Below are 144,179 nucleotides of genomic sequence, written 5' to 3'. Positions count from 1 at the left end.
CGTCAAGGTCCGCCACGCCTGCCTTGCTAGAAGTGCGAGGTTGGAAATCTCCATGTCTCGAAATCCCAGGCCTCCCAAATGCTTAGGCATGGTCATAGTATCCCACGCCACCCAGCTCGGCTTCCTCCTCCCATGCTTAGAACCCCACCAGAATTGTCTCATGATAGATGTGATACTATCACATAAGCCTCTCGGCACTCTGAAGCACGTCATTGAGTACACAGGAATGGCTTGCGTGACAGACTTTATAAAAACTTCTTTGCTCGTAGATGAAAGTAACTTCGCCATCCATACTTTAGTGTTATCCCACACAAGATCCCACAGATATTTGAATGTACCATTCTTCGAGTGGCCCACATCAGTTGGCATGCCAAGTAAGCACTCACTTAGAGATTCATTGTGGACCTGCAGATTGTTTTTGATGGTTGCTCTCATCTGTGCAGGCCATCCCTTTGTGACACCCTAGATTATCATCTACAGTAATCCCATGTTAATGGTGCCATGTCATCATTTTTACTGTTGCTAATCCTCACTTGAGTTCAATCCCAAATTTAAATTCAAATATGAGTTAAAGTCAAAAATTCAAAATTCTCAAAAATGAAAACAAAGATGTTCAAAGTGTTGCAAATATTCACCTAGTGATTGTAAAGTTGAAACCATAATTTTGCAAAGGGATTAAGTGCCTCAAAATAATATTAACACACACTAATTCATTTATTAAATGCCCTATTGAACTATGTTGTCACACCCAGTTTTTGGCTTTCCTCACTAGTTAACTTATTTCAAAATTTAGGACCAACTATAAAAAATTGTGAATGCTTGTGATGCTTGGAGTGACTATTGTTTGCCTGTTTGCTTGAGTGCATGTGATTGCTCCCCATTAATTCTTGCCATCCTCCTAATCACCTCCTCATCCCTTGTTCTCCTTCCTAACAATCATGCCATGTGATTAGGACAATATCTATTTTTACCTAATGTTGTTTTCGCCTAAAAGCATTTCTTTGAATTAAACTTTCAAACCCGTGAGATGAGACTTGTGCTACAACTCCTCAAATTAGGGAATTTATTTTGCACCAATTATTTTATTTAAAACCTATTACCAAAATGCCTTCCAAAGACCACAACATTATTATTTTGAAGGTTATTTTACTATTTTATTTAAAAGCCTTTCTGTGAGGCCAGAAATAGCCTCTTATGAAGGAAAGTTATTTTTATTGCTTCCAAAATATTTAAGAAAATTTACGGAAACTCAGTGGATATATTTATTCCATATATATGAGTTTCAACACATGGTCATGTTCAAAATATTGGGCAAAACCCTCCAAAACCCTTCCTGCCTATTTCAAGCTTTTGGAATATTTCTATAAGAAATATTCTCAATAAATTCCAGTAAAATTCTAGCATGTCATCTATGGCATTAATGATGATCTTGTCAAGTTTCATCTCAATCCAAGTTGATTTGACTCCCCTAACTATCCAAAAACCCTATCTATCCAGATTCAAATTTGAGTAACTCTACATTGTGAAATGTCTCCAATTATGCTAAAATTTGGTGGACATGTTCTAATACTCCAATAAGGTATCCACACCAAGTGGTACATCAAGGAAAATAGGAGAACTTGTCCTAAGCCCTCAAAACTCTCCCTGTTGATTTCTGACTTTGGTAAACTTTACATTGTAAAGTTTCTCCAATTAACATCAAACTTTTTGTGCATGCCTTAATGCTCAAATAATGCCCCTACACCAAATATTGGATTTGTGGGAATTTATTTTAATAGGGTTGTAAGTAGAAATCCATTTCTGCCCATTTTAGGGGTTTTCCAAGTCTACATTAGAAAACTTCTCCAGCAAATCCCAAATTTGGTGTGCAAGCCTATTTTCATCTATTATTTGATCATGTTAAGTTTCATAGCCATTGGAATTCATCTGATGGCCCAACCACAAATCAAACACCTTGTGTGCACTCACTAAGTTGGCATCTTTGACCCTTTCCACCTTTACCCTTGAGCTCAACTTTCTACCACAGCCTCACATAGTTATATTTTACCTCCAGTAACATTCCCATGGCCACTGGTAAATTATTGGAGAAGGACCCTTTGTAACTATCTCTCATTTTACCCTTAAAAGCACTATTTTTACCTCTCTTCTCATACTTCTGCTTAACCCAAGGCTCCCAATCCTTTCCAGAGCCTCTCTAGAGTGTCAATGCTCATTTCCAACCAAGATATGGCATGCTCATGTAGGAGAAATGAGCAGCACCTCTTCAAGTAGATTTCTGGCTGAAATGTAGCTTGTACAGCAAGTACTAGCTACCCTTCTCCTCTTGATCTCAAACTTGGCAGAGATGTAGTTCTTGTATAGTTAGCACTGCTAGACATGCTTGTTCCCCATTATCTCTCTTGTTAGTGCCCTCATTAGTAGCCCTAAGTTTCCTGCTGCAAACTTAACACCAGTCAAAACCTATTCAAATCAACTCCACTAGGGACCAAACTCCTCACTCACCTTCCATGTAGCATGCCCCACCTCCCACACATCTTTGATTGGTCATTAGGACCCTGTAGGTACAAGTGGCCGTGGTGACCACCACCCTGACCTGCAATTAGAAAGCTCTGCACCTTGTCTCCTTCCTCCACACCACACCCAGCCGAGCCAGCATGTCCCAGTATTTTTCAGCCCTTGCTTTTGACCGTTCAAACCGCTCCCCACCATCAGCTAGCCTCCAAGATGCTCCTGGGGTGCGTGGCGACCATGCACCAAGAGCTCCAGAGAGCTCTCGAGCTCTCTCGGCCTTCCCCTCTCATATCTTCTCACCCCCAAGCCTATCTGGTTCCCTCAGATCCTCCTCCTCTTCCCCTGTGAACCTCCTCGAGCTCTCCCTTTTCCCCTAAGCCTTCCTTCCCTCCTCCTTCTTCCATGGCCGCGGGGTAGAGCTCCGGCCTCCGCACGGGCTGGCGCGCTCGGAGCCTCCCATCACCTCCTTCATCCCCTGCCGGAGACCCCAGGCCGCCGCAACTCCTCCGCAGCACCTACTTCTCTCTCCCTTCACTGCTGGTGCCGAAACTAGGGGTAGACTGCCTCCCCATAGCCTCGTCGCCGACGCCCTGATAGCCCTCCCCTGTAGGTGCTGAGCAGGGGAACGGGTGCGGCTAACCGCCCCGACCACGCTGGTGGACGGCACACCGCCGGGGGGTGGCTGGAGCCATCTGAGGAGCTCCTCCCTCGGCCAGCCTTTCCTCCCTGCCTCCCCTGCGTGCGAGCAGGAGGTTGGAGAAGGCCCTGGCCAGGGGGCCCTCCGTGTAAGTCAGCCGAGCCGGGCCTAGTGCCTTAAGTGGAGGCAGAACCCCCGGTGCGCCTTCCCGCTTGGAAAGCGCATTGCAGGGAATGCGCCATCGGCGTGGCCCTCTGCTGGCGCTGGGAACTGCTAGGTCGGCCCATCTCCCTCTTCTTCGCCATGTGCGCGAGATAACCCCCGAGGTCCCTAAATTCAAAACCTATCCAAATATGTGCTTTACACATTTTTCCAGAGCATCTTTTTGTGGTGTATTTATTAAAATACAAATCTGGATATAATTGTCTGAGCTTTCAAAAAATCCTATAGGTTCCAAATCAACTCTAAATGGGGTGATTCAATATTTCAGAGACTCCTAGAATATTGTTCTAAATGTCAAACTTTATTAAATATTTTTTCTTGCCCTAATTCTGTTGCATCAAATAAATAGCCCTTTGTTATTTATTCCACATTGTAAAATCTCTAGAATATTCATACCAACTCCAAATCCAGTGAAACCACCTCCTAAGTATTTCTAAAATCATTCCCTGTTAAATGGGTGTCTCCACTCATTTTTTACAAAAAGAATTTTGTTGGCTTCTTCAATGATCACCTATTCCTCCCTTCCTTCCATTCAGACACCCCTAATGATCCAAAACCCTTGGCAAAGATTCAGTTGATGGGTAGACGGAGTATTCGGAGTTGGAGCGGAAGACCTCGAAGACCCGAGGACTTACGTGAGCAAGGCAAGCAGCCCTTTCACCATGACTGAGCATATGTTACTTTGCATGTTAAAATAGCAAGTATTCCCGTTGCATATGATCATAAGTGTCGGTAATCATTTGATATGATTTTACCGAAGGCTCCGCCAGAGTATTTTGCATTGAGCTTGACTCTACCCCTTAGGGTCATGTTGATACCATGTTGACAAGTAAAGATAACAGTAGTATTATCATGAGCATGATGTTGTCATAAAGCAAGAGTTTATGAAAACCCCGTCGGGTGCCACTAATGCCCGAGGGTGATGATGAGTTAGGTGGTCACTTTTGGTGAAGTGATGCACCCGGTATTTGTGTGAGTATGGTTTCGGAAATGGGATTAGATTTATGATGTGTCGACCGTCCCAACCTTACCAGTATGACCACGATACCCCTTATGGGACGGGGCTATGTTAATTACTCTGGTCGGTGCTAGCAAAGAGCCACATTACTAGTGGTGGGAGTGGTGTGTGGTCACTCTCGTGATGGGGTCGTGCCGGGTAGGACGACTATGCCATTTTTATGAGTTCCAGTCACACCGTTGGTCCCCGCATGGTTGGTACTGTCCAGAGTTGGTGCTCGTAAGACGTACAACATGTGGGTTGGGTACCAATCGAGTGGACCTCTTTGTCTAGTATCGTCAGGGGAAAGGCATTGATCGGGTACTTACCTCGGGTATGTGATATACCGCGAGTCGTGGATGACACGGAAGTTTCCCGGATCTCGTGGGTCCAGCGTACTACCTCTGCAGAGTGTAAACTATTCGAATAGCCGTGTCCACGGTCAAGGACAGTTGGGTAATCCTGCTTAAACTACGTCCTGATATTTCCGCATAAACCAAGTGTGTGTGTGTGTGTGTGTGTGTGTGTGTGTGTGTGTGTGTGTGTGTGTGCGTGTGTGTGGTGATGAGAAAGGTGTTGCTATGATAGCAATGATATGACCAAGTTTGGTGACTTGGCATATAGGGTGAACCCGGATGGTTCAGCCCTCGGCAGATATATTGATATATGTAACCTGTTCTTCAAGAGTAATTCTTTAACTTGATGCATATTCATGATCATTCCACCCAGGTGAGTTAAACTAGAGATGCATGATATTGTTATCCTTCACTTTCGTTGATTATATCATGGGTTGTTTGCGAGTACATTCCAAGTACTCATTGGCTAGCCACTAGTTATGTAATTGACCAGACATGGAAGGACTGGAGTTTGGAGATGAGTACGTCTTCGGAGACACCCCTGCGAACTAGGACGCTTCCGAGTCAGAATGCATGTCGGTGTAGGCTTGATGGCATGGGCACCGCTTAGCCCCTTCGTTTTCCGCTATTAGTGTATTCGTGTGATTTGGCCTTAGGCCCTATCTTGTGAACTTGACCCTTCTGTCACGTGTTGTAGTAATCGGTACTTGGATGTAAGACTCTTTATTCAGTATCTGTGTTCGGTGAGCATTGATCTCTGGGATCACTGAGCACGGCGATTCTCGACTAGTAAGTCGGGGTCCCCACAGAGCCAGTATCACAGCCATCCTGACTGTAAGAAGCCCTTAGTTAGCATGGACGTTAGTTAGGGTAAAACTGCTTTCCATATCCTTCAAAATACTTACAAAACCTATATGTCTTTTCGGCTCTCCTAAATCTTCAAAGAAATTGAAGGTTATGCTCTAGCCTTCCACTCTTATTTCCTTGACACTCCTCGTCTACTTTTTCAAAACTTGCAAATGGTCACTAGTACCTTACGCCCTGTGACCACGGGATAAATTGAAATCCTCGTGGGCATCCCGGAAGGAAGTAACCTTTCCAGGCAAACACTTGTGCTGAAAGGCAGAGAAGACAACTCTGCGACCAGACGACACCAACAGAAGTACCTCCATGAGGAACAAGGACATCGAGGCTTAGAAGATGGTGAAACCCTGGGCACTGTTCCAGAGTGATGCCACTTTCGCCTACGATAATCTGGACATAATATATGCAAACCTTGATCTGCATCACTAATAGAGCGACCCTGTCAGTTATAAGGAATTGTGTCGACCACCACCGATGGATGAGAACCTCGCCATTTGGTCCGCCTCACCTTAGTGAGCAGGAAAAACGGTTCTCTTCATCCCCCGCTCTAGGTATCGATATCGCAATAAGTATGGTTGACAGATCAAAACTCTATCATGTCTTGCAAATATCGATGCATGAAGACGTCCACTTGAGACTCTCGAGGCCTCAGAAGACAAGAAGCGATGACAGGATCATGAAGACAACAGAAGATCCTGTCAATGACAGCCATGAAGAACCACCTTCGTCAGCAACTTCCTAGACGAGAAGACAACAGGAGTTATTTACAACTCAAGAGAATTGCTTCGCCAAGCGACAACAAGAGGCGTGACAACACCATGAGCAGGTCCAGAGGAATTAGCGGACTCCTCTTCGGAGCACGAAGCAAGCACGACCATCGAGTCCAAGAACATAGGATAGGATGAGTCGTGAATTCCCTATACGAAGTCGAGTCTGTGAAATGGTTCGGATGGACCATGTTATGTGTTGCTTGTTTTTTGATTGTGCTTTGATATAAGACGCACTTAGGCTTAGGCAAGCATGCAATTATATCACTCATCTTATTTTGATGTTCAAAACGATTTTGGCACTTGTTTGAGTTGACTTCCCAACGCTTGTTTTGTTGCACTAAGACCCTTAGACACTCCCCTCTGTGCTCTCTCTCTCTCTCATCCCTCTCGACAACTGAAGACGGCAAGGCAAGATGCACCAAGGATCCCCTTTGAAGGATGGCTGACACTGAAGACATTGACTGTGCTATGCTTAACCACACGCAACCCGTAGTAGTGATGCTTTCCCCTCAAGATTGGGAAACCACACTAGACCAGACTAACCTCCACAAGCCTTTCCGGCTCAAAATTTTCTGGTCACGTGTCTAGTACACGGACTTGCCAGAACACGTGTAGGTCCCCGATGAACCCCGCCTAGCACCGGGTTTTTAATGGAACGAGTGATCGCAGCGAACCAGTATCCTTCAATCTTAAGGTAGCACCACAACCCTGATGCCATGAGTAGGACCATTTTTGGATATAGGGTATTAGACTAAAGGTTGTTGTGATAATGATAGTTGTCTTGAGGATATAGCCAGACTATTTTGGTGGGATCTTGAGACACATATATAGGTAGGTGAACTTGGTGGAACAAGTTGATATAGTAGTGTAACCAATATAATCTGAAGTAAGATTGGATTTAGTAGGACGATTATGATCGCGAACATTATTCTTGGTGGTATACATGACTTTAGCAAGTAGTTGCATTGGTTTGGCGATAAATATCAGGATGACTCGGAGTATCAAGTAGAATTCTTATTGGATATGAGTCTTGGATTTAAATAGGTAATCTTAATAGAGCATCGAGGATGACAGAGACCACATGGTTCGGAATAAATTGGATTTAGCCCGATAATATCGATCATGATACCATGTTTCTCGGTGGATATAGAGTGCGTATTCTTGGAGTTGTCAGATTGGTTTATGACCTATGTGGTTTGGCCTTGGAGATTAGCTGGCCATGATTATCGAAATTGGTGGATATACTATGACGTAATCCTTGCGGTAATATGTGAAATATGAGGACTCAAAGAGATTATGTAGAACCCCGTCAATATTGGATATGTAGGAATGACAGGTCCAGTAATGAATGAACGGAATGATGGATCACTTGATCGGATTCATAGAAAGGAAACAAGATATTGGATTGGTATACTATGTGTTTCCTTAATATAGTAATGAAGTACCCTGTGACATCCCCGGATTAATCTACAGCAATAAATATAGTTAGACTATTGTAATCACATGCTAATGGTGTTATGTCATTGAGATTAGCTAAGCCAAATTACCACTTGACAAAAAAACCAAAACAAAATTAAAATCAAAATTAAAGTCAAATAAATTATTTATTAAAACTAATAAATAAAATCGTGATTGAGTTTAAACTATTCCCTAAGTAATCTTCAATAAGAAACCAACGTCATTTGAAACATAAAAGTTGCCCTTATCTATTTTTGAGTTAAACCAACAACACCTAGTGGACTATTTAAAACCTAAAATAATTCAAATCAATTCAATTGGGCCTCAAACTTTTTTTTTTGTACTAGCTTAATATATTCTCTAGTAATTATGTGACAAGTTTAATATGCAACAAGATTTGTTTGGTACAAAAGAATCATATAAAACAGGAAAGAAAATACAAATAGTAATAAAGAAAAAAAAGAAAAAGAAAAGGCAAAACAACCAAGCCCCCCTGGCCAACTGGGCCAAAGTGGCCCAGTCGGCCACAAGCGCCAAACCCTAGTGGGAACCGCCCCGCTCCCCTCCTCCCCCCCCCCCCTGCCGCCGCCAGTGCTCCCGCCCTCGATCCTACCTGCCACCAACCCCACGACCGAAGGAGCCCCACCCCACCTAACCCTCTCGCACCCTCGCGGCCCCCCTGTCGACCCTTCCTCCCGCAGGCCGAAGCCCCAGCTTCGTTTCCCCCCGTCGGCCCTTCCTCACACAGGTCGAAGCCCCTGCTTCGTTTCCCCCCGTCGGCCCTTCCTCCCGCTCGGTCCAGGAGGTACCGGGCAGGGAGACCCCTCCTCCTCGTCATGCCGGTTCGCCACCTCCGGGAGGCCTCTCCAGCGACCATCCTCACCGGCATCACCACCACCGCGCCACCAGTGTCACCGCCTCATCTTCCTCCTCACCGTCACCTCCGCCTCACGAGAACTCCGGCTTCACCCGGCCCTCTCGTCAACGTCGGTGAGCCCCTCCTCGGGCTCCTCCCACCATCTCCTTCCTCGCATCGTCCCGGTTCCGTTCCGGCAGACGGCACTCCGATCCGACGCCGTTAGGTTCGTGTAGGAGATCGTGGAGATGTAGCTCTCTCTCTGTGAAGTTCTGTGTTAACACAAAGATGGGAGATGGGAGATGTGAGATAAATATAAAAACAAATGTTGTATTGCGTATGTATGTATGTATAAACGTCGTACGTATTTTGTATGTATGAGATGCACGATGTATGTATTTGCGTATATGGGTATATGGAGAATACGTTAATTGTTTGGTTATGTATCTGTGAGTAAAAATGCGTATTTGTCCTAAAGCCACTTACCGGTAGGGCCAACGCACCCCGGTGTCTATGACAGGGAGGCCCCACAACCTCTTTTAAAGAAAAGTAAAAATAAAAATAATGTTTTTATTAAATAAATAAATAGATATATTAGTTAATTACTTAATTGGATATTTAGAATAATTAGAGTATGACATGTGGGCCCCCCACTAAATTAATCTGATTAATTAATATTTAATCTTAATTAAAACTTGTGCCTATGACGTTCGGGACCCACTGGTCAGTTGACTAGTCAACTGTTGATGTCAGCATGACATCATGCGGATGTCATAATTGCTTTTATTTAAATTAACTAAATCTGTTTTTAATTCCTAATTATTAAATAAAACTTTAAAAATTAATATAAAATAATCCGTAAGTCAGATCAAAATATTTTCAACGTGAAAGTTGATCAGCAAAACGAGACGAACCCGGATACACGGTCCATTCGTCTGTCACGCGTCCCTAGCATAGCAAACATGGAACATTTCCATCGTTTCCCGTCTGACCGGTAGTAGCCCGAGACCCGGAAAATATCGTCAGATATTCTTCCGACCCGTCTATGACGGATGTTGCTGCGTTAGCTCATGTCTAGCCTGCATCTTGCCATGTCATGCATTGTGTTGCACCGTTGCTATTATTTATCGTTTCTTCCCCCTCTTCTTACAGGTAGACCCCGAGACTGATTGTGATGCCGGGTACATCTACGACCCTGTCGATCTGTCCTTCGCCGCGGAGCAGCAAGGCAAGCAAACCCCCCTTGATAATTCCTATATCGCCTATGTCTTTCTTCCTACTGCTTGCATTAGTATTTTGCTACTGTTGTAGTTAGCTCCTATATCTGATGCATATCCTGTTTTTGATGAACTGCTACTTTCAGACATGTACCTTTAATATGCTTAGTATAGGTGGAGCAGTCATCCCCTCTGACCCCGTAGTCCAGATGCCCCGCTTGTTTTCAAATCTCGATCCCAGATCGACGAGTCAGACCCGACACATCACATACACACCCCCTTAGTTGTGCGACGCTACAGAGATACTATCGGGTACCGAGGGTGACACCTCGCTAAGTACTCCTGATGATATCTCTGTAGTATAGCTAGTCGGTCGTGGTTCTCGAGGGTGATTCCTCTTTCACCATTCCCGACGATGCCTCTATCGTACAACCCCTCTAGTGTGGGACCCCCAAGGGTGATTCCTCTAAGCCCACCTTGACGGCTACATCGTTCAGAATCCAACGAGGGTGATACCTCGGATTCCCTCCGATGTTATAACCACACAGTTAGTCGACCATGTTACTGGGATCATTGGTGTTTAGTTGTAAGACGGGTGGATTCCCGCGAGACTGTGTTGTTGGCCTAATTAAAATGTTAATGGATTTGGGTATTTGATTTGGGTTGGTCGGAGACCTTTCCGCACTAACCGGCTACGCGGGAAGAATTATGGGTACTCGGCGTCGCGGTATCAGCCGAAGCTTTTCAGATGTCAGCAATGTAGCGGCGCGCGCCCGAGTGGTCCCGAGATGCATCGCGCTTGTGATTAAGGGATGCTAGGACTGACGTCGGCCTCCCACGCCACGTGCAGGAGTGCGAAGGGGAACTGGGGCCACGAACCCTTTGTGCTTAGGAGTTAGACCGGCGGGCTGGCCTCTGTGATTAGTCTTAGGTGGGGCTGCGACGTGTCGATATTCCGAGGTCGTGCAGGACCCAGAAAAGTGTGTCCGGCCAGAGTGTTATCGAGCGTGACAGGACATGTGGTGCACCCCTGCAGGGATGAAATTAACTATTCGAATAGCCGTGTCCACGGTTACAGGACGACTTGGAGTTGTGCACTAATCTTATACAACTACAATTGTTACTTAACTGGAACTAGTTTGCCTCGGGATTGCTTCCTCGCAGGGAGTCGAGGGAGGAACTTTAGGCATGACCTCACTTTAATATTGCTGCAACAATATGACTATTAATGTTTTACCACTGTTCTACTCTCGTCTATTGCTGCAAAACCCTGAAGATGCTAGTCTTCGCTAGGACTAGGCCTTCTCTTGAAAGTGCGTTATATCGACTAGAGGGGGGTGAATAGGAGATTTTTAGAATTTCATCACTGAGGAAATTCCTTTTGAGGAAATTCCTCACTGATGACTAACTTACAGCGGAAACGGTTACGGATCAGACGTGCAAACTTTCACAATAGCAGTATTACAGAGTGAAGAATGTGAAAACAGATTGCACAATAAGCAGGCACGCAGAATACAGATGATGATTAGCTCAAGTGAAGAATATGGGGTTGAGGAAATTCAGAGAAAGTCTTCAGCAAATTCTTCAAACAGACACAGTGAAAGTCATCAACACATAATACAGAGAAAGTAAAGAGTTGAGGAATTAGAACCCGATTCTTGGTGAAGACTGTTGTTGATGACCCAGTTCCAACTGCTGTGACAGTTGTACATCTGGTTTGGAGCGGCTTGGTATTGAAACCAAAGGACACCTAGTCCCGGGACACACAGTCCCTACCGTATTATCCTTGAGCTAAGGACACACAGTCCTCGCCCAACACTCGTGGTAAGTCTTCAGGGCAGACTTCCAAGCCCTCACAAACTCGGTCACCCGGCGATCCACAATTGACTGCTGGATTGCTCTAGACCATGACGCCTAACCGTCTGGAGGATGCACAGTCCTCAAAGGTAAAAGGCTTCAGTCCCACACAGGAACAACTTCTTCAGTGATGCTCAATCACTAGTTTTGGTTTGTGGTTTCGGTGGGTGGTGTATTTCCTCACTGATGATTTACTCTCGAAAGCTCTGAGGAATTTGAGTTGCTCTTATGACAAGTGTCAGTTTCTAACGGAGCAGCCAACCAGCTTGTGGTTGTGGGGGCGGCTATTTATAGCCTAGGAGCATCCCTACATGATTTGACATTAATGCCCTTAAATAATATGACCGTTGGAGTGGATAAGACCAGTGACTTGGCGTGGCTATCGAAACGGTCGGGACCCTCAACTGTGAGAGTCCTCATGTCACTCATATTCCTCACTTGAGGCTTTTGGTAGGATTTGGCTTGGGTTGAGCATCATGAGGAAATTCATTCCATAGCGTTACTTTGACCCCCTTTAACAGTACGGTGTTCCTATTCATCAAATGCGAAGAAAGTAAAACAGAAAACGTAAATCCTCATGCTTCAATTTCTTCAGAACGATTTTCTTCAGGAACCACCGATCTTCTCAATATCAATATCTTCATGAGGAATATCAATTTCATCGCAAATTCTTCGTGATTCATTTCTTCAGCTTCAGACCAATTTCTTCAACTAAAGACATATATTTTTAGGGGTCGATATTCTTCAAATATCTCAAACTCCTCAATGACTTATAGATCCTGTCTACACTTATAAACACATTAGATACTTAACCTGTAAGTCTTCAAACCACCAAAATCACTAAGGGGCACTAGATGCACTTACAATCTCCCCCTTTTTGGTGGTTGATGACAATTAGGTTAAGTCTTCAACAGGGAATAAACATGTGAAGTGTAAATGCTTAATTGAGGAATTTGAAGACATGATTCACAGAGACTCCCCATGAAGATGTGCATACCTTGAGGATTTTGCTTTTATAGCATATGCACATTGATGATTTATATCATGGAGATCTCCCCCTGAATCTTGTAAATCATGCATACATATAACATATCATATGAAAAAAATGAGGATGCATGATGGCAAATGGTATCTGACGAATTCCAGCATGCGTGCATTAAAACTTGAGGAATAAGCATGCGAAGAAAAACGTTCAAAAAGCGTCAGAGTACCATCGGGCTTAAGTTACAACTCATTACATAAAAATTTCAGAAGAGCCAAGAGTTTGTAACTTAAATATAGTTCATAAGCCCCAAAAATAACTCCCGTTTGAAGACTAACTCTCAAGTTTCTCCCCCTTTGTCATCAAGTGACAAAAAGGGACAAACTGAGGACTAACGCCCGTGAAGACTTCATTTCTTGGCGGTTGATGAAGATCCTTGGCGCTTCTTGGATGTAGTCTTCTTCCTTGGGCCTGTTGCGGTGTCGAGTTGTTCCTCATCAAATTCGGCGGTGCGGAAGGACGAGAAGGAGTTGTCTTCAAGATCTGGCACTGGAATGGGCCTGAACTTCTTCTTGGGAGGCCACGACCAGTCAAAGTCCTGCTCAAAGTTCAATTCTTCAAGCTCAGTCTGGGTCTTCAGATGGGCAAGGGTAGCCCAGGTGTGATCAAAAACCTCATGCAGATAGTGATGATTAAGCTTCACACTGTTATGTGTCTCAGTGAGGGTTTTCACAATGGCACCAAACTGGCGTTTGACCCATTTGTGGTTGTGATCCACCTTCTGATGAAGACTGAGAAGAAGCTCTCTGGTGTTTAGCACGCGAGGAGGAACTGGGCTTGGTGGACGAGTCTCAGTATCGTCCCATGAGGAATATGCATCTGGCTCTTTAAATTGACCATCAAGAGGCATGCTTCCTTCATCAATTACAGACTTTCCTTTTCCCTCAATGGGCTCGAAAGTCTTCTTGTTGACCCGGATAGGAGGCATATAACCAACATGGTTCTGGAAATCTGCGTGAAAGTTGATGCCTGTCCTTGCCCTGAGGAATCTCATGATCCATGGTGCAAAAATTTTGTGATCATATGGGCACATTGCATTGTCAGCCAAAGTCCTCAAGAAGAAATCATGGATATTCATGGGGATACCGTGAATGATGTTGAAGAGGATATTCTTCATGAGGCCGACGACATCTTCGTCATCATCATGGCCTTTGATTGGCGCTAGCACACTGCAGAGAATGCGGTAGACAGGCCGGGGTGTGTACTTGAGCTCATGGACGAGGAATGTGGTTCTTGAGGGTTTTCCTGCAGCTTCATGAGGACTTCCATCATTCCATTTGGCAGCTCACGCTCACCATAAAACTTCACTGCCCCTTCTGAAGGAACTGGTACGGGCAGTTCTCTGAGGAGTTCAGACGCTGGAGCCTGGTAGTGAGTATTTTGGGTCATCCAGTCGAACACCCAAGTGTTGATGTCATCAGCATTGCCCGAGATGTGGAGAGTTGAATAGAACTGAAGAATTAGCTCACTATTCCAATCTGATATGTCGGAGCACATAGGGAGCAAACCTGCATCATGTAGTACACTGAGGACTGGTTCCATGCAGGGAATCTCTTCAAGTTCATCATGAGAAATGTGCCTGTGCTGGAATATCTTGTTGCGGCCACAGAGCACAGAAGCATAGTAGTTCATCTGAGTCCTTGTCCAAAACTTCAGATGCCTCATTTGAGGCTTGTCATAAGGATTCTCTCCGATGAAGTACATGCGTTCCTCAAAGAAATTCTCTTTCTGAAACTTTGGCCGCTTTGAGAATGGCAGGCGCTGAACTGGATTGAGATTGTGCTGAGGAATGGGAGGGGAAACAACCATGGCAGTCTCTGGGTTGAGCATAATGAATTCATTGTCAGGGGCGGGAACATTTTCTTCAGCAGTTTCCTCAGGTTGAGGAATTTCTTGCTCAGGCTGAGCATCAGGCTGAGGAATTTCTTCTTCCTTCTCAGCTTGAGGAGTTTGGTCAGCCTGTTCAGTGGGAGGAGCCTGCTCAGACTGGACATTTTCTTTAGCATGATTTTCATCAGCTGACTTTGTGGCAGAAGCATATTCATCAGCTGCTGCAGCTGAAGCTTCAGTAGTCTCTTTCTGAGGAATATGAGGTTGAGGACTGTCATCAATTTGTATTTCCTCATCAGTATGCTCCTCAGAGGCAGCATTCTTCATTTCCTCATCTGCCCTTGTAGTGTGGTCACCAAGGACGACCATTTCATATGAGGGTGCAACATTAAGAGGCACCGGGTCCAGAGGGGCAGATTCTTCAGTTTCCTTGAGGCGTTTTGCCTCAATCTTTTCTTCTGCTGAGGAAGCTTTTCTCTTCTTTGCTTCCTTCTCAGCAGCTCTTGTCTTTTTCGCGTCTGATGCAGACGGGATTAATTTCTTCACCTTTGAAGTTTTTGGTGAAGGTGTTTTCTCAACAGATTCTTCAGCTGGCAGTGAGGAACCAGCTGGAACAGAGTCACCAGCCTGCTTTGATGAAGCAGCTGGATCAGGAGCAGTTTCATCAGGGGTTGCAGATTCATTAGGAGCGGTCTCGGTGATGATTTCTTCAATAGCCGGCTCATCAGCACGGCGCCCTTGGTATTGTTCCTCAGCTTGAGGAATTTCCTCCTCATCAGGAGATGCATCTTCTGGCTGTTCAACCAGGGGCTGAGGAGTCGGTGCTGGTGGGGGGGTGACGTTTGTTATAGTCATCAACAGCACTAGTGGCTAGCTTGATGAAATTGCGTTTGATGCTTGTACGGTCTGATAGTTTCTCACACTTGTCAGTCAAGACTTGCAGCTCTGCCTGGGTGGACACCAATGCTTCAGGCGTCAGCTTGAGAACATTTTGCCTGAGGAATTTCTCCTTTCTGGCCTTTGCAATCTTTGCCTGCTTGGCCTTCTGTTCCTTCCACTTGGCTTCGTTTATGAAGGTAGCCACCATGTGGCTGACACCAGGAGGAAGTTTCAAATCATCAATGGGTGTGTTTGGGTCTTCATACCACACATTGATGAAGTCGAGGAGGACCTTGGGGTCCATCGCCAGAGGAATAGCACTGCCTGATGCTTGTGCTACCCTTTCTTGCTTGTTCCTGATGATGGCTTCCAGAGTTTCATCATCATATTCATCACTTCCCTCTGATGCAGATGGGACTGTGATGATTTTGCTGGGGCTGAGCAGAGGTGCAGGTTCAGTTGTTGTCAAAGTCTTCAAAAGGGGTGTTGAAGACTTTGTCTCCGAGCTTGTTGCAGCTGGGAGTGAGGAGCTAGAGCTGGCAGTCGTAGTCTTCACGACTTTCTTCTGTACTGGCTTTGGAGGTGGAGCTGAGGACTTTGGTGTAGATGCGATTGGTGCTGAGGGTTTTGGCGCTGATGGTTTTGGTGTTGACGGTTTTGGAACCGAGGGTTTTGGAGCTGAGGGTTTGGTGACAGAAGTCTGTGCAAACTTCTCTTGGGGCTTTGAAGCTTTTGGCTTTGTTGGCACAGACTTTGGTTGAGGAATCTCGGAGCCTGAGGTTTCTGCTGCTAAGGAATGAGCAGCACCGGAGGCAGCAGCTGAGGATTCATGAAATTTCTTCACTGTTGTTTCTGCTTGCTTCTTGAGCTTGGCCAGATGCCTTTCTTTTTCATCTAGGTAGTCATCAAGTGTCATAAGACTTGAGGGATGAGCTACTTGATGATCCTCAAGTGGGGCCCTTCTGCCAGGGGGCTTCAAAGCGAATTTCTTCGCATATTTTGGAGTCACAAACCTGTACTCCTTCCGCTCCTTTGCCCATCTGCGTTCATTTTCTGCAGCCTAATCTTTCTTTTAGGCATAGTCTTAGGTTCGTCATCAGGCGTGCAATAGTCCAGGTATATGTCATCAGGAATATCAACAGCTGTTTTCTGCTCCAGTTTCCTTCCTCCCTTCTGTTTCCTTTCTTCCTCCATTTTCTTCAGACGAGGAACTTTCTGAGGATTTTGAACTCTTGAGGATTCTGATGAGCCTTGAAGAGTTTCTTCCAGAAACGCTGCAAATGAGTTAATGTGATGAGAACCGAGAGATTCATCAGCTGACATGTGTGTACCTGTGAACAGAGTATAGTTGCGAGGAATTTGGAGAGGTCATATGCGTTCTCAGATTTGAAGAAAATGGAGAAGTTTGACAGTTTGAGGAATATAACCAGTGGTTGAGGAATTTGCTTAAGCATTCTGTTCTTGGGTTCCAGAGTTGTACAGATCCGAAAATTCGCACAATTGAGGAATCTCGTGAAAATCTTAGATGCTTAGCTAGTTCATCAATGATTGTGGTGATGGATAGTGTTTGAGGAATCATGTGCGCATCGTATCTTGAGGAAAAACAGATTTCACATGGGAGAGGTAAAATTTCAGATCTAATCTGTTATAAAAATGGGATATAATTACCCTGGAAGGGGCGAACGAAGAACACAAAAAGGTGGTGTTGGAGAGGTTCTTCGGTCAAGTGTCCAATGCACCCTAACTTGGCAGCAGAGGACGTCTACAGCGGCGGCGGACGTAGATGTTCCGACTCCGGCGTGATCCTGGCGGCGAGAAGGTTGAGGCAGTGAAGCTCTTCCTTGCCGGCGACAAGACTACCAGCGGTGGCGCTAGGGTTCGGTGTGTTGTGGCAGGAGAGCGATGAGGCGAACAAGATGATACCGAGGGGGATAGGGACATATTTATAGCCCGAAAGTTACTGTTTGGCGCGAAAGTTTCGGACCGAATAGCCCTTGCCTCTACGTCTCCGCAGGACACGTGTAGCTCCCGTACGATGCGGTGGAGATAGTGGAGATCGTGGCTATCCAATCGTGAGAAGTGGGGGTTCAGTTACTGTTCCTTTGAAGAAAACAATTTTTCGAAGATTTGAGGATTTTCGTTACAAAATCATCAGCTGACAAGGATGCAGTGAGGATTTTGAACAAAGTTTCAAGTAGAACGCATATGAAGAATTGAATAGACTGGATAAGTATAGCATAGAGGGAAAATAGGGTTCGATCACATTCACTTAGCAGAAACATCAACTTGAAGAAATAGCAATAAGTGAATGCTGTTGACGACTAGAAATCACAGTCTAACTAGGCAAATGAAAGTCATCAAGTGTTTTTGAAGATTTTGCAATAGATCATCATAATGAAGAACAACTGTTTTGAAGAAAAATGCATTGTGAGGAATTTGATCATTTGAAGAAAATCAACTTGAGGAATTTCACATTGGGCGGTGGCGTTGCCCACCATATAAGAATGTTGATTACAGACACCGCGTACAATTGTCGTAGGGCCCTGAGGATCAATTTCTTCGTTAATTTCTTCACATTCAGAGTGACTTTCTTCATTGGTTGAAGAAAATCGTTTCATCATGTGTTGCACATCTAAGTCATCAACTTTGCATAAGTGTTAGGATGTGTGCATGTTTTTACAAAACATTTGAAGACTCTAAGATATTTAGCTCACACCGCAACTTGCAAAACCTTTTCTCATCCAAGGGCTTAGTGAAGATATCAGCCAGTTGATCATCAGTCTTCACATGGTCGATGAGGATATTGCCCTTCAGGACATGATCCCGAAGAAAATGATGATGAATCTGGATGTGCTTGGTCTTCGAGTGTTGTACTGGGTTGTAGGCAATCTTGATAGCACTCTCATTGTCACAGTAGAGAGGCACATTCTTCATGTTGATGCCGTAGTCCTTGAGGGTTTGCTTCATCCATAGTAATTGAGCACAGCAAGAACCAGCAGCAATGTACTCAGCTTCGGCAGTGGAGAGTGATACGCAGTTCTGCTTCTTTGAGGACCAGCAAACCAGTGATCTTCTGAGGAAATGGCATGTGCCAGAAGTTGACTTGCGATCCACACGGTCACCAGCATAGTCTGAATCAGAATACCCTACCAGATGAAGATTGGAGCCCTTGGGATACCATAATCCTAGTGTTGGTGTGTGAGCTAGGTATCGAAGAATAAGTTTCACAGCCTTATGGTGTGATTCCTTCGGTTTTGCTTGAAAACGTGCACACATGCAAATGCTAAGCATTATGTCTGGCCTAGATGCACATAGATACAATAAAGAGCCAATCATAGACCGGTATACCTGCTGATCGAAATCTTTACCATTTTCATCAGTGCCGAGGTGACCGTTGGTAGGCATTGGAGTCTTGGCACCTTTGCATTCATGCATGTCGAATTTCCTTAGAACATTCTTGAGGTATTTCTCCTGTGATATGAAGATTCCATTGCTTTGTTGACGAATTTGAAGACCTAAGAAGAATTTCAGCTCCCCCATCATAGACATCTGATATTCTTCACTCATCATATAGGCAAATTCATCATTGTATCTTTTGTCAGTACAGCCAAATATGATATCATCAACATATATTTGACATACAAGCAGTTCATTATCATAAGATTTTGTGAAAAGAGTTGGATCGAGTGAACCAGGTTTGAAGCCTTTCTTCATGAGGAATTCCTTCAATGTATCATACCATGCCCGAGGGGCTTGCTTGAGGCCATACAGAGCCTTTTTGAGTCTGAAGACTTTGTCTGGATTCTTTGGGTCCTCAAAACCTGGGGGCTGAGCAACATATACTTCTTCCTCAAGCTTACCATTGAGGAATGCACTTTTCACATCCATTTGATATAAGATGATGTTATGATGATTAGCATAAGCAAGTAGGATTCGAATAGCTTCAAGTCTAGCAACAGGTGCAAAAGTTTCATCGAAATCTATTCCTTCAACCTGGGTGTAGCCTTGGGCTACTAGTCGTGCCTTGTTCCTCACCACTTGACCGTCCTCATCTTGCTTGTTTCGGAAAATCCACTTGGTGCCGATTATGTTATGCTTGCGAGGATCTGGTCGTTTGACGAGCTCCCATACGTCATTCAGCTTGAATTGAAGAAGTTCGTCTTGCATGGCTTGGATCCACTCCGACCCCAGAAAAGCCTCAGCTACTTTTGAGGGTTCTGTGATAGATACAAAAGAAAAATGCCCACCACAGTTAACTAAGTGTGAAGCTTTTGAGCGAGTGAGAGGACCTGGCGCGTTGATGTCGTTGAGGATTTTGTCAAGTTCTACTTCATTTGCAATCCTCGGATGAGCTGGTTGAGGATTTTGTCTGGGTTGAGGAAGTGGTGCTGTTGCAATTTCCTCAGGAGCATCTTCTTGACTTTCATCAGCGATAGGGATTGTTTCTTCACCAATTTCCTCAGTGGGAACAATGTCTTCAGTAGGCTTAAGCTTTATTGCTTCCTCAGGAGACGGCTTATCTGGATCAGAAGGCAATTGCTCTCTTTGCGAGCCATTAGTTTCATCGAACCGCACATCTACAGTCTCAACAACTTTGTTGTGATAGTTTTTGAAGACTCTGTAGGTGTGCGAGTCCTTTCCATAACCGAGCATAAAACCTTCATGTGCCTTAGGTGCAAATTTCGAGCTATGATGAGGATCTTTAATCCAGCATTTTGCACCGAAGACTTTGAAATAACTTACATTGGGTTTCTTGTCAGTGAGGAGTTCATATGAGGTTTTCTTGAGGAATTTGTGAAGATATACCCTGTTGATGATATGACATGCAGTGTTGATTGCTTCAGGCCAGAAGCGACGAGGAGTCTGATATTCCTCAAGCATAGTTCTTGCCATTTCAACCAGAGTCCTGTTCTTTCTTTCGACGACACCATTCTGCTGAGGAGTATAAGGAGCAGACAATTCGTGAGTAATACCAAGTTCATCAAGATAATCATCAAGACCAGTGTTTTTGAACTCGGCTCCATTATCACTCCTTATATGTTTCATCTTGATGCCAAAGTTCGTCGAGGCCCTTGAAGAAAATCGTTTGAAGATTTCCTGCACTTCAGTTTAATACACTATGATATGCACCCAAGTGTATCTGGAGTAATCATCAACTATGACAAAGCCATATAGAGATGCTGCATTGGTTAGTGTTGCATAGTGTGTAGGTCCAAATAAATCCATATGAAGCAATTCAAATGGACGTGTAGTGGTCATGATGGTTTTGGAGGGATGCTTGGATCTGGTCATTTTCCCAGATTCACAAGCACCGCAGAGATGATCCTTGAGGAATTTGACTGATTCGATGCCAATGACATGCTTCTTCTTTGCAAGTGTGTGCAAATTCCTCATGCCTGCATGACCTAGTCTTCTGTGCCACAACCATCCTTCTGAGGTTTTTGCTAGTAAGCAAGTGGCTGGTTGAGGACCTGTAGAGAAGTCAACAATGTACAAATCCCCTCTTCTTACACCTTCGAAGACTTTGGATCTGTCAGATTCCATGATGACTACACATCTATATCTACCAAAGATAACAATCATATCAAGATCACAAAGCATCCATACTGACATGAGGTTAAAACCAAGGGATTCAACAAGCATCACTTTGTCCATATGCCTATCCTTGGAAATAGCTACTTTGCCAAGTCCCAATACCTTGCTTTTACCTTTATCAGCATATGTGATTTGCTTCAGAGGTGATGGAGTTAGTGGCATATTCATCAGTAGGCTTTTATCACCAGTCATGTGATGTGTGCAGCCACTATCGAGAACCCACTCAGTATTTTTGGGTTTGTCATCCTGCAGATGAATTAGTACAGCTTACCATCTCATATGCTTCAAATTTGAAGAATATGATACTAATTTCATCATAACAGAGATGTAAGGACGTGTGAAATATTTCTATTTCATCAATCATTAGCTTGCGTCCTATCAAGCATTTCCTCAGGTCTCCAGCAAATTCTTCAGATGATGATATTCATCTGGAGACCTGACCTGCAGAAGTGATTATTTTGATTTCTTCACCACCCACATCTGAAGGGGTGGCAAAGCGTTCATCATCCTGCGAGCACCATATGAGAAAGGTGGCATTGAAGCTAATGCACTTCTCTTAACGGTAGGGGGGTTAAAGTACTCATATGAGTATGCAGAGAACTGGTTTGAGGGTTTATGAACATAATGACTTGAAGAATAGAGCTCATAATCATATTCCTTGTAGTTTCCCTGCATGTTAGACGCATAAGCATGGGTATGAGCATAGTTTTGACCAGTTGAGGATTTTGATCCTCTTGAAGACTTTGGTCCTCCTGAGGAATTTGATCTGGGGTTCAGATTCTTCAGAGGTGATGTCATGAGGACATTTACTTGAAGATTTTCAAGACAACTTTTGGGAACCCAGATTTTCCTCAGAGGAGGGCCATTCCTGCAGTTAGTTCCAACATATCGATCAAATACTTCACCATATTGATCTTTGAACAGTTTATAGTTGGAATCAAATGACTCATCCGAGGAATAGGATAATTCACATGAGAAGCCAGTTAGATTAGATGGATCAAAAGGAGGCCCAGTAGCAGCAACCCATGAGGTTTTGGGATACTGCTCAGGTTTCCAATAAGATCCATCAGCATTCAATTTCCTCTCAAAGGCAATTCCTTCTTTCCTCGGGTTCCTGTTCAAGATCTGCATTTTGAGCACATCACAAAGGATTTGATGTCCTTTGCGGCTTTTGTACATGCCTGTTACGTACAATTCCTTCAACCCTGCATTTTCATCAGTGACATTTGTGTTTTCCTCAAGTGAGGAAATAGACACAACAGGTGCAGTTGAAGTATTTGTAGCAGTGATAGCATTTGAAGATTCTGGTGAAGAATTAACAGTTTCACGATCAATGCATTTAAGACATGGAGGAATAAATTCAACTTGACTAGCGCTGATCTGTTGAGCTAGTAATGAATCATTTTCCATACGAAGATCATCATAAGACATCCTCAGCTTCTCAAGATCAAGCTTCCTTTGAAGAAATTCGTAGGAAAGCTTCTCATGATCAGTGAGGAGTGTATCATAACGATCCTGAAGAATATCAAATCTAGACTGAAGATTTTTCATGTCATCAGCGAGGATTTGATTAAGATTCATTTCATCATTCAACAGATCATCACTTTTGTCTAGCAGTTTTTGAAGCTTTTCCAGAGCAGTTTGTTGTTTAGTGGCAATGATGGCAAGTTTACTGTAACTGGGTTTTTTGTAATCATCATGTCCACAGTCACTTGAATAAGATGAGGAGGCATTATGTGATACCTTTGAACCTTTTTCCATGAAGCAATAGGTTGGAGAGAAGTCATCAGCATAGTCATCAGTATGGATGGTGCACTCATTTTCTTCAAGATTGAAGATTGACTTGCTGACGAAATTGGTTGCTAGTGCAAGACTAGCCTGTCCGGACTCTGAATCTTCTCCAGAGCCTTCTTCATCATCACATTCTTCTGATTCTGCCTCAGAATCCAATTCCTTGCCAATAAGTGCCCGAGCCTTTCTGAAGCTGGTCTTCTTGTGTGAGGAGGACTTTGAAGATGAGGATTTTGAAGATTTCTTCTTCTTCTTTGAGTCATCAGAACTGTCATCCTTGTATTTCTTCTTCTTTGATTCCTTTCCCCAGCGAGGACAATCAGCAATGTAATGACCTGATTTCTTGCACTTGTGACAGGTCCGTTTCTTGTAGTCCTCAGATGCAGATTCTGATTTCCTCATGTCTCTTCTTGATGATTTACCAAACTGGCCTCGTCGTGTAAGTCTCTGGAATTTCCTCACAAGCATTGCAAGTTCCTGACCAAATTCTTCAGGGTCACAACTGCTGTCATCTGTGTCTTCTTCTTCAGATGAGGAAATTGCTCTTGCCTTCAGTGCACGTGGTCTGGAATAGCTTTGTCCATATAGATCTCTCTTTTCTTCTAGCTGGAATTCATGAGTATTTAGCCTTTCAAGGATATCAGCAGGATCTAGCATCTTGTAGTCTGGTCTTTCTTGGATCATCAGAACTAAAGTGTCAAATGAAGAATCCAAAGATCTCAGCAGTTTCTTCACAACTTCATGATCAGTGATGTCTCGAGCTCCCAGTGCTTGTAGTTCATTTGATATGTCAGTGAGGCGATCAAAGGTGTCTTGGCAGCTTTCATTGTCATGTCTCTTGAAGCGATTGAAGAGATTGCGAAGAATATCAACAGGAGAGTCGCGTTGGGTTGATACTCCTTCATTTACCTTGCACAGTCTCTCCCAGATCAGTGTTGCAGAGCCTAAGGCACTTACTCTTCCAAACTGGCCAGGGCTCAGATGACCACAGATGATGTTCTTCGCTTGAGAATCAAGTTGCTTGAATTTCTTCACATCAGCTGCAGTGACACTAGCAGAAATGATGGGGACACCATTTTCCACAATATACCAGAGATCATTGTCTATCGCTTGTACATGCATTTGCATTTTGTTCTTCCAGAAGGGAAAGTTCTTTCCCTCGTAGGTAGGACATGCTGCAGTCACCTTAAACATGCCTGCAGTCGACATAACTAAAACTCCAGGTGGTTAAACCAAAATCACACAGAACAAGGGAGTACCTTGCTCTGATACCAATTGAAAGTGCGTTATATCGACTAGAGGGGGGTGAATAGGAGATTTTTAGAATTTCATCACTGAGGAAATTCCTTTTGAGGAAATTCCTCACCGATGACTAACTTACAGCGGAAACGGTTATGGATCAGACGTGCAAACTTTCACAATAGCAGTATTACAGAGTGAAGAATGTGAAAACAGATTGCACAGTAAGCAGGCACGCAGAATACAGATGATGTTTAGCTCAACTGAAGAATATGGGGTTGAGGAAATTCAGAGAAAGTCTTCAGCAAATTCTTCAAACAGACACAGTGAAAGTCATCAACACATAATACAGAGAAAGTAAAGAGTTGAGGAATTAGAACCCGATTCTTGGTGAAGACTGTTGTTGATGACCCAGTTCCAACTGTTGTGACAGTTGTACATCTGGTTTGGAGCGGCTTGGTATTGAAACCAAAGGACACCCAGTCCCGGGAAACACAGTCCCTACCGTATTCTCCTTGAGCTAAGGACACACAGTCCTCGCCCAACACTCGTGGTAAGTCTTCAGGGCAGACTTCCAAACCCTCACAAACTCGGTCACCCGGCGATCCACAATTGACTGCTGGATTGCTCTAGACCATGACGCCTAACCGTCTGGAGGATGCACAGTCCTCAAAGGTAAAAGGCTTCAGTCCCACACAGGAACAACTTCTTCAGTGATGCTCAATCACTAGTTTTGGTTTGTGGTTTCGGTGGGTGGTGTATTTCCTCACTGATGATTTACTCTCGAAAGCTCTGAGGAATTTGAGTTGCTCTTATGACAAGTGTCAGTTTCTAACGGAGCAGCCAACCAGCTTGTGGTTGTGGGGGCGGCTATTTATAGCCTAGGAGCATCCCGACATGATTTGACATTAATGCCCTTAAATAATATGACCGTTGGAGTGGATAAGACCAGTGACTTGGCGTGGCTATCGAAACGGTCGGGACCCTCAACTGTGAGAGTCCTCATGTCACTCATATTCCTCACTTGAGGCTTTTGGTAGGATTTGGCTTGGGTTGAGCATCATGAGGAAATTCATTCCATAGCGTTACTTTGACCCCCTTTAACAGTACGGTGTTCCTATTCATCAAATGCGAAGAAAGTAAAACAGAAAACGTAAATCTTCATGCTTCAATTTCTTCAGAATGATTTTCTTCAGGAACCACCGATCTTCTCAATATCAATATCTTCATGAGGAATATCAATTTCATCGCAAATTCTTCGTGATTCATTTCTTCAGCTTCAGACCAATTTCTTCAACTAAAGACATATATTTTTAGGGGTCGATATTCTTCAAATATCTCAAACTCCTCAATGACTTATAGATCCTGTGTACACTTATAAACACATTAGATACTTAACCTATAAGTCTTCAAACCACCAAAATCACTAAGGGTCACTAGATGCACTTACATCTCTCTCTATTCTCGCATTGCTGCAGTCAGTCCACATATAAAACCCCGTCTTTGATACTGGTGCATACCTAGAATAGTTTTGATGTAAGACTTGCGAGTACTTTGGATGGGTACTCACCGCTGCTTTGCTCCCCTTTTGTCCCCTTGATCCGTGCTGCAACGAGATGATGGAGCCCAGGAGATGGAGTTTTTCCTGCCGATGCCTGCCTCCCCGATGATGTCATCTTCGTGGAGGCCGTTGATGATGAGGAGTAGTTAGGAGGTTTCCAGGCAGGAGGCCTCGTCTCGTTCGATCGTTGAATCTTTTGTGCTAGCCTTATCTAAGGCACCCCATGTTTTATGTCTGTACTCAGATATTGTTGCTTCCGCTGACTCGTGTGTTTATCGAGCTTCTGTATTCTAGCCCTCGAGGCCCCTGGCTTGTAATATGAAGCTGATGTTATTTTATTTGTGTCTAGAGTTGTGTTGTGATATCTTCCCGTGAGTCCTTGGGTTTGATCTTACGCATTTGCCTGTATGATTAGCATAAGATTAAACCGAGGGCGTCACATACCATGTCCATTGGATGACTTAGATGGACATTTGGATTTGTTGTGTATTAAATTCAATCATAGGAACTTGTATGTCTCCCCGAGGTTCTTGCATAATAATGCATGTGCATCGTTGCTACACCATGCTTGTAGTGTTTGGGTTTAGTTCTTCCCTCAACCCGGAGTTAGCTAGCATGAGCGGTGTGGAGTTGACCCATGTGGGATGGTATCTTTGATGAGATGAGGTGATATCATCCCGAGATTTGAGGTCGAACCATTGGCATCTAGGGAAAGTGCTTAGAGATAAGATGATAACTGTTCGCCCACCTCCTAAGTTCCTTAAGACCCTAAAGCTTCGCAAAGCCACAAGATGGACGGATTATGACCATAGAAGATGACTTTAAGTCGTTAAAACATGGCCAGTAACCGCCCATAGAAAGTCCCCGTTCTCCTCACCTGACTCTTGAGCACCTTGCTTATGTCTTGTTTGGGAAAAGTATGTGGCCATCCTCACTGATGACACACTTATTCGCCCAGTGAGAGGACGAGAGCCTCAGTGTTGTTTAGATGAGCCACAGTCACCGCAGACTGCAACCCTCCGGCAACCGAAGACAGTCTCCACGAGTATGGTGAAGCATCCACATGATCAAGGAGCCTCGACGACATAGAAGAACAACACATTTTATTGCATCTCCAACATCAACTACGCCAACCACGACATGCAAGACCGTAAGGCCAAAAAGGACAGACACACTGGGAGCAACCTCCACCCGGACCATGACTGCGTTCACGACCACACATCACATCAACGCCTAACCACTTGCCATTATGGCACCCCTCGGTTCCTTCGTGAGAAGAAACCGCACGGACACCACTGGCACACTAACACCACGCGTGCGTCGAGCAGATGCCTAATCATCATGAACCCTACCGCCGCGGAGAGCCGCCGTGCGGGCGGCAGCGTCATGGCGGTCATCATGGACGATCGCGCAGTACAGCGTCGAGACCCCGACCAGCAACGCCACCATCCCGGACAGGAAGATGATGAGCCATCCCGAGCTCTCGTCCGCCACTAGCATCCCTCCTCGATCACCTGCAACAGAAGAAGAAGAGGAGGACCGGAGCAGAAGCAAGTAGCGAGGCTGGGTGGAGAACGAGAAGGACTCCCTGGCCAAATTTATAGCCAGGCTCGGAGAGCCACTGGCCAAGCCACCAACCCCGTTTGCCGCTCGGCCGTCGGTGCTCGCTGGGAATCTCAGAGCAGTGCTGACATACCAGGCCCGCGAGGTGAGTGCTCGATGCGCCGGCAGATGGCTCACCGCACACCACCGTAAGGCGGCCCCGGACACCGTACGCCCTAGACACCGCAAGTGGAGGCAGCCACGGTACTCACCCAAGAAAGAAGAATCAGAGGAAGAAGAAGAGGCTGACGGCGGACCTGGGCCCACTTTTCAGCCGGAGTAGGTACCGAGCAACAGGTACGACTAGCAACCAGGTATGACAACTTTCCCTTTCTCCAACATCCTCATCGAATGCAGATGCACCAATAAGTGGCACTCTTGAGGTGACCCCATCAGACCGTGTATTTGGATTATTGCCGCTAGTAAGTCCTGCAGCATAGCAGGAGCAGACCCTTGATTCCGCCTTAACAAATCTCGGGGATGAGATTTTCTTAAGGGGGTAAGGTCTGTCACACCCAGTTTTTGGCTTTCCTGACTAGTTAACTTATTTCAAAATTTAGGACCAATTCAAAAAAATGTGAATGCTTGTGATGCTTGGAGTGACTATTGTTTGCCTGTTTGCTTAAGTGCATGTGATTGCTCCCCATTAATTCTTGCCATCCACCTAATCACCTCCTCATCCCTTGTTCTCCTGCCTAACAATCATGCCATGTGATTAGGACAATATCTATTTTTACCAAATATTGTTTTCACCTAAAAGCATTTCTTGGAATTAAACTTTCAAACCCCTAAGATGAGACTTGTGCTACAAGTCCTCAAATTAGGGAATTTATTTTGCACCAATTATTTTATTTAAAACCTATTACCAAAATGCCTTCCAAAGACCACAACATTATTATTTTGAAGGTTATTTTACTATTTTATTTAAAAGCCTTTCTGTGAGGCCAGAAATGGCCTCTTATGAAGGAAATTTATTTTTATTGCTTCCAAAATATTTAAGAAAATTTAGGGAAACTCGGTGGATATATTTATTCCATATATATGAGTTTCAACACATGGTAATGTTCAAAATATTGGGAAAAACCCTCCAAAACCCTTCCTGCCTATTTCAAGCTTTTGGAATATTTCTATAAGAAATATTCTCAATAAATTCCAGTCAAATTCTAGCATGTCATCTATGGCATTATTGATGATCTTGTCAAGTTTCATCTCAATCCAAGTTGATTTGACTCCCCTAACTATCCAAAAACCCTATCTGTCCAGATTCAAATTAGAGCAACTCTACATTGGGAAGTGTCTCCAATTATTCTCAAATTTGGTGGACATGTTATAATACTCCAATAAGGTATCCACACCAAGTGGTACATCAAGGAGAATAGAAGAACTTGTCCTAAGACCCTCAAAACTCTCTCTGTTGATTTCTGACTTTGGTAAACTTTACATTATAAAGTTTCTCCAATTAACCTCAAACTTTTTGTGCATGCCTAATGCTCAAATAATGCCCCTACACCAAATATTCAATTTGTGGGAATTCATTTGAATAGGGTTGTAAGCAGAAATCCATTTCTGCCCATTTTAGGGGTTTTCCAAGTCTACATTAGAAAACTTCTCGAGCAAATCCCAAATTTGGTATGCAAGCCTATTTTCATCTATTATTTGATCCTGTTAAGTTTCATAGCCATTGGAGTTCATCTGATGGCCCAACCACAGATCAAACACCTTGTGTGCACTCACTAAGTTGGCTTCTTTGACACTTTCCACCTTTACCCTTGAGCTCAACTTTCTACCACAGCCTCACATAGTGATATTTTACCTCGAGTAACATTCCCATGGCCACTGGTAAATTATTGGAGAAGGACCCTTTGTAACTATCTCTCATTTTACCCTTAAAAGCACTATTTTTACCTCTCTTCTCATACTTATGCTTAACCCAAGGCTCCCAATCCTTTCCAGAGCCTCTCTAGAGTGTCAATGCTTCATTTCCATCCAAGAGATGGCATTCTCATGTAGGAGAAATGAGCAGCACCTCTTCAAGTAGATTTCTGGCTGAAATGTAGCTTGTACAGCAAGTACTAGCTACCCTTCTCCTCTTGATCTCAAACTTGGCAGAGATGTAGTTCTTGTATAGTTAGCACTGCTAGACATGCTTGTTCCCCATTATCTCTCATGTTAGTGCCCTCATTAGTAGCCCTAAGTTTCCTGCTGCAAACTTAACACCAGTCAAAACCTATTCAAATCAACTCCACTAGGGACCAAACTCCTCACTCACCTTCCAGGTAGCATGCCCCACCTCCCAGACAACTTTGACTGGTCATTAGGACCCCGTAGGTACAAGTGGCCATGGTGACCACCACGCTGACCTGCAATTAGAAAGCTCTGCACCTTGTCTCCTTCCTCCAGACCACACCCAGCCGAGCCAGCATGTCCCAGTATGTCTCAGCCCTAGCTTTTGACCGTTCAAACCGCTCCCCACCATCAGCTAGCCTCCAAGCTCCTCCTAGGGTGTGTGGCGACCATGCACCGAGAGCTCCAGAGAGCTCCCAAGCTCTCTCGGCCTTCCCCTCTCATATCTTCTCACCCCAAAGCCTATCTGGTTCCCTTAGATCCTCCTCCTCTTCCCCTGTGAACCTCCTCGAGATCTCCCTTTTCCCCTAAGCCTTCCTTCCCTCTTCCTTCTTCCATGGACGCGGGGTAGAGCTCCGGCCTCTGCACGGGCTGGCGCGCTCAAATCCTCCCCTCGCCTCCTTCCTCCCCTACCGGAGACCCCAAGCCGCCGCAACTCATCCGCAGCACCTCCTGCTCTCTCCCTTCGTTGCTGGTGCCGAAACCAGGGGGTAGACAGCCTCGTCGTCGGCGCCCTGGCAGCCCTCCCCTGTAGGTGCTGAGCAGGGGAACGGGTGTGGCTAACCGCCCCGAGCACGCCGGTGGCCAGCGCACCGCCGGGTGGTAGCCGGAGCCATCTGAGGAGCTCCTCCCTCGGCCGGCCTTTCCTCCCTGCCTCCCCTGCGTGCGAGCAGGAGGTAGGAGAAGACCCTGGCCAGGGGGGCCTCCCTATAAGTCAGCCGAGCCGGGCCTAGTGCCTTAAGTGGAGGCGAAACCCCCGGTGCACCTTCCTGCTTGGGAAGCGCATTGCAGGGAATGCGCCATCGGCGTGGCCCTCTGCTCGCGCTGGGAACTGCTGGGCCGTCCCATCTCCCTCTTCTTCGCCATGTGCGCGAGATAACCCCCGAGGTCCCTAAATTCAAAACCTATCCAAATATGTGCTTTGCACATTTTTCGAGAGCATCTTTTTGTGGTGTATTTATTAAAATACAAATCTGGATATAATTGTCCTAGCTTTCAAAAAATCCTATAGGTTCCAAATCAACTCCAAATGGGGTGATTCAAAATTTCAGAGACTCCTAGAATATTGTTCTAAATGTCTAATTTTATTAAATATTTTTGCTTGCCCTAATTCTGTTGCATCAAATAAATAGCCCTTTGCTATTTATTCCACATTGTAAAATCTCTAGAATATTCATACCAACTCCAAATCCAGTGAAACCACCTCCTAAGTATTTCTAAAATCATTCCCTCTTAAATGGGTGTCTCCACTCATTTTTAACAGAATGAATTTTGTTGGCTTCTTCAATGATCACCTATTCCTCCCTTCTTTCCATTCAGACAGCCCTGATGATCCAAAACCCTTGGCAAAGATTCAGTTGACGGGTAGATGGAGTATTCGGAGTTGGAGCGGAAGACCTCGAAGACCCGAGGACTTACGTGAGCAAGGCAAGCAGCCCTTTGACCATGACTGAGCATATGTTACTTTGCATGTTAAAATAGCAAGTATTCCCGTTGCATATGATCATAAGTGTTGGTAATCATTTGATATGATCTTACCGAAGGCTCCTCCGGAGTATTTTGCATTGAGCTTGACTCTACCCCTTAGGGTCATGCTAATACCATGTTGACAAGTAATGATAGCAGTAGTATTATCATGAGCATGATGTTGCCATAAAGCAAAAGTTTATGAAAACCCCGTCGGGTGCCACTAATGCCCGAGGGTGATGATGAGTTAGGTGGTCACTTTTGGTGAAGTGATGCACCCGGTATTTGTGTGAGTATGGTTTCGGAAATGGGATTAGATTTATGATGTGTCGACCGTCCCAACCTTACCAGTACGACCACGTTACCCCTTATGGGACGGGGCTATGTTAATTACTCTGGTCGGTGCTAGCAAAGAGCCACATTACTAGTGGCGGGAGTGATGTGTGGTCACTCTCGTGATGGGGTCATGCCGGGTAGGACGACTATGCCATTTTTATGAGTTCCAGTCACACCGTTGGTCCCCGCATGGTTGGTACTGTCCAGAGTTGGTGCTCGTAAGACGTACAACATGTGGGTTGGGTACCAATCGAGTGGACCTCTTTGTCTAGTATCGTCAGTGGAAAGGCATTGATCGGGTACTTACCTCGGGTATGTGATATACCGCGAGTCGTGGATGACACGGAAGTTTCCTGGATCTCGTGGGTCCAGCGTACCACCTCTGCAGAGTGTAAACTATTCGAATAGCCGTGTCCACGATCAAGGACAGTTGGGTAATCCTGCTTAAACTACGTCCTGATATTTCCGCATAAACCAAGTGTGTGTGTGTGTGTGTGTGTGTGTGTGTGGTGATGAGAAAGGTGTTACTATGATAGCAATGATATGACCAAGTTTGGTGACTTGGCATATAGGGTGAACCCAGATGGTTCAGCCCTCGGCAGATATATTGATATATGTAACCTGTTCTTCAGGAGTAATTCTTTAACTTGATGCATATTCACGATCATTCCACCCAGATGAGTTACACTAGAGATGCATGATATTGTTATCCTTCACTTTCGTTGATTATATCATGGGCTGTTTGCGAGTACATTCAAAGTACTTATTGGCTTGCCACTGGTTATGTTATTGACCAGACATGGAAGGACCAGAGTTTGGAGATGAGTACGTCTTTGGAGACACCCCTGCGAACTAGGACGCTTCCGAGTCAGAATGCTTGTCGGTGTAGGCTTGATGGCATGGGCACCGCTTAGCCCCTTTGTTTTCCGCTATTAGTGTACTCGTGTGATTTGGCCTTAGGCCCTGTCTTGTGAACTTGACCCTTCGGTCACGTGTTGTAATAAACGGTACTTGGATGTAAGACTCTTTATTCAGTATCTGTGTTCGGTGAGCATTGATCTCTGGGATCACTGAGCACGGCGATTCTCGACTAGTAAGTCGGGGACCCCACATATGTAGTTTTCAAATATTAACACACACTTGTTTGCAACTCACCTTTGTCCTTGAGAAACATTTCATGAGCAACAATCCTTCCAATGACTTTAATTTGCTTGAGATCCTTGTAGTTTGGCATCATTTGGATTAATGTGCACACAGTGTCATATATTCCATCCAAGGCTCTAAGTATCTTCTTGATGATGAATTTGTCAGTCATCTCTTCACTTACTTAGCCGACAATCTCATTTGTGATTAGAGCTAGCCTAGAATACAACTCAGCGACTCCTTCACCATCCTTCATCTTGAACTTGTCAAGCTGACTTTGAAGCACATCCAACTTAGATTCCCTGACAGAATCATTACCTTCGTGCATATCAATCAAAGTATCCCAAATTTCCTTTGCATTCTCAAGGTGACTTATTTTATTGAATTCTTCGAGACACAAGCAGTTGAACAGGATATCACAGGCTTGAACATTGTATTGCAATATCTTCAACTCATTCATTGTCGCATTACGATCCGGTTTTTTCCATCTCCTAAGAAATCACCTTGCACGCCAACACGAACAACAGCCCAAACGACACGATTATGACCAACAATATGCATTTTCATCTTATGCTTCCAACTAGAGAAATTAGTAAAATCAAAATATGGACCTCTACGGTGATAATTTCCCTCACTGGACGCTATACTCTCCTAGGTTGTGAAGCAAATGCAATGGACACCAAAGCTCTGATACCACTTGTAGGATCAAAAATATGTCTAGTGGGGGTGATTAGACTACTTGACAAGATAAAAACTTAGCCTTTTCCCAATTTTAGTTCTGGGCCAATTTTAACAATTATGACTAGTCAAGTTCACCCCACACATGCACATCTAAGAGTACAGCAGCGGAAAGTAACGACACGCAAATGTAAAGTAGAGAGTAAGGTAGGGAGATCAAACGCAAAGGTTGACACGGCGATTTTGGGCATGGTTCCGATAGGTGGCACTATCGTACGTCCATGTTAGTGGAGACTTCAACCCACGAAGGGTAACGGGTGCGAGAGTCTGATACGTCTCCATCGTATCTACTTTTCCAAACTCTTTTGCCCTTGTTTTGGACTCTAATTTGCATGATATGAATGGAACTAACCCGGACCGACGCTGTTTTCAACAGAATTGCCATGGTGTTGTTTTTGCGTAGAAATAAAAATTCTCGGAATGACCTGGAAATTTACGAGGATTTTTTGTGGAATATATAAAAAATACTGGCCCAAGAATTACCTAGAGGGACGGAGCTAGGAGCCCACAAGCCCAGGAGGCGCACCGCCCCTGGCCGCGCGTGGCAGGCTTGTGAGGCCCTCGTGGCTCCGCCACCTCCAACTCCAGCTCTATATAGTCTCTCTCGCCCGGAAAAAATTAAGAGAGAAGATTTCATCGCGTTTCACAACACGGAGCCGCCACCACCACCTGTTCTTCCTCTGGAGGGCAGATCTGTAGTCCGTTCTGGGCTCCGGAGAGGGGAGATCAACGTCGTCGTCATCATCAATCATCCTTCATCGCCAATTCCAAGATGCTCTTCACCGTTCGTGAGTAATCTCGTCGTAGGCTTGCTGGAAGGTGATGGGTTTGACGAGATCTATCATGTAATCGAGTTAGTTTTGATGGGGTTTGATCCCTAGTATCCACTATGTTCTGAGATTGATGTTGCTACTACTTTGCTATGCTTAATGCTTGTCAATAGGGCCCGAGTGCCATGATTTCAGATCTGAACCTATTATGTTTTCATCAATATATGTGTGTTCTTGATCCTATCTTGCAAGTTGTAGTCACCTACTATGTGTTATGACCCGGCAACCCCGGAGTGACAATAGCCGGAACCACTCCCGGAGATGACCATAGTATGAGGAGTTCATGTACTCACTAAGTGTTAATGCTTTGTTCCGGTTCTCTATTAAAAGTAGACCTTAATATCCGTTAGTTTCCATTAGGACCCCGCTGCCACGGGAGGGATGGACAATAGATGTCATGCAAGTTCTTTTCCATAAGCATGTATGACTATATACGGAATACATGCCTACATTACATTGACGAACTGGAGCTAGTTACATATCTCCCCATGTTATAACTGTTACATGATGAATGTCATCCGACATAATTATCCATCACTGATCCAATGCCTATGAGTTTTTCCTACTAGTCCTTGCTACGTTACTTTACCGCTATTGTTGTCACTACTGCTACTGTTACCGCTGTTCCGTTACTATCACACTACTTTGCTACTGAAACTTTGCTGCAGATACTAAGTCTTTCAGGCATGGTTGAATTGACAACTTAACTGCTAATACTCGAGAATATTCTTTGGCTTCCCCTTGTGTCGAATCAATAAATTTGGGTTGAATACTCTACCCTCGAAAACTGTTGCGATCCCTATACTTGTGGGTTATCAAGACTATTTTCTGGCGTCGTTGTCGGGGAGGCCTAGCTCTATTCTTATATTCACTTGGAATTTATGTTTTTTGATCACTATGAGGAATCCGAGAGATCCAAAAACTAAAGTCTTGCCCTCAACTACGAGGACATGTAAGGAACTGTCATCTAGCTTTGTACTTGATTCACCTTCAGTTATGAGTAAGTTTGCGACACCACCACCTACTAGAAATTCTGATATGTCGCCTGTGCTTGATGATGCTTTGCTTGATACTGCTTTGCCACTTGGTGCATTTCTTGATGCACAAATTGCTAGAGTTGCTGCTGAGTGTGATGATACTTCTGAAACTGCTGAAATTATTGAAGTAGGCCCTGTTGTTTCACCTGTTAGGCCTAGCTCTCCTAGATATGAATTGCCTGATATACCTGAGGGTTATGTTATGGAGGGAGAGGTAGATGAGGACTTTCTTGCTTGTAAGGATAGCTATGATCTTGAGAATTTATTGCGCAAGTGGAAAGAAAAATCTCTGAATGCTAGAATGAAATACGATCCTAAGTTTGCTACTTCACACATCTTTGCAACCGATAAGGATTATGAATTCTCTGTTGATCCTGAGTTGATCACTTTGGTTGAATCTGATCCTTTTCATGGTTATGAGTCCGAAACGGTTGTAGCACATCTTACTAAGCTGAATGATATAGCCACCCTATTCACGAATGAGGAAAAGATTCGCCATTACTATATCCTTAAGTTGTTTCCTTTCTCGCTAAAGGGTGATGCTAAGACTTGGTTTACTTCTCTTGCTCCTGGTTGTGTGCGTAGTCCCCATGATATGATCTACTACTTCTCTGAGAAATATTTTCCTGCCCATAAGAAACAAGCTGCCTTGCAGGATATATATAACTTTGTGCAAGTTGAAGAAGAGAGTCTCCCACAAGCTTGGGGGAGGCTTGTCCAGTTACTAAATGCTTTGCCTGATCACCCTCTTGAGAAAAATGAAATACTTGATATCTTTTATAATGGACTAACCGATGCTTCTAGGGACCACCTAGATAGTTGTGATGGTTGTGTTTTTAGGGAACAAGTTGTGGAACAAGCTGAAATTCTATTGAACAATATCTTGAGCAATGATAATGCTTGGACTATTCCCCAACCACTTCCGAAGCCAACTCCGAAGAAAAGAGGTATTCTATTCCTCGGTCCTGAAGATATGCAAGAAGCCAAGAAAACTATGCAAGAGAAAGGTATTAAATCTGAAGATGTTAAGAATCTACCACCTATCGAAGAGATACATGGTCTTGATAACCCGACACAGGTAGTAGAGGTAAATTCTCTTCGTAGATTCAATGAGAGTGATATTCCTTTTGATAAACCTGCTAGCTTATGCTTAGATGAATTTGATAAATTTGTTGCCAAACAACAAAGTTTCAATGATTATGTTAGCAGACAATTAGAACAAAATGCTCGCATGATTAATCATTTAAGTGCTTGTGTGGATAGAAATGTCAATGATCTTAAGCTTTTGAGTAAACATGCCTCTATGGTCACTACTCAAGTAGAACAAGTACTTAAGGCTCAAAATGACTTGCTCAATGAGTTGAATGACAATTCTGTTAGAGTCGTCACTAGAGGTGGTAGAATGACTTAGGAACCTTTGTATCCTCAGGTCCATCCTAAGAGAATTGAACAAGATTCTCAAGGAGTTAGCACTGAGGCACCTAGTCATCCTAGTAATAGGAAGAAAAAGAAAGATGATAGCAACTTGCATGCTAGCAAACTTGCTGCTGTTACACCTGAGAATCCAAATGATATCTCTGTTTCTGATGCCGAAACACAATCTGGTGATGAACATGAGCCTAGTGATAATATCGATAGTGGTGTTCATGATGATGCTCAACCTAGTAATGATAAGGATGTGGAGATTGAACCTGCTGTTGATCTTGATAACCCACAACCTAAGAACAGGAGATATGATAAGAACGACTTTATTGCTAGGAAGTATGGTAAAGAAAGAGAACCATGGGTTCATAAACCCATGCCCTTTCCTCCCAAACCATCCAAGAAAAAGGATGATGAGGATTTTGAGCGCTTTGTTGAAATGATTAGACCTATCTTTCTGCAAATGCATTTGACAGATATGCTCAAAATGTCTCCTTATGCTAAGTACATGAAAGATATTGTGACTAATAAAAGGAAGATACCTGAGGTTGAGATTTCCACCATGCTTGCTAATTACACCTTCAAGGTGGAACTCCTAAGAAACTAGGTGATCCTAGAGTGCCCACTATACCTTGCTCCATTAAAGGAAATTATGTTAGAATTGCTTTATGCGATCTTGGAGCTGGTGTCAGTGTTATGCCTCTCTCTCTTTATCATAGACTTGAATTGGATAAGTTGACACCCACTGAAATGTCTTTGCAAATGGCCAACAAATCAACTGATTTTCCTATCGGCATTTGCAAGGATGTGCCTGTTGTGGTTGCTAACGTTACTATCTGAACGGACTTTGTTATTTTGGATATTCCCGAGGATGATGACATGGCGGTCATCCTTGGAAGACCCTTTTTAAACACTACAGGGGTTGTTATTGATTGCAACAAAGGCAATGTCACTTTCCATGTTAATGGTAATGAGCACACGGTGCACTTTCCGAAGAAACAATATCGAGTACATTGCATCAATGCTATTGAAAGAACTTCATCAATTCTTATTGGGAGCTTTGAATGCCCTATACCTACTGTCAAGATGAAATATGATTTACTTGTTGGGGATATGCACATCCCCTTTGAGGTAACCTAGTGATTATTCGAAAATTATCCGGTTTTATGCGATTCGAAAAAAGTTTGTCAAGAGACTTGATCAACCTCATTGACGGATTTCTTTTGATGACCATGAGATGGATGAATCTAGGAGTCACAACCTTCTGTTCCGAACTTTTATTTTCTGTTGTTTAGAAGAAAAACGATAAATTTAGCTTTATTTTCCTGTTTTCTGTTTTTTGCGTCCCTTAGAAAAGTGTCCTAAAAATAAAAGTTCTTCAAATGCCCTGAAATTCAAGTATGATTTTTTCTGGAATTTTTGAAAAAAAATTGAGATAGAGAGCTATTCAGGGGGATGCACTAGTGGGCCACAAGCCTAGGAGGCGTGGGCACCCCCCTGGCCGCGCCTGGCAGGCTTGTGGGCCCCACGTGGCCCCCTCCACTTATTCCAGCTCCCATCTCCTTCTTCTACCTCCAGAAAAAATCATTCCACAGCTCAAACCCGTGTTCTTGCTCTTCTTGTTGCATTTTTCGATCTCCTTGTGCAAAGCCCCATTCACCAAACTGTTTTGGGGGAATTGTTCCTTGGTATGTGACTCCTCCATTGGTCCAATTAGTTTTTGCTCTAGTGCTTTATTCATTGCATATTTTTGCTGCCTTGGTGACCCTGTTCTTGAGCTTTGCATGTTAATTTTATTTGGTCCCAAGTAGTTTTGATGCATGATATGGCCTCTAGGCACTTGTAGGAGTAGTTGCTATGAGTTTTGTTGAGTCTTGTTCACTTTTCTTTTATGTCACTAAAAATTTCAGAAAAGGAAGATGTTCAGGAGAAACTATCATGGTGGTTCCTCAAGCAAAAGGGGTCCCCGTCTCTCGATTCGGGAGCCCGATCCTTATCAGCCGAGGAACGCACACGTACAACCATGTGAATGGCCTTCCGATGAATTCATGATTGATGCAGGTTTCAAGGACGAGTTTGATACATTTGTTCACAATGCCGGGCTCGAAGAATTCATCTCCAACAAATGCGAACAGTATACTACACTCACTGCCTCTTTTGTTCGTAGATTCAAATTTTCAGTTGGTCGTGACACATCCATACTGTTTGATCTTTATGACAAATCGTTTACCATGGATTTAGAGGATTTTAATAGAATTTGCAAGATACCTGATTGGGGTAGTCTCAATGATCCTCCTGGGTCTTCGGTTAGAGATTTTATCTCTAGTATAACTGTTGGAGAAACTAGAGATATTACGCACGTACCATGGGGAGCATTCATTTTCCTGCCTTACATTACTTTGCCCTCTTCATAGGTAGATGCATTAACAGCAAGATTGAGCATTGTCACCTCTGCACACCTGACCTTAGCATTCTTAAGAGCACAGTAACGGGTGATAGAAGTTTCAACATGGGAGCTATAATCGCGAGGAGGCTAAATAATAATTCTAATGAAGGGGATTTCTTTGGTGGGATCTATGCCACTCGCATAGCAAATTTTATTGGAGTACCCATCCACGAAGGAGATCCCCCGCTCCATACAGCTTTCCTTGATCGCGCTACTATGACACGTTATCAGTTCCTTGAGAGGGATAATGAATCCCTCCTATACCGGTTAATATTTAACCGACATCGTGTTTTCCATATTACCCTTCCTACTCATGCCTTCTTTGACTTTCAGGTAAAACAGAGATATTACATAACCAGAGGAGAGGCAGATGAGTATGAGAGGGAGGCAAAGGCTGCTCGCCTCCGTAAGGTAGCTATTCAGGCGGTAGCTGCCGCGTTCCCATACAACCCCCATTATGATTTTGGATATCGCTTGGACCAGCCGTGGGAGTAGACCAACTTAGGCCAAAAGCCTAAGCTTGGGGGAGTATGTGTTTCTCACCAACTTTATATTCATGCTCACACTTTCACTTTGATAGTCGGTGTTCACACCTTGCCATAGTATCATCCATGCTAGTTTATTTCTTTTTCTCGCTTTCTTCTCGTGTGTTTGTTTAAATTGAGAAAAACAAAAAAAATAGTTGCAAGTTTACTTTCCAGCTTTCTTAGTGGTAATTAGAGAGAAAACCCAAAAAGATGTCACGTTCTTATTTTGCTTGTTGGGAGCTTTCCCGTGTAAATAGTTTTCCTTTTCTTTGGGTCAAGGAAGAAGACCATGATTAAAATGTTCAGTGTCTCTCACATGCATAATTGTTTATTCGTCAAAGAGCCATATTACTTTGTCTTCTCCTCTGAGTTTGCTTGCAGATTCCAGCTTAGTCCAATGCACGAACACTCTCATTATTATCCACGTCATTCGGTCGTGCAAGTGAAAGGCAATAATGACGATATATGATGAAGTGACTGAGCCTGGAAAAGCTGGTATGAACTCGACCTATTTTGTTTTTGTAAATATGACTAGCTCATCGTTCCTAATTCATCTTTGTTATGAGAGAAATATGTTTGCAATGACAACTTAGAGATCATAGTTTCTGATGCCATGCTTAATTAGCTAGGAGCTTATAATGGTTTGTCTTGGATGCCAACATGAATTTCAAGATGATTATGAGGTAGTATGATAGGATGGTATCCTCCTTTGAATGATCCAAGTGGTTTGACTTGGCACATGTTCACGCATGTAGTTGAAACAAAATCAACATAGTCTCTATGATATTCATGTTTATGGTGATTTATATCCTACTCATGCTTGCACTCAACGTTGGTTAATTTCAATGCTTATTGATGACTGTTGTCGCTCTCTAATTGGTCGCTTCCCAGTCTTTTGCTAGCCTTCACTTGTACTAAGCGGGAATACTGCTTGTGCATCCACTTCCATAAACCCAAAGTTGTTCCATATGAGTCCACAATACCTACCTATATGCGGTATTTACCTGCCGTTCCAAGTAAATTTGCATGTGCCACTCTCTAAATCTTCAAGTAATAATCTATTTTGTATGCCCGAACCGAGCATGTGGTGACAAGGGGCGGTCAGTACCTTCCATGCTAGGCATTTTATCCTCGATACGTGTTTATTCACTATCACTCACGAGAAAGGGGTCGGTAATCGGAATGCCCAGTTCCATGCTCAAATCAAAAATATAATTGCAAACAAAACTCCCCCTGGATTGTTGTTGGTATGGACGGCACCCGAGGATTCGACTAGTCGTGGATTGTGATTGATTGGTGGTGAGGGAGTCAAAACTTTACTTTTCTGTTTGGGAACCGCCTATAATATGTGTAGCATGGAAGATGGTGAAAACTCTTGGTCATCGCGTTGACAATGAGAGCATACCACTCAAAATTATTTTTCTCTGTTTAAAAGCTTGAGCTCTCGCACCTCTGCAAACCAATGCTTCCCTCTGCGAAGGGCCTATCTATTTACATTTCTGTTGAGTCATCCTCTCCTTATAAAGGCACCAATTAGAGAGCACCTCCGTCATTTTTATGCTTTGTTATTAATTGATATTGAGTATGACTGTGACTGGATCTTCTTTGCCATAAATTACAATGTTCAAACAGCCCTTGGTCTTTGAAGGTGCTCTGCATTTATGTTTTGCGGTCTCAGAAAGAGCTAGCGAGATACCATATGTGCATATTGTTTCACGATTGTTTTGATTGAAGTGTTGACATTTGAAACTTATTATTATTGCTTGCTAGTTGATTATACCATTGGTATGAGTACATCATGAGACCTAAAAGTCATTGCTTATGTGGTTAGCTTATGATCTTGCTGAAATTCTGAATATGAGTTAGACATAATTACAACAACAAGATCAAACAGAGTTCGTAAAAGTTTTTCTTTTGTCTCTTTCAGTTTGTCAACTGAATTGCTTGAGGACAAGCAAGGCTTTAAGCTTGGGGGAGTTGATACGTCTCCATCGTATCTACTTTTCCAAACTCTTTTGCCCTTGTTTTGGACTCTAATTTGCATGATTTGAATGGAACTAACTCGAACTGATGTTGTTTTCAGCAGAATTGCCATGGTGTTGTTTTTGCGCAGAAATAGAAGTTCTCGGAATAACCTGGAAATTTACGAGGATTTTATGTGGAATATATAAAAAATACTGGTGCAAGAATTACCTGGAGGGACAGAGCCAGGAGCCCACAAGCCCAGGAGGCGCCCCCCTGGCCGTGCATGGTAGGCTTGTCAGGCCCTCGTGGCTCCGCCGCCTCCAACTCCAGCTCTATATAGTCTCCCTCGCCCGGAAAAAGTTAAGAGAGAAGAGTTCATCGCGTTTCACGACACGGAGCGGCCGCCACCACGTGTTCTTCCTCTGGAGGGCAGATCTAGAGTCCGTTCTGGGCTTCGGAGAGGGGAGATCAACATCGTCGTCATCATCAACCATCCTTCATCGCCAATTCCTTGATGCTCTTCACAGTTCGTGAGTAATCTCATCGTAGGCTTGCTGGACGGTGATGGGTTGGATGAGATCTATCATGTAATCGAGTTAGTTTTGATGGGATTTGATCCCTAGTATCCACTATGTTCTGAGATTGATGTTGCTACTACTTTGCTATGCTTAATGCTTGTCACTAGGGCCCGAGTGCCATGATTTCAGATCTGAACCTATTATGTTTTCACCAAGATATGTCTTTTCTTGATCCTATCTTCCAAGTTGTAGTCACCTACTATGTGTTATGACCCGGCAACCCCGGAGTGACAATAGCCAGAACCACTCCCGGAGATGACCATAGTATGAGGAGTTCATGACCACTCCCGGTTCTCTATTAAAAGGAGACCTTAATATCCCTTAGTTTCCATTAGGACCCCGCTGCCACGGGAGGGATGGACAATAGATGTCATGCAAGTTCTTTTCCATAAGCACGTATGACTACATACGGAATACATGCCTACATTACATTGACGAACCGGAGCTAGTTACATATCTCCCCATGTTATAACTGTTACATGATGAATGTCATCCGACATAATTATCCATCACCGATCCAATGCCTATGAGTTTTTCCTACTGGTCCTTGCTATGTTACTTTACCGCTACTGCTATCACTACTGCTACTATTACCGCTGTTACCATTACTATCACACTACTTTGCTACTGAAACTTTGCTGCAGATACTAAGTCTGTCAGATGTGGTTGAATTGTCAACTCAACTGCTAATACTCGAGAATATTCTTTGGCTTCCCCTTGTGTCGAATCAACAAATTTGGGTTGAATACTCTACCCTCGAAAACTGTTGTGATCCCCTATACTTGTGGGTTATCAGAGTCCACGGAGGGCTCCACGAAGAAGTGGCCTTGTCTAGTCCACCACGGCTTCTGTACACACATGACTAGCCTCACTCATGGTATATCTTCACGGAGTAGGCGATCTCCTTGCCCTTACAAACTTCTTGGTTCAACTCCACAACATGAAGTAGGAAGCTCCCAAGCGACACCTAACCAATCTAGAAGGTAATAGATGTGGTAGAACGATGAACTCCTTACTCTTGTGCTTCTAAAGATAGTCTTCTCAACACTCAATCACTCTCTCATAGATTTGGCATGGGTAGGAGAGATTGATCTTGTGGAAAGGTAGAGGGTAAGGTAGGGAGATCAAACGCAAAGGTTGACACGGCGATTTTGGGCATGGTTTCAATTGTTGGAAATATGCCCTAGAACCAATAATAAATTGGTTATTATTATATTTCTTTATTCATGATAATCGTTTATTATCCATGTTGGAATTGTATTGATTGGAAACTCAAATACATGTGTGGATACATAGACAACACACTGTCCCTAGTTAGCCTCTAGTTGACTAGCTCATTGATCAAAGATGGTCAAGGTTTCCTGACCATAGACAAGTGTTGTCACTTGATAATGGGATCACATCATTGGGAGAATGGTGTGATGGACAAGACCCAAACTATGAACGTAGCATGTGATCGTGTCAGTTTATTGCTACTGTTTTTCTGCATGTCAATGTATCTGTTCCTATGACCATGAGATCATGCAACTCCCGGACACCGGAGGAATACCTTGTGTGTTATCAAAAGTCGCAAAGTAACTGGGTGACTATAAAGGTGCTCTATTGGTATCTCCAAAGGTGTTTGTTGGGTTGGCATGGATCAAGACTAGGATTTGTCACTCCGTGTGATGGAGAGGTATCTCAGGGCCCACTCGGTAATACAACATCACAATAAGCCTTGTAAGCAATGTGACTAAGGAGTTAGTCATGGGATCTTGTATTACGAAACGAGTAAAGAGACTTGCCGGTAACGAGATTGAACTAGGTATGGAGATACCGACGATCGGATCTCGGGCAAGTAACATATCGAAGGATGAAGGGAACGACATGCTGGATTAACTGAATCCTTGACATAGAGGTTCAACCGATAGAGATCTTCGTAGAATATGTGGGAGCCAATATGGACATCCAGGTCCCTCTATTGGTTATTGACCGGAGAGTGTCTCAGGTCATGTCTGCGTAGTCTCGAACCCGCAGGGTCTGCACACTTAAGGTTCGGTGATGTTTCGGTACAGTTGAGTTATAGGTGTTGGTGACCGAAGGTTGTTCGGAGTCCCGGATGAGATCCAGGATGTCACGAGGAGCTACGGAATGATCCGAAGTTTATATATAGGAAGTTCTGTTTTGCTCACCGAAAAAGTTTCGGGCTCATCGGTAGTGTACCGGGAGTGCCGAGAGGGGTGTCGGGGACCATCGGGAGGGGTGTCACTCCCCAAGGGGCCTCATGGGCTGTGGGAAGAGATAAATCAGCCCCTAGTGGGCTGGAATAAGTTCCCACTAAGGCCCATAAGGTTTGAGAAAGAAAAACACAAGGTGGAAAGAGTTTCCAAGTGGGAAAGAGGAATCCTACTCCAAATAGGATTGAGTAGGACTCCTCCTCTCTCCCTTGTGCAAGAGAGAAAAAAGGCTGCCCTAGGGCACAGCCCTCTCCCTCCTCTCCTCCTATATATACTAAGGGTTTTGAGGGTTTTCGAGATAACAAAAAACAACCACGTGTCGCCCTCTCTCTCTAGATCTGTTTCTCCTCTAGTTTCAGCGGTGCTTAGGCGAAGCCCTGCTAGAATAGCAACATCACCACCACCACCACGCCCCCGTGCTGGAGAACTCATCTACCTCTCCGCCCCCTCTTACTGGATCAAAAAGGTGGAGATCGTCATCGAGTTGTACGTGTGCGGAACGCGGAGGTGTCGTCCGTTTGGCACTTGATTGGGACAGATCGTGAGACGGTTCGTGGGACGGATCGTGAAGACGTACCACTACATCAACCGTGTTTATTAACGCTTCCGCTTAGCGATCTACAAGGGTATGTGGATCTGATCTCCCTCTCGTAGATGATCATCACCATGATAGGTCTTCGTGTGCGTAGGAAAATTTTTGTTTCCCATGCAACCATAACCCAAAAGTGGCATCATGAGCTAGGTTCATGCGTAGATGATATCTCGAGTAGAACACAAAAGAGTTTGTGGGCGTTGATGTTCAATTTTCTTCCCTCCTTAGTCTTTTCTTGATTCGACGGTATTGTTGGATTGAAGCGGCCCGGACCAACTTTACTCGTACGCTTACGAGAGACCGGTTTCATCGACTGACATGCAACTTGTTGCATAAAGATGACTGGCGGGTGTTTGTTTCTTCAACTTTAGTTGAATCGTATTTGACCGAGGCGGTCCTTGTAGAAGGTTAAATAGCAATTTGCATATCACCGTTGTGGCTTTGCGTAAGTAAGATGCGATCATACTAGATACCCATAGCAGCCACGTAAAACATGCAACAACAAATTAGAGGACGTCTAACTTGTTTTTGCAGGGTATGCATGTGATGTGATATGGCCAAAGACATGATATTATATATTGGATGTATGAGATGATCATGTTGTAATAGTTAAATATCGACTTGCACGTCGATGCTACGGCAACCGGCAGGAGCCATAGGGTTGTCTTTAAACTAACGTTTGTGCTTGCAGATGCATTTACTATATTGCTAGGTAGTAGCTTTAGTAGTAATAGCATATATAGCACGACAACCTCGATGGAGGCACAATGATGAAGATCATGGTGTGGCGCCGGTGACGATGAAGATCATGCCGGTGCTTTGGTGATGGAGATCAAGGAGCACAAGATCATGGCCATATCATGTCACTTATGATTTGCATGTGATGTTAATCCTTTTATGCACCTTATTTTTCTTAGAACGACGGTAGCATTATAAGGTGACCCCTCACTAAAATTTCAAGATAAATTTGTGTTCTCCCCGACTGTGCACCGTTGCGACAGTTCGTCGTTTCGAGACACCACGTGATGATCGGGTGTGATAGACTCAATGTTCACATACAACGGGTGCAAAACAGTTGCACACGTGGAATGCTCGGGTTAAACTTGATGAGCCTAGCATGTACAGACATGGCCTCGGAACACAAGAGACCGAAAGGTCGAGCATGAATCATATAGTTGATATGATCAACATGGAGATGTTCACCATTGAAGCTAAACTCAACTCACGTGATGATCGGACTTGAGTTAGTGGATTTGGATCATGCGCCACTCGAATGACTAGAGGGATGTCTATTTGAGTGGGAGTTCTTAAGTAATATGATTAATTGAACTCATTATCATGAACATAGTCAAAAGGTCTTTGCAAATTACGTTGTAGCTTCCGTTGTAGCTCTACTGTTTTTGATATGTTCCTAGAGAAAATTTAGTTGAAAGATGATAGTAGCAATTATGCGGACTGGGTCCGTAAACTAAGGATTGTCCTCATTGCTCCACAGAAGGCTTATGTCCTTAATGCACCACTCGGTGTGTTGAACCTGGAGCGTCGTCTGTGGATGTTGCGAACATCTGACATACACGTTTTTGATGACTACGTGATAGTTCAGTGTGTAATACTTAACGGCTTAGAATTGAGGCGCCGAAGAAATTTTGAACATCACGAAACATATGAGATGTTCTAAGAGATGAAATTGAGATTTCATGTTCGTGCCCTTGTTGAAAGGTATGAGACCTTCAACAAGATTCTTTGTCTACAAAGTAAGGGAGAAAAGCTCAATCGTTGAGCATGTGCTCAGATTGTCTGAGTGCTACAATCGCTTGAATCAAGTGGGAGTTAATCTTCCAGATGAGATAGTGATGGTTCTTCAAAGTCACTGCCACCAAGCCACTAGAGCTTCTTGATGAACTATAACATATCAAGGATACATATGATGATCCTTGAGCTATTCGCAATGTTTGACACTGCGGAAGTAGAAGTCAAGTAGGAGAGTCAATTGTTGATGGTTAGTAAAACCACTAGTTTCAAGAAGGGCAAGGGAAAGAAGGGATACTTCATGAAATGGCAAACCAGTTGCTGCTCTAGTGAAGAAACCCAAGGTTGAACCCAAACCTGAGACTAAGTGCTTCTGTTATGAGGAGAACGGTCATTGAGGCGGAGCTACCCTAGATACTTAGTAGATGAGAAGGCTGGCAAAGTCGACAGAAGTATATTTTATATACATGATATTGATGTGTACTTTACAAGTACTCCTAGTAGCACGAGGGTATTAGATACTAGTTCGGTTGCTAAGTGTTAGTAACTCGAAATAAAAGTTGTGGAATAAACTGAGACTAGCTAAAGGTGAGGTGACGATATGTGTTGGAAGTGTTTCCAAGGTTGATGTGATCAAACATCGCATGCTCCCTCTACCATTAGGATTAGTGTTAAACCTAAATAATTGTTATTTGGTGTTTGCGTTGAGCATGAACATGATTAGATCGTGTTTATTGCAATACGATTATTCATTTAAAGAAAATAATGGTTATTCTATTTGCTTGAATAAATACCTTCAATGGTTTATTGAATCTCGATCGTAGTGGTACACATGTTCATAATATTGATTCCAAAAGATACAAAGTAGTAATGATAGTACCACTTACTTGTGGCACTGCCGCTTGAGTCATGTTGGTATAAAAATGCATGAAGAAGCTCCATGCTTATGGATCTTTGTACTCACTCGTTTTTGAAACGTTTGAGACATGCAAACCATACCTATTTGTATAAACGCATGAAGAAACTCCATGCAGATGGACCACTTGGACTTACTTGATTTTGAATCACTTGAGACATGCAAATCATACCACATGGGCAAGATGACTGAAGGCCTCGTTTTTCCAGTGAGACGGAACAAGAAAGTAACTTGCTGGAACTAATACATTTTGATGTGTGCAGTCCAATGAGTGTTGAGGCACGCAATGGATATCATTATATTCTTACTTCACTGACGATTTGAGTAGATACAGGAGTATTTGCTTGATAAATCACAAGTCTGAAATATTGAAAAGTTCAAGCTATTTCAGAGTGAAGATCGTCATGACAAGAGGATAAAATGTCTACGATATGATCATAGAGATGAATATCTGAGTTGCGAGTTTGGTACACAGTTAAGACAATGTGGAAATTGTTTCGCAACTCATGCCACCTGGAGCACCATAATGTGATGGTGTGTCCGAACGTCATAGCCGCGCCCTATTGGATATAGCGCATACTATGATGTCTCTTATCGAAACACCACTATCGTTTTGGGTTAGGCATTAGAGACAACCGCATTCACTTTACATAGGGCACCACGTAATTTCGTTGAGATGACAACGTATGAACTATGGTTTGGAGAAACCTTCGTTGTCGTTTCTTAAAAGCTTGGGGCTACGATGCTTATGTCCAAAGGCTTCGGCCTGATAAGATCGAACCCAAAGCAGATAAATGCATCTTCATAAGATACCCAAAATAGTTGGGTATACCTCCTATCTCAGATCCAGAAGCAAAGTGTTTGTTTCAAAAAACGGGTCCTTTCTCGAGAAAGAGTTTCTCTCGAAAGAATTGAGTGGGAGGATGGAGGAACTTGATGAGGTTATTGAACCAACACTTCAACCAGAGAGTAGAAGGGTGCGGGAAGCTGTTCCTGTGGCGCCTACACCAGTTGAAGTGGAAGCCAATGATGGTGATCATGAAGCTTCGGATCAAGTTACTACCAAACCTCGTAGTTTGACAAGGATACGCGCTACTACAGAATGGTGCGGTAATCCTGTCTTGGAGGTCATGTTGCTGGACAACAATGAACCTACGAGCTATGGAGAAGTGATGGTGGGCCCGGATTCCAACAAATGGCTCGAGGCCATGAAATCTGAGAGAGGATCCATGTATGAAAACAAAGTGTGGACTTTGGAATAGCTACTTGATGGTCGTAAGACTATTAAGTACATATGGATCTTTGAAAGGAAGACAGACGATGACAGTGAAAAGTCGCCATTAAGAAAAGCTCGACTTGTCGCAAAGATGTTTCCGATAAGTTCAAAGAGTTGACTATGATAAGACTTTCTCACTCATAGCGATGCTAAAGGTCTGTTGGAATTACGTTAGCATTTGTTGCATTATTTATGAATAATTGCACATAGGATGTAAAAAACATTGTTTCCTCGATGGTTTCCTTGAGGAGAGGTTGTATGTGATACAACCAGAAGGTTTTTTCGATCCTAAGGATGCTAACAAGTATGCAAGCTCCAGCGATCCTTCTATGGACTGGTGCAAGCATCTCAGAGTTGGAATATACGCTTTGATGAGATGATCAAAGCTTTTGGGTTTGTACAAAGTTTATGAGAAACTTGTATTTCCAAAAAAGTGAGTGGAAGCACTATAGAATTTCTGATAAGTATATGTGGTTGACATATTGTTGATCGGAAGTATGTAGAATTTCTGGAAAGCATAAAGGGTTGTTTGAAAGGAGTTTTCAAAGGAAAACCCGGATTGAGCTACTTGAACATTGAACATCAAGATCTATAGAGATAGATCAAGACGCTTGATAGAACTTTCAATGAAATGCATGCCATGACAAGTTTTTGAAGGAGTTCAAAATAGATCAGCAAAGAAGGAGTTCTTGGTTGTGTTGTAAGGTGTGAATTTGAGTATGACTCAAAGCCCGACCACGTCATAAGAAAGAGAAAGGACGAAGGTCGTCCCCTATGCCTTAGCCGTAGGCCATATAGTATGCTATGTTGTGTACCGCACCTGATGGGTGCCTTGCCATGAATTTGTCAAGGGGTACAGAAGTGATCTAGGAATGGATTACTGGACAGCAGGCAAAAGTTATCCTTAGTAACTAGTGGACTAAGGAAATTTTTCTCGATTATGGAGGTGTTAAGAGAGTTCGTCGTAAAGGGTTACGCCGATGCAAGCTTTGACACTAATCTGGAAAACTCTAAGTAGTAAACCGGATTCGTATAGTGAGCAGTCATTTGGAATAGTTCCAAAATGGCACGTTGGTAGCAGCACCTACAGGATGACATAGAGATCTGTAAAGCACACACGAATCTGAAAGGTTCAGACCCATTGACTAAAAACCTCTCTCACAAGCAAGATATGATCAAACCCCATAACTGTATGGGTGTTAGGTTCATTACAATCACATAGTGATGTGAACTAGATTATTGACTCTAGTGCAAGTGGGAGACTGTTGGAAATATGCCCAAGAAGCAATAATAAATTGGTTATTATTATATTTAATTATTCATGATAATCGTTTATTATCCATGGTGGAATTGTATTGATTGGAAACTCAAATACATGTGTGGATACATAGACAACACACTGTCCCTAGTGAGCCTCTAGTTGACTAGCTCGTTGATCAAAGATGGTCAAGGTTTCCTGACCATAGACAAGTGTTGTCACTTTATAACGGGATCACATCATTGGGAGAATGATGTGATGGACAAGACCCAAACTATGAACGTAGCATGTGATCGTGTTAGTTTATTGCTACTGTTTTTCTGCATGTCAATGTATCTGTTCCTATGACCATGAAATCATGCAACTCCCGGACACCGGAGGAATACCTTGTGTGTTATCAAACATCGCAACATAACTCGGTGACTATAAAGGTGCTCTACAGGTAGCATCAGAGGGATCCGAGGAATCACCCTCGATGGATTCCGAACGATGTAACCATCAAGGTGACCAGGGAGGAATCACCCTCAATGTTCCACGCTTGAGGGGTTGCACGACAGAGTCATTATCCGAGGTGGCGAAGGAGGAACCACCCTCCATGAACCACTGTCGGTTAACTACACAACAGAGCTAACATCAGGAGTACGTAATGAGGTGCCACCCTCGGTACTCGATAGTAGCTCCACAACGTCATAAAATAAGGGGGTGTGAGTGATGTGACGGGTCTTGGCTCGTCGATCAGTTGATCGAGTTGGCAAATGGGACTAAGGGGTCAGTGGGGATCACTGCTCCACCTATACTAATCATTTAAAGTGAAGTAGAGTATAACACGAGTTCATAAAAAATAGACTATGCATCAAAATAGGAGTTATCTACAATAGTAGGAAAATCTAATGCAAGCACGAGGGAGAAAGAATGGGTGATATAGGAATGATCAAGGGGGGTGGTTGCTTGCCTTGTTGCTCTATTGCAAAAGGCTGATCATCACGAGGGTAGTCGTACCCGACAGCAGCGTTAGCGTCGACGTCTATCGCAGAGAAGACGGGGAAGAAATGATAAATAACAACAAACAGGTACATCACGATGCATGCATGACAATATGCAGCACTAGGCATGAGCTAACGCAGTACTACACGTCATGGACGGATCGGGAAAATATGTGACGATATTTCCCGCGTCTCTCGCTACTACCGGATAGATGGAATAGATTGAAAACTTCCATGTTCGCTATGCTAGAGGGATGTGACAGAAGAACGGACAGTGTATCCTCGTTCATCTCGTTTTTATAAGCAACTACCATATATAAAATATTTTCATCCGAGTTACAAATTGTTTTATATTAATTTTTAAAGTTTTATTAGTATTCTGAAATTAAACATATATATTTTAATTTCAAAAACATTAGGTAGAAAAGGTTGGGTGTACCCGGTGCAATGCACCCATAGGTGCACTAGTGGCTGATAGTGGGTCTGAGTTGACTGTCGAGTGAGCAGTCAACTAGAGAGTTTGACTTGGCAAAGGAGGCCACGGGGGGCGAGGTGTCAGCCCCTGGGCTAATTAATCAACCTTTAGTTTAAACCAATTAAGTTAATTAGGTGGCGGGCCTGCTCTGTTAGTGTCTTAGATTACTTACTGAATTAGTTTAAACTAATCCTAATTATATAAGGGAAGGGGGCCCACGCGTCAGGGGGAGTTAGTGGTTAATCCCCATGGGGTCCACCTGTTGGTGTCCCACGGGACGTTTCGAATGGCCGGTGCACGCCGGCGAGGCACAACGTGGTGGTGTTGCACGGGGCCGTGTCGGAATTTTCCCTCCGGCAATCGTTTGCTACACGCAGGGGTGCTACACGCAGCTTGAAAGCAAAATTGCTCCCTAAGGTGCTTTTGGTAATTAATCACAACATATGCATCATTGGACTAATGATCTTATCCAAGTATATTTCAGAAACGTTCAAAGATGTCTTGGCTATAGGATTGTGAGGAGAAGCCCCTTGATGCAAGGAAGGAATAGGATTGGCTCAAGCTTCAAGCAAGAAGACTCTTCACTTTACATTTGTGAGAAATCATTTTGAGTCCGTAGGAAAGCCAATACTATTAAAAGGTGTGAGGTATTATGATGAATTGGTTGCTCAAGTTCTTATAGGTAGCCACCAAAAAATACTCAACCATTCTCCCACAAAATATCTCTGTCCAAAGCCAAACCAAGAAAATCGGTGCCACCAACTGTTTCCATTTGGCCCTACCGATTTTACACTTGATAGATCCTATGCCAAACCCTGCCATCTCGGTACCACCAACTTTCACATCGGTGCCACCGAGATGCAGTGACCAACTTTGTGTTGAGAAGATTTCAAGAATCAGAATTTCCGAGTTTGACATCGGTCTCACCGAGATTTGGAAACTCGTCTAGGTCATTGTATTGATACCACCGAGATTCCTATATCGGTCTCACCGAAAATTCAAAACTTGCCACATTTAGTGCAACTCAGTACCACCAAGATTCCTTTCGGTGTCATCGAGTAGGGCAATGATGTTGTAACAGCTTGATTTTTGGGGATGCTTATATATACTTCTCCACCTACCTCTCATTCAAAGAGGAAGCACTCAGAACACACTTACACTTGCCAGATCCATTTTTCTGTGAGAGAGCTGCCTAATCATGTGTTAAGATCAAGATATTCCATTCCAACCATTTGAATCTTGACTTCTAGCCTCCCCAAGTTTCTTTCCACAAGATCAATCTCTCTTACCCATGCCAAATTTATGAGAGATTGGTTGAGTGTTGAGAAGACTATCTTTAAAAGCACAAGAGCAAGGAGTTCATCGTTCTACCACATCTATTACCTCCAAGATTGGTTAGGTGTTGCTTGGGAGCCTCCTACTTCATGTTGTGGAGTTGAACCAAGAAGTTTGTAAGGGAAGGAGATCGCCTACTTCATGAAGATCTACCGTGAGTGAGGCTAGTCCTGTGTGTACGGAACCCGTGGTGGAATAGACAAGGCCGCTTCTTCGTGGACCCCTTGTGGGCGGAGCCCTCCATGGAAACCCGCATCTGTTACCCTCCGTGGGTTGAAGTCTCCACTAACATGGACATACGATAGTGCCACCTATTCGTGTTGGGTTATGGTTGCATGGGAAACAAAAAATTTCCTACGCACACGAAGACCTATCATGGTGATGATCATCTACGAGAGGGAGATCGGATCCACATACCCTTGTAGATCACTAAGCAGAAGCGTTAATAAACGCGGTTGATGTAGTGGTACGTCTTCACGATCTGTCCCACGAACCGTCCCACGATCTGTCCCATGAACCGTCTCCCGATCCGACCCACGATCTGTCCCGATCAAGTGCCGAACGGACGGCACCTCCGCGTTCCGCACACGTACAAGTCGATAACGATCTCCACCTTCTCGATCCAGCAAGAGGGGGCAGAGAGATAGATGAGTTCTCCAGCACGGCGGCGTGGTGGTGGTGGTGGTGATGCTATTCCAGCAGGGCTTCGCCTAAGCACCACTGAAACTAGAGGAGAAATAGATCTAGAAAGAGAGGGCAGCACGTGGCTATTTTCTGTTATCTCAAAAACCCTCAAAACCCTCAGTATATATAGGAGGAGAGGAGGGAGAGGGTTGCGCCCTAGGGCAGCCTTTTTTTCTCTCTTGCGCAAGGGAGAGAGGAGGAGTCCTACTCCAATCCTACTTGGAGTAGGATTCCTCCTTCCCACTTGGAAACTCTTTCCACCTTGTGTTTTTCCTTCTCAAACCTTATGGGCCTTAGTGGGAACTTATTCCAGCCCACTAGGGGCTTATTTATCTCTTCGCACAATCCATGAGGCTCCTTGGGGCGTGACACCCCTCCCGATGGTCCCCGTCACCCCTCCCGGCACTCCCGGTACACTACCGATGAGCCCGAAACTTTTCCGGTGACCAAAACAGACTTCCTATATATATATATCTTTACCTCCATACCATTAGGGAGCTCCTCGTGATGTCCGGGATCTCATCCGGGACTCCAAACAACCTTCGGCAACAACACCTATAACTCAACTATACCGAAACGTCACTGATCCTTAAGTGTGCACACCTTGCGGATTTGAGAACTATGCAGACATGACCTGAGACACTCTCCGGTCAATAACCAATAGCGGGACCTGTATGTCCATATTGGCTCTCACATATTCTACGAATATCTCTATCGAACCTCTATGTTAAGGATTCAGTTAATCCCGTATGCCGTTCCCTTCATCCTTCGATATGTTACTTGCCAGAGATTCGATCGTCGGTATCTCTATACCTAGTTCAATCTCGTTACCGGCAAGTCTCTTTACTTGTTCCGTAATACAAGATCCCATGACTAACTCCTTAGTCACATTGCTTGCAAGGCTTATTGTGATGTTGTATTACCGAGTGTGCCCCGAGATACCTCTCCGTCACACAGAGTGACAAATCCCAGTCCTGATCCATGGATTCCCGCGTGGATGTGACAAGGCATGGCCGGGCATTCTTGGCCCTTGCCACACATCCTCCAGACGAGGCGACGGGACCACATAGCGTGGATTGCTGATCGTCACTGCAGTGTTAATTAAAATGCTATTGGGATTTGGGTATTTGGTCTGAGTTGGTCGTTGAATTTTTCGCACTAACCTTCACGTGGGAGAAGTTATGTGTACTCGACATCGTAGTATCAATCGAAGCTCTTCACACATCAGCAATGGAGCGGCACGCACCCGAGCGGTCTGCGTAAGCATTGTTCTTGTATAAGAGGTGCCAGGACTGACCTCGGTCGCGCACGCATCATGCAGGAGTCCAAAGGGTGATGGGCCCATGACCCCCCCCCCCCCCCCCCGCGCGCGCTTAGGATTTAGAACGGCAGGTTGGACTCTTTGTTGAGCCTAGGTAGGGCTGCAACATCTCAATTTTCTAAGGTCGGGCTTGACCCAGGAAAGTGTGTCCGACCAGAGTGTGATCGAGCGTGTTGGGTAATTTGGTGCACCCCTGCAGGGATGAAAATTAACTACTCAACTAGTCGTGTCCATGGTTACATGATGACTTGGAATTGTATCCCGATCTAATACAACAAGAACTATTATTTAACTAGAATGTTTGGCTCCAAGATTCCTTTGTCATAGGGAGTCGAGGAAAAATCTTTGGGTGTGACTTAATTAAATTTGCAGCAACAATATGACTATAATTGTGTTACTCATGTACTCTCTTCTAATGGTGCAAGACACCTGAAGACGCTAGTCTTTGATATGACTAGTCCCTTCTCTCTATTTTCGCATTGTTGTAGTCAGTCCAGATATAACCCCATTCCTTTGATACTGAGGCATACTTAACATATTTCGGATGTCAGTCTTTCGAGTACTTTGGATAAGTACTCACTGTTTCTTTGCCCCACCCTTACCCTTGATATGATTGCCATGAGCAGATGATGGAACCCAAGAGACGGCGTATCCCGCCGGTGACGACTAGTACCCCGATAGTACCTACTACTACGTGGAGGCCGCTGGTGACCAAGAGTAGTTCCCAGGAAGGAGGCCTCTCCTCTTTTGATCTATGTATCTTTTGTGCTAGCCTTTTGTAAGGCAAAACTTGTTTTACGTTTGTACTCATATATTATTTCTTTCGTTGACTCGTGTGTTTCCTGAGCTTATGTATTCGAGCCCTCAAGGCCCCTGGCTTGTAATATGAAGCTTGTATGACTTTTATTCGTGTTTAGAGTTGTGTTGTGATATCTTCCCGTGAGTCCCTTATCTTGGTCATACGCATTGCATGTATGATTAGCGTACAATCAAAATCGGGGGCGCCACAAGTTAGTATCAGAGTCGATTGCATGTAGGTAGCCCCCTTTCCAACTCCTTGGCCGAAGTTGAGTCTAGTACTTGATAAACTTTTACTAACATTGTTGTGTGGATTACGGGACCACATCTCAATCGGGCGGCATTAGGATCTTTTACTCCTCTTCTACACTCTAGGTTTTGATCTCTCTTATCTTTCGGGTCAAATATTTTGCTAACTCTAACTCTAGGTTCTCGTAAATGCTTCCTCCTGGAGAACCCCTCATCCCACATGATGACTTGATTCATCAGAAAACTCCGAAGATACTCTTCAATGTTCTCTCGAGAACTTGTGCTCATAAATTTTGTGATTACCTTCCTCCTTCAACCCCTATAGATGACTACATATAAATGTCGATCATACTTTCTTTCCAGTTTCTCATGTTATTACAAGCTACATCAAATTATCTTACCGTGGATTCGTTCATCCTCAGTTGTTCATGTCTTTCACACAATTATTCAAAATGTTATTCGATCTTTCGAAATCCTTAGTAGCCTATTGCTCTTGACCTTCCTCACCTGCTTGCATTATGGTAAATTCCATATGTCTAACAACATTCATTTAAAATCCTTTGTGATTGTCCTTTGATCTTATTGATTCAGCTTATGTGTGAATGCATGCAATCATCAGTTGATCCTCATAAATTATCTGTCCAACCGAGACATCTTTCCAACCAAGAGATGGTTCTCGGCAAATCAACCTTGATTGATTGTCCATCTAAGTCCATTCAGTTTACTTGTATTTGATCGGAGCATCTGATTCTGATACACCAACTGGAAATCATAATTCCTTTGGTATTTAAGTATCGATATTACTTAGACGATCTTTAATCCGATGCCTTGCATTCCTTCTTCGTTTGATTGAGTACCAATACTCACATCAGCTCTATTGAGGACTGACAGACCCATTGTTGGGTTGTTATCCGATGGCATCCTTCACATTCAAAATTCTTGTGAGTTCTTTCCGTGATACAATGGCCTTCTCCCTCTGATGAGTTGTATCCTATGATTTTGTCAGCCATGCTCTCTTGTCTAGCATGTGTAAATTACTCTTGAAATTTGTGGTATATGTTCCTAAGATTCCCTAATGGGTTGAACATATGCTTTCTCTAAGTCGTGTGAACCCGAGAGTTTTCACGAGTCTTACTCTTTTGGTGTTTTGCTAGATAATCTTTCAGCACTACAACTTCATCGAAAGCGAGGAGTGAATGACATGTTATGCTAGAAGAAGTGGGGGTCGACCTTGAACTTTGTGTTCATTCCCATGGAAACGATGTTGATCTTATCATGGAAGCTTCTCGTAACAATAAAATTCCCTTGGTATAATTTGATCTGGTATCTATGACCTTGTCCTTTGCAATCGTGGTTCTCACCATATTAATTCATCTTTGATTTAATTCTCAGACAAGTTAAAGTGTTTGTCTTCCACACATCAATACATTAGTCTAACCTCTATTCCGATCTACCTCCGAGTATTATCCCTAGTATCTCGAGAATGTCACAGAGCTATATAACTTCTTATGAGCTCCTCATCAACTATGATATTTCGTTGATTCCAGTTTCCTCGTGTTTTGAGTTGTTGGACACTCAGAGGCACAAATAAGCGAAATAGAGTATGAATTGCAATTCAACAACTCTTAGTAATCTCCTTTCCTTATGAGTTTGTACTTGATCATGCCATTCCCATCTAAATGGCTACATCATCATCATCATGCTAAAGCTTGACCATGCTATCTATGTCCTTCATTTGTGGAACACAATTCCAATAGTGCACTAAGTTTATATCGAGCTTTCAACATCATGTTAGTTGTCCTTAAAGGCAATTTCAATTCTAAGCTAGCAGTCTTATCTGTGGTTCCGCAACCTTTCGCTTCATCATTCCTTTGCTTGATGTCGCCGCAGATCGATTACATCTCCATGTAACTTCTCGACAAATGTGTCATGATCATCATCAGGTTTCTGAGCTCTTCTAGGATATCGATCGAATTCATGATGAGAAATGCCATCCTTTCCCCTCGATGATTTGTGTTATCATCGACAACCTTATTGCCTTCCCTCCAATGCAAACTTGATCATGTTTTGTGTTGTCCCTTGAGTTTCTTGTTATCCAGCTTATGTTATGTTCTACCATGGAGTATTACTATCTTTTATGTCAAGAATGTCATGAGGATTGCACGTCTTAAGAATTGTTGATATAGTGATACTTCTCGCCATCACCATTCATTTCTTGGTCCCTGTATTGTTCCTAACCGGAATACTTACGAGTAAACTCTAATGTGTGATTCCAATACTTCTAGCAACCCTATTGCTTTGAAGTTAATAAATGATTGTTTAATTCTTAGTGTTTTGGTTGTTGACTCACCATTTTAACATTGGTCATGCTACTCAGTCTATATTTCCGAGTGCACCCTTCAATCAATGTTTAATTGTTGATGTTTCCTCGAGCATACGTCATTATATCATTTGATCTGACAAATGCTATCTCCTTGTTCTTTTTCACTTTGTAAATCCATCCCTATCAAAATCTTGAGGGATTGTTGCTGAGCCCATCGGCCACACCCTCAACTTCTCCATTGTTCGTGATGAATCTTTTGAAGGCGTTATCCTTGTTCCTAGATCATGAAGAATGTGTTTTATAGAAGAAGTGTTTTCCCAAAGTTCACATGCATTCTTCCTGCCGTGAATATGAGAAAGTTTTGTTTCGCTTCTGTGGGGTCATCCCAAATCATTCACGCATGTGTGAGGTGTTATATGTTTTGAAGATTTTCTATCTTCACTTCATATAACTTCTCTTAGCACACCAAGCCACTGACTGATTTGATCAAGGAAAATAAGTTCCTTCATAAGAGCTAATCCAGGATTACACAAGGACCTTGATATGCTCGCTGATGGTTCCCAAATCAGAACTCGGTTGCATTTTGTTGTAAGAATTCCATGTGGGCACAAATGTATTGACATTGTGTTCATGTGTCTTACAATCCAACTGATGATTCAATACTTGCTTCCGTAGTTCATATCCCAAAAATATTGCATCATCATGTCGTCAAATTTTCTTGCCCCCTTTATTCTCACGCATCGTGAACCTCAGGTGCCTTGACACCAATAAGATCTGAATCTCGGGCAGATATGATGGTTGGAACATTTCCCAATAATTATAACTTTGGTCTTTATGTAACCTGGTACGGTGATGTCTTGTCTAGCACACCAGACCTAAGGACCTATTGTTATATTATCTTCCATATGTAAGGTTAGCCATTCTTCCATCAGGAAATTGTACGACTTAATTTGTAGGTTGTTCCTAATGGATAATTTGTGTACCCAAAGTCCAACCTTTATATGATGACAATATCGATGCTATCTCGAAGCATGAATGTGGTACTTCAAATTTCAAGACGGACATTGGAAGCGTCATGCTAAAATGTTCTTGATCAAACTATCCAAACAATGTTGTATGGGTAAACATCATGATGCTCCTTCCCCTTTTACCCAAATGATTATCTACTTGCTATACTTTCATGGACATCATGCTCTGCTTGTCCTTGGGAAGGTTATACTCCTGATAATTGTGTTTAAACACATTTCCCCTTCCATTGGTCTGTTTAACCTTTTTTTGAAATCTAAACTTCTCTAAGCAATGGTAATTCCCTCCTTTGGTAAAAACCTCGGTGTCACAAGTGTCAGTAAGACCCTGTTACTATTGTGGATAACATTCCGGTAGCCGCCGATGGACGAGAACTTTGCCTATTGGTCCGCCTCATTTCAATGATCAGGGAAATGGTTCTATTCGTCCCCCGCCTTTGGTACCGATGTTGTTGCCAACATAACTGACACGCTATCCTCTGACATGTCTTCCTACCATGACCATGCAAGATGTCACCGCTCTGTCTACTCTTGGCCTGCATGGTGGGCCCATAACCCACAGTTCCACATGATCGAAACCTGACTCTTCCATACACATTTGACTCCAAAGTATCCTTTGTACTTGGCTTCGGGTGAAATTCCCAAGCCACCATTCAATGTGACGATATATTCTTGTATCACATGCAATAGTTATTTTCCTTGCTCTAAACCCCATTTCATCTCTGTTTAGGCATCAAACGATTGCCCAACCGTTTGAAACATTGGTACCATCGCATGTTACACTCAATGAATTCCGTGAGTTACAACTTGAGGAATAAATCATGTCCTCTTCCCTGAGTTCGCCGTCAGATGCCCAACTTTGTGTAGCTAGATTCTTCCAAAGTTTTCCCTATTATCACATTCATAGGACGATGAAGATCCCGAAGGAAGGATGACGACTCCATCAGGTTGACCTAAATCAGAGTAATGAATACATCAACGGGTAGGACTAACCTCTTCGATGAGAGCAACAAGTACAACAAGACTCGTTAGAATTTCATAACCAAGCCTTTCCCCTTTCTACCTCTTAATTCTCGGGACGAGAATTTCTTTTAGTGGTGGAGATTTGTGACACCCTGAATTATCAGCTACAGTAATCCATGTTAATGGTGCCATGTCATCATTTTTACTGTTGTTAATCCTCACTTGAGTTCAAACCCAAATTCAAATTCAAATATGAGTTAAAGTCAAAAATTCAAAAATCTCAAACATGAAAACAAAGATGTTCAAAGTGTTGCAAATATTCACCTAGTGATTGTAAAGTTTAAACCATGATTTTGCAAAGGAATTAAGTGCCTCAAAATAATATTAACACACACTAATTCATTTACTAAAGCTCTATTGAACTATGTAGTTTTCAAATATTTTCAAAAGGGCCCCAAACTTTTTGCGGTAGAGCTGAATATTCCATACTATTTGATGGGCTAAGTCACATATATTTACAAAAGTGCTTGGTATTGCTTTTAAATAAAAACAGAAGGTTTAAAAAAATAAGAAATAAAGAAAAAGGAAACGGCCCCCCGTCCCCCACACCCTCGGCCCATTTGCCCCTCACCCGACCCATGTGCCCCCATCCCTAACCTCGTGCTACATGGAGGTAGGGGCATCGTGGTGGAAATCCGGCCATGCCCTGGCCGGTGAGGGCGTGTGCCGGCCATCCGACGGCCGCCCGTTCTCCTTAAAGGCATCGACGAACCCTCCCTGCAAACCCTAGCCTCTCCTTTCCCCCTCATGCATGTGTCTTCACCCTCCCAGTCTTGAGCTCAAGCTCTCCCGGAGGGCGCCGCCCCATCGCCGCTTCCCCGTGGTCGCCGCGTTTGTCATCGTCCTCCTCCCCAAAGGCTCCACCGAGCCTCGCCGCCCCTCCCCTAAGCAACGCCTGTGATACCCGATGCGATCCCCTTCTCCCTCGTCCCCGTACGCGCGCGTCCGCCGCTGCCCTGCTGCTCGTTGTGCTCCGTCGCTCGCTGATGCCCTGCGTGCTGCTGCTGCTCAGCCGTTGCTCACCTTTCCCTGGTGCACTCGTCATGCCCCCCTTCAGCTCCACCGGCTGTCGCCCAGCAGTGCCCCTGCTGCTCACCGCAGCTCGCGCTGGCTACCACTGTTGCGTCGGCCGCTGCTTCGCTACGCCCAGCTGCTCCGCCGCTGCGTGTGTGCCATGGCCGTCGTCGCCCTGCCACGCTAGCCTCTAGTCGCCACCGCCCGCTGTCGCTTGCTCGATGGCCTCCACACTTGCCATCGCTACTGTCGCTATAAGGCACCCCTGCCTCCTTCACGTGCACCACTGGATGCGACACTCCCCCAACTCCCTCTAGCACCCCTCCGCGCAGCAAACAATCATCGGCGGGCAAATTCCGACGCAGCCCCATTCGACGCCACCGCGTTCTGCCTCGCCGGTGTGCACCAGCCGTTCGAAATCTCCCATGGGCCACCGACACGTGGCCCCCGCGAGGATTAACCACTAACTCCCCCTGACGCGTGGGCCCCCTTTCCTTATCTAATTAGGAGTAGTTTAAACTAATTTAGTAAATAATCTAAGCCACTAACAAAGCGGGCCCACCACCTAATTAACTTAAACAGTTTAAATTAAATGTTAATTAATTAGCCCTAAGGCTCACACCTTGATCCCTGTGGCCACCCTTTGACCAGTCAAAGTCTCCAGTTGACTTCTCACTCGACAGTCAAGTGGGACCCGTTGTCAGCCACTGGTGCACCTCTGGGTGCATTGCATCGGGTACACCCCTTTTCTGCCTAATGTTCTTAAAATTAGAATAAATCTGTTTAATTTCATAATACTAATAAAAAAATTAAAAATTAATATAAATAATCCATAACTTGGATGAAAATATTACATATACGAAAGTTGCTCAGAAAAATGAGATAGACCCGGATACGATGTTCGTTCGTTTGTCACGTGCCCCTAGCATAGCGAGCATGGCACTTTTCCATCGATTCCATATGTGTGGTAGTAGCGAGAGACCCGACAAATATTGTCACATATTTTCCGATCTATCAATGACGTGTAATACTGTGTTAGCTCATTCATAGTGCTGCAATTGTCATGCAATGCATCGTGATCCATGTGCTTGCTCTAATTTATTGTTTCTTACCCCTCTTCTCTCTGGTAGACGCCGACGTTGACTCTGCTGCCAGCTACGACTACCCTCCCGACGACCAGCCTTTTGCAGCAGAGCAACAAGGCAAGCAACCCCCCTTGATCATTTATATATCGCCCATTCTTTCTCCCTCATGCTTGCATTAGATTTTGCTACTGTTGTAGATAGCTCCTATTCTAATGCATAGCCTGTTTTTGATGAACTGTTGTTATACTCTACTGCACTTTAAATGCTTAGTATCGGTGGAGCAGTGATCCTCATTGAACCCTTAGTCCGGGTTGCCCCCACTTTATCATCAAAGACTCGATCAACTGATCGACGAGCCAAGACCCGTCACATCACTCACACCCTCCTTGTTGTACGATGTTGTGGAGCTACTATCAAGTACCGAGGGTGACACCTCGTTACATACTCCTGATGTTAGCCCTCTAGTGTAGTTAACTGGTGGTGGTTCACGGAGGGTGATTACTACTTCGCCACCTTCGATAACGACTCTGTCATGAAACCCCTCAAGCATGGACCATCGAGGGTGATTCCTTCCTGGTCACCTTGACGGTTACGTTGTTCGGAATCCATAGAGGGTGATACCTCGGATCCCTCTGATGCTACAACCACACGGTTACTTGACCTTAATACTGGGAACTTGATGAAAGGTGTGATGCGTGTGGATTCCTACGTGGATGTGACGAGGCATGGCCGGGCATTCTTGGTCCTTGCCACACATCCTCGAGACGAGGAGACACGGCCACATATCATGGATTGCTCATCATCGCCATAGTGTCAATTAAAATGCTAATGGGATATGGGTATTTGGTCTGAGTTGGTCGTTGACCATTTTGCACTAACCTTCACGTGGGAGAAGTTATGGGTACTCGATGTCGTAGTATCAACCGAAGCTCTTCAGACGTCAGCAATGGAGCGGTGCATGCCTGAGTGGTCCGCATGAGCATTGTTCTTGTATAAGAGGTGCCAGGACTGACCTCGGCCGCCCACGCATCATGCACGAGTGCAAAGGGTGATGGGCCCATGAACCCTGCACGCTTTGGATTTAGACCGGTGTGTCGGCCTCTCTGTTGAGCCTAGGTAGGGCTACGACGTGTCGATTTTCCAAGGCCAGGCATGACCCAGGAAAGTGTCTCCGGCCAGAGTGTGATCGAGTGTGTTAGGTAATTTGGTGCACCCCTGGAGGGATGAAAGTTAACTATTCGAATAGCCCTGTCCACGTTACATGACGACTTGGAATTGTATCCAGATCTAATACAACAAGTAATGTTACTTCACTGGAATGTTTGGCTCCCAGATTGCTTTCTCGCAGGGAGTCGAGGAAGAATCTCTGGGCGTGACTTAATTAAATTTGCTGCAACAATATGCCTATAATTGTGTTATTCCTCTACCCTCTCCTACTGCTGCAAGACACGTGAAGATGCTAGTCTTCGATAGGACTAGCCATTCTCTCTATTCTCGCATTGATGCGGTTAGTCCAGATACAACCCCATTCCTTTGATACTAATACATACTTGGCATAGTTATGATGTCAGTCTTGCGACTACTTTGGATGAGTACTCGTCGTTTCTTTGCTCCCCTTTCCCCTTGATACGATTACCGTGATGAGATGATGGAACCCAGGAGATGGCGTATCCTGCCGACGACGACTACTACCCCGACGGTGCCTACTACTACATGGAGGCCGCTGACGACCAGGAGTAGTTCAGGAGGTTCCCACGCAGGAGGCCTCGCCTCTTTCAATCTATGTATCTTTTGTGCTAGCCTTCTCTAAGGCAAAACTTGTTTTATGTTTGTACTCAGATATTATTCCTTCCGCTGACTCGTGTGTTTCTCGAGCTTATGTATTCGAGCTCTCGAGTCCCCTGGCTTGTAATATGAAGTTTGTATGACTTTTATTTGTGTCTAGAATTGTGTTGTGATATCTTCCCGCGAGTCCCTAATCTTGGTCGTACGCATTGTGTGTATGATTAGCCTATTATCAAAATATGGGGCGTCACACCCTTGCTGAAGAAAATCAAAGATTTTTCGTTGTTGATCCTCTGTCCGGAAACATTACAATATGTAACAAGTAGGTCTGACACCAAACCTGATCCCTCCCCACCAGCCTTGAATAGCAACATGCAATCATTTGCAAACAGGAGATGGTTAACGGTGGGAGACGTAGGAGCCACTTGTATACCTGTGAAAGAGACTGAGAACTTGATTTAAGGAGGCACGAAAGGCCCTCTGATGCCATCAAGAATAAGTAGCGGGAGATTGGGTCTCCCTGCCGGATACCTCGTGTAGGCTTAAAAGGTTCTAACTTTTCACCATTGAAACAAACATAGAAAGAAACTCAGGAGACCATGCCCATGACGATGTCTATCCAATGGTGGTCAAAACCCAGCTTGGTCATAATACCCTTCACATAAGCCCACTCTACTCTATCATAAGACTTCATCATGTCTAGCTTTAGAGCACAACAACTATTAGACTTAGCTCTCGACCGCTTCATAAAGTGCAGACATTCTTAAGCACTTATACTGTGATTAGCCTTCGAGGGACAAAGGCAGACTGCTACTGAGAAATTATCTCAGGGAGTATTGCTTTTAATCCATTCGCAATTACCTTGGAGGCTATTTTATACAGAACGTTGCATAAACTTATGGGTCAAAATTGAGCAAGTACTGTGGGGTTTGTTACCTTGGGAATCAAGAACAACGCAATACCATAGATAGATTCTAGGCTCTCCTCGCCTGTCACAATCCTGAGAACAATGTTTGTAACTTCATCCTCGCATACATCTGAGTGTCGCAGATAAAAGTGGGCAGGAAATCCATCGGGCCCCGGTGCTTTGGTAGGGAACATTTGAAATAAAGCGGTGATACGTCCATTTGGCATCATGTTTCCATGTTGATATTTATCGCTTCTTTGGCTGTTATTTCACTTCACGATACTATTCTTATGCCTTTTCTCTCTTATTTTGCAAGGTTTACATGAAGAGGGAGAATACCGGCAACTGGAATTCTGGCCTGAAAGTGGAGCAAAGTTGAGATACCTATTCTGCGCAACTCCAAACGCTGTGAAAATCAACGGGGATTTTTTTCCCAATTTATCAAAAATACTGGGCCGAAGAAGTGCCAGAGGGGCACCAGGGGGTGCCCACAAACCTGCACGGCGCGGCCACCACCCCCCCCCCCAGGTCGCGCCATGGGGGCTTGTGGGCAGCCCACTGGCCCCTCTCTTTTGCTATATGGAGGGTTTCGTCCAGGAAAAAATCACAGAGGAGCTTTTTCGTGGTTTCACCGCCGCCACGAGGCGGAACTTGAGCACAACCAATCTAGAGCTCCGGCAGGGTGATCCTGCCGGGGAAACTTCCCTCCCGGAGGGGGAAATCGTCGCCATTGTCATCACCAACACTCCTCTCATCGGAGGGGGCTCGACACCATCAACATCTTCATTAGCACCATCTCATCTCCAAACCCTAGTTCATCTCTTGTAACCAATCTCCGTCGCGCGACTCCGATTGGTACTTGTAAGGTTGCTAGTAGTGTTGATTACTCTTAGTAGTTGATGCTAGTTGGATTATTTGGTGGAAGAGTTTATGTTCAGATCCTTGATGCTACTCATTACCTCTCTGATCATGATTATGATTATGCTTTGTGAGTAGTTACTTTTGTTCCTGAGGACATGGGATAAGTCATGCTAATAATAGTTATGTGAATTTGGTATTCGTTCGGTATTTTGATATGTTGTCTATTTTTTCCCTCTAGTGGTGTTATGTGAACGTCGACTACATAACACTTCACCATTATTTGGGCCTAGAGGAAGGCATTGGGAAGTAGTAAGTAGATGATGGGTTGCTAGAGTGACAGAAGCTTAAACCCTAGTTTATGCGTTGCTTCGTAAGGGGTTGATTTGGATCCACTAGTTTAATGCTATGGTTAGACTTTGTCTTAATTCTTCTTTCATAGTTGCGGATGCTTGCGAGAGGGGTTAATCATAAGTGGGATGCTTGTCCAAGTAAGGGCAGTACCCAAGTGCCGGTCCACCCACATACCAAACTATCAAAGTAACGAAAGCGAATCATATGAACATGATGAAACTAGCATGACAGAAATTCCCGTGTGTCCCTTGCTACAAAAGGGATTGGGTCACTTTGCTGCACCATTGCTACTTTTGTTACTTGTTGCTTGCTACGAATCATCTCACCACACAATCACTTGTTACCGACAATTTCAGTGCTTGCAGATTTTTCCTTGTTGAAAACCACTTGTGAGATCCTTCTCCTCCTCGCTGGGTTCGACACTCTTACTTATTGAAAGGTATACGATTGACCCCAAATACTTGTGGGCCATCAAGACTCTTTTCTGGCGCCGTTGCCGGGGAGTGAAGCGCCTTTGGTAAGTGGAACTTGGTAAGGAAACATTCATATAGTGTGCTGAAATTTGTTGTCACTTGTCACTATGGATACTAATCCTTTGAGGGGCTTGTTCGGGGTATCTTCACCTCGAACGGAAGCACAAAGAGTTGCTCCTCAACCTGCTGCACCTACTGAAAATATTTGCTTTGAATTTCCTTCGGGTATGCTTGAGAAACTGTTGGATAATCCTTTTACAGGAGATGGAACATCACATCCAGACTTGCATCTAATCTATGTAGATGAGGTTTGTGGTTTATTTAAGCTTGCAAGTGTACCCGAGGATGAGGTCAATAAGAAGGTCTTTCCTTTATCTTTGAAGGATAAGGCGTTGACATGGTATAGGCTATGTGATGATACTGGATCATGGCACTACAATCGGTTGAAATTGGAATTTCATCAAAAGTTTTATCCTATGCATTTAGTACATCGTGATCGGAATTATATTTATAATTTTTGGCCTCATGACAGAGAAAGCATCACTCAAGCTTGGGGGAGGCTTAAATCAATGCTATATTCATGCCCCAATCATGAGCTCTCAAGAGAAATTATCATTCAGAACTTCTATGCTCGGCTTTCTCATGATGATCGCACCATGCTTGCCACTTCTTGTACCGGTTCTTTTATGAAGAGAGATATTGACTTCAAATGGAATTTATTGGAGAGAATTAAACGCAACTCTGAAGATTGGGAGCTTGAAGAAGGTAAGGAGTCAGGTATGAATTTCTCTTTTGATTGCGTTAAATCCTTTGTAGAGACAAATACTTTTTGTGACTTTAGCGCTAAGTATGGAATTGACTTTGAGATAGTAGCTTCATTGTGTGAATCCTTTGCTGCCCATATTGATCTCCCCAAAGAGAAGTGGTTTAAATATCCTCCTCCTTTAGAAGTCAATGTAGTTAAACCCACTCCAGTTGAAGAGAGAGTCATTTCCTATAATGATCCTATGGTTCCGAATGCTTACATTGAGAAACCACCTTTCCCTGTTAGGATAAAGGATCATTCTAAAGCTTCAACTGTGATACGTAGAGGCTATATTAGAACACCTACACCCCCTGAGAAAATTAGAGTTGAACCTAGCATTGCTATTATCAAAGATCTTCTGTCTGAAGAAGTTGAGGGACATAATATTCACTTCTGTGAAGATGCTGCTAGAATTGCTAAACCTCACGTTAGAGACAAACATAGGCATGTTGTTGGCATGCCTGTCGTTTCTGTTAAGATAGGAGATCATTGTTATCATGGTTTATGTGAGGTGGGTGCTGGTGTTAGTGCAATACCTCAATCCTTATACGATGAAATCAAAGATGAGATTGCACCTGTTGAGATAGAGCCTATTGATGTCACTATTCAGCTTGCCAATAGAGATACTATCTGCCCTGTGGGAATTGTTAGGGATGTTGAAGTCTTGTGTGGTAAACGAAGTATCCTGCTGATTTCCTCGTTCTTGCTATCGCACAAGATAGCTTTTGTCCCATCATATTTGGCAGACCCTTCCTCAATAATGTCAATGCTCATATTGACTGTGAGAAGCAAACTGTCACTGTTGGCTTTGAAGGTGTGTCACATGAGTTCAATTTCTCCAAGTTTGGTAGACAACCTCATGTAAAGGAGTTGCCTAGTAGGGATGAAACTATTGTCTTAGCCTCTATTGTCGTGCCCCTGCTGATCCATTAGAGCAATATTTGCTTGAGTATGAAAATGATATGCATATGGATGAAAGGGATGAAATAGATAGAGTTGTCTTAGAACATTATCCTATCCTTAAGAATAACTTGCCTGTTGAACTGCTTGGGGATCCACCCCCACCAAAGGGTGATCCTATGTTCGAGCTTAAACAGTTGCCTCATACTCTTAAGTATGCCTATCTTGATGAAAAGGAGATATATCCTGTTATTATTAGTGCTAGCCTCTCGGAGCATGAACAAAAGAAGTTACTAAAAACTCTGAGGAAGCACTGTGTTGCTATTGGATATACTCTTGATGATCTTAAGGGCATTAGTCCTACTCTATGCCAGCACAAGATCAAAACTAATCTTGATTTCAAACCAGTTGTTGATCATCAAAGGAGATTGAATCCTAAGATGAAAGAAGTAGTAAGAAAAGAAATACTAAAGCTCCTGGAAGCAGGTATTATCTATCTTGTTGCTCATAGCGATGGGGTGAGTCCGGTGCATTGCGTTCCTAAGAAGGGAGGCATTACCGTTGTTCCTAATGATAAGGATGAGTTGATCCCACAGAGGATTATTACTGGCTATAGGATGGTGATTGATTTCAGGAAACTGAATAAGGCCACTAGGAAAGATCATTACCCTCTGCCTTTTATCGACAAAATGCTAGAAAGGCTGTCTAAACACACACACTTCTGCTTTCTAGACGGTTATTCTGGTTTCTCCCGAATACCAGTTGCACAATCTGATCACGAGAAAACCACTTTCACCTGCCCTTTCGGTACCTTTGCTTATAGACGTATGCCTTTTGGCTTATGTAATGCACCTGCCACCTTTCAAAGATGTATGATGGCTATATTCTCTGACTTTTGTGAAAAGATTGTCGAGTTTTTCATGGATGACTTTTCCGTTTACGGGTCTTCCTTTGATGATTGCCTCAGCAACCTTGATCGAGTCTTGCAGAGATGTAAAGACAACAATCTTGTCTTCAATTGGGAGAAGTGCCACTTTATGGTTAATGAAGGCATCATCTTAGGACATAAAATTTCTGAAAGAGGTATTGAAGTCGATAAGGCTAAGGTTGATGCAATCGAGAAAATGCCATACCCCACAGATATCAAAGGTATAAGAAGTTTCCTTGGTCATGCTGGTTTCTATAGAAGGTTCATTAAAGACTTCTCTAAGATTTCTAGGCCTCTTACCAATCTATTGCAAAAGGATATTCCTTTTGTCTTTGACGATGATTGTGAGGAAGCCTTCGAAATACTTAAGAGGGCTTTGATAACTGCACCTATTGTTCAACCACCTGATTGGAAATTGCCTTTTGAGATCATGTGTGATGCTAGTGATTATGTTGTTGGTGCTATTCTAGGGCAAAGAGTTGATAAGAAGTTGAATGTTATTCACTACGCCAGTAAAACTCTAAACACTGCCCAGAGAAACTATGCTACTACGGAGAAGGAATTTTTAGCAGTCGTGTTTGCATGTGAAAAGTTTAGGTCTTACATAGTTGATTCCAAAGTCACTATTCACAGTGATCATGCTACTATTAAGTACCTCATGGAGAAGAAGGACGCTAAACCTAGGCTTATCAGATGGGTTCTCTTGCTACAAGAATTTGATTTGCACGTTGTTGACAGAAAGGGTGCTGATAACCCAGTAGCAGATAACTTGTCTAGGTTGGAGAACGTTCTTGATGACCCACAACCTATTGATGTTAGCTTTCCCGATGAGCAACTGAATGTCATCAATGCTTCACATAGTGCACCGTGGTATGCTGATTATGCAAACTACATCGTTGCCAAATACATACCACCTAGTTTCACGTACCAGCAAAAGAAGAAGTTCTTCTTTGACTTGAGACACTACTTTTGGGATGATCCTCACCTTTATAAGGAAGGAGTAGATGGTGTTATTAGACGTTGTGTACCTAAACATGAACAGGGACAGATCCTACAGAAGTGTCACTCCGAGGCCTACGGAGGGCACCATGCGGGAGATAGAACTGCACACAAGGTATTGCAATCAGGTTTCTATTGGCCCACTCTCTTCAAGGATGGTCGTAAGTTTGTCTTGTCTTGTGACGAATGTCAAAGAATAGGTAATATTAGCAAACGTCGGGAAATGCCTATGAACTATTCACTTGTCATTGAACCATTTGATGTCTGGGGCTTTGACTATATGGGACCTTTTCCAAAATCCAATGGGTATACTCACATCTTAGTTGTTGTTGATTACGTCACTAAGTGGGTAGAAGCTATCCCCACTAGTAGTGCTGATCACAAAACCTCTATCAAGATGCTGAAAGAAGTTATCTTCCCTAGATTTGGAGTCCCTAGATATCTAATGACCGACGGTGGTTCACACTTCATTCATGGTGCTTTCCGTAAAACTCTTGCTAAGTACGATGTCAACCATAGAATTGCGTCTCCCTATCACCCTCAGTCCAGTGGTCAAGTAGAGCTAAGTAATAGAGAGATTAAACTAATTCTGCAAAAGACCGTCAACAGGTCTAGAAAGAATTGGTCTAAGAAGCTCGATGATGCACTGTGGGCTTATAGGACTGCCTATAAGAATCCCATTGGCATGTCTCCGTACAAAATGGTGTACGGTAAAGCATGTCACTTACCTCTTGAGTTAGAGCATAAAGCTTATTGGGCAATCAAAGAGCTCAACCTTGATTTCAAACTTGCCGGTGAGAAGAGGTTATTTGATATTAGCTCGCTTGATGAATGGAGAACTCAGGCATATGAGAATTCCAAGTTGTTCAAAGAGAAGGTTAAGAGGTGGCATGACAAGAGGATACAAAAGCGTGAGTTCAATATAGGTGATTATGTCTTGCTATACAACTCTCGTTTAAGATTCTTTGCAGGCAAGCTTCTCTCTAAATGGGAAGGTCCCTATGTTATTGAGGAAGTATATCGTTCCGGTGCTATCAAGATCAACAACACGGAAGGTAATTGTCCGAGAGTGGTAAATGGGCAGAGAATCAAGCATTATATCTCAGGTACTCCCATAAATGTTAAAAGCAATATCATCAATACCATAACTCCGGAGGAATACCTAAGGGATGTTTATCAGCCTGTTTCAGACTCCGAAAACGAAGAGGTATGTGATTCGGTAAGAAAACAGAGTCCAAAACTTTTCCAATAGGAAACTTTCTCCGTTTTGGAATATTTGAAAAAAATACAAAAATTGGAAGTAGTCCAGAAAGTGTGCGAGGAGGCGACAAGCCTGCACGGCGCGGGCCCACCCCCTGGCCGCGCCGTCAGGGCTTGTGGCCACCTCGTGCGCCTCCCGGACTCCGTTTTCGTGTAGGGGGACTCCTTCTGGTGTGGAAAAAATCATTATATATACTCCCGTTTGGTCTGACCCCTGCACCATGCAGATTTCCTGTGTTTTTCGTTTCGAGCATGTTTCTGTTGCAGATCTAGATCGCCATGACTTCCCCAAAAGCTCCTAAGGACAAGATCTTCGAGAAGGTCATCAAGCCCTACCTCGCGGGAGTGCTGCAACACCCTTAATCTATCGAGATGCATGAGGGGATGTTGCACATCCGTGATGTTGAGGGGCCTAAGAAGACCGGAAGCATGGAGACGAGGCTCGAAGCAATGGAGAAACAAGTCTTCAAGTGCCAAGGGATGGTGGAGCGTGGACTCAATGCCAACCACATGATGATCATGGAGTTCACCAACAACCACAGGATTGATGCCAATGACATTGGGAAGCACCTCTCGAGGCTCTGTGACAGGGTTGATCAACTCCAGGGCCAGATCTATGACCTGCAGAACCAAAACTGTGAGTATGAGTATATATTTAAATCAATAAGGTTGGCTGCAGATTTGAGGATTCCGGAGACTCGTTCATATTTCCATGATGGAGCACCTATGCCTTGGAAGACGGAGGATCAAACTCATGTTGCAACAACTCCAGCATCACCACCAAAGGAAGACAACTAAGCATTGGTATGTGCAATCCCCTTGGCTTGTGCCAAGCTTGGGGGAGTTGCCCCGATATCGTATCACCATCACATCTTTTGCCTTTACCTTTGTTTTAGTTTTCCTTTTCAGTTTTCTCTTTCTCTAGTAGATTAAAAGTCTTAGTGTTTTAGTCTTGAGTTTTGCTTTGTGTCACCCCCGATGTATTCTTTCTCGTGAGCCATATAATAAAGAGTGTCTTAGTTGAAGGGTTTTGCCTCTTGCCATGATCGAAAGAGTGAGAATAGAACAAAAGCATGAAAGATCATGTAATGATCTTATGGGAAGTGATGGTTTCACATATAAAAATAATGAGGATTGAAACTTGTTGAGGGTAGGCAAACGTAGACCTTGGTCATTGTTGCAATGAATAGGAAGTGATAAAGAAGGAGAGGTTCACATATAAATATATCATCTCTCACACCATCTATTGTGAACACTCACTAGACTATTGCATGCCTAGAAGTAGATGTTGGACAAGGAAGACAACATAATGAATTGTGTTTGCTTGGTTCCGAACAATGTTATATGATTAGAGATCCCTTAGCATGTGACGATTTCTTCCACCTCATATTAGCCAAAACTCCCGCACTAAGTAGAGATACTACTTGTGCATCCATAAACCTTCAACCCAGTTTTGCCATGAGTGTCCACCATACCTACCTATGGATTTAATAAGATCCCTCAAGTAAGTTTTCATCGGTGCAAGCAATAAAAATTGCTCTCTAATATGTATGATCTATTAGTGTGTGGAAAATAAGCTTTGTACAAACCTGTGATGAGGAAGACATAAAAGCGACAGACTGCATAATAAAGTTCTTTATCACAGGGGGCAATACAAAGTGACGTTCCTCCGCACTAAGAGGACACACATCCAAACCTCGAAAGCACATGAGAACCTCTCATTCCCTCTGCGAAGGGCCTATCTTGTACCTTTACTTTTTGTCCCTGAAAGAGTCATGGTGACCTTCACCAATTCCCTATTCCGCCTTTATCTTGGCTACCGTCACATGCTTGGGAAAGATCTATATTCATATGTCAACTTGGAGGTAAGTATTCATGAATTGTTATTGTTGACATTACCCTTGAGGTAAGCAGTTGGGAGGCAAAACTATAAGCCCCTATCTTTCTCTGTGTCCAGCTGAAACTTTATCTCATGAGTACCACGTGAGTTGTAGCAATTGTAGAGAACGAAAGAATGATTGAGTATGTGGATTTGCTTTGCAAGCTCTTATTTGACTCTTTCTGATGTTGTGATAAATTGTAATTGCTTAAATGACTGAAGGCTATCGGTTGTTACTTCTCGGTAAGGTTCTTGATCCATGCTTTACTTTGTGAAGGAATTATCACTTTAGTTTGAGAGATTATATGTTGGTATTGTTGTTATCATCTTTATCATGATGCATGCATGTCCGTATCTTGTTTTGTTGACACCTTGCTCCCTAAACTTGTGGACATATTTAGTGAGCTAGGATTTCGCTTGAGGACAAGCGAGGTCTAAGCTTGGGGGAGTTGATACGTCCATTTTGCATCATGTTTCCAAGTTGATATTTATCGCTTCTTTGGCTGTTATTTCACTTCACGGTACTATTCTTATGCCTTTTCTCTCTTATTTTGCAAGGTTTACATGAAGAGGGAGAATATCGGCAACTGGAATTATGGCCTGAAAGTGGAGCAAAGTTGAGATACCTATTCTGCGCAACTCCAAACGCTGTGAAAATCATCGGGGATTTTGTCCCCAATTTATCAAAAATACTGGGCCGAAGAAGTGCCAGAGGGGCACTAGGGGGTGCCCACAAGCCTTCACGGCGCGGCCACCCCCGAGGCCGCGCCATGGGGGCTTGTGGGAAGCCCACTGGCCCACTGGCCCCCTCTTTTGCTATATGGAGGGTTTCGTCCAGGAAAAAATCACAGAGGAGCTTTTTCGTGGTTTCGCCGCCGCCATGAAGCGGAACTTGAGCACAACCAATCTAGAGCTCCGGCAGGGTGATCCTGCCGGGGAAACTTCCCTCCCGGAGGGGGAAATCGTCGCCATCGTCATCACCAACACTCCTCTCATCGGAGGGGAATCGTCACCATCAACATCTTGATCAGCACCATCTCATATCCAAACCCTAGTTCATATCTTGTAAACAATCTCCTTTTCGCGACTCCGATTGGTACTTGTAAGGTTGCTAGTAGTGTTGATTGCTCTTAGTAGTTGATGCTAGTTGGATTATTTGGTGGAAGAGTTTATGTTCAGATCCTTGATGCTACTCATTACCTCTCTGATCATGATTATGATTATGCTTTGTGAGTAGTTACTTTTGTTCCTGAGGACATGGGATAAGTCATGCTAATAATAGTCATGTGAATTTGGTATTCGTTCGGTATTTTGATATGTTGTATGTTGTTTTTTCCTCTAGTGATGTTATGTGAACGTCGACTACATAACACTTCACCACTATTTGGGCCTAGAGGAAGGCATTGGGAAGTAGTAAGTAGATGATGGGTTGCTATAGTGACAGAAGCTTAAACCCAAGTTTATGCGTTGCTTTCGTAAGGGGTTGATTTGGATCCACTAGTTTAATGCTATGGTTAGACTTTGTCTTAATCTTCTTTCGTAGTTGTGGATGCTTGCGAGAGGGGTTAATCATAAGTGGGATGCTTGTCCAAGTAAGGGCAGTACCCAAGCGTCGGTCCACCCACATATCAAACTATCAAAGTAACGAACGCGAATCATATGAACATGATTAAACTAGTATGACAGAAATTCCCGTGTGTCCTCGGGAGCGTTTTTCCTCCTATAAGACTTTGTCCAGGCTTGTCCCTTGCTATAAAAGGGATTGGGATACTTTGCTGCAACGTTGCTACTTTTGTTACTTGTTGCTTGCTACGAATCATCTCACCACACAATCACTTGTTACCGACAATTTCAGTGCTTGCAGATTTTTCCTTGCTGAAAACCACTTGTCAGATCCTTCTGCTCCTCGTAGGGTTCGACACTCTTACTTATCAAAAGGACTACGATTGATCCCCTATACTTGTGGGCCATCAAGCAGCCTTGACCTCCTCTTTGGTGTATGGCGCACATAAATCGGAATTCATCTCAGCTGTTACCTTCCGTGGCACATGATCCAACACCGCCTCCATGCTCTGCACTCCTTCAGAGAGGTACAAAGACTGGTAAAAATCATTCCCGAGTGCCTTTAACTCTTCCGGGTCAGAGATCTCCACACCTAAGGAGTTCTGTAACGCCTTAATCATGTTCTTCTTACGCCGGAGGCTAGCTCTCAGGTGGAAAAACTTTGTGTTTCTGTCCCCATTGGAAAGCCACTCGACCCTAGCCCTTTGTCACCACATGATCTCCTCCTTGTGGTACATCTCTATTAAAAGTTCATTGATCTTTAGCTCTGCATGGGAAGGTCTTCTTCTCGATGGATCATTCTTGAGTTCATCTAGATTCCGCTTTAGTTTCTTTATCTCTTTTCTAACGCTTCCAATAGTGTGGCGGCTCCATCTTCCCAGATCCTTCGCGAGGTCTTGCATCTTATGACACAACTCTTCCACCGTTGTACAAGGAGGGCCGAACCCCATCCCGTAGAGATAACGTTACGGAAGTTGTCATGTGTCTCCCACATCATCTTATACCTGAAGGGTTGTTGGACCCGCTCAGCTGTCCCGACCCCCATCTCTAGCAGCAATGGGGAGTGGGGAGTGATATGAAGTAACCCTCGTCAAGTGTGTGACCGAAGCCAAAGGGTACTTAGCCAACGAGTCCGCATTTACCAAAGCTCTATCAAGTATGCATCTAGTATAGGTTCCACCCACTACTTTCTTTTCAAAGGTCCAGAAATTGCCTTTCTATCCCAAGTCAAGCAGCTCACACACATCTAGGACCTCCCGAAAAGCTTGGATGTGAATGTTGCTACGCTGCCCAACACATTGATGCTCATATGACCAGAGCACCTCGTTGAAATCACCCACACAAAGCCAAGGAAGATCACTCAGAGTACTACAATTCTTCAAAGTCGTCCATGTTTGTCGCCTCAAGTGAGTTTGTGCCTCAGCAGGAATTTCAGCTTTAATTGAATTGTTCCAAAACAAACCAATGCCACCACTTCTACCTTGACTACTGAGAGCATAAGAATTATCAAACCCAAAAGTTCCAGCTAAAGCTTCTACCCTAGCGTTATCATGTGTGTTTCAACACTGCATAAGAGGGTAGGGGCAACCTGCCTCGCGAAGTCGTAAAGCTCACGAAGTGTCACAGCTTTGCCCGTGCCACGAGAGTTCCAACAAAAGATATTCATTGGGCCCGGTGGCGCTCCTCGAAGGAGCTCACCAAAGATGAGACATTCTTGCCAAGACCGCCATTCTTCTCCAAAACTTCCTCCCGTGTAGCTGCAATAATTTTGGCTCTCTTTTGTTCTTGTTTGTTGCTTGGGCTATGGGGAACAGAGGGGGTAAGGGGTAGCGCTAGCACCTTCCCAGGACCCCCAGCCATTGATGTATCATTAGTGGACTGCTTAGCAAACTCCACCTCAGCCGGCGATCTCTTCCTGTTGATGTCCGCCTCAACCATATATGCATCATCTCCTCGACCAAAGTCCTTCTTCCCAATACTATGCTCCTCATGCTCAAAACTAGGGCTTGTCCCATGACTAGAACGGCCTCCCCGACGTCCCCCTCCGCGGCCATGGCCCCCTCAAGGGCCCTGACCAGATCGCATGTTTGAGGAACCCGTGAGATCTTCGAACACCGGAGAAGAAGGTGGGTGTATACCATTTCCATGTTCTTTAAACACATGACGAAGCATGTCGCAGAGTGCGTACCAGTCCGGAAGCTTATCATATTTTACCCTCTATATTTAGCGCTGCCCACCCCTTATCATAAAAACAACATTCTTCATCGGCTTGTTGAAATTGATCTGAACCCAGGCATGATGGAAATTCCCAGCAAAATCTAGCGATTGGAGTTCAGCATTCGGCAACCTTTGCAGCTAAGGATGGCACACGACGGGTGTACAACGATGGGACATCATGTATGTGCACCTAGATCTCGATAGTATCCACCTGAACTATTGAAGGCTTCGACAATCTATCATAGGGCTTAAGGATTACATCATCCCCTCGAAAGTGCCATGGACCATCACGTGTGACTCTCTCCCAATTTCCCAAGCAAGAGAATTGCACGATATATAGATTTTCTTCAAGAGGTTTGAACTGGACTTCCTGGTCTAGATCCCACACCGATCTCATGTTCTTGGAAAACTAGTATTGGATATAGGTCTTCGTCGAGTGAACCCCAGCAAGCGCCATTGCGCCTCTTCAGTAGGTGCCGTGTCCTCGTCGAACACCACGTCGACAAGGTCCTCCAACCGAAGTTCGAGCTCCTTCATCAGCGCTACCACATCGTCCGTCTCCATAGGCCTAGTGCCCGACCTCGAAGCTCTATTCGACGCCATGATTCTTCGAAACCTCACCCAATCGAAAACAGAACGGGCTTTGCAGCAGAATCCTAGGTCCTCCTTCTCCCACAGCCCCGCCAACACCACCGGTCGAGGAGAGAAGGTCGGGGATCGCGACGGAGGTAGGAAAAAACAGGTCTCAACGGTGGCGATCGTGATCGCCCTAAAAGGACAAAATCCTAGCTAGAGGGAAAAAGAATCACACAAACGGTACCTTGTTGTCTAACTAGTTGGGGAGCTCCTACCTCCCGCTCTGTGCGGCACGCAATCAGGGGCACGCAGAGGTGGGTCACCCCGACTAGGCTGACCCACCTTTTTTTCTTTCTAAAAAAACAGATAATTTCCTTTTCTTTCTTTTTCTTTTTTTCGTTTCTGCTTATTTTTATTCCTCTTTTGAAAATCAAAATGAACAAAAATTGAATTTCTCATCAATTTTGAAAAACATAAACGTCTTTAAAATAGAGTACAAATTTGAAAACGCGAGCAATTTTATAGAAAACGAACATTTTTTGAATCTTGAGAAAAAAAATTAAAACAAATAATAATTTTGAAAAATCCTGAACAAATTTGGAACCATGACCAAATTTTTAAAGCACGAGCATTTTTTTGAATCTTAAGATTTTTTTTTGAAACAGAGAACAATTTTGAAAACCACGAACAAATTTGGAAGCGTCAAAAACTTTTTTAATATCCCAAACATTTTTTAAATCTTGAGAACAAAATTTGAAAATGAGAGCAATTTTATAAAATCCTGAACAAATTCGTAAACGTGAACAATTTTTGAAAATACAATTATATTTTGACCTTTAAAAACAAAATTTGAAAAACAAGAACATTTTCTGAAAAACATTTTAGAAAATATAGAACACTTGTTTCACAATCTAGAACAATTTTTTTTGAAAATGCAGAACATTTTTCAAAAAAGCAAAATCAACTTTTAAATTTAAAGGACAATTTTTGAAAATTGGGAACATTTTTTTCAGAAAAAACAGAAACATTTTCCGAATTTGAATATCCTTTTTTGAAACCCATAACATTTTTCTAAAAAGTAAAACCCTTTTCTAATTGTAAGAACATTTTTTGAAAATTCCAAACATTTTTTGAAAATCTGAAACATTTTTGAAAACTCCAGAACATATTTTGGAACAAAAACAAAAAAACAAAAAACAATAAAGAAAATGAAAATAAAAAAACGATTCAGGAAACCTTCTTTAAGTTTTCGAAAACCGGAAAAAAACTGGGTGAAAGCCTCTAAAAGGTTCCAAAACTGGTGCGTGAGTGGACTGGCCCAATTCGGTCACTCCAGGGGACCGTGGTACTTCTCAAACAACAATGCCAGAAATTGATACGTTGATGGAGACTTGCTCGCGTTGGTTTTTTCCTTCAAGAGGAAAGGGTGATGCAGCAAAGGAGCAGTAAGTATTTCCCTCAGTTTGAGAACCAAGGTATCGATCCAGTAGGTGAGTCTCGTCAAGTCCAAAGTACCTGCGCAAACACAAACGAGCTTGCACCCAACGCTATAAAGGGGTTGTCAATCCCTTCAAGATTGTTTGCAAAGTGAGATCTGAAGGCGGAAAGTGCAACGAAGTAAAAAGTGTAAGACTGAAAATATGGTATGGAGTAGACCCGGGGGCCATAGTGTTCACTAGAGGCTTCTCTCAAAATAGCAAATATCACGGTGGGTGAACAAATTACTGTCGAGCAATTGATAGAACCGCGCAAAGTCATGACGATATCTAAGGCAATGATCATACATATAGGCATCACGTCCGAGACAAGTAGACCGATACTTTCTGCATCTACTATTATTACTCCATACATCGACCGCTATCCAGCATGCATCTAGTGTATTGAGTTCATGACGAACAGAGTAACGTCTTAAGCAAGATGACATGATGTAGAGAGATAAACTCAAACCAATGATGAAAACCCCATATTTTTTTTACCCTTGATGGCAACAACATGATGCGTGCCTCGCTACCCCTTCTGTCACTAGGTGAGGTCACCGCACGGTATGAATCCAAAACCAAGCACTTCTCCCATTGCAAGAATCATAGATCTAGTTGGCCAAACAAAACCTACAACTCGAAGAGAATTATAAGAATATGAAATCATGCATAAGAGAGATCAGAAAAACTCAAATAAGATTCATAGATAATCTGATCATAAATCCACAATTCATCGGATCTCGACAAACACACAGCAAAAGAAGATTACATCGGATAGATCTCCATGAAGATCATGGAGAACTTTGTATTGAAGATCTAAGAGAGAGAAGAAGTCATCTAGTTACTAGCTATAGACCCGTAGGTCTATGGTGAACTACTCACGCATCATCGGAGAGGTCATGGTGTTGATGAAGAAGCCCTCCGTATCCGAATCCTCCCTCCGGCAGGGCACTAGAACGTGTCCCAGATGGGATCTTGCGGAGACAGAAGCTTGCGGCGGCGGAAAAGTACTTTCGATGATCTCCTGGTTTTTTATGGATTTTTAGGGCATATATAGGCGCAAAACCTAGGGCAAAGGAGCCTCAGGGAGCCCATAAGCTAGGGGGCCGCGGGCCCCCCTGGGCGCGCCATGAGGGCTTGTGGGGTCCCTGGTGGCCCCTGCCCTGATTCTCCGGCTCTTCCATCTTTTTCTGTTTCGAAAAAAAATCTTTTTAGCAGTTTCATTCCGTTTGGACTCCGTTCAAAATCCTTCTGTGAAAGGGGTCAAAAACATGTAAAAAACAAGAACTGACACTTGACACTGAGTTAATAAGTTAGTATCAAAAAATATATAAAAGGCATGCAAAACATCCAAAGTTTGACAAAAATAATAGCATGAAATCATAAAAAAATATAGATACATTGAAGATGTATCAGACCGCTTGTGCAAAAGACCGACATTTTGATGCAGTAAGCATCATATAGGATTTTCCAACTAGTTGCTCCCTTCTCACCAGGAGCTACTATGCAGCGCTACACGAGCCCGTTAACATCCAGCGCGTGCAGTGGTGTTAGCATGGGCCCGCCCACTAAAGTGTTATCCAGTTTTATTTTTGATTTTTTTGTTACAAAAATAATTGAAAAAGGTTTACAGATTTAAAAAGAAGGTTCATTGTTTTTTTCATATATTAGAAAATGTCCATCAATTTGAAAAGAAAATCACTGAAAATGAAAAAAAGTTCATTCAATTTAGGAAAAGTTCATTAAATTTAAAAAATGTACAATAAATTTCAAAAAAATTCATAATAATTCAAAAAATGTTTATGTATTTTTGAAAAAATTCATTGAACTGAAAAAATGTTCATAAATCTTAAAAAGGTTCATCCATTTTGTATAATATGTTCACCAAATTTCAAAAAGTTCATCAACATTAATTTTTTTTCTTCAATCTTAAAAATATTCGTTGAAATTAAATAAAATTCGTCGATATTCAAATAAGTTCATAGAGTTAAAAAAAATGTCAGAAGTGACTAAATGGACCGGCCCTGTTCGAACGCCTCAGGTGCCAGTTAACAAAAATGTACGTTAACTGACGACTGTGGTGCCAAATAGGAAATGCCTCTCTCACCTGCTTCCACCTCGTTGGAAATCGGAGTTCTCGTTGGGCTAGGCCTTCTTACTCAACAGGCCTGAGCCTTCTCAAAATGGGCCGCACGGTGACATAGAAACGGAGCAACTCCTCATCCGTTTTGGCCAATCTCATTCTCGCCGGCCCTGTTCGTGTGCGAGAGCAGAGGAGCCGGAGGTTCTTTCTAGGTTTTAGCGCGGGTGCGGCGGCGCGGTCCTGCCGTTGCGTGTTAGGTTTGCCGGAGCAAGCGAGCGGGATGCCCAAGGGCGACGATGCGCTGGCGCGGAAGCGCGGGAAGGTGCGCCGGAAGCGGATGCGCAGCAGCGAGAACGCCGTCTCCACGCGCGTCGCCGCCATCATCGCCTCCAAGCGCCGCCGCAAGACCGGCAAGCGCCGCGGCTGCGAGGGCATGTGCTTCTCCCTCCCTTGCCCCGAGGACCCCTTCAATGAGCGCCACGGCAAGAAGCGCAGGACCGAAGACGCCGCCGACACCAACGACGACCACGAGAAGAAGAAGAGCAAGGATTCCAAGAAGCGGCCGCTGGAGAGGGCCACCGGTTCTAATGCCATACCCGTGCGGAAGAAGGAGACGGAGGAGGACCGGGTGGAGTATGACCGGCCGTCCAAGTTCCTGGTGGTCTGCCTCAACGCGATCCGGGACGGGGCGGTGGCATCCGAGGAGGACGGCGGCGGCATCCACGACTCTGCCTCCTGGGGCATGGAGCTCTGGAAGTCCTGCGCGGCGTCCCCGCCTTCGGACGTGCTCGACACCAGCCACCGGTACGCCACCCGGCAGCAGACGGCGTGGCTCGTCTCCACGGCCTGCGACATCGTCGCTAGGAAGGAGAAGCTCGGAGTGGTCGTCTCATGCCCCTTCCTCCTCTACCTCGTCCCTTCCCAGGAAAAGGCGGTGCAAGTGAGTACTAACGCCCGGCTCTCTCCACCTCCTTGTTCTTGATGTTGCAATGTCTAGTAGTATCACCAGGAACAAGGGTTAATTGATCTAGTGATTTATTTGGTATTGCTTCATTTCTTGAACAGGTGCGTTCAATGTGTAAACCGCTGAAGTCTCTTGGAATACATTCAGTGAGCTTGCATCCCGGTGCTTCCATTGAACACCAGATTTCTGGGTATGCTTTCTTCAATCCTTAGTCTCATATACAGTATCATGAATGTGAATATCTTGTGACTGTAGAGACTATGGATGCATTTATATGCGCAATCCTAATTCATTTTCTGTTGTCTCTATCAGACTAAAGAGCTGTGAGCCCGAGTTTCTTATATCTACCCCGGAGAGGCTCCTTGAACTGGTTTCACTAAAGGCAATCGATATATCGAATGTATCAATGCTGGTGCGAAAATTTGATATTTTGGTGTCTTCTTGATGATATTTCATATCATTTTTCTTGTATTTATCATCCTGATGCTTGTCAGTATTTCACTTTGAAAGCTATGTTCTCTGCAATTCTTGTAGCGAGTCGTATAGCCTTAACCCAGTATGCTTGGTGGCCTCACAAGTTTTACGGTCAAGTCCTAGCATTCTCAGTTATCTAGTTACGCTAACATAAAAAATAACTTCTTCTAACAGGTCATTGATGGACTAAAGGGATTCATGGACCTTAATATCATCAAAGAACTTCGTTCTATTCGAGGTACCATATCAGGTGATGCACAGGTAACTATATTTAGTGGTCAATGTGACCAGAGTGCGGCAACAGTGGCAAGAAATCTACTACATGGAAGAATTACAAAGCTTACCACAAATGATTCTGTTGCTTCTCGAAGTGCATTTGTAACACAGCACGTACACTTCTGTACTAAAGAGGAGAAGACATCAAAGGTAATTGGAGCGTGCAGGCAGAGATGTCCTGTTCATTCTTACTTCATGATCTACTTACATGCATGTCCTAAATTCATGGTTCACAGTTTTTTAGCTATAGTTGATTAAACTTTAGATCATTTTTGCTGATTACTCAGGAGTCAGGACACTGACAAGGTCTTTTATTTTTTTCAGGTTAAGGAAATTCTTGAGCATGTTTTAGAAAACCATGCTAGTAAGACAGCAAAGGTTTTGCTAGTAGCCGCGAATGATAATGTAGCGCAGAAACTCTCTTCATCCCTCAAACTGGAAATTCTCACAGTGAATGATGGCTCGCAAGGCAGCACCTTTACCGTATGCAGCAGGTACAGTGAACCATTACAGTATTTCTTTTTGTGACATTCCCTATCGCAGAAGGCACACTGAGAACATGTGAAATATAGCCAATATTCCCCCCCACACTTTCACTTTGAAGCCATATTGCCAAGGCTTTGTGTTTTCACTTTCAGACAATTTTGAGCTGCACCACTTTTTTATTTAACTGTGTTGTGGCACTGTGACATTGACGACTTATGTGTTCCTTTGTATCTACTTGCAGCATGGGGCTTATCAATGTACTTGTGAAAGGCTGTGAGAGCTTGGCAACATCAGGTGTCGAGGAATTTGAGATTGTGTTGGTCGCGGACTTGCCTCCATCGTTTGACGATTATGTCGAGATCCTCACCAGGACAGCTCGTCACACGGTTGCAGGGGAGGTGCATGTCATCTTCTCTAAGACTGATGCTACTCATGCAAAGCCCTTGGCTGATGTTCTTGCAAACAGTGGACAGGCAGTGCCTAAGTTGCTAAGACAATTAATGGACAAGAATCACTCCTGATAGCAATATTCATTTCTACTTATGCGGTTAATCATGATGGACGGGCAGCCAAATTAGCGGTCCGCAACTCTTCCTGTCACCAAGCAATTTTGTCAGCGTCCAAGTGTTTTGCCTTTTTCTTTTCCATGCAATTCTTGTGTGTCGATTATCTGTCGCCTTGATGTAGCACATTTAAATTTTATGAGGAATATACGACAATGCCTTTCCTGTAAGAACCGAAGTGCTATATTGTCTGAAAGGAACTTTTGCGATGAGCTTGTTTGAAGACGAAATGTGAGTTTTGCTGTGCTCACCAAATCCTTGTATGTTCTGACAGAATTTTACAACAAATACAAATAAAAGTTTATGATGTACGTCTTCTGGAATGGAAGGCGTAATTTGTAAAATACGCTTCCTACGGGTTTTTCTTCGGGAACATCTTCGCGGGAAACTCGACCCAAACCACACATCCCTCCGGGTATCGTCCAAATCAGAGGGGCGGATAAAATCCCACCAATGCTCCTCCTCGCTCCCACCCCGCCGCTGTCGACGGCTACCGCTCACCGGCGACCGGGTGGCAGCGCTGCCTCATGCATCCGCTGCTCGAGCGTGCGCGAGCTCGATAGGTCCCCGAGCCGACCGCCGCTGCCGCCGCTGGCGGAGGCGAAGCAGGTGGTGCTGGTGCGGCACGGGCAGAGCACCTGGAATGCGGACGGACGCATCCAGGGCAGCTCCGATTTCTCCGTGCTCACCCCGAAGGGGGAGTCCCAGGCGGAGACCTCCCGCCTCATGCTCCTTGCCGACGCCTTCGACGCGTGCTTCACCAGCCCGCTCGCCCGGTCCCGCCGCACCGCGGAGATCATCTGGGACAGCCGCGACAAGGACCTCATCCCGGACTCCGACCTCCGCGAGATCGACCTCTATTCCTTCCAGGTGGGGCACCTGCTCATTCGCTCGCTTGATGTTTGTGCAAATGCTTGGCGGCCGGCAGGTGCTTGCGGAAATGCCGCACTGACGAGCTGGATTTTTGCTTGCAGGGGCTCTTTAAGCATGAAGGGAAGGAGAAGTACGGGGCTCTGTTCCAGCAGTGGCAGAAGAATCCATCGGACTGCAGCATCGATGGGCACTACCCAGTGCGGGAGCTCTGGGACCGAGCGCAGGGCTGCTGGGAGAGGATCCTGACACACGAGGGCAAGTCAGTTCTTGTGGTTGCCCACAATGCAGTTAACCAAGCGCTGGTCGCCACATCCTTGGGTAAGGTGTAAGCAGATTTTGATTTGGATGTTATAATGCTTAGGGCGTGTTCACAGTTGGTGTGTTTGTGTTTAGGACTTGGCACGGAGTACTTTCGGACTCTGCTCCAAAGCAACTGTGGCGCTAGTGTGCTGGATTTCACCCCACAGCCCGGCGGACGCCCTCCAAGTGTGTGCCTTAACCGCTTAAATCAGGTGAGTGTAACTTTGTTCGCATAACGGAACTTTGCTTTCCTTTGTAACCAAAAAAGTTCTGCTGCCGCAGTGTGCTGAAACTTGAGTTTCGTGCTTACTGGAAGCCCGAAACACACTATTAATATGAACCTTCTACTCCTCGCCTGTTGTGTTAGCACGAGACCTTCTACTCTTATATCAACTTCGATATAAAAGGAACTAGCATGGTAGCCTGCTTCATCTGCATGGCTAGATTTGCTACCATCTTATTACCATTAGCGGATACTATTTAGTTTTTTTTTTCCGAAAAGGAGGATAACCCCCCGGCCTTTGCATCTGAATGATGCATGCAGCCATTTTATTAATTATTCACAAAGATCATATAAAGTAATACATCAGTCGGCCTGAAGCCACCATCTAGGCAACACTTGTTGCTATTCCTATCCCCTTGATGAAGGTGTGCCGAATATCCGGGCCGAATACCAAACGGACATCACACCAAAACCTAACATCTATAGCTGGATGCCCCAGCCCAACCACATACCGGGACCGGGTCCCGTACCGGTCCGGCACACTCTCAGAGGCTGTCACCACCATCTTCCACCGGTCCATCTCGAGAGCAGGAACTGACGCATCGACCTTGCCTGGCCTGCCGCTAGATCCCGTTGGTGTGCGAATGCAGGCACGCCCCTCCACCGCGAGGTACTCCAGGCCGCCGCCCACCCGCGCCCCGCCACCGCAGGGGCACCGAGCGCCGCCGTCCTCGACGCGCCCCATGCCAGCCCTGGTGCAAGGATGCCGCCCCGCCGCAGCACCCCCGAGCAAGGAGAAAAAGGGCCGCGCCGCCGCCGACGCGAGCCAGGCGTGTGCGGGGGAGAAGGGGACTGGCGGGTGCGATGGGGGAGCCCTCCCTGTTGCCTACGGGTGCGACGAGGGAGGGTCAACTTGGCCTGTAAGTGCTTTAGAATAATTTGCAGGATAATTAGGTGTTTCCATATAACATTGTAAATTTCGTGGGAAGTTTGAACTTTGAAGCAACAATACATCCTCAGTATGGAAAAATTGCATTGAGCATATTTCCTCTGCTTCTAGATAGTTGCGCGAATGCAGGTAATGTTAATGAAATTAGTCAATTCTGCTGTGCTTACCACTATTATCAAATGACATAGTATTTCAACTACCAAAGCATTAATTATCTTCCATCAATGCCACTGTTTGTCAATGTTGGCTTGTTGTGAGGTGTTCTCTTGTTTGAGGCTTCTTGCTAATTAGTACTCCCTCTGTCCTAAAATAAGTGTCTCAACTTTGTACTAGCTCTAGTACAAATTTGTACTAAGCTTGAGACAGTTATTTTGGGACGGAGGGAGTAGATGGATTATTAGAGTTCATTTGTCATGTCAGTTTATAGCACTTGAGAGTAAGCAGGGTGGTTATTTCAACACTTCTTAATAAGACAGCACATATGTTTCAATACAAAACATAGATGAAGTAACCGAACAATGAAAACATGTGATTTAATCTCTTGTGCATGTTTGTATTTCGCACAGACCCCGAACTCTCCTGTTTCTGCAGAAAGTTCTGCAGGTAGAAAGTCGAGCAAGCGGATCATTCTGGTCTGTCAAGGGGCTACACAGAGCAGTTCTGAGGTATGGATTTTCCTTGTGTGCCCGCATGCATGAAGAATGTTGCACACTTGCACTTGTTCTTGGGAGCAAGCCGTGAAGTCACCAGGATCCTATTTTCTAATTCCTGGAATTATAGATCTAGACACCTACAATGCACCATTTGTACTGTTTTGAGTTACATATATTGTCCTTTTGAACTCCAGGGTAGTTTAGGCGGAGTGGGTTATGCACCACTGAACATGCTAGGTGTTATACAGGTAATTCACATTTTGTGTGTCATACAGCACCAATTTATTTCCTTTCCAGTACAACAGCTAAGCTCATATTCGGTCACACACTTTCAGGCTCAGAAGACCGCGGAACTGCTTCTAGATCTGAAGGTGAACAGTATTATCTGTAGCCCACAAGTCGCAGCTGTTGATACCGCAACTGCCATATGTGAGGTAAATACAAGTTTTACTAACCACAACATTTAGTTAGTTGCTTTCTATCTTATTTGTACCAAATTTTCACCTGCGCAATCTGATCTCATGGAGTCACTTGCAGGTCCAAGAGGCTGCTGATTGCCTAGGTGCTGACTGTGTGCCTCGTTACGTTGAAATGAAGAATTTGCTCGGACTCGAAATTGATGATGCCTTTCTGACGAAACAAAAGGTTAGACCATTTACAATTTCTGTGTTTTTTTTTGACAACTTACAATTTCTCTGGTTTATGATTGAGCGGCATGACGCTAGCTCTACTTTGAAAGCCATTTATATGTCCTGAAAGGCTGAAACGTCATTGAGATGAATTCATTACGAAGACACCACAAATCGCGAACTATACTATAATTCAGAACTACTATTAGAACTGATCATACACTTCATTTTCTTGTTAAAGCTATCGCATGTGCACATTGGCTGGCAGCTTTCTCTAAGGGAAATTGGACTGTTACTCGGAAGCTTAACAAAATCGAACATATTTAACATTTCCGGGGCTGAAAATTAACAATCTCCCCCTGCTTCTCTGCAGAGCCTTGAACAGATAGTTCAGTCTGGTTGGATGGGTGGCATGGAACACCAAAAACTGAAGACATTGTGGGCTCAGTCAGAGGATGCATGGCAAGCTTTGGTAAACGAATTGCCAGATGGTGATGGCGCTGAGTCAGACCGAGTCGTTGTCGCCATCGGCCATCCTGCCATCCACCTGGCACTGCTCTGCAGGTGCCTGAATCTAACAATGGATTACATGCCGTCATTCCATCTGGACGACGGCAGCATCAGCGTGATCGATTTCCCGGATGGGCCGAAAGGAGGAGGCATCATCAGATGCACGAATTACACGGCCCATTTGGGCAGATGGTCGGTACCCATCACAAAATCAACAGAAAACAATGATGAATTCTGAATTAGTTCTTGTACGAGGTAATTAACATTCTCCATTTCTTTCACTGTAAAAAGAAACATCTTCCATTTCTTGGTGGGAGTATGATCCTTCAGGAATATGAATGGTGCCTGTAGATAGCATACACCGATGTAAATGGCATCTTCCTAGATTTTATGTGCGAAAATCATTTAATTTACATAATATATTTGCTCTGTCCAGCATAAGTTTCCAACAGAAGATTTCTCCAATATTATTTATGCTATTTGCATATCGATTTTAGTACTTCCTTCATTTTTATATACAAGGTCACAATAAAATATACATTTTGCACATATACAAGGCCACCAACAGTAAATAAAGCAAATATTAATGACATTGACTCGTACTAGCAACCATGATTTAACTATTCATACCCATGCATTGGATGATAATGACACATTCAACTACTTTCTTTCTCACATTCACTCAATTTTTTTTAATTTGCATGTGTCCTATTAATTACTTCCTTCGTTTCTAAATATAAATCCATTTAAAGATTTTATCACGGACTACATACGTAGCAAAATGAACGAATCTACATTTTAAAGCGTGTCTATATACTCCCTCCGTCTTAAAATTCTTGTCTTAGATTTGTCTAGATATGAATGTATCTAGTCGCATTTTAGTATTTAGATACATCAATTTTTAGACAAATCTAGGACAAGATTTTTGAGACGGAGGGAGTACATTTGTATGTTGTTTTTAGTGGAATCTCTAGAAAGACTTATGCTGTGTTTGGTTCAGTTTTTTTACCAGCTTTTGTTTTGAAAAACTAAAAGCTAACCAAAGATGTAAATTGAAAGCAACTTTTGAGAATCTGTAGCTTCCTCCTAGTGTAAATTTCAATGGATACCTCAACCTTTTAGTTTACAGCTTTTTCATAGCAGCTTTTTTAAAATCTACAGCTCAACCAAACACAACTTAAAGGCTAGCTTACATTTTGAAATTGAGGTAGTCTATACTACTAATAAAAGATCAAACGAAAACTTCTCTAAGTACACACAACTATTACCCCTACAAAAACAAACACCAACCACCACCACACAATTAGTCAACAAATTACAATCTAACGGCCTTCCACCATCCATGCACCACGACGGTGTGCAGTTATCAAATTAACAAAGGCTGACCGTGCTCCACCTCCTCTTACAGCGAACAACTGTTGCACCTCCCCGAAAAAAAAGAGCCAATCAACTACAGAAATTTAGGAAGAATTAACGGCAGCCATACGCCCTGGCCTGCACCATCGCCGTCGCCTCCGCGTCCAACTCCCCCTCCCCGTCCGCCTCCTCCTCCCCCTCCCCTGGCTTGCAGCGTCGCCATCGCCAACTGACAAAGGAGCAGCCTGGAGTCCATCCGGCAGTTAGACAACCGGGACGCGAGGCGACGAAACGCGGCTGCAGATACAAAAAGGAAGTACAGGTGCACAGTTTTAGTTCTCTTGCTTTTTTTGATCGTAAAGCTTTCCAGAGCTTAAATAGCACTACTCATGTTCCATCTTACCAAGAATAGAAAGAATTCTGCAAGGAACAAACATGCCTATAGGCTAATCAATACTGATGCAGCACGAACAAACATGCCTATGGGCTAATCAATACTGCTGCGGCACGAACAATCTGCTGATTTTGCGCGTAGCTGGTGCTGCTGATCTTAGAATTCTCCAAGGAACAAACATGCCTCTAGGCTAACTGGCTAAGATCACTGAATTTCTTTACAGAGGGAGTACAGAATATTAAATCCCAACAGCGAAAAAAAATGTTCTGAAATACTTATTATGGCATTTATATAGAATAACTTAATTTGATACTTGCAGCGGTGCAGACTGCAATAGAGGCAACAAAAAAGGATATATGAAGGAAACACTAATGTAAGATTAAGTGTGCAATAACATTTGGGATAATTTATTATGCCGATATATGATTCCCCTGCAACTGCACAACAACAATAGAGGTTTATTATCCTGGGTAAAAAAGTACAAACCAAGATCAAGTCTCCACCAAGTTTAGTCACATATCCAAAGAACTGGTTCTATATAGATACAATATATAAACAATGTATGCTTTCCAAATGACATGTATTTGACTCTAAGAAGGGAATAAAATATCATAGAATATAATGTACGTATTTTGTTCTAGCTCGGCACCAATACTTTCGACTTAAAAAGAATCATAGCAATTGCCTACATATAGTATGGCAGAACATAAATCTGTCCTAAAACGATACCATGATTCCAACGAATGCAAAATGAACCTGTTAACTGACATTTTAATATGGTTTGAAAATTATTCAATGGAATAAGGATAAGTTAATCATAAATCCCATAAAAAATTCAAAAGTGAATTAACATGCAAGATAGGTTTGCCCATCGCACTATTGGTGATCACCCTGACTCGAGCATGCTAGATTGGTGTACACTCATGATTAATGGAGGATCAAGTACTCACCACTATGTTTTTTAGCATGCACGTAAGCCGCAAATTCCAGGAAGAGAAGAAGAATTCGGTGAACCCCACAGAATATATACTAATTCTCAGAGATAGTAAATTCGAATTTCTGCAACCTGCCAAATTTAATTATTTAAGCATGAGGTCACAATCAAAAAATATGATGCTACTCAATTAAGAAGTTTAAATTCAGAATTGTGAGACTGTAATGCACATAACAAGCAGTATTGGAACTCAAACTGAATATTTTTTTTAGAGAAAACGGGGGATGTTAAAATCATATGCAGAAAACAATAACTTGAAAGGTTAAACTCATGAAATTGAACTATGTATACATTCAGATTCCGAGAATAGTAAATAAATTGCACTGGATATATAGTACGGACCTCACATTAAAAGACGAGTGTTGATCTGCAGAGTATGTTACACTCAGTATATGCTTTGTTTTGGCTGCATCTCTGTTAGCAAGTGCTGCAGACCCAAGATCAAGTGTAACAGAAATAATTTCTCATGTCATACTAGTGCCTTCTCTAACTAAAGCAATCACACCTGGAAAAACTTTAGCAGTCAACATGTTTGTTTGTGGTCACACTGAACATACAGAAACGGTAGGCATACATGTTTTTTTAGGGGAAGTGCGGCTGTTATAGAGTAGCGTTTATCTTCTAAAAAAAATATTTTTTTAGCAATTTGGTTATTTTGTGTAGGGCATGTCCGAATCACTTGCATGGGTGAGGTTTTTGTTATCACCGCGGCTATCAAATATCTATAATTTAATTGAATTTAATTTAATTTTTATAAAATCATTTTTATATAAAACATTTATAAAATTGATAAAAATATAGATTATGATACGTGTGTTCGATCACAAATATGTCACAATTTTGAAAATACAATTTGAGTGACATAATAACATTTTGTACCCGTCCGAAAAAAATCAAAAATTATTTTCTTATGTTACCATATGAATCCATTTTTTTTGAGACGTGCGTTGCACGTGCATGCTTACTAGTAACTTGTTAAACGAGAGAAAGGGCTAGCTTGTAAAGAAATTATCAAATTTTATCTTGATATCTGGAATGTAATTTGAGTTTGTGGTCTTGTATATATAAAAATAAAGGAAGTATCATTTGTGTATGGATGATTTGCATAGATATATTCATGTTGTGATGTGTGTACTCCCAAACTCAGCGAATATGGTGAATCCTAACCAGTTGGGCGCGCAACGCGAATCGTTGTCGTCGCTGCTTCATGTGAATCCGTGCGAGTGTGCCCCACATGGTCCACCCAACAACCCATATTCACTTTTTCTCAGCTCCATACGCGGCAGGAATACAGTCACATCGTATCCCCATCCCATCGCTATCAAATCCGGTGCACCGCCGGAATCCCTCATTCGTTCTCTCTCTCGTTCCCCATCCCTATCTCTATTGAATCCGGCGCACCGCCGGCTCCCTCCTCCCCCACCATGGCCACGCACCGCCGTGTTGCTCCTCCTCGACGGACACGAGCACCCCTCCGCTGAGACGGAGACATTTGGTTATTTGCCACTTTTAATATGGGGCTTCGCAAAAATGCCACTGTCAAGATTGATTTCGTAAAAATGCCATCCAGCTCGTGTGCACTTCGATTAACATGCCATTTTTATTTTTCCCATTGTTTTTATTTTTTATTTTTTATTTTCTAACACCTGAAAGGACCAAAGTGTCCTTGAATCTTTGAACCTTATTCGATGGGTTTGCGGGCTGGTTGGATGGATTGCTGAGCCTACCTCATCCTTGTTGATCGTGCTTGCTCGAGCCACCTTAGCTCGAGCACGCCCATGGAAGCAAACCACAGGTCACCGCCGTCTCTCGTCAACACCTGTGTGCACCATCGCAGCTTGCCTTACCACATCCATGGAAGCAACCGCAGGTCGCCGTCAGTACGCGCCCATGCCTGCTCGCGCCGGCGCAGCTCACCCACGCCTTGTTGATGCATGCGCGAGCAACTCAAGCTCGCCGGCGGTGCTTGTGCACGTCTGCACGTGCTGGCGCAGCCTCGCGGATGCCTGCACGAGACACCGCAGCTCGCCGCCGGTGCTCACCCTCCCCTACACGCGTTGGCTCAGCTCGTCCTGAGAGCCAAGACATGCGAGGGCGTCGCATAACAGCACCACCAGTGGCGTGATGGTAGCACCAGCTAAAGGAGGAGGTGGATGTGTGTGCATGTTCTGAAGATGGATATGCAAGGAACCTGTAAGTGATGTTTGGTCTAATCCTTGACTTGTCTTCCATGGCAATATGGCAATTGCATTTATCTAATTACAGTGTATGTATAGTCAGTATGTATACCTGCAAAGATTGATGCAAGGCGTCTAAAAGATAGTGGATCCGGCAAGCACGAGAATGGGCTTGCACGCTCTCCTATTTCAAGTGTTGATCATATCCCAAGTGCGTCTAGATAATATCAAGGGCAGTTTAGTCTTTTCCGGTGCCTGGAAATGGAAAAAGAAGAAAGAAATCTGTAAAAGGAGTGGAATGGCATGTTAATCAAACTGCACTTGAGCTGGATGGCATTTTTACAAAGCCAATCTTGAAAGTGGCACCTTTGCGAAGCCCCGTATTGAAAGTGGTAAAAAGTCAATTTTCTCGCTGAGACGTGTTTCTTCATCGGTAGGCGATTGTTCTCGGCTCGTGCCCTGCTGCCTCTCTCGCCAGATCCGCCGTCGAGGTAAGGTGGAGCAGCGTGGCTGCCTCATCGCCATGGTGGGGGATGGTGGGAGGATGGCCGGCATGGACGAACCACGAGGAGCAACATCACTATTGCGAGAAGCTCGGTGGTGGCCAGATCTAGAGTCCAGCGGCTCGGCGGCAAGGTCTGGTGAGGAGTTAATAGCTCCTCCTCATCTTCCTTAAAAAAAGATTTAAGAGCCTATGTAGAAGCGATTCCTCTCCTTGTTTTTTTCTTAAACAAGATTTTTGTTCTTTGCTCAATCTTTCCATATGCATCTGGTTTCGTGTGTGATAGTGGCTTCTATCCACTTATTTTTAATCCAGAATATGGAGACCTTATTTTATTTCCTCTCCTGCAATTTTCCAGATAGAAGACTGCACTTGTTTTGCCCCTCTCCATACTCAGGAATTTTTTTATTGATCTGAATGTGCATCTTGTAATCCTTACCTGAACTTTGATGGAAGAAACGAGGACCTTTCTACTGCTATCTCTGAACTGTTTGCTTACTATAATTATTATTGCTTTAGTTTTGTACATGAAACATACTAATTTAGTTTGGGAATATTTCTCAGCACCATATACTAACAATTCATGAATATTTCCAGGAAAACTTTATCAAAAAATCCAAAGGACTTAATAAAGACTGAATCAAATATCATATTTGTACTGAACTTTATAAAAGAAAGTCGGAGGACTTCTTAAGATATGAAGAACTTATCTCATTAATTGATTAAAGTTCTTTAATTGTCTCAATCAAGTTCTTGGATGGTTAACACGAAGTTCTTTGTTGCTCGGTTCAAGTTTTTCATTGAACAGGATGTGACCCTGTTAACATGGTATCTGAACTTTGCCATTCAAAACAGAAGAACTTTTGAGAAAACTTTGCAGTGGCTCATAATTAATTTGTACTCCCACCATAAACTAATAAGAATGTTTAGATTACTACTATAATGATCTAAACACTTTTATATTAGTTTACGAGGGAGTATTTGTAAAGTTCCGTGGGATTCCCTGGTATTAACCCGTAATTAATTTCATTATTTTCTGAAAATAAGTTCGTTATTTCTTCTACAAATAATTAATCACAATTAGTTAAACACACAATAATCGATCATTAAGCATGTAATTTGATGGTCCATTAGCCATCGAAGCCCTTCTCTCTACCTGTATCTATAATTGGGGAGAGAGAATGTCATAAGAAAACGCATATACACTAGAATACAAGGAATCTTTGTGGGGCCTGGCTGCATGTTGATTTGACATGCATGATACTCCCTCCCTTCCTAAATATAACTCTTTAAAGAGGTTTTATTAGTGGACTACATACGGATGTATATAGACATATTTTAAAGTATAGATTCATTCATTTTGTTCCGTACATAGACTCCTAGTGAAATATGTTAAAAGACTTATTCATTTTGTTTCGTATGTAGACTCCTAATAAAATATGTTAAAAGACTTATATTTAGGAACGGAGGGAATAGATGTGTGGAAGAGATATGCGTTAGGAAAAATCCAGGTCCCAAACTCAGGGGTTATCAACTGGTGATAACGTTGACGGTGACAAAAGCGGTTGCCCATGATCGATCTGCATGGAGATGTGCATGCGACACGTAGACCCTTCCTTCCACGTGTACCCCGTCATCCTCGAGCAGCTCGACATGGCTACTGCATCTGCATGCGCCCTCGAACCCTCGCCTAATTCGCTCCATTCCCTACGTACGGTGCTAGGCTCCCGGTGTAGACCTGTAGCTCAGCCTCAGCCCCAATGGATCCAGGGCCCCACAACCCGTCCACGTACAACCACCACCACGACTACCCCTTCTTGCCGGCCGCCGGAGCGCCCACCGCTGGCGGCGACGCCCTTCTCTTCCTCGCCATACCGGCAGGCTGGCTCATCCGGCTGGTTGCCTTCCTCGGCGAGCGCGTCATCTCCGCGGTCCTCACCCTCGTGGTCCTCCCCGTCGCCGCGCTCGTCGGCGAGTTGCGCACCGTCCCTGCGGCCACAGCCTCCTTCGCCCGGCGCGCCGCCGTGGGCGTGCTCGCCGCGGCGTTCACCTTCGCGGCCCTGGCGGTCGCGTTAGTCGCGTCCCTGCTGCTCGGCTTTGTCCTTATCCGGCACTGGGTCGAGGACCCGGTCACCGTGCGCCAGCCGCTCTACTTCGACTACACCGAGCCGCAGCCGAGCGCCGCCGTGGCCCTCGGCTCCCCGGCGGGACACTCCGTGTGGGTGTCCATGTCGCTGCTGCTGCCCGACTCCGACCACAACCGTCAGATTGGCGTGTTCCAGGTCTAAATTCGCAGTCCAAATCTCTTGGAATTAAACCTTATCATCTGCAACCCACTGATCCCCCATCTGTTAAAATCTCACATTCAGATCAAAGCAGAGGCCATCACTCCAGGTGGAAGCACCATTGCATCAGCCACCCAGCCATACATGCTGCGGTACAAGAGCGCTCCGGTGCGGCTAGCGCAGTCCGCGCTAACAATCGTGCCGCTCGCCTTGGGCATACGCAGTGAGAGCCAGTCGGCGACGCTGAAGCTGCTGCACTACTGGGAAGGCCACGCCCGTCACAGGAGAACACGGCTCATCAGAGTCTCTCTGCAGCCAAGAGCCATGACAGTGCACCTGCCCCAGGTGTACAGAGCAGAGATCACCGTGCAGACTGCGCTTCCATGGTTCAAGGCCGTGGCGCGCAGTTTGAAATGGACAATGTGCGTGTGGGTATCCTTCTGCGTCTACGTTATTCTCTCCCTGCTCGCCGTCTGTTGGGTCCGGCCACTAGCCCTGTCTGCATGGGACAGTCACAGGGGGTTATTGGATCATCAAGTCAATGAGAAGACAATTGATGCTAATCTGTGTGGAGGAGATATAGGCCAGAGCTCACATGAGGGATCATCAAGAGGTGGTGCCCTCAAGTGGAGGGACAGGAGAGGCAGCAGGAGGAAATCACAGCAAACGATGCATGGCGACATGGTTGAGCTCAAGCTCGATGAGGGCTCGGCTTCTAGCTCTGCAGTGGCTGACACTGATGAAGTCGTCGATAGCGATCATGGGGAGCCACCTGCTGCTCCATTGTTCGTGTCCGAGTCCTGTTAGTTCAGTCAGTGCAGTGTGCTGTAAATTTGTGCTGACCGTTGATCACAGTTTGTTACATGCCACGCGTAGGATATCTGACGGGCTTCCATGCGGCACGGCATGAAATGCAAATAAAGGACCAACATATGTATTAATTGATATAAGCTGCAGGGAGTCACGTAATTTGTGTTCCTAATTCATGCTGCTCCCATGCTTTTAGTGTTTGCTTGACTTATATTTGCATGAACTGTGTATGGTCTCCTTTGTGGTTACAGATGTTGGACAGGTGAGCATGGAGTAGTAGCATGTTCCCATTTCAGGTCAGTATCTCAGCAATTATGTATCTCTGCACACTTTCTAGTCACAGAGATTATAACCAGTTGCTTTCCTGCGATTACGTGTTTTACCACTAATTGTAATTTTGTGTTCTCTTTTGCGTAGGTCAATACCTAGTTGAGTCACTTAAATACAGAAGCACTTCAGGTGAATTACTTTTCAGTTGTATTGTATGGCTTAAGAGACGAAAATTGGGGAACATAATTGTGTGAGTCAGATTATGTACAGTCCAGATGGTTGAAAATCCAACCTCGCCTGCTTAGCTACATGAATTTTGCCAATTCAATCGGTTTACCGGATCATGTAACTTAATTGAGGTTAAAAATTGGCCAACGTATGTCAGTAGGAATCATTTAGTTCCTTGAGTTCAAGTATTTTAATCATCGCAAACTTCCTTCAGAGAGGAGTTATATAAAGATGACAGGGACAATTTCAGAGCAGCGAGCCATATCGTTTTTGTAGTATACAGATAAACATTTTATACCTTTGAGAATCCATTTGTTGGTTGTCTAGAGACTAGAAATTAGATTCGTAGCAGTGAACTTCCCATCGTCATCATGTATAGCGCTGGACCATGTAGCACATGCTGTCATAGAACACATAAGCATGTACCTACCATGTCCTTTTCTTTGCCAACTAATCATGCACGTATATTTTTAGCCAACTCTGCAGCAGGCATCATGGCTTACCGATGCATGCTTAAGTCCTGATTTTTGCATGACAAGGAGATCGTGTATGAGCTATATGGAAAGAACCCCCCTAATGTCTTACTATGCACAGAGCTCATGTATGTAATGGCCTTAGCTCCATGTTTCCTTAGTCTCGGTTAGTCACTCACTTGAGAAATACCCCCTCCGTCCCAAAATAACTGTCTCAACTTTATACTAGCTCTAGTACAAAGTTGTACTAAGCTTAAGACACTTATTTTGGAACGAAGGGAGTAGATGTTTACGTTTGAGGTCCTATTTGCGTAAAAGATCCTAACTGTATTGCAAGTGACAAAATTGTTGAAGCTGGGGGTTGTCTTGCTGTTGGGCAACTAAGTTGAGGTCCTTATAAATCTGTAGGTTTCCCAGGAGGATATCTAATGATCAAATCGTTTGCATGAGCAGCCGATATCTTCTGCTGAGCAGTGTTGATCGCCAGAAAATGACATGTCTACTCCAGCAGTGACACTGAGTCAGTTACAGACTGATGTGATTGCGGAAGATTCTTCAGTTTCTAGGTTTTCAATGCTTAACAAGAGCCAAGTAGGCTGATGATGGAACTGGAACAGAAGTCCTGATACTGATAGAAATCATATTTGTTTTGAGCAGGTGCAAGTTAGATCCAGCTTCTAGGAGCTGATGCATGTATGCCTTGCTTCTGCCGGCTAGCGCAATATACATATCCTCTCCCCAGTTGCATAATACTGTGTTATCTTGTCCATCAGTTTGCTAGTGGGCCTGAAACCGAAAGGCCTCTTTTGTCAACTTGTGTCTGCTGCATTTGAAAAACCTTCCTTGTTCCCAACTTGCTCTAGTTTAATAACGAAGATGAAGAGACCATGCCCACTGCAAATGCTTCATCTATCTATATCTGTTCTACTACAGTATGATTTTGGTTCTTTACTTCTTTAAACATAAAAGCAAGGCACTTGTATTAATTCCGTTAATAAAATTTGTGCTTGGCTGCACAGTATTATTTGCATCGCCCTGTGGTGGCTGCACGTATTATATCTTCGTCCCAGCTGGATTAAGATATGCCGGTTTCTCTTGTGAAGCTCACATCATTTGATCATCATCTACCATCTGATAAGTTAGCTGATCTGCCGTGCTAACATTTCAGAGCAACAAGTGCTACGCTTTGCCAGTGACTTGCGTTCTCGCCTAACATAACAGACTCTGTAAATCTGGTGCATACGGGTTGCGCATCTTGTCACATTCTTATTTATCAGATAGCATTCGAGGCGTAACTGACGAACCATGGGGGGCTGGTGCAGAGTTTTGCAGTTGCGCATCGTATGCCACGTGTTTGTTGGAAAGATGCTGGCTAGTTTGACAACGTACAAAGTCTTTTGCTACTTTTATTTTCCATCCATCTTACCTTCTGTGATGTTGTTATTTCGTTACTTGGTCCTCAATCATTGAGAGGTTGGAACTTCCTGCTCTGCATTAAAAGAATGAAAGTAACAAGAGAGGATGCATTAGTATTCAGCTGGGATATATACACATGTTGTCATGGGACCATGACGAGTGACGCTTGCATGATCCACTCCCGTTGGCCCCCGTTTCGTTGTCTGAGACAATGATCGGATCAGCCTGGCTTGGTCACTTGTTTCACCGTGATGTTGGTTTCTGTTATTTGTATCTGAACCATTTCTGCAACTCAAATTATTCCCACCTAAACAAGCACCTTTTTTGTGTGTGTATGCCTTTGCACAACCATGTGCGATCTGTTTTGTGCTATCAAACCATTTGGCATCACGTGATTTATGATGCTTTTATTCCATTTTCATCAAAGATATATTCATATTCATATATAATAATAATACTCCCTTCGTTTCTAAGTATAAGTTTTTTTAAGATTTCACTATAAACTACATAAACATGTATATACATACTTTAGAATGCGAATTTTCGTAGGACAATCTTTAAAATGACTTATATTTTGTAAACACAAGGGCCTGCCCCTTGCATGTATATTCGTTTTTCTTTTCACGCGAACTGTATGTAAGTCGCTGAATTTTTTTCGGGCGTAAGTCAATTTCGCCTTGGAAGGGACAAGAGGAGAAAGGAGGCTCGAGGTAGAAGCCATATGATGAGGATCTGATGACCCACACAATCGACTTACACCAAATTTCTTTTCAGACGACTCGCAAATTGTCATGTCCGTTCTTTTTTTTCCCTGGAGCAAAGCATGACGGGATTTAGAATTTGAGACTATTTGTGATCCTCGAGTATTGTTGCGTTTCCTCCGTGATCTTGTGAAGTGGAGAGCTGGACAAGACTCGCAAAGTTAGATGATTGGATGAGAATATCACGCACTCGACACCGTTGGCACGATCAACCACGGCCTGTAGCATTCTCTCCAGGGCCAATGTGCTAGAGAAGCAAAATCCCAGTTCCACCTACTACTAGTCAGCTGGAGTAGTCGTCCAACTTTTAATTTTAAGAGCAAAGTCACGTTATTTTTTTTAACACGATTCAAACGCAAGCCTTTATATACAAACGTATACATTCAACCCTATAAATACACACAAGTACATTCCATTCCCGTGAGCAATGGTGAATCTTAAAAGAAAATAAGCATCATCGAAAATTCTGAAATAACTTGAAAAATAAATACAAGCACCAAAACTCGAATCCTGCTGAATTAAGAATACCACAGTTCCTTTAATCATCCAACTACAGATTGATTTGCAGTCATTCGCAAAAAAAAAAGAGATTGGTTTGCAGTCATTCGCAAAAAAAAAAAAAAAGATTGGTTTGCAGTCAGCTCATTTTTTTTAAACAGTCTTCTTCTTTTCTTGTCCTATACTTTTACTGCAAGCCGCATCCCTGCCTCCAAGGTCAATTTTGACCATAGAAATGTCATAAATATTTTGATACAGCATGCCATCCAAACTACAGGTTTATTCGGAGTCATCTCATTTTCTTGGACAGTCTCCTTCTTTTCTTCTCATTTACTTTTACTGCAAGCCGCATTCGTGCCTCCAAGGTCAATTTTGACCATAGAAATGTCATAAACATATTGATACGGCAAAAAAGCGAAGAATTTTTTGGAGTACGACAGAGAATGACTCGAAAGGGTCATGGATTGCGCTTGCATTTAACTGGTCTGATCGGACGGTTCAAATTTCCCCATTCATCATCCAACGGTTGACCGCCCTTCTCCCACGCGCTTAAATAATACACGATCGAAACCGAACACGCCTCTCATCCCTCTCCCACTTTTGGGTCCGGCAGTTGCCAGCTGGGAGCGGGAGCGAGAGCCTCGCCGCCGCCGGGTCGCCGTTATGAGTTGAAAACCATTGGCCACCTCCTCCTCTCTTCTTGACGCCTCAGATCTCATTACAATGGTCAGCGCCTCCAGCCTGCTGCTGCTGCCGTCCTCCGTGCGGGACCTCGCCTCCTGCGTCGTCGCCGCCTGCACCACCCCCTCCTCCACCCTCGTCTCCTCCTCCGCCTCCCCCTCCACGCTCTCCGTCACCGTTTTCTACCACGCCACCGCACTCCTGCCCGGCCAGAGCTCCCCCCTGCATCTGCGGCTCACCTGGACCTGCTCCCCGCTCGGCCCCACGCTCTCCTTCTCCCCCTCCGCCTCCAACTCCGCCGTGGTCCTCCGCAGGCGCAGGGGCACGCGCTCCGTCTCCGTTGATGGCGCCTACGCCGACGCTGCCTCCGCACAGCTCGTCCTGTTCTGGGACCTCACCGCCGCGCGCTACGATGTCTCCCCGGAGCCGCACTCTGGCTACTACTTCGTCGCCGTCGCCGGCGCCGACGTCGTGCTGATGGCCGTGGGCGACCTGGCGGCCGAGTTTGTCGAGGAGAGGTTCGAGGGCCGGATCCCAAAGGCGGCGGCCTTGACCGTCCCGTTCGCGCGCAGGGAGCGCGTCGTCGCGCCGGACCCGGCGGCAATGCACACCGCGCGGCGCGTCCGGTTCACCGAGGGCGGTTCGGATCACGAGGTAAGCGTAGGGTGCTCCGGCGGCGGCGGCGTGGAAGAGGAGGAGCTGTGGGTGAGCGTCGACGGGAAGCGCGCGGTGCAGGCGCGGCGGCCGCGGCTGAACTTCAGGGGGAACCAGACCGTGTTCGTGGACGGCGCGCCGGTGGACGTCATGTGGGACCTACACGGCTGGTGGTTCCGGGAGCCTCCCTACGGCAGCGCCGTGGTCATGCTCCGGGCGCGTAGCGCACTGGAGAGCCGGCTGTGGCTGGAGGAGGAGGAGGTCGCCACCGCCGCGCCGGGGTTCTCGCTAGTCCTCCAGGCCTTTAAGTCCCGCGCTGATGGGCTATCATCTGCCCACTGATCATGCATGTACATATATATATAGCTACTCCATTCAAATACAGTACAAGATCATGAACATAACAGGTGATATACATAATACTCCCTCCGTTCCTAAATATAAGACCTTTTATAAATTCTACTACTACATACGGACCAAAATGAATGAACATATACTCTAAAAATATGTCTATATACATCCGTATGTAGTCCATAGTGTAATCTCTAAAAGGTCTTATATTTAGGAACGGAGGGAGTACTACATTGATGTGAGTGTGTAGTGTAGGCAAATTTCATCTCCCTTATTAGTTGATTTTACTCTTCTCCGAATCATATCTTGTGAGATCCTCCTGTATTGAATGATGAAATCTTACTTTAGATCCCTTTGTGTTGAATGATGAGATGGTGTAGATATGGCGCAATAGTTTGTTTCTGCTTGTTGTCACTTACCTTCATCAGTTCTTATGTAAATACAGTACGTACATCAATAACAGTGATACAGTTACAAGTCATCGTTGCAGCATAAATAATGTATCGGCAGGTAATAGTATGATGTAGTAATTCACCTAACTTGACAGCTACTGTTTGATGACCGTTGACATTCACATGCTATCATGGTGAGACCAGTCATGAAATTTGCCAAAAGAGAAAATGGACACATGATGATGCGTACTGCGTGATGTCTGATTTAACAAATAATGTGTCGCTTTAAGAAGAAACCCGAATGAATTCCCATATTTACATCAACTCTCTGAAAACTAACATATAACAGCCATCCTCGCACACATGAAAATGTTTCTGATTCTACAGGTCTGCTCAGACTGCAGGAAAAGGAACTTCAAGCAGCTTCTAGCTAGGCTTTACATCATGGCAGCATGCTACGAGCGCCAGGACCCTCTATGTTCAACTTCACCGTTTGGTTGTTATTCTCACCAGGAGAGCCAACCTCAGATGACGCCGGATTGTATCCATGATCCGCCGATGGGTGGCATACTACCTGAATCTGATTCGCCTGGCCAGGTTCGTTTGTAAGAACCTGTGACGATGTCGTTGGCGAATGCCCTCTGCCGGAGAACAGGCAGCGGCATGGATCAGATCTTGGCACTTCAGGGGAGCATGGGGGAATTACTATCACTGCGGTTGGCAGAGGCGGCGCGGCGTGATTTCTGCCAGGGTCGTTCCGCAGGGAAACTCTACAGACAGGACATGTCGAGTGCTGGTTTAGCCAGATGTCGATGCAGGCCACGTGGAAATCGTGGCCGCAGTAAGGAAGAACACGGAGTACGTCATCATCTTCGTACTCTGCAAGACAGACGACACACCTGCAAATGAGAGTGCAAATGGCTCAGGATAAAGGTTTTGTGTAATCAGGTTCGAATTGCTAAATGCTAAACAGCATCAACAAATAACATAAATGGCAATTCAGTATGCATCAGCTAGTACTCAGTCCTGCTTCCTTCTCATCGAGCACAGGTGAGGATTTAACCTATTTGATAACAGTTCGTTCCCCCATCTTTCAAGTATTTGTGTGATGTCTCATTACAGAAAATTAGAAACATAGACGCACGCCCCCCAGACGCCAAAATGACAATGCTGTGAACAGGCCCAACTTCTAGCTAAACTAGAATAACTAGTAGTAGAACTAAGGCGACAGACTGCACATTGAACTAGTGTGATGGCCCCATTATATTCAGTAACAATGCAAGCTAAGTCACCCATGGTTCAGTAGCTAAAATCTAGTTAAACACAGCCGTCAACACTTCTGGTACTAAAGCGGCATGGTTTGCCTTAGGCACCAACATCCACTAGGACATCCATATTTTTTTTTTATCAATGTGACGCTGTACCGCTGCTTGTTCAAGAATCAAGATAGGTTAGCAACACTCAAATATATACTTGTTCCTTGGCATGGAAGAATCTTCCGGGAACACGCCAAGAGAAAACATCACTAGTGTAGCAGTGTCAGTACCACTAGTTGCAACACCGGATCCCCCAATCACCGATCTGATTCTACCAGAGTGTGCGCGCGATCGATCGAGCCCCGCTACAGTTAGTTCCCAAATGCGAGTGGCGCAGGCGCGGATTGAAACAAGGAGAAGCGAATCGCGATCCGTAGACGGAAAGCGAGGGGCACATACATTGCGGAGGCGTCCGCCGCATCGCCGCGGGGGCAGCCGGCGGCGGAGAAGGCGCGGGTTGGGAAGGCGGCTACGGCGGCGGGATCGACCCCTCCCCCTCCAGCGGTGTGGCCCAGGCGGTCCAACGGAATGTGGAAGGAATGACCCGCTCTGACCGCGACGGGTGGGAAGCGGGGGAGAGGCGGCGAGGGGCGGCGGCCGCGGCGCACGCGGCGGGTGAGGGCGCAGACGAGCCGGGAGCACACGAAGACGATGAAGAGGACGCTGGCGCAGAAGCCCAGCAGCGTGAGCACCGTGCTCGCCGACACCATTGGGGCGGCGCCGTTGGCGCCCCGCCGGCGCGGGTCTCTCTCCTCCTTCTCTTCTTCCTCCCTTGTGCTGTCGGTTATACGGTTGGAGAATCCGGTCCTTTCGTTTCTCACAGTTCGGTTGCGTTTGTGTTCCGTTTATACCGTGATGATCACGTTTTTCGTTTGACATATGTTTTTTTTTACGAGATACAGCTACATGCTGTTTTTCATTCATTGAGAGGATTATTCCATTCGGTAAATACATGAGAGTAAAATGTACGAGAGTTGTTAGATCAACTTCAACGGGCCGATCCATAATTTCGTCTATTTTTCGTTTCTTTGGGTTGTCCGCCGGCTCCGTGTCTGTTCGGGTTATGATTTGGGTCGATGGCGCGTCCAATGCTGGCCCGACCCATATTTATCCGCCTGGCCGGCTAGCCGCCGATTTTTAAACAAATACAGATGTTTTTTGTATATTTTGCAACAACAAATGATATAACATAGTTTCATAATTGAAAATAAAATATAGCAAAATTTTACAAGCCCAATAAAAATTAAATTGTCTACAAAATACACCTATTGATTGCCAACATGATCCCACATATGCTCAACCAAATCAACTTCCAACTGAATATGAGTTTTCAAATCACACATTTCATGGTGAACTTGGCAAACGATGCTGCTTCTCCGTCATGCCGAGGCACCACATTGTCACCCTGAAATTCAAACCCTTGATCGTGCAGGCATTCCGGGCGCTCATCCTCTACGATCATATTGTGCATGATCACACAAGCAGTTATCACTTCCCATAACTTCTTGGTGCTCCAAGGTTCTAGCAGGATACCGAACTATGCCCCATCGAGATTGCAAAACACCAAAGGCACGCTCGACATCCTTCCTAGCACTCTCTTGCTCTTGGGTAAATCTTTTTCTCTTCTCTCCGATAAGGTTGGAGATTATCTTCACAATAGTGGTTCACTTTGGATAGAGTCCGTCAGCTAGATGGTATCCTTTGTTGTAGTTGTGACCGTTGATATTAACCTTGGCCGGCGAGTTGTTGTCTTCGGCAAGCCTTGCAAACACCGACGATCGTTGAAGCACGTTGATATCATTGTGCGATCCGGCCATGCCAAAGAAAGAATGCCAGATCGAGAGATCTTGAGATTCCACGGCCTCAAGTATGACAGTGCAAGCCTTGACATTGCCTTTGTAGTGGCCTTGCCAAGCAGAAGGGCAATTCTTCCATACCCAGTGCATGCAGTCTATGCTGCAAAGCATCCCTGGGAAGCTCCGACTGGCATTGGTTGCCAACAAGCGGGTTGTGTCTGCAACAGTCGGCTCTCTCAAATACTCAAGATCAAACACTGCAATCACAGCCTTGCAGAATCTGTATAACGATTCTAGGCATGTAGACTCACTCATACGGACGTACTCATCGATAAGATCACCTGGTACTTCATAAGCAAGCATCCAGATGGCAGTAGTGCATTTTTGATAAGATGAGAAGTCAATCCTTCCAATGGCATCGTCTTTGCACTCGAAGTAGTTATCGTATCCGACCACCCCCTCTCGAATCCGGTTGAAAACATGCCTAGCCATACGAAAACGATGCCGGAATTTATGATGTTTGAAGAGCGGATTGCTTGTGTCAAAGTAGTCCTTCCATAGAAGGAAATGGCCGCTCTCTCGGTTGCGATTCAATGCCGGAACATGCCCCGGAATTGAGCCGCGGAACAACGGCTGCTGCCTATTAATGTGGTCATGGACCAACATGGCAAGCAGCATCTCCTCATTGTCGGATGAGGAATCTCAGAGTCGCACAGAACATTATGGAAAAAGAACTCGTCAGCGCAGTCCATTTTGTACCTTGAGGCAAACTGCCGAACAACTTGCGGGTGTGCACGACGAAGCAGACCGACGACGACGCGTTGGGGTTAGGGAAGCTGCGGTGCCCCGGCGGCGCTGCGGTCGGTGGCTTGGGATAGGCGCTGCGGTACAGGAGGACGCAGCCGGAACTGGGTGGCGACATCGGCGGCGAGGGGACTGGGGGTGAGGCGAGGCGAGGGCTAGATGGGGGTGGAGAACGACCAATGTGCCACCGACTGGCGGGCCAGGGAATGGTGGAAGTGTGTGTCGTTCGCGTCCGCTTTGTGTCCACGCCGACCCAAATCAGGCTCAAAATTGGACCGGGAAGGGGTCGACAGGCGGACGAAAAGCGGAATGCGCGTTCGTTTGGGTCGGCGCATTGGGCCGTCTTTTATGTCCGCACGAACCAAACGGAGAACAGCGGAAGAAATGGGTCGCTCCGTTGGAGTTGCTCTTATCACCCTTCACGAGAAACTTTACTTCCTACAAAAAAAAATTCCTGATAAGTTTTTTTTGAGGGGTAAGAGCATCTCCAGCCGTTCAGCCCCCTAGGGGCATGAAATAGCGCCGCCTGGGGGCGCGCCAGCAAAAAAATCGGCATGGGGCTCGGGTTCCTAGTCGCCCCAAAGGTCGCTCAACATGTTTTTGGAAAAAACAAACTCGGCCCAAATTCGACCAAAAGTGACTCAAATTTGAAGGAAATTCATAGTTTTTCATTGAAATTTGTACAAAGGTGAAATAAAAACATAATTAAAGCCTAAATGGAAACTATGTCACCACCGCTCACCATTGCCGCCCGACGCCGTCGCCTTCTACATGGCGAGAAGCTTGTAGAAGTTGGTGTAGCCACCGCCGTCATCGTCCCGCGCTCCGCCGCCGTCCTTGCTGCACCTCTGCCCTGGGTCGCCGTGGCGAACGAGGTTGGAAGGCCCGGGTGCCTCCTTGTCACTGTCGTCGAGGATGACAATGCTGTCCTCCTCGCGGCCGCGGCGCCTGGTGACGATCTCCTCAAGGGCGCGATGCTGGTGTTCCATCTCCTCATGGGCGTAGTTGTCCCGCTGCCATTTGAGGTCGGTCTCGTTGTCGGCAGCCATGGCCAGGTGCTCCTGCTTGACGGGGAGGAGCGCCAGCTACACCTTTGGCTTGACGAGGCGGGAGGAGGCACCGAGCTCGTTGATGACAATGCCGCCGCTCCGCGTGCGCTGCCCTAGCAGCGTCTCCTATGGCTCGGGTTTGATGGGGAGGAGTGTCGGAGACTCGGAGGAGTGGGAGCGGAAGACAGACGAGGAGGGCAACATCGTCTTCATCCGCCTCGGCGTCCATAAGCCGCTTCGATGGCGGGAGAAGGCTGGTGTCGGTGGGTACTCGAACCACGGCGAGTTGCCACCCTCGATGTGCTCGAGGACGACCTCCAATGTGCGGTCGGGGACGCCCCACCATTGGCGGCACCCCTCGCAGTTGTGGCGGCCGTGGAGTTTGACCCCGTTGGTGGCGCCGAGCTGGTCGCGTGCTGGCGTTCAAAGTATGTCATCCACAACATGTTGCTATCGGGGGCATACCTCGGTAGGTTCCGCGAGCTTCCAGCAGCGACGACCAGATGCGCGCGGGTGACGGTGGAACCGGGGACTCTGCCGATGCTCAGCCTCCACGAGCCCGGCACCCGCATGTCCGGTGGTGCTGGGTAATCCGCCTCGTAGAGAAGGTGGGCCTCGTCCTCGTGGAGGTGACGGCGGCCAAAGCCATTGGCCATCGCTCCGTCTCTTAGGAAGTGCTCGACCATTTTGGGGGAAAAAGAGGGAGAGGAGGTGCCGGTGACGAAAGGGGCAAAAGAGGAGAGGGCATCAGCGGCGAGATTCTGGCGAGAGAGGTGTGTGGCCACCGACGGCGGGAGGGGCGTTTTATATAGCTGTGGGCGGGCGGGCATGCAGAGCGGCGTGGTGTGAACGCGTGGCGGGAGTGGACGGGACGTGCGTCGCCGGGACGCGTGTCGTCGCGCCTTCACTGTGCCGCCTGTGAAGAATCAATGGAAGGCTGACCGGCGGCGCAACCTTCGCATTGATTCATGTGGGAAACAAGGCGATGAAGACGACGGTCGCCAGCCAGTCGCTGACTTGGCGGTTCCACAATTGTTTCACACCAACATGGTAGTACACGTCTCCCGGCCGTGTTGGCGACCCTCGAGCAGAGGCCGGTGATTAGGCCTAAAGGGGAGAAGTAAGTGCATTTACTCTTTTTGTACCTTTTGCCTTCAAGTTTCTTCAAATATCTAATGTGCATACCTTGTCATACTGCAGGGGTTGGTATCACCCCCTTGGAGTCCGCAAGCCGAACACCATCCTTGGTGTGCTTTGCCAGAAAAATTTCTCGGGGTTTGTCATGTTGCCCGGTGAGGGTGAGGTTCGTACACTAGGATTTAGCTCGGAGAACTACAAGGCTACCAGGCCCCGCTGGAGGAGATGATCGATGGTGTCTTGTGCCACACGAGGGCCAAGATGGTGATCAACAACTTTTGGGTAATTTCGCCTTTTACACAATCTAAAATTAACAATATAGCTAGTTATTTTAGTAATCAATGTTGTCTCGTTTGATTGTAGACCTTCAACAGGTGTGAGGAGGGATATGAGGAGGCGGCGACCATGATTATCGAGGCCGAGTGCAAGTGGCTATTACAGAACTTACGCCACGAGGCTCAGCCGCACGCTATTCGAGAGTACTACGCATCATGTAGTATTAAGAAGAACAAGTTTGAATGCCACTGAAAGTTTAAGAAGGAGTACATGAAGGTAATTACCTATTCTTAAGGCCTTGTACTTAGTTTTCTTGATTCGATTAGTAGGTGTAGCGCTCAAATTTCTCTTTACTAACTTATAGGTGCCCCGAGATGGTGTGCGGATAAGATGGATTGTTGGGAGGCATTGGTGGATGAGTGGTGCACAAGCGAATGGAGAGTCGTCTAGGACAATGCGAAGGAGAGCGTGCCCAAATGGTTGGTGTGCCACACCATCAAGGCAGCACCAACTTATTTCAGTTTGGACGGAACTAGGTATGTGGTTTGCTTCATGATTTATGCAATTCATTCTTCATGCTAGCTTGAGCCCTTTACTAATACTTTGTTATCTTTTAGGCGCATCACAATAACACGGAGGTGCCACATATGTACGACCTCTATGGCATTGCCCATACTGCCTCCTACAAGAAGGTCAGTGCATTCTCTGAGTCTGACCTCGATCATACTGTGAAGTTCACCAACATCTTCTCCCACAACAAGCTCGTGAGATACAAGGAGGAGGGGAAGGTGAGGAAAGGGGAGGAGTTTAACCCAATCCAGGAACCTTTGGATCCAGAGCCGGTGATGATATTTGGCGGCGGGAGGCCCCATGGCTCAATAGCCATTGGAGATGGGTTGATACCTTGTCCTCTCACTCTCCCGGAGATCAAGGCGCACCAGACGAGCTCCTATCCTGAGATAATGCCTCGTCCACAGCCACTCGATTTCGCCATTGATGTTAGTTATACGGACTCAGAAAACTTTCATCCATTGCATTGTGTGTGTGGCCATCGATAATTAGAATGCTAACGAGGAGTGCTGTTGTAGGCTGCTCTTCAGAGAGAGAGAGAGAGAGAGAGAGAGAGAGAGAGAGCGACAATTCATGAGCTTCTGTAGGAGAGGGACCGAGTGACGGCGAAGACGGCTCGGGCCGCGAAGGAGAAGACGGCTTGGTTGTTGGAGGAGGAGAGGGCACGGATTGAGGCGGCTCACCGGGCCATGTACGAGCTCCTTGTGATAAGTTTCTTTTTCACATTAGCCAAATCATGCATGTAATGTGTTTTTCATTACCAACTAATAAGACTGACCCTTCAAAACCAAATATGCAGTCTATGTGCGAGAAGACCGGTCAGACCCCTCCGCCAATGCCACACATTTCTGCGGTTGTAACCGCGAGTTTCATTTGAATGGTCATTAGTTAATAGTACTAACATTTGAGTGTCATCATGCTAACAAGACATTGCAAAATATCTTTGGTGCATAATAACTCCCGAGCCACATCGCACAACCCTTCTCCAAGGCAACCATCTCTAGGTGAACCCACCCCGAGCAACCTCTGTGATTCACATCCTTGATGACGACGACGGTAAATTTTCTCTAGTGTTCGGCTTAACAAATGCATAATTAGCTAATTATCCTCCAAAATAACATAATTAGCTTATCTAGTTCATTTATGACATAGTTAGCTTCACAAATGCTAGTTAGCCCTATTATGCGACATACTTATCTTATTTTCCCCAAGAAAGACATACTTAGCTAATTATCCTCCAAAATGACATAATTAGCTTATTTAGTTCATTTATGACATAATTAGCTTAGTTAGGTCAAAAATAGCATAAGAACCTTGGTTAGCTCATAATGGTCATATACTTAGCTTATCTTCCTCCTAAATGACATAATAATCTAAAAATAAGATAAGTATTGTAATCATCTTCTCTTTCTTCTTCTTATTCTCCTTCTCCTCCTCCCCCTCCTCCTACTTCTCCTTCTCCTCCTTCTTCTTATTCTCCTTCTCCTTCTCTTCTTCTTCTTCTTCTTCTTCTTCTTCTTCTTCTTCTCCTTCTTCTTCTTCTTCTTCTTCTTCTTCTTCTTCTTCTTCTTCTTCTTCTTCTTCTTCTTCTTCTTCTTCTTCCCTTCTTCTCCTTCTCCTCCTTCTCCTTCTTCTTCTTCTTCTTCTTCTTCTTTCTTCTTCTTCTTCTTCTTCTTCTTCTTCTTCTTCTTCTTCTTCTTCTTCTTCTTCTTCTTCTTCTTCTTCTTCTTATCCTTCTTCTTCTTCTTCTTCTCCTTCTTCTTCTTCTTCTCCTTCTTCTTCTTCTTCTCCTTCTCATTCTCTTCTTCTCCTCCTTCTCCTTCTCTTCTTCTCCTCCTCCTCCTCCTTCTCCTCCTCCTCCTCCTCTTCCTCCTCCCCCTCCTCCTCTGCTTCTTCTTCTTCTTCTCCTCCTCCTCCTTCTCCTCCTCCTCCTCCTCCTTCTTCTTCTTCTTCTTCTTCTTCTTCTTCTTCTTCTTCTTCTTCTTCTTCTTCTTCTTCTTCTTCTTTCTTCTTCTTCTTCTTCTTCTTCTAGTCTTCTTCTTCTTCTTCTAATTTTCTTATTCTCATTTTGCAAATTTGGTTCACTCCATGGAAGGTGGCATTGACGGGCTGCTACTGGTTTCTTTTTGTTTTGATTTATGTGGATGAATAGTGGGATGTTTCAAACTATGTGTATATATGGATGAACTATGTGAAAATATTTGTTGTCTTGCTCAATATTTTCACGATGATGTCAGATACATTGCCTATGCTTCTTCTATGATGTTTGAATCTACATGTGATGTTTGAAATTATATATATCATGGAACTATTCTGAAAATGCAGGGAAATATCTGAAAACAAACAAAAAAGTGACATTACACGCATTTTGCTGTGTGCTTGCGGACGGCAAAGGCCTTTGCTGTCTGACAGCTGATGGCAAAGGTGCCACCTGGCGCACACTTGTCCAACCCGGGGCAGCATGGCTAACCTATATGGTCACTTTCCATCAGCTGGTGACCCAGGCAAACGACAAAGGTCCCAAGGCAGATGGCAAAGGCCACCAAGGAGGGAATGACACCCCTTAAGGCACAGGACAAAGCCCCCCGCCACGGCCGATGGTAAAGACCCCTCCGCCCCGCCACGGAAGACGACAAAGACCCCATGGCGGCAGACAAGCCCCCGCGTAGCGGACGACAAAGCCCCTCCCCACCACGGCGGCGACAAACCCCCACGGTGAGCGACAAATCCCCCACACGGCGGGCAAAACCCCCACGGTAGACGACAAATCCCCCCCACACGACAGACGACAAATTGACTTCCTCCCGAGAGACGACAAAGGCTCCGTGAGCTATCTAACAGAGTAGGTCCCTATCGGCTGTTGTCTAGTTTCCTTTGCCGTCTGCTTGCTATAGCAGACAGATGGCAAAGATCTTTGCCATCTGCTACTAGACGACAAAGGACCTCTTTACCGGCGCTAGCTACCGTGGAAATTTTGCCGTCCGCCGAGGGATGGCAAAGGTCTATGCCGTTTGTGTAATGGCCCTGTGCCGTCCGCTGTGGCAGACGACAAAGAAGTTGATTCCTGTACTGGTTCCCAACCCTCTACATTACATTTACATGTGTTTACTTTCTGCTGCTACACTCTTAGATATACATGTGTAGGGTGAACTTGACTAGTCATAACTGCTAAAATTGGCCCATAACTAAAATTGGGAAAAGCCTAAGTTTTTAATTTGCCAAGTAGTCTAATCACCCCCTCTAGACATACTTCGGATCCTACAAGTGGTATCAGAGCTATTTGGTCTCCATTGCATTGGTTTCACTACCTAGGAGAGTATGACGTCTAGTGAGAGAAATTACCATCATAGAGGTCCATATTTTGATGGTACAAACTTTGCAAGTTGGAAGCATAAGATGAAAATGCATATTATTGGTCATAACCGTGCCGTTTGGGGTGTTGTTCGTGTTGGTGTGTAAGGTGATTTCTTTGGTGATGGAAGGATCAGCCCCCTGGGACCAGGGGTACCCAGGCCCGTCGGCCTGCGGCCCCAGGCACGGTGCGTCGGGACAAACCTGACTCGGCCCATCTGCGAGCCCGACAAGGAGAACCCCCGCGAAGGCCCGTGCCTCGCGAGGTGGGCGCTTGAAGATCATCGCCAAGGGCCTCTCGAGGGCAACAGTTGGAAGGTTATTCCCCCTGAGGCCCCCATGGAGTGAGCCCGTCAAGGATGCCTCGGTAGGGTCCAATGACCTAGCCCCTTCTCGTGAGTACGACAGGTTGCGCAGACGGCACAGGAGCGGTGCGAGCAATGGTGTACGAGGGTCTTTTCCCCTTCTATGCTAAGTGGGTTGGGACAGCTCGCGTGCTCCCAAAGCAGCCCTCGAGAGTTTCCTTTTTGGTGTTTGGAGACTAAAGCAGGAGGGCCCGCAGGACGGAGGTCATCTCCGAGCCCACCAATGCGTCACGTAGAGAAGCTTTTGCACGCGAAGACCACGTGTGTCAGGGCGGACTGCAGTCCTACCCCCTTCAAAAATGGCCGTTGTGGCAACCCTTCCCGCCTATGTTTTTGGGGGAGGAGGACCAAGGCCCGTATATAGGAGAGGGCCGACCTCCGTAGAAGGGGATCCATCCTCATCCCCGTGCTAGGGCAGAAACCCACCTTTGTACCTGTCTTCCACCAAAAGCAATCCCAACACAAGCAGGAGTAGGGTTTTATACCGCGAGGTGGCCTGAAGTAACTGCCGCATGGTTTCAGTTTGTCTCCCTAGCTCGCACTACTGTAGAAATGCCGTGAAGCCGTGAGGTAGAACATGGCCGGAGAGCGAGTGCACCCTAGTGTTTGAACCTTCCCTTGGGTCCTCGGAACCCCGATTCCAGCATTTGGCGCGCCACGTAGGGGTGCACAACCGTTCTCCGACTCCGGTTCCGACTCGGGCTTCATGGCTCCATGGTAGATACCCACCATCCGCACGCCGAGTGAGCAGCCGCTTCATGCATTGGCAGCACCACCTTCGTCGAGCCAAACCACCCTTGGGTAGGAAAGTGCCCGTGCTCCGCAGTGTAGGGGGGCCCTCCGCCCTCAGCTGGCAGGTGGGGGGCGTGCCACCGGGAGGGTAATATCCCACAAGTATAGGGGATCATGTGTAGCCTTTTCGATAAGTAAGAGTGTCGAACCCAACGAGGAGCTTAAGGTGGGATAAATATTCTCTCAAGTTCTATCAACCACTAACACAACTCTATGCACACAAATGTTTTGCAATATCTAGGAAATAAAACTAGAGTAACAATACACGTAAACAAGATAGTTTTGAAGGATAATAAATATATGAAAGTAAAGTTATTTGCTGCAACAATAAAGTATTCTAAGTAACTATAAACTAATAGTACCATGAGTGCGGAAAAGTGGTGGTAATTGTGGTGGAATTGTCCATGATCAAATAGTCAAATACAAGGTTGATATTCCTCTTTTATGTGGGAGAGGCAAAGCTAACAAGCTCTCACTATCCATTGATTGCAAGTACTTATGATTGGAACTCTAGCAAACATCCGTAAATACTAGAAGATACATTAAGGTAAAAATACCCAACCATAGCATTAAGATCAAAAGGTCCTCTTTATCCCATATGCTTTCATCACTAGATTGGGGCTCATGTTTCTGTCACTCAAGCAGCCCACCCTCTAGCTTTCTCCACATACAACAAACCCTATGATGTGATCCATGCGCGCATAAACATATGATGGGCACCATAGGACTGTAACAAATTCAATATATAGCTCAAAATCATACATGGAGATTCAACAATCAATCATATGACAAAAGGGAACTACACAAACATGACATAGATGCAATAGATCATCTGCAAATAATTTATAACATCAAACATCATGTTTACATAGGGGATTACAAAGGTTTGTGGGAGAGTGAACCATTGTAGCTATGGAGGAGATGATGATGGAGGTGTTGGTGAAGGCGGCATCATGGCGGAGAGGATGGATAAGCGGCAACACGTGAGGTGCAGGGCGGCACCGACGGTGCAGGGGGCTCCTCTTGCGCCGGCCGGACATCATGGGGGAGCGCCGCCCCTTAGACCCCTTCCTCCATGGCTTCTTGGTGCTGTAGATGAGCCCTCCCCCATGGATATGAGGCCATGGGGGAGGCAAAATTCGTGGCTTTTGGTGGGTGCGTGGAAAGCAGGGTTTTCCTCTCCTTATATGAGTTGGGACGATCATCCTTGGCCCTTCGATGGATGCCCCTTTGATCCAAGGGCTCTTGGACACCTCTATAATTTTCCTAGGGACCCCTCTCAGCCCTAATGAGGTCCCAAAGTCGTGGCTTGGCCAAATCCATCAAATATGATAAGAGTTGGACTCAATCATGTCACCGATTCCCGTAATCCCGTAATCAGATGTTTGTCCTGTAGTAAAACGGGCTTTCGTGGAGCGTCCGAACTCCAAATGGGCCGTCTAGAATTATTAGAATAAAATTACCCACACTTTTGTCTTCTGTGAGATTTCCGTTTGAGTCCGTCTTCGACCCGTAACGTGGAAATCTTTAAAAAGAGTTTTCAGACAGATTTTAGGAAAGTCCCAATTCGACTCCAACAAGGTTTCCTCTTCTATTTTTGATAGTTCCTACACATAAAAGTGTAAAACAAGACCATTGTGCACTTTTGCAACTATTAATAGGTTAGTCCAAATAAATCATAAACTTAATATAAAAACAATTATCAAAAGCATAAAAGTAGCATGAAACCATCAAAAATTATGGATACGTTTTGGACGTATCAACATCCCCAAGCTTAGTTCCTACTCGTCCTTGAGTAGGTGAAATGATAAAAACAAAATAATTTTTGAGTTAGATGCTATCAACATAATCTTGATCGTCATATTTGTAAAAGCATATGTAAGCTCAGATCATAGCACTCTAAACATAGGCATGATAGATATAATTTTAATAATGAAACTTAACAACCATGTTGCAACATGAAAGGTAACACAAACAAAAGATCATGAATAATAATACACTTGAAAGTTATATGTTTGTTTCGAGCATAAAGAAAACATAGCAAAGTGGTATTCCGCTTGTACTTAAGAGTGGGGCAAAACATAAATGCCAGGACACCTTCAAAGTTCAAGTGGATGATTAGAACAAATAATTTGAGAGCAAGTAATAACACATCATGAATCAATCAATAATAAACTTTGGGACTATGCACATTATACTCAGAATGACAACAATGCTCTGTTAATTGGTGCATAAAGTTAGAAGATGAAGACTCAACATAAAAGTAAAAGAAAGTCCCTTCGCAGAGGGAAACATGGATTACTCATGTGCTAGAGCTTTTAGAGATTTTTGAAATCAATAAGATTGTAAAACAAGCTTTTGGGAGGTGCATAATTTGTCAACGAATGCTAGCAGATAGCCCAATACTTCTCATGCTGGACAAGTTTTGAGGAACGACTCCCAAAGTGGGGACTATCACATCCCCTTAGTCTCCTTTGTTTATCACTATTCTGATTTCTCATGAACAAAGCGTGAAGGAGGTTTTGTTTGTTGCTATTATCTTTTACGAGCTGGGCGCACTCATGCCAGTCCCTCCTCGTATTAGGGGTTTGCAGATTAGACATGCAAATCCAAGATAAAGCTTGTCTAGTATGAGAATATCATGAATTTTCTACTACTTCCTCATGAGCTAAAACAGAGGCACAAAACAGGAATAATTTTGAAAGTTTTAAAGGTAGCACATGAGAAATTTACTTGGAGTGGCAGTTAAATACCACATGTAGGTAGGTATGGTGGACACATTTGGCAAACTTTGGTTTTTAGTAGTTGGATGCTCGAGTAGAGCTCTTACTCAGTACATGTGGAGCCTAGCAAAAGAGTGAGAGCGACGAATTAAGAGAGCAATAATGGCCATAATCATGCATAGCGACAAAAACATTATTAATCAAAGCATAAATGGTATTACAAGTCAAAAACTAAATGATCATAGAGTCTATAAGTGACTGGTTTGTAGTCATAACATGGTGTGAGCATGCGCCAAGTCAACCCAAATGAAGTAGTAAAGGAGAATACCACAATATTATGCTTCGATATGATAAAAACTACACATGATTCTTTCAATGGCACATTAAGAACTCTCAGCTATTTGAGAAAAGTCATGCTACATCAATAACCACTAAGCATATAATTAAGATAATATCTAACACGACATGTTAAAGTCTAAGCCACATTCTAAACGAGCTTCCTATTGCACCACTATAAGCATGAAATATTGTACTCTTCTCCAACACCAATGAACTTTGTTGAAACAACTCTCATAGATAATATTAATTAAAGAACAGAGAGATAATCATATGTAACTGAAGCAAACTAACAAGCTCTAAACAAAATATGAGTGGAAAACAAGAGCTAAACGAAGTACTAGGAAAAATTGAACACTCACAGAACAATAAGAGTGAAAACTAGAGCGTTCTAAGCAATTAAAGCGGAGCGTGTCTCTCTCCAAACTAATATGTTAGGATCCAACTATTTATTACAGCAAAGGAAACTAAAAAAACTGAGAAGTAAAGAGTGGGACGCTCCAAGCATAGCACATAACATATGAAGTGATAAAAATATAGTATGGAGAAGGACGAACTAATGATTGTTGATGGAGAAGGGGATGCACGGGGGCATCCCCAAGCTTAGATGCTTGAGTCTCCTTGAATATTTCTTGGGGGTGCATGGGTCCATCCCCAAGCTTGAGCGCTTGACACTCCTCGATCTTCTTTCATCATCTTCCATCGCATACTTGAAAACTCCCTTCATACGAAACTCATCATAAGCTGATTAGAGTGGTTAGTGCCCATAATAAAATAATTTATTCTCTACTGGAAATAAAGATTTTCAGGAAGAGATACTGTTTCTCAATATTGCCAAAAGGTTTTTGCAAAGAAAAAACAAGCTTAAGATTTGTAAAACAATGGAAACGCAAAACAGGGCAGAATCTGGAAAAAACAGACCAGCAGGTAGTAAATAATTTTTTTCGGGGCATTATGCAACTCAAATCAAAAAACTCAGAACAGACGCCAGAAATTCAATTATATAGAGCATAATGTCAAAACAATTCAAATCAACAAGATGATTTGGTGATTTGTGGCTAATTTTTCTGTCAAGCAGACATAATCTGTTTCTGGACAGCATGTCACAACTTTTGAACTTTGTTGCAATCGGAGGTTAAAACTCGGCACAAAACGAAATAATAATGATAAGGAGAGGTTGATACAGAGGTAAAAACTTCCAAGACTCAAATAAAACACAATAAATTGAAAGAAAACAACATGAAAACATAAGGAAAACAAGGTGGGTTGCCTCCCACAAGCGCTTTTCTTTAACGCCTTTTAGCTAGGCATGGAAAAAGGAGGGATGCCTTGGGAATTGACAAGCTTTGATGATTGAATATTCTTGAATACTTCATTGAGGTGCACTTGGGAGTCCCCAAGATTGATATTTTCTCTTCTCATTCATCTCGTATCACCATCTCCATTGGATCTTAAATACTACATACACATAAAACTTGACCAAAACTCATTAGTAGGGTTAGTACTCATTAAATAAAATCCACTCATGTTCAAGCTTTGAAAAGTTTTAATTTAAGATTACCTACTGTATACTAACCAATTTATAACATTTATCGATCAAATAAAGATTATAAACATTGAGTATAAGCACACTACTAAATAAGCTTGATAGTCTGTTAAAACTGAACAGTCTGTAAAGATGACACTCAACGAGATAGTTAGGTAGCTCAAATCTAAAAACTCAAAACTAATGAAAGACAGATCAAAATCTCAGGTTTATGCACAAAACATTTCAGATCAAAATACTATTATGAGATTTATCCCGATTTTTGACAGTGAAGCACATGAAATCTGTCTAAACAGAACAGTCAGTAAAGATCGAATTATTAGACCTATCTACGCACCTCAAATTAGAAAAGTAAAACTAATAGAAGTAACGTAATAAAAAGTAATTTGCACTCAAGAAATTTCATATGAAGATCACGTTCTGGCGTTTTTTAAAATTTTCTACGACGGAGCACGGAAATATGTTTCTAGGCAGCAAAGTGGCAAACTAGCATCATATACAAACTAGAAGTTATCTATATATTTTATTTTTATGGTACAGAGGAATATGTACAATATATTCACAATATATACAAGTTTTTAACTGAAAAGCTTCCATGGAAATAATTGTTTTGGTTTCATAGGCATGAACACAAGTGTTCAAGGTCGACCCCCACTTAACCATTACTCATCTTTCCAATCACTTTCCTTTTTGAAAACGTTTTTAGATAACAAGTGAAACTAATTTTTTATGTAATTCGCATTCCCTATCCATATAAAGGTAGATAACAACTTAAAACTGAAAGTAAAACTACTTAGAGACAAAGCAAACAAGTGCACACAAGAACATTCACCCCACACTATTGCTCCCCGGCAACGACGCCAGAAAAGGTCTTGATATCCCACAAGTATTAGGGGATCGTGTGTAGGATTTTCGATAAGTAAGAGTGTCGAACCAAACGAGGAGCTAAAGGTGGGATAAATATTCTCTCAAGTTCTATCAACCACTGACACAACTCTACGCACACTGAACGTTTTGCAATATCTAGGAAATAAAACTAGAGTAACAATACGGGTAAACAAGATAGTTTTGCAGGATAATAAATATATGAAAGTAAAGTTAGTTGCTGCATCAATAAAGTATACTAAGTAACTATAAACTAATAGTACCATGAGTGCAGAAAAGTGGTGGTAATTGTGGTGGAATTGTCCATGATCAAATAGTCAAATACAAGGTTGATATTCCTCTTTTATGTGAGAGAGGCAAAGCTAACAAGATCTCACTATCCAATGATTGCAAGTACTTACGATTGGAATTCTAGCAAACTTCCGTAAATACTAGAAGATACATTAAGTTAAAAATACCCAACCATAGCATTAAGATCAAAAGGTCCTCTTTATCCCATATGCTTTAATCACTAGTTTGGGGCTCATGTTTCTGTCACTCAAGCAGCCCACCCTCTAGCTTTCTCCAGATACAACAAACCCTATGATGTGATCCATGCGCACATAAACATATGATGGGCACCATAGTATTGTAACAAATTCAATATATAGCTCAAAATCATCCATGGAGATTCAACAATCAATCATATGAAAAAAGGGGACTACACAAACATGACATAGATGCAATAGATCATCTGCAAATAATTTATAACATCAAACACCATGTTTACATAGGAAATTACAGAGGTTTGTGGGAGAATGGACTGCTGTAGCTATGGAGGAGATGATGATGGAGGTGTCAGTGAAGGCGGCATCATGGCGGAGAGGATGGATAAGGGGCAGCACGTGAGTTGCAGGGCGGCGCCGGCGGCCGTCGGCGGCGCAAGGGGCTCCTCCTGCGCCGACCGACCATCATGGGGGAGCGCCGCCCCTTAGCCCCCTTCCTCCATGGCTTCTTGGTGCTGTAGATGAGCCTTCCCCCATGGCCCCTCCCCCATGGAGATGAGGCCATGGGCGGAGGCAAAATTCGTGGCTTTTGGTGTCTGCCGAGAAATTAGGGTTTTCCTCTTCTTATATGAGCTGGGACGATGATCCTTGGCCTTCCGATGGATGACCCTTTGATACAATGTCTCTTGGGCACCTCTAGAATCTTCCTAGGGACTCCTCTCAACCCTAGTGAGGTCCCAAAGTCGTGGCTTGGCCGAATCCATTAAACATGGTAAGAGTTGGACTCAATCACGTCACCGATTCCCGTAATCCCGTAATCAGATGTTTGTCCTCCACTAGAACGGGCTTTCCTCGAGCGTCCGGACTCCAAATGCGCAGAATTGTATGTGTAGAATTATCAGAATAAAATTACTCACACTTTTGTCTTCTATGAGACTTCCGTTTGAGGCCGTTTTCGACCCGTAACGTGGACATCTTTAAAAAAAGTTTTCAGACAGATTTTAGGAAAGTCTCAATTCGACTCCAACAAGATTTCCTCTTCTATTTTTGATAGTTCCTACACATAAAAGTGTAAAACAAGAACATTGTGCACTTTTGCAACTATTAATAGGTTAGTACAAATAAATCATAAACTTAATATAAAAACAATTATCAAAAGCATAAAAGTAGCATGAAACCATAAAAAATTATAGATACGTTTTGGACGTATCAGCGGGGCCGGTGCGCCAAGCTCGGTGTTGCCCCAAAGGGGCCAGGGTGTTTCCACTACTACCTTGCCCGCCGTCATTGCAAGCGGGGGGTACAGGGCATAGATATTGGGGTGTCGGCCTAGGCGTGTGTAGGCGCGAGGCGCCCTCGGTCCGCGATGACGCCACGACACGTCGGTGGCGGTGCAAGGTCGCGTGCATCCTGGGCGGATCCCAAACACCGGGCGATGGCCAGCACTCCAAGCCATCCTTCCATAGGGCGGGCGCGGCTCTCGAGAGGCGACAGGGTGCGGAGCTCCCTGAGGCCATTCTTGAGTCTGCAGGCCCGCCGCATGACATCACCTTCGACGCAGAGGACCGCCTCGGTTCTCTCGTGACCTCAGGCGCCCTCCCCTCTTGGAAATATTCCCTAGAGGCAATAATAAAATAGTTATTATTATATTTCCTGTCTTAATATAATCATTTATTATCCATGCTATAATTGTATTGAATGGAAACATAAATGCATATGTGGATATATAGGCAAAACAATGTCCCTACTGAGTCTCTAGTTGACTAGCCTGTTGGTCAAGGATGGTTAAGGTTTCCGAGCCATAGACAAGTGTTTTCACTTGATAACGGGATCACATCATTAGGAGAATGATGTGATGGACACAACGCAAACTATAAACGTAGCATATGATTGTGTCATTTTGTTGCTATTGTTTTCTGGATGTCAAGTATACATTCCTATGACCATGAGATCATGTAACTCACTGACATCGGAGGAATGCCTTGTGTGTATCAAACATCGCAACGTTACTGGGTGACTATAAAGGTGCTCTATAGGTATCTCCGAAGGTGTCCTTTGAGTTAGCATGGATTAAGACTGGGATTTGTCACTCCGTGTGACGGAGAGGTATCTCGGGGCCCACTCGGTAATACAACATCACAAACAAGCCTTGCAAGCAATGTGACTACAGAGTTAGCCACGGGATCTTGTATTACGAAATGAGTAAAGAGACTTGCCGGTAACGAGATTGAAATAGGTATGGCGATATCGACGATCGAATCTCGGGCAAGTAACATACCGAAGGACAAAGGGAATGATATACGGGATTGTGTGAATCCTTGACATAGAGGTTCAACTGATAATATCTTAGTAGAATATGTAGGATCCATTATGGACATCTAGGTCCCGCTATTTGATATTGGCCGGAGAGTGTCCCGATCATGTCTACATAGTTCTCGAACCCTCAGGGTCTGCACACTTAAGGTTCAATGACGTTTTTGGTTTAGTTTAATTATTGATGTTGGTAACTGAATGTAGTTCGTAGTCCTGGATGAGATCCCGGACGTCACGAGTGTCTCCGGAATGGTCCGTAAAGGAAGATTGATATATAGGATTGTTGCATTTGGTTTCCAAAAAGATTTCGGGCATTACCGGTAAAGTACCGGGAGTGACAAATGGGTTCCGGGGTTTTGCCGGGAGGGGACACCCACCCGGGAGAGGACCTAATAGGCCCATGGGTGGCGCACTAGACCTTAGTGGGATGGTTAGGCCAGCCCAATATGGCTATTTCGGCTAAAGCAACAAAAAAAAGGAAAGGAAAAAAAGGGGAGGAGGTGGACAAGAAGGAAAGGACTCCTCCACCAAATCGAATTGGAGGAGGAGACCTTCCTCCTTGGCTCGGCCGAGCCCTCCTACTTGGAGTAGGAGGCAAGGCAACCTCCCTCTTGTTCCTCCTATATATAGTGGAGGTTTGAGAGGGTTTTTGCACCTCAAGCCTTTGTGCAAACCTCTCTCCCTCCACTACTTCGTGACACATCGTAGCTAGATCGATACGGCACGACGAAGCCCTACCGGAGTAGCTCCACCGTCATCACCACCACGCCGTCATGCTGCCAGAGAATTCAGCTACCTCTTCGTCTGTCTTGCTAGATCAAGAAGGTGGAGATCGTCATCGAGCTGTACGTGTGCTGAACCCGGAGGTGCCGCCCGTTTGGTGCTAGATCGGGACGGATCGTTGGACGGTGGTGATTTGGACCGCAAAGACGTTCCACTACATCAACCGCATTTCTTAACGCTTCCCGCTTAGCGATCTACAAGGATATGTGGATCCGATCTCCCTCTCGTAGATGATTATGACCATGATAGGTCTTCATGTGCGTAGGATTTTTTTGTTTCCCATGCAACGTTCACAAACAGTGGTATCAGAGCTAGGTTCATGCGTAGATGATATCTCGAGTAGAACACAAAAGAGTTTGTGGGCATCAATGTTCAATTTTCTGCCTTCCTTAGTCTTTTCTTTATTTGGCGGTATTGTTGGATGGAAGCGGCCCGGACCAACCTTATTCGTACGCTTACGAGAGACCGATTTCATCGACATAAATGCACCTTATTGCAAAAAGATGACTGGCGGGTGTCTATTTCTTCAACTTTAGTTGAATCGGATTTGACCGAGGCAATCCTTGGAGAAGGTTAAATAACAATTTTCATATCTCCGTTGTGGCTTCGCGGAAGTAAGATGCGATCATACTAGATACCCATCGCAGCCACGTAAAACATGCAACAACAAATTAGAGGACGTCTAACTTGTTTTTGCAGGGTATGCATGTGATGTGGCCAAAGACATGATATGATATATTGGATGTATGAGATGATCATGTTGTAATAGTTAAATATCGACTTGCACGTTGATGCTACGATAACCGGCAGGAGCCATAGGGTTGTCTTTAAACTAACGTTTGTGCTTGCAGATGCATTTACTATATTGCTAGGTAGTAGCTTTAGTAGTAATAGCATAGATAGCACGACAAACTCGATGGAGGCACAATGATGGAGATCATGGTGTGACGCCGGTGACGATGGAGATCATGCCGGTGCTTTGGTGATGGAGATCAAGAAGCACAAGATCATGGCCATATCATGTCACTTATGATTTGCATGTGATGTTAATCCTTTTATTCACCTTATTTTGCTTAGGACGACGGTAGCATTATAAGGTTATCCCTCACTAAAATTTCAAGATAAAATTGTGTTCTCCCCGACTGTGCACCGTTGCGAAAGTTCGTCGTTTCGAGACACCATGTGATGATCATGTGTGATAGACTCAATGTTCACATACAACGGGTGTAAAACAGTTGCACACGCGGAACACTCGGGTTAAACTTGATGAGCCTAGCATGTACAGACATGGTCTCGGAACACAAGAGACCGAAAGGTCGAGCATGAACCATATAGTTGATATGATCAACATGGAGATGTTCACCACTGAAACTATACTCAACTCACGTGATGATCGGACTTGAGTTAGTGTATTTAAATCATGCGACACTCGAATGACTAGAGGGATGTCTATTTGAGTGGGAGTTTATTAGTAATATGATTAGCTAAACTCAATTGTCTTGAACATAGTCTAAGTGTTGCAAAATTGTATGTTATAGATCCATGGTTCGCGCAGTAGCAACCCTGAATTTTAATACGTTCCTAGAGAAAGCTAAGCTGAAAGATGATGGAAGCAACTTTGTTTACTGGGATCGCAATCTGAGGCTTATTGTGACAGCCCGAGACCGACGCCCCAGAAGATTCCCCCTTTATTTCGTTTTCATCGCGTGTCTTATTTTTATTTGTCGTATCATCATTGCATCATGCGCATCATCAGCATTGCATCGGCATCCCGTTGCCGCCAGTTTTCGAAAGTTGCATCCGTTGTTAGTTCCCGGTTCTCGTCGTTGTCCGTTCTAAGCCCGACCACACACGCACGCGCTCGCGGCATCGTTCGAATCTTGTTTTTAAAAGTGCGTGTAAAACTTTCTCTGATTGGGTTGGAACTTTACATGCGGTCTTATTTTAATATAGCTAGGCCGCCTGTCGAATTTTGTCGCAATCGGAGTCCGTCTGGTACCCGAACGGTCGACCGTAGCGGCACCGTTTTCGGTTATTCGTCGGACGCCTTTCGGTGTTTTAAATCTCATTGCCGGGCCGCCCGTTTTCCCTCTCATCTCCGGATAACTACTCTACTCGGCCACTTAACGGTCCCCGCGTTTGATTTTGTCTGATTCCGACCGCGCAGTTGGATCCGGAACGAAATTCCGGTAAACCTAGCCCCCTTTTGTCTATAAATAGACCCCCGTGCATTTTAGGGAGCCCCTCTCCTCCCACCTCGGGATCCGTGCCACCCCGAAACCCTAGTCCCACCTCTATCTCTCCTCCCACCAGCCTCCAGCCACCACGGGCCCGCCGAGCCCATCCAAGGCCCGTCGGGCCCGAACCGCCGCCGCCGCCTCGCCCGTTCCTCCCGCAGCTCCCGAGCTGCCCGTGCTCTCGTGCCCATGGTGCCGAGCCGCCACCTCCTGCCCGCGCCGCCACGAGCCCTCGAGATCGCCGGCCAGGTCGCCAGAAGCCCCACCGGAGCCTCGTTGTCCTCCGCCGCCCGCCTTCTGTCCCCGCCGCCGGCCCGAGTAGCCCAGCCGCTAGCCTCCCGAGCGCCCCCCGATCCCGCCGGTGCCAACCGCCAAACCTCCCCGACCTAGTTCCTCGTCGCCGGGAACGGCGCCCCTCGGCCAGATCCGGGCAGCTCGAGGCCGGATCCGCCGCCAGGTGCCGCGGCCTGGCCGCCCCCTCGCCGATGCCTCCTCGCTTCGCCTGCCTGCTAGCCCGTGCCGCCATGGCCTCTCGATGGGAGGTCGAGGACGTGCGCCAGCAGCGCTCTCTGCCTGGACCGCTCGGCTGGCCGCGTGGGCCTCCTGCCCGAGCAGGCCTAGCTGGCCGAGTCTTCACCCGCGGCCCAGGCCTCTCCGCCCGGCCAGGCCAGCCCATGAAGCCCAGGTGAGAGCCCCCCCGAGCCACTATTTCTCACCCCATGTGCATGATTGCTATGCTCCGCCCAGTTAGTTCGGCCCGTTAGTGGTTTTTAGGTTTAGAATTTAATTCTATCTCAGGAATTATTAGTTATTTAGAACGCCCGTAACTTTTTATCCGTGTGTCGGATCGGAACATGTAGTATATGTAAATTGTGTAGTTTTGCACGTAGATTATGTTTTTTTAACTTGCATAAATGTTTGACGTGCCGAATGCCTAGTTTAGCTTGCTGTCCCATTATGTTTTTGTTCCGTTTTAATTCTTGTGCGTGTTCGGATTGTTCGAACACCGTAGATAAAGTGTTCATGTTTCAGAACACTATTGCCATGTATTTTAGAGTAGTCGTTGGTATTTTTGCATGTAGGGTGTAGTCGCTAGTTATTATTTCACGTTTAGGACATAATCCGCATATACGTGTGGTGTTGTTTTTATTTTGCAACCCCACATGTTATATATCTTTTCGGGGTAGAAAAATCCATAGGATTTAACTGGGCATTTAGTTTTAGCTTTCGAGCAAGTTAGGTTGCGCGATATTTTGCCATGTTGCCCTTTTGTTTATTTTCTGGGTTTTAATCCGTGCTTCATTTGAAGGAGTTGTCAACTAGAGAGTTGGCCTTTGATGTTTAGTCTAGCCCCTGGTATTTTTGGTTGCAATAGAAATCCATGTTTAGGTGTGGTTTGTTTGTTCTTTACTTGCTAGGAAATAGTGCTGATTTGGAGATGCTGAAATATTGCTAAGTCTGAGATCTGTTATATTTTGTTGGTGTCTTTGCATGAGTTTATGTGGAGATCTGTTGCTCTTTTGAGGTTGGTGCAATGGAGTTAGTTGTAGACTTTAGGATTCTCTAGCATGCTATGAATTTTCATGCCATTTAGAGTCCTGTAGCATATGGTTTTGCTGATGTCAATATGCCTTCAGATCGAAAACTACAGTTTCATAAACTGTTATTTTCACTCAGTCTGAAAGTGTGTGTGAGAAGCCATTTTGTGACTTCTTTTCCCAGTGATCCATGCTTCCATGCTTGGTGTTTTTAGTTGTATGTTGTAGTGCTTCTTGCCCTCTCTTGTCTCATGCCTTGGATGAGTATATAGGATTTGTGTAGCTCGTAGTTGTGGGGTGTAGAAAAATGCTATGTGGCTGATTTTGGCAGATTGTAGTGATTTCTTGTTTTGCTCGTAGTTGTTGAACCGTTGCTCCGTTTTGATCGTGTCCTATATATAACTTGCTTAGAATCTCGTGTAGTTTCATATTATCTTGCTGGTTGTGTGTTTTGAGATGCGTGTGAATGTCATTGCACACATATTGCATTCATGCCATCATATCTTGCGGTGCTCGTATCTTTTGAACCGTAGCTCCGTTGGAGATGTTCTCTATGTGTAAATTGCTTGTAACGACGCGTAGAATCACGTGAACCTATTTGTTTTGCTGTTTAACAACTAATTAAACGTGTTAGTTCAGATCTGGACAGAATTGTAAATTAACATGTGAGGTCGTTTCAGAGATGCTATATGCCATTTCCGACCTCATTTAAAATGTCTAGATAGGTAGTATAATTACGCTTCACCTCTTGCCATGTTTAACAACATCTAATATTGTCGTGTTTCTAATCAGGATAGAACTAAATAATTAAACGTGGAGTTTCGTCAATATGCAACTCGTTGCATATTGAACTTTTCTTAATGTGTAGTGTTTGAGTGTTGTGAATTGTCATGCCGTGTCTTGCATGTGTTCAGCCGTTCATGCATCGTATTTGTTGTGCATCGTGTGGTGAATATCGTGTGTTGCTTCTTGTTTTTGGTTTCCTTCGTCTCGATAGAGTTCCGCAAGCGTGTCGGAAAGTGAGGACCCGTTCGACTACGTCGATACGTCTGCTTCACGGTGTCGTTCTTCTTCCAAGTGGGATCTCAGGCAAGATGACCATTTCCCCAGATAGCATTACTATCATTGCCATGCTAGTATTATCGTTTCTGTCGCTATGTCTTGTTGCCTACGACATGTTAAATATCAGCCTCTCAACAATGCCATGAAAACCTTCAACCTGTTCACAACCTAGCAAACCACTGATTGGCTATAATACTGCTTGCTTAACCATGTGTTAGCGTTGCTAGTTGCAGGTACAGTTGCTTCCATGTGATAACATGGGTTCCTTGTCATATCACCATATTAAATGTTATTTAATTTAATGGACCTATATACTTGGTAAAAGGTGGAAGGCTCGGCCTTTCTAGCCTGGTGTTTTGTTCCACCTTTGCCCCCCTTAGTTTCGGCTACCGGTGTTATGTTCCATAATTGAGTGCTCCTAACACGATCGGGGTTGTGGGGACCCCCTTGATAATTTGTTTTAGATTAAAGCTGGTCTCGCAAGGCCCAACATTGGATCTACATTTGCTTATTAACCTAATAAAATTGCATAGGGAATTTCCGGACCCTGAGGATAATTAATCAACCCCGGGCCAGTGATCTGTATGAGTGTTGGTCCACCCACCTAGTAGTCGGCGGTACCACCTCGGGGCAACTCGAGGTTTGGCTACCGTCCACTATGCATAGACGGTGTGTCCTCAGAGCGAGATACGCGGCTCCTATCGGGTTCGTCGACACACCGGGTGGCCTTGCTGGATTAGTTTAACCTTTGACGAAATATCTTGTGCATCGGGATTCCGGTGATGCTTTGGGTAATCTCATAGTTGAGGTTTTCCACTAAGGAGTTCGACGAGATCGCGAGCTTCGTGATCCAGGATTTCTATGCGGCTTGTGGTAATTTGTGATGGACTAGTTGGAGCACCCCTGCAGGGTTAAATCTTTCGGAAAGCCGTGCCCGTGGTTATGTGGCAACATGGAAACTTTGTTTAACACTGGTTCTACATAACTTGAAGTTAACTTAATTAACACTTGCCAACTGAGCGCGTAACCGTGACTGTCTCTTTCGTGAGTTCCTTCTCCGATCGAGGACACGGTGGGGTTATGTCTGACGTAGGTAGGTGTTCAGGATCATTCATTTGATCACCAGTAGTTCCCGTTCGTTTTGCGTAGATCACCCCCCTCTTACTCTTGTACTCGTAAGTTAGCCACCTCATATATGCTTAGCGGCCGCTGCAACCTCACCACTTAACCATACCTCACCCATTAAGCTTTGCTAGTCTTGATACCTTTGGAAATGAGATTGTTGAGTCCCATGTGGCTCACAGATTACTACAACACCAGTTGCAGGTACAGGTAAAGGTTACTTGACGCGAGCGCATTGATTGTTCATTTGGAGTTGCTTCTTCTTCTTCTTCTTCATCGATCTAGGATGGGTTCCAGGCCGGCAGCTTGGGATAGCAAGGATGGACGTCGTTTTATTTTCTCATTTGTTTTCGTTCGTAGTCGGACCCTGCTCTTATTTATGATGTTTATGTATGGTACTGATGTGACTCTGATGTAGCTTGTGGCGAGTGTAAGCCAATTCTTTATATCTCTTCTTTTCAGTACATGTACTTGTAATGATGTCCATTCTTGCGAAACGACGAGATGCGCTTCTATCCCTAACGAGGCCATCGTGCCAATTTGAGGATATGATCGCATGTTGGGCGTGACAAGTTGGTATCAGAGCAGTACCGACCTAGGAGCCCCCTTGATTGATCGAACTTGGCGAAGTCGAGTCTAGTGAAAAACTGCTTTGAGTCTAGTTATATATCGGAGAGTAGGATTCTTTTTTCTCCTCTTCTATGCTGTGGTGAGGAATCTTGACGTAATATTTAGTTCTACTCCTCTTCTCACTCAAATTTTTTTTAGGATCACGTGGATATTTTTGGAATCTATATGATGTCGATGTGACGGAGTTCTGTCTTGGTGTCTCCTGTCTGACTTGATTTCTTCCGGGGAGTTGAGCTCCAGGGGATTCTCGAGCACATCATTATCATTCAGATTTCTTAGTATCTAAGAACGAAGGTTGTTCGTAATTGCTTCAATACTAGTAGTGGCGAGATAACCCCGATGTCCCCACTACTAGTGCAGATTGTTCGGGAGTACTGCCATACTTTGTATCGTTGTGATCACGAAGGTCTGTAGTAGATGAGGGTCCGAGATTCTGGTTATGTGTTGACCGATGTGATACATTGGATGGGTTAGTATAGGAGTTGTGTGAAATATTACTCCTTGTATTCGTGTACCAGATTGCATGACCAGAAATTTCGGGAATTCTTATGTGGGAATTCAAGTAGTTACTTATAGGACAATCTTCCAACAAATGCATGATGCTAGGTTGGGGTTCGACATCTTGTGGATTAGTTTGTTCACGGTCGTCTTACAGCGGTTCTCGTTGTGTATTAAAAAGTCCTTGTAGCTTGCTACGACTCGGGGACGCTTCGTATGTCGTGTGCACTGCCTTGCACAGGATGGCTACTGTAAGGATCGAGCTCGTGTGATCCTGTCCACGAAAATATCGGACGAAATCTCTCTCATGAATTTGTTCTGGCTTGTTTCGTAAGCCTCACCCTTTGTTTTGTTGAAGTATGGTAATTCGAGTTGCTTCGATGTCAAGTGGTGATTTCAGATTCTTTCCTAAGTGGTGTTCTCATATTTATATGAGAGTGCTAATCCTTTTGCTTAATCAATTGTCTTATCAGATCTTGTCAACCGGAGTCGTCATGTTAATTCTTTTGCAACCAGTGTGCTTCTCTTCAGTTAATTCTATCCTCTCCAATTTTGCAAGATCGATCTCTCTTTTCTTTCCGGAGTTCATTTCATCTGTTCCATGTTGTCTTTGTTTTCCCCGCCCTCCCACCCTTTTCATCAATGTCTCAGTCATCATCGAAGTGCCGTTATATTCAGTGATGCTTCCGCTATCTTTTATTCCATGTCCTGTCCGGTGATTCTTTGTGAAGATTCTCAGGAGCTTCGTGTTCATCTTTCTTCAGTCTTGTTATCTTTTCTGGTGAATTCAATTCAGTTATCCGTGTTCATCATATCATTTTCATCCTTGTAGTTATTTCCTATGTTGGAAATTCTTATCAGCCTATTTTGTTTATTCATTTATCTCTTTTCTATCCGGAGTGTTGAAGATATTTCAGAAGTTCTGCTTTTCAATCCTTCAGTTATTTCGAGGTTCTCAACGTCATCAAGTTTCTTTATACCGGTGCAATATAAATCTTTCTTGCAATCTCTTCAACGGTGATTTCGTTGAGTGGGCCCATAACCCACACGTTCTTTCCCAGGATCTTATATGGCTGTTGTAATATTTTCGGTGCTCTATAATTCTTTTTCAATGTGACGTAAGAATGATTTCCATCAGTCATATTCCTTCTTCAAGATCTATTCAAATTATTTCCCATATTTGGCTCAACCTTCATTCTTCTTTATTCCAGAGTGTCTCATTATTGTTGTTGTTGTTTCTCGTCATCGTTTTCTACTTGGTAGACCGAAGGGGTGTTTCTCTCAAATCTTGGTTCATTCTCTTGGAGATTCATCATTTCAGCTTTGTGTTATCATCTTAAATTGATCCCAATCACGAGTAATCCCTTTCTTTCTATCCGGTGCATTCTGAGTTGTTTTCATTCTTGATCCTCCGAATGCCGTCATTTCAGAAGAATTCTTCGTTCTCAGCTTTCAGCTTTCATCCTCAAATTCTTCTCAATTGTTGCCTCTTCGTTCGTCTCTCGGTTATTCCGGCACCTTGTTCAAAGTTTTCTCTCAGGTGGCTCATGATCTCTTCATTCCCATGTATCTCCATTCATTCATGGTTGCCTCATTCATTTCAATTCTCACCGGTGTTTCTTGCAACATTTCTTCTAGTTTGTGCTCATATTCTCTCCTCAATCATTTCTAGAAGAATAAGTGGTATGCTAAATCCATTGCTTGTCATCAATTAAACTTGATGAAGGATAAGCATAACATAATTCTTATTCTCGTTTCTCCAAATGATTTCAATTCTTCTTCCGGAGTGGCTCACGATATCAATTCCTTTTTCTCAAGTGTTCTTCAAGATTCCTGTTGGTGTACCTCAAGTATTCCTTCTCTTGCATTTCCAGTGCATTGTTCTTCCTTTATTTTTTGAGGTGGTATTATAACATTCTTGTTAGTGTAGGATCCTCGAAGAGTTTTCCTTTCAAGAATGAGATAATTAAATCCACCAATTCTATGATCATGAGATATTTTTTTCAACTCATGATTTCTGGGTTGAGTATCTTGGTTTAGTTTTCACCTAAAGCCTTTCCTAAGGATTGTCGCAATTGTGGTGCTTGTCATTAACCCAAGTTCTCAATGCACCCTCTTGGTGTAAGAAGTTTTGATATCTTTGCTTTGAATTGTCCTTGTTTATTTTAGTGGTTGGTTGTCACCTCATAAGCGTTGAGATGATTTTCACAAGTCCACTACAAGCTTGTTCTTTTCGTTGTTGTTCCAACAACTACATCAATTCTTCTTGTCCGGAGGCATTGTGATGTTGCTCTTTTGGATCAATCATGTTGCTCTATCAAGATCATGGTGTTCCCTTGTTCTATTTAGTTGTTTGTTATGAATATTGTCTAATTCTCCTATCTTATCGAATTTTTTTGTCCCTTTTTCCTACCGAAGTGCTGCCGAAATTTTCCGTGAATTCTTCCTTGTTTCTCATATATTTCTTCCTCTCTTTGTAACCTTCAAGGTTCGTTGGTTTCACTCGTTTGTCAAAGAAGCGACTAAGTTTTTACCTCTTCCTTTCTCTTCTTCTTCCCTTTCATTCTTGGATCTCGGGTCGAGATCCTCTTGTAGTGTAGGAGAGTTGTGACAGCCCGAGACCGACGCCCGAGAAGATTCCCCCTTTATTTCGTTTTCGTCGTGTGTCTTATTTTTATTTGTCACATCATCATCGCATCATGCGCATCATCAGCATTGCATTGGCATCCCGTTGCCACCAGTTTTCAAAAGTTGCATCCGTTGTTAGTTCCCGGTTCTCGTCGTTGTCCGTTCTAAGCCCGACCACACACGCACGCGCCCGCGGCATCGTTCGAATCTTGTTTTCAAAAGTGTGTGTAAAACTTTCTCTGATTGGGTTGGAACTTGACGTGCGGTCTTATTTTAATATAGCTAGGACGCATGTGGAATTTCGTCGCAATTGGAGTCCGTCTGGTACCCGAACGGTCGACCGTAGCGGCACCGTCTTTGGTTATTTGTGGGACGTCTTTTGGTGTTTTAAATCTCGTTTCCGAGCCGCCCGTTTTCCCTCTCGTTTCCGGATAACTACACTGCACGGCCACTTAACCGCCCCGTGTTCGAGTTTGTCCGATTCCGACCGCGCGGTTGGATCCGGAACGAAATTCCGGTAAACCTAGCCCGCCTTTTGTCTATAAATAGACCCCCGTGCATTTTAGGCAGCCCCTCTCCTCCCACCTCGGGATCCGTGCCACCCCGAAACCCTAGTCCCACCTCTCTCTCTCTCCTCCCACCAGCCTCCAGCCGCCGCGGGCCCGCCGAGCCCATCCGGGGCCCGAACCGCCGCCGCCGCCTCGCCCGTTCCTCCCGTAGCTCCTGAGCTGCCCGTGCTCCCGTGCCCCTAGTGCCGAGCTGCCACCTCCTGCCGCGCCGCCCCGAGCCCTCGACGTCGCCAGCGAGCTCGACGGAAGCCCCACCGGAGCCTCGCCGTCCTCCGCTGCCCGCCTTCTGTCCCCGCCGCCGGCCCGAGCAGCCGAGCCGCTAGCCTTCCGAGCGCCCCTCGATCCCGCCGGTGCCAACCGCCGAACCTCCCTGACCTAGTTCCTCGTCGCCGGGAACGGCGCCCCTCGGCCAGATCCGAGCAGCTCGAGGCCGGATCCGCCGCCAACTGCCGCGACCTGGCCGCCCCCTCGCCAGTGCATCCTCGCTTCACCTGCCTGCTAGCCCGCGCCGCCATGGCCTTTCGATGGGAGGTCGTGGCCGTGCGCCAACAGCGCTCCCCGCCTGAACCGCTCGCCTGGCCGCGTGGGCCTCCTGCCCGAGCAGGCCGAGCTGGCCGAGTCTCCACCCGCGGCCCAGGCCTTTCCTCCCGGCTAGGCCGGCCCATGAAGCCCCAGGTGAGAGCCCCCCGGGCCACTATTTCTCATCCCATGTGCATGATTGCTATGCTGCGCCTAGTTAGTTCGGCCAGTTAGTGGTTTTTAGGTTTAGAATTTAATTCTATCTCAGGAATTATTAGTTATTTAGAACGCCCGTAACTTTTTATTCGTGTGTCGGATCGGAACGTGTAGTATATGTAAATTGTGTACTTTTGCGTGTAGATTATGTTTTTGTAACTTGCATAAATGTTTGATGTAGTTTGACGTGCCGAATGCCTAGTTTAGCGTGCTGTCCTATTATGTTTTTGTCCCGTTTTAATTCTCATGCATGTCCGGATTGTTCGAACACCGTAGATAAAGTGTTCATGTTTAGGAACACTATTGCCATGTATTTTAGAGTAGTCGTTGGTATTGTTGCATGTAGGGTGTCGTTGCTAGTTATTATTTTGCGTTTAGGACATAATCCCGCATATACGTGTTGTGTTGTTTTTATTTTGCATCCCCACATCTTATATATGTTTTTGGGGTAGAAAAATCCATAGGATTTAACTGTGCATTTAGTTTTAGCTTTCGAGCAAGTTAGTTCGTGCTATATTTTGCCATGTTGCCCTTTTGTTTATTTTGTGGGTTTTAATCCGTGCTTCATTTGAAGGAGTTGTCAACTAGAGAGTTGCCCTTTGATGTTTAGTCTAGCCCCTGGTATTTTTGGTTGCAATAGAAATCCATGTTTAGGTGTGGTTTGTTTGTTCTTTACTTGCTAGGAAATAGTGCTGATTTGGAGATGCTAAAATATTGCTAAGTCTGAGATCTGTTATATTTTGTTGCTGTCTTTGCATGAGTTTAGTTGGAGATCTGTAGCTCTTTTGAGGTTGGTGCAATGGAGTTAGTTGTAGATTTAGGATTCTCTAGCATGTTGTGAATTTTCATGCCATTTGGAGTCCTGTAGCTTATGATTTTGCTGCTGTCAATATGCCTTCAGATCGAAAACTGCAGTTTCATAAACTGTTATTTTCACTAAGTCTGAAACTATGTGTGAGAAGCCATTTTGTGACTTCTTTTCCCACTGATCCATGCTTCCATGCTAGGTGTTTTTAGTTGTATGTTGTAGTGGTTCTTGCCCTCTCTCTTCTCATGCCTTGGATGAGTATATAGGATTTGTGTAGCTCGTAGTTGTGGGGTGTAGAAAAATGCTATGTGGCTGATTTTGGCATATTGTAGTGATTTCTTGTTTTGCTCGTAGTTGTTGAACCGTTGCTCCGTTTTGATCGTGTCCAATATGAAACTTGCTTAGAATCTCGTGTAGTTTCATATTATCTTGCTGGTTGTGTGTTTTGAGAAGCGTGTGACTGTCGTTGCACACATATTGCATTCATGCCATCATATCTTGCGGTGCTCATATCTTTTGAACCGTAGCTCCGTTGGAGATGTTCTCTATGTGTAAATTGCTTGTAGAAACGCGTAGAATCACGTGAACCAATTTTTTTTGCTGTTTAATAACTAATTAAACATGTTAGTTCAGATCTGGACAGAATTGTAAATTAACATGTGAGGTCGTTTCGGAGATGCTATATGTCATTTTCGACCTCATTTAAAATGTCTAGATAGGTAGTATAATTACGCTTCACCTCTTGCCATGTTTAACAACATCTAATATTGCCGTGTTTCTAATCGGGATAGAACTAAATAATTAAACTTGGAGTTTCGTCAATATGCAACTCGTTGCATATTGAACTTTACTTAATGTGTAGTGTTTGAGTGTTGTGAATTGTCATGCCGTGTCTTGTATGTGTTCAGCCGTTTATGCATCATATGTGTTGTGCATCATATGGTGAATATCGTGTGTTGATTCTTGTTTTCGGTTTCCTTCGTCTCGATAGATTTCCGCAAGCGTGTCGGAAAGTGAGGACCCGTTTGACTACGTTGGTTCGTCTGCTTCACGGAGTCGTTCTTCTTCCAAGCGGGATCTCAGGCAAGATGACCATTTCCCCAGATAGCATTACTATCATTGCCATGCTAGTATTATCGTTTCTATCGCTATGTCTCGTTGCCTACCACATGTTAAACATCAGCCTCTCAACAATGCCATGAAAACCTTCAACCTGTTCACAACCTAGCAAACCACTGATTGGCTATGATACTACTTGCTTAACCATGTGTTAGCATTGCTAGTTGGAGGTGCAGTTGCTTCCATGTGATAACATGGGTTCCTTGTCATATCACCATATTAAATGTTATTTAATTTAATGGACCTATATACTTGGTAAAAGGGTGAAGGCTCGGCCTTTCTAGCCTGGTGTTTTGTTCCACCTTTGCCCCCTTAGTTTAGGCTACCGGTGTTATGTTCCATAATTGAGCGCTCCTAACACGATCGGGGTTGTTATGGGGACCCCCTTGATAATTCGTTTTAGATTAAAGCTGGTCTGGCAAGGCCCAACATTGGTTTTACATTTGCTTAATAAGCTAATAAAATTCCATAGGGACTTTCCGGACCCTGAGGATAATTAATCAACCCCCGGGCCAGTGCTCCGCATGAGTGTTGGTCCACCCACCTAGCAGTCAGCGGTACCACCTCGGGGCAACTCGAGGTTTGGCTACCGTCCACTCTGCATAGACGGTGTGTCCTGAGAACGAGATACGCGGCTCCTATCGGGTTCGTCGACACACCGGGTGGCCTTGCTGGATTAGTTTAACCTTTGACGAAATATCTTGTGCATCGGGATTCCGGTGATGCTTTGGGTAATCTCAGAGTTGAGGTTTTCCACTAAGGAGTCCGACGAGATGGCGAGCTTCGTGATCGAGGATTTCTATGCGGCTTGTGGTAATTTGTGATTGACTAGTTGGAGCACCCCTGCAGGGTTAAATCTTTCGGAAAGCCATGCCCGCGGTTATGTGGCAACGTGGAAACTTTGTTTAACACTGGTTCTAGATAACTTGAAGTTAACTTCATTAAAACTTGCCAACTGAGTGCGTAACCGCGACTGTCTCTTTCGTGAGTTCCTTCTCCGATCGAGGACACGGTGGGGTTATGTCTGACGTAGGTAGGTGTTCAGGATCATTCGTTTGATCACCAGTAGTTACCGTTCATTTTGCGTAGATCATCCCCCTCTTACTCTTGTACTCATAAGTTATTCACCTCATATATGCTTAGCCGCTGCTGCAACCTCACCACTTAACCATACCTCACCCATTAAGCTTTGCTAGTCTTGATACCTTTGGAAATGAGATCGCTGAGTCCCATGTGGCTCACAGATTACTACAACACCAGTTGTAGGTACAGGTAAAGGTTACTTGACGCGAGCGCGGTGATTGTTCATTTGGAGTTGCTTCTTCTTCTTCTTCTTCATTGATCTAGGATGGGTTCCAAGCCGGCAGCCTAGGATAGCAAGGATGGACGTTGTTTTCTTTTCTCGTTTGTTTTCGTCTGTAGTCGGACCCTGCTCTTATTCATGATGTTTATGTATTGTACTGATGTGACTCTGATGTAGCTTGTGATGAGTGTAAGCCAATTCTTTATATCTCTTCTTTTTAGTACATGTACTTGTAACGATATCCATTCTTGTGAAATGACGAGATGCCCTTCTATCCCCGACGAGGCCTTCGTGCCAATTTGAGGATAGGATCGCATCTTGGGCGTGACACTTATCCTCCAAGCTGGTCAAAAGCAATATGTGCTTGATGCAGCACTAGGCAATGCACCACCCGCTACGGCAGACGAAGATGTTTTGAACGCTTGGCAAGCACGTAAGCATGACTACTCACTAGTTCAATGTGCAGTTTTGTATGGCTTAGAACCGGGAGTTCAAAGACGTTTTGAACGTCATGGGGCATATGAGATGTTCCAGGAGTTGAAGTTTATCTTTGAGAAGACTGCCCGGATCGAGAGGTATGAGACCTCTGATAAGTTCTATGCTTGCAAAATGGAGGAGAATTCGTTTGTCAGTGAACATGTGCTCAGAATGTCTGGGTACTCTAACCGTCTAGCTGAGCTAGGGATTGAACTCCCGCAAGAAGCTATCACTGACAGAATTCTTCAGTCACTTCCACCTAGCTATAACAACTTCGTGTTGAACTATAACATGCAAGGGATGAATATGTCACCCAGCGAGTTATTTGCGATGCCGAAAATCGCTGAGTCAGAAATCCAAAAAGAACATCAAGTGTTGATGGTCAATAAGACCACTAGTTTCAAGAAAAATGGCAAAGGCAAGAAGGGTAACTCCAAGAAGAGTGGCAAGGCTGTTGCCCCTCCGGCGAAGAAACACAAGGCTGGACCTAAGCAAAAAAATGAGTGATATTTTTGCAAGAGGACTCGTCATTGGAAGCCCAACTGCCCGAAGTATGTGGGCGAGAAGAAGGCGGCCAACGCCAAACAGGTATATATGATATACATGTTATTGATGTGTACCTATGTAAAGACTAAGATGCGACCCTTTCCTGATTTGGGGGCGATGCCTCAAAAGGGAAAAGAGGTGCATCTACGCGTTTCACGAGCAAGATAATCATAACAATATAAATAACCGAAAGAGTGACAAGTAGGGCATACACTTGCCATCTGATAAGGTACATACTCATACAGTAATACATTATTCAAAAAAACACGGAAAGGGTCTGACTACGGACAAGATAAACGACAAAATCCATGATATCCCGCATGCTAGTCACACGATCACGACCACGGACTCTAGTCCTCCGAGTAGGTCACATACAACATGCCACTGTCTTTGTCGAACTCCCACTTCAGCTGGTTGTCATCGGGAATTCCTACATCTGGGGTACCCGTACCTGTGGGTGTTTGTAGTAAACTATGAGCCACGAGGACTCAACAATATCATGACCTTGGTATTGAGTCTAACCAAGTTAAATGGGTGAGGTTAAGTGTTTTGGGCATGAAGCATCCAAAGCATATATGGTGGCTATCTTACGGAGAACAGAATTGACATGTGGTGGTCTACGTAAGACGGTCGAAGACTAGGGTGATCACTAAGTGATCCTGAACACCTACTTATGTCATTCATAACCCCACCGTATTCTCGGTCAGAGAAGGAACTCTGAAAGAAACAGTCACGGTTACGCACTCAGTTGGCAAGTTTTATTAGAATTACTTTAAGTTGTCTAGAACCGAATTTTAACAAAATATCCATGTTTGCCATATAACCGCGGACACGGCTTTCCGAAATATTAAACCCTATAGGGGTGCTCCAACTAGTCCATCACAAATTACCACAGGCCGCATAGTAATCCTCTAGCACGGAACTCGTGATCTCGTCGGATTCCTTAGAGGAAAACCTAAACTTTGAGAAGACCCAAAGTCTCACGGGAATCCCAAATGCGCAAGATATATCGCTAAGGTAAGACAAGTCCAGCAAGACCTCCCAACGTGTCGACAATCCCGATAAGAGCCGCATATCTCGTTCTCAGGACACGACGGATAAGCTACGCGTACGTGGCCTGATAGAAATCACACAAGTTGCCCTGAGTTGGCCCCGCACAGTGCTCTAGTTTGGACCAACACTCATGAGGAGCACTGGCCCAGGGGTTGATTAGATTCCTCGGGGTAGCTATTCCCTATGCATTTAATTATTATGGTGTTAGCAAATTAACACTGAAGTTGGGTCTTGCCAGACAAGTCTTAAAACTATACGATTTATCAAGGGGGTCCCCATAACAACCCCGAACGTGTTAGGAGCGCTTAGTTATGGAATAAAACACCGGTAGCCGAAACTATGGCGGCAACAATGGAACAAATCACCCGGCAAAAGGCTATGCCTTCCGTTATTTACCAAGTATATAGGTGCATTAATTAAATAGAAATTATTTAAGATGATATCAAGTTGCCCATCTTTTCACATGGACCAGGTGACACCTGCAACTAGCAACGCTATCAATTAGTGGTTGAGCAAGCCTAACTTAGCCAAACAATATTTGCTAGGAGGGGAGGTGTTTGAGGTTTCATGGCAATGTTTGATGGCCTATATATCATGTGGTAGGCAGCGGAGATGTAATGAAGGAAACGTAAAACTAAGCATAACAAAGCTAGAAATGGTGTCAAGGTCACGATCATCTAGCCTGTGATTTCTTCAAACTGGAACTGCTCTTGTTCTTCCTGCACGAACTCTCCGGACTCCTCGAACTCATTTCCGGCCCCAATAACTACCCAAAAGAAACAAACATCTAATAAACTCCCGCAACAAATGATGCAACAGACGATATGATGCATGTATGCACTGCTCCAAACAAGCACAAAAAAACCCTACTCATACTATAAGGTGTCACTTCAACACAAAGTAATTCTTCTGGAGAAATTATCTAATCTAGAATCCAGTGCTACCATTCGATTCCTTGGGTTCTTCTACCCCAAATCCATACATCATAGTGTCATCTTTGCATATAGAAAAACACCACAAACAGCAAAATAAAATCTACACAGGATCAAAACTAACTCTGCCAAGAACAGGAGCTGTTCTTGCCCTCCCATATCTAATAGATACCAGAATAGGCAACTACTCCTACGACAACAAAGGACCTTCCCTGGCAACGGCGCGAGGAATCCTTCTGATACGGGCTACACCTGTAGGGACCTCCTTGGCAAATATGCAAAGGATTCCCCTGCGGCCATGGAGCCTTGCGTTGGTGTTCCCTTGAAGAGGAAAGGGTGATGTAGCACAGCGGCGGTAAGTATTTCCCTCAGTTTGAGAACCAAGGTATCAATCTAGTAGGAGGATCGCGTCAAGTCACAAGTACCTGCACAAACACAAAGAGCTTGCACCCAACGCTATGAAGGGGTTGTCAAACCCTTATAGATTGTTTGCAAAGTGAGAATTGAAAGCAAAAAGTAAACAAAGCAAAGTAAAAGTAAAAGTGGAGACGATAGTTGTGAATAGACCCGGGGCCGTAGTGTTCACTAGTGGCTTCTCTCATGAAAGCAAGTAAACGGTGGGTGAACGAATTACTGTCGAGCAATTGATAGAACCGCGCAAAGTCATGACGTTATCTATGGCAATGATCATATCTATAGGCATCACGTCCAAAACAAGTAGACCGATACTTTCTGCATCTACTAGTATTACTCCACACGTCGACCGCTATCCAACATGGATCTAGTGTATTGAGTTCATAAGCAAGATGACATGATGTAGATGGACAATCTCAAATCTATGATGAAAGCCCATCTTGTTACCCTTGATGGCAACAACATGATGCGTGCCTTGCTGCCCCTTCTTTCACTGGGAAAGGTCACCGCACGGTATGAATCCAAAACCAAGCACTTCTCCCATTGCAAGAATCATAGATATAGTTGGCCAAACAAAACCCAAGACTCGGAGAGACTTACAAGGATATCAAATCATGCATATAAGAAATCAGCAAAGAATCAATTATAATTCATAGATAATCTGATCACAAATCCACAATTCATTGGATCTCGACAAACACACCGCGAAAGAGGATTACATCGGATAGATCTCCATGAAGATCATGGAGAACTTTGTATTGAAGATCCAAGAGAGAGAAGAAGCCAACTAGCTACTAACTACGGACCCGTAGGTCTGAAGTGGACTACTCACGAGTCATTGGAGAGGCGATGATGATGTAGAAGCCCTCCAGCTCCAAAGTCCCCTCCGGCAGGGCACCGGGAAGGGTCTCCAGATGAGATCTCGTAGAAACGGAAACTTGCGGTGGCGGAAAAGTGGTTTCGTGGATGACCTGATTTTTTCTGGGATTTTAGGGAATTTATAGGCCAAAGAGCTAGGGCAGGGCAGTGGAATGGAGTATGGTGGAGGTTGCAAGGCAAACAAGGAGAATATGGTCACATTGACTAGGCATATCAACGAGCTATGGAGATGCTCATCAATAGATATCAACGTGAAAGAGTAGGGATTGCCATACAAATGATGCACTAGAGCTAAGAGTATGTGAAAGCTCTTAAAGAAAACTAGTGGGTGTGCATCCAACTTGCTTGCTCACGAAGACCTAAGGCAATTTTGAGGAAGCCTATCATTGGAATATACAAGCCAAGTTATATAATGAAAATTTCCCACTAGCTATATAGTGGTGAAAAAACGAAAGACTCTCAATCATGAAGATCATGGTGCTTAATAAGCACAAGTGTGGAAAGATAGTAGCATTGTCCCTTCTCTCTTTTTCTCTCATTTTTTTGATGGGATCTTTGGCCCCTTTTTATATATTATATATTTTTTATTTTTGTGGGCCTCTTTGGACTCTTTTTGTAAATGGGCTTCGCTGGCCTCTTTTATTTCCTCACATGGGACAATGCTCGATCAATGATGATCATCACACTTACAACTCAAAACTTAGAGCAATGATGACTCTATATGAACTGCCTTCGGTAGTGTACCGTGACAATGATCTAGCATGGCATAGACATCAATGGAAACATCACGCTAGCTATCTTATGATCATGCAATGGCAATGTAGAAGTGGTGGAACATGTCATGGTGGTAGTTGCATGGCAATATATCTCGGAATGGCTTTGAAGAAGCCATAGTAGGTAGGTATGGTGGCTGTTTTGAGGGAGGCTAATGGTGGTTTTATGCACCGGCGAAAGTTGTACGACACTAAAAAAGATAGTGATGGTGGAAGGTGAAAGTGGATCTAAAGCATGGACTCGACATTAGTCATGAAGAACTCATATACTTGTTGCAAAAGTTTTAGTAGTAATCGAAACAAAGCATTCAACGCAGACTCCTAGGGGAAGGGTTGGTAGGTATAAACCATCACACGATCCCCACCGCCACACAAAGGATGACAATCAATAGACTAATCATGCTCAGACTTCATCACATAGCGGTTCACCATACGTGCATGCTACGGGAATCACTAACTTCAACACAAGTACTTCTAGATCCACAACACCTTACTAGTATAAATTCAATATTACCACAACCACTACTCAAAACTAATTGAGATGAATCAAACTTCTCTAACTACTCAATGCACATGAAGGTGGAAGTTTTCATATCCCTTTGGACAACTACCCCTTTTGAGACTACTTTCATAGCATAGATCAACTACCACGCCACGCGCTTCCGTGCTCTAAAAGATATAAGTGAAGCACATAGAGCAAAATCAACTAGCTCTAAAGATATAAGTGAAACACATGTGAGCTGAATTGTCTAACCAAAGGATATAAGTGAAGCTCGACAAAATCACGGTGAGTGCATGTCTCTCTCTCTAGGTGTGCAGCAAGGAAGATTGTGACACAACAAAAATAAAAGACTCCTACGATACAAGACGCTCGAAGCAAAACACATAACATGTGGTGAATAAAAATATAGCCCCAAGTAACGTTACCGATGGATTAAAGACGAAAGAGGGGATGCCTTCCCGGGGCATCCCCAAGCTTAGGCTTTTTCGGCATCCTTGAGTCAACTTGGGGTGCCTTGGGCATCCCCAAGATTGGTCTCTTGCCACTCTTTATCTCTTTGTCCATAAGAACTTCACCCAAAACTTGAAAACTTCACAACACGAAACTTAAACAGAAACTCATGATAACATTAGTATAAGAAAGAAAACCACCACTTCCTTAGGTACTCCAGCACACTTAAATTCTACTTATGTTGATGTTGGGTTACTGTATTTTCAATCTTCCATGGCTAATACCCCCCGATACTATCCATAGTTTCATCAAAATAGGCAACCAACTCAACAAAAACAGAATCTGTTAATAGCAGACCAGTCTGTAGCAATATGTATACTTCGTATACTTATGGTACTTAAAAAATTCTGGAAATTTATGACAGTCTGAAGAATTTGTATAGCAATCAGCAGAAAAAAGAATCAACTCGAAAGCTCTCATAGAAAAAAAATGAAAAGTATTTTCGTGAGCAGAAAGTTTCTGTCTTCTCCAGCATGATAAAACGATCATCCCCAAGGCTAATCATAATGGCTCCACTTGGCACAAACGCAAAAGAAACACAAAAAACACAATCATAACAGAATTATGAAAGTGTGGAAAACACAAAACAGAAAGAAAAATGATAGATTCGTTGGGTTGCCTCCCAACAAGCGCTATTGTTTAACGCCCCTAGCTAGGCATTGATAAATCAAT

General features: G+C 44.4%; 5 protein-coding genes and 1 long non-coding RNA gene across 6 annotated transcripts; 5 read left to right on the top strand and 1 right to left on the bottom strand.

The window, feature by feature from the left end:
- Positions 1-81,665: 81,665 nt before the first annotated feature.
- LOC123448162 (probable ATP-dependent RNA helicase ddx5) lies at positions 81,666-84,489 on the top strand. The gene is made up of 6 exons (XM_045124962.1): positions 81,666-82,443; positions 82,569-82,657; positions 82,780-82,879; positions 83,116-83,367; positions 83,542-83,711; positions 83,945-84,489. The coding sequence occupies exons 1-6, from the start codon at positions 81,784-81,786 to the stop codon at positions 84,222-84,224; spliced, it is 1,551 nt and encodes a 516-aa protein (XP_044980897.1). The 5' UTR covers positions 81,666-81,783; the 3' UTR covers positions 84,225-84,489.
- A 173-nt stretch (positions 84,490-84,662) lies between these two features.
- LOC123448163 (2-carboxy-D-arabinitol-1-phosphatase) lies at positions 84,663-88,854 on the top strand. The gene is made up of 8 exons (XM_045124963.1): positions 84,663-85,136; positions 85,241-85,457; positions 85,533-85,651; positions 87,178-87,276; positions 87,459-87,512; positions 87,600-87,698; positions 87,802-87,909; positions 88,267-88,854. Exons 1-8 carry the CDS (start codon positions 84,720-84,722, stop codon positions 88,639-88,641), a joined length of 1,488 nt encoding a protein of 495 aa, XP_044980898.1. The 5' UTR covers positions 84,663-84,719; the 3' UTR covers positions 88,642-88,854.
- Positions 88,855-92,644: 3,790 nt separating this feature from the next.
- LOC123448165 lies at positions 92,645-94,305 on the top strand. Its single transcript, XR_006631621.1, has 2 exons — positions 92,645-93,340; positions 93,424-94,305. It is a non-coding gene; the product is annotated as an uncharacterized LOC123448165 (long non-coding RNA).
- A 953-nt stretch (positions 94,306-95,258) lies between these two features.
- On the top strand, positions 95,259-97,097 carry LOC123448164 (seipin-1). Its single transcript, XM_045124965.1, has 2 exons — positions 95,259-96,108; positions 96,196-97,097. Exons 1-2 carry the CDS (start codon positions 95,587-95,589, stop codon positions 96,916-96,918), a joined length of 1,245 nt encoding a protein of 414 aa, XP_044980900.1. The 5' UTR covers positions 95,259-95,586; the 3' UTR covers positions 96,919-97,097.
- A 3,873-nt stretch (positions 97,098-100,970) lies between these two features.
- Positions 100,971-102,710, top strand: LOC123448159. Its single transcript, XM_045124960.1, has one exon. It carries the CDS (start codon positions 101,291-101,293, stop codon positions 102,242-102,244), a length of 954 nt encoding a protein of 317 aa, XP_044980895.1. The 5' UTR covers positions 100,971-101,290; the 3' UTR covers positions 102,245-102,710.
- A 199-nt stretch (positions 102,711-102,909) lies between these two features.
- On the bottom strand, positions 102,910-104,777 carry LOC123448161 (E3 ubiquitin-protein ligase EL5-like). Its single transcript, XM_045124961.1, has 2 exons — positions 104,361-104,777; positions 102,910-103,544 (listed from the first exon to the last, which is right to left on the bottom strand). Exons 1-2 carry the CDS (start codon positions 104,669-104,671, stop codon positions 103,088-103,090), a joined length of 768 nt encoding a protein of 255 aa, XP_044980896.1. The 5' UTR covers positions 104,672-104,777; the 3' UTR covers positions 102,910-103,087.
- Positions 104,778-144,179: the final 39,402 nt, after the last annotated feature.

Source organism: Hordeum vulgare, chromosome 4H, assembly GCF_904849725.1.
Source record: "Hordeum vulgare subsp. vulgare chromosome 4H, MorexV3_pseudomolecules_assembly, whole genome shotgun sequence".
NCBI lineage: Eukaryota > Viridiplantae > Streptophyta > Magnoliopsida > Poales > Poaceae > Hordeum > Hordeum vulgare.
Note: the sequence above shows the minus strand (reverse complement) of the source record. Positions and strands in the feature narration are given on the sequence as shown.

Excerpts from the sequence above, each read along its gene's own strand:
- LOC123448162 (XM_045124962.1), top strand. The coding sequence starts at position 81,784 with ATGCCCAAGGGCGACGATGCGCTGGCGCGGAAGCGCGGGAAGGTGCGC. Across the intron at positions 82,880-83,115 it reads TATCGAATGTATCAATGCTG|GTCATTGATGGACTAAAGGG; the intron begins GTGCGAAAATTT and ends TTCTTCTAACAG. Across the intron at positions 83,368-83,541 it reads AAGAGGAGAAGACATCAAAG|GTTAAGGAAATTCTTGAGCA; the intron begins GTAATTGGAGCG and ends TATTTTTTTCAG.
- LOC123448163 (XM_045124963.1), top strand. The coding sequence starts at position 84,720 with ATGCTCCTCCTCGCTCCCACCCCGCCGCTGTCGACGGCTACCGCTCAC. Across the intron at positions 85,137-85,240 it reads TCGACCTCTATTCCTTCCAG|GGGCTCTTTAAGCATGAAGG; the intron begins GTGGGGCACCTG and ends TTTTGCTTGCAG. Across the intron at positions 87,513-87,599 it reads ACATGCTAGGTGTTATACAG|GCTCAGAAGACCGCGGAACT; the intron begins GTAATTCACATT and ends ACACACTTTCAG.
- LOC123448164 (XM_045124965.1), top strand. The coding sequence starts at position 95,587 with ATGGATCCAGGGCCCCACAACCCGTCCACGTACAACCACCACCACGAC. Across the intron at positions 96,109-96,195 it reads GTCAGATTGGCGTGTTCCAG|ATCAAAGCAGAGGCCATCAC; the intron begins GTCTAAATTCGC and ends TCTCACATTCAG.
- LOC123448159 (XM_045124960.1), top strand. The coding sequence starts at position 101,291 with ATGGTCAGCGCCTCCAGCCTGCTGCTGCTGCCGTCCTCCGTGCGGGAC.
- LOC123448161 (XM_045124961.1), bottom strand. The coding sequence starts at position 104,671 with ATGGTGTCGGCGAGCACGGTGCTCACGCTGCTGGGCTTCTGCGCCAGC. Across the intron at positions 103,545-104,360 it reads GCGGCGGACGCCTCCGCAAT|GTGTGTCGTCTGTCTTGCAG; the intron begins GTATGTGCCCCT and ends TCTCATTTGCAG.